This window comes from Gopherus evgoodei, chromosome 3 (genome assembly GCF_007399415.2).
Source record: "Gopherus evgoodei ecotype Sinaloan lineage chromosome 3, rGopEvg1_v1.p, whole genome shotgun sequence".
Lineage (NCBI taxonomy): Eukaryota > Metazoa > Chordata > Testudines > Testudinidae > Gopherus > Gopherus evgoodei.
This window is the reverse complement of record NC_044324.1, coordinates 73,554,686-73,675,530: the sequence shown is the minus strand read 5'-3', so window position 1 is coordinate 73,675,530 and position 120,845 is coordinate 73,554,686. Positions and strand designations below refer to the sequence as shown.

At 40.0% G+C, this 120,845-nt stretch overlaps 1 protein-coding gene across 1 annotated transcript; it reads left to right on the top strand.

The window, feature by feature from the left end:
• The first annotated feature begins 3,186 nt into the window (after positions 1-3,186).
• Positions 3,187-95,285, top strand: IBTK (inhibitor of Bruton tyrosine kinase). The gene is made up of 29 exons (XM_030555809.1): positions 3,187-3,395; positions 12,611-13,276; positions 16,599-16,695; positions 18,510-18,634; positions 19,179-19,289; positions 20,656-20,826; positions 21,522-21,639; positions 24,639-24,819; positions 28,075-28,198; positions 32,822-32,999; positions 35,041-35,215; positions 36,452-37,057; positions 38,463-38,549; positions 42,796-42,878; positions 42,968-43,005; positions 44,724-44,820; positions 45,484-45,585; positions 46,348-46,465; positions 48,682-48,742; positions 50,320-50,447; positions 60,089-60,201; positions 60,942-61,090; positions 62,745-62,908; positions 68,498-68,590; positions 73,135-73,293; positions 77,943-78,095; positions 91,903-91,959; positions 92,076-92,208; positions 93,895-95,285. The coding sequence occupies exons 2-29, from the start codon at positions 12,953-12,955 to the stop codon at positions 94,018-94,020; spliced, it is 4,071 nt and encodes a 1,356-aa protein (XP_030411669.1). The 5' UTR covers positions 3,187-3,395; positions 12,611-12,952; the 3' UTR covers positions 94,021-95,285.
• The last annotated feature ends 25,560 nt before the right edge of the window (positions 95,286-120,845 follow it).

Here is a 120,845-nt window from a genome sequence, read left to right as displayed (position 1 = left end):
GATTTGTCCAATTGACCCACAAAGAAAAGTTAACCTTTAGAATATTACTGGTATCCAGTATGTTAGTTCTTTTATCCTCATGAATTGAGAAGTAATAGGTTAAGGTGCGAGTTTTTAACATAGTTTATATTACACATATATTGCTCTACTGGTGGTTCTTGCCACAAAAGCTCCTCTAATCCAATGGCACTGTAGAGAGGTTGAGACTCACCAGCACAGCACCTCCTGCTGGTCGTCTTGGGAATTAGCACTCCAGCATACAGATAGCCTCCTACTGGCCAGTGTCTCATCTGTCGTGGGAACCCGTGTTCCTGCCAGACCCCAGTGTCCTTTACCTTGGGGTGCTGCCCCTGCAGTAACCCCTTATTCTGGGTTTCCCCTCCCAGGAGAACCCCCAACCCTCTAACCCACCTTGCCTCAGTGGCTACTGCCTGTCATCATCTAGCCCCACTCACTGGGGACTGCTGTGTAATGGCCACTTATCATTGGCAAGGGGTTATGACCTGCTGCCACTGTAGCTGATTCCTACAGATAGCAGTCTAACATACCGATGGTGTGAGAAACTGCTGCCTGTAGGAATCAGCTTAATCACATTCCTGGAGAGACACACAGCTTAATCACATTCCAGTGTTACAGGTAGCACATCCCTATAGTTAGCAGTTTCATACACAAGTGTGCGTGTGAAAATGCTATCTGTAGGACTGTGCGACTCACAACAGCGAGAGGTTCAACTTTGCTAAAAAAAAAAAGCCCATCTGATGTAGCTGATTTCTACAGATAGCAGTTTCACGTGCTGGTGGTGTGAGAAACTGCTGCCTGTAGGAATTAGCCTCTTCACATTGCAGTGTTACCAGTAGCATATCCCTACAGTTTGCAGTTTCATACACAATTGTGTGTATGAAACTGCAATCTGTAAGACTGTGCTACTTGCAGCAGCGACAGGTCCAACTTTACTAAAAAAGGTATTTCAAGCAGTCTCACATGTAAAACACAACCTGATAGCGTTCTTTAACAGTGTAACAAGCCTATGAGCAGTAGATGTGGTATACCTTGCCTTTAGTAAGGCTTTTGATACTGTCTCCCATGACCTTCTCATAAACAAACTATGGAAATGAAACGTAGATGGACATAATGATAAATAAGATGGGTATAACAAGTGGGGTTCTCCAGGGATCAGTTCCGGATAAGTTTCTATTCAAAATCTTAATGATTGAGATAATGGCATAGGATTGAGATAATGGCATAGAAATATGATATCAGTTTTCAAGCATGTACTAATAAAGTAGGATCTATTCAAAATCTTAATGATTGAGATAATGGCATAGAAATATGACAACAGTTTTCAAGCATGTACAAATAAATTAGGATCTTTTTACTCTATTCAAAATCTTAATGATTAAGATAACAGTTTTCAAGCATTGTCATAAATATAAAGGGAAGGGTAACAACCTGCCTGTATACAGTACTATAAAATCCCTCTTGGCCAGAGGCACAAAATCCTTTTACTAGTAAAGGGTTAAGAAGCTTAGGTAACCTAGCTGGCACCTGACCAAAAGGACCAATAAAGGGACAAGATACTTTCAAATCTGGGGGTTTGTGGGGGGAGGAGGCTTTGTTTTCGTCTGTTCTTTGTCTGTCTGTTCTGTGTGCTTGCTGGAGACAGATCAAGAAAGCAAGCAATCCAACCCCATTAGTATTAGTATGTACTAGTGAAGGAATGTATTAGCTTACTTTTATTTTGGCTTGTGATTTCCTTTGTCTAAGAGGGAGGTTTATACCTGGTTTTGTAATGTTAAGGTTTTGCCTAGAGGGGAGATCCTCTGTGTTCTTGAGTCTTTTCTTATTCTGTAAAGTACCTACCACTCTGATTTTACAGAGGTGATTCTTTTACCCAGGGGCGGCTCTAGGTATTTTGCCGCACCAAGCATGGCAGGCAGGCTGCCTTCGGCGGCTTGCCTGTGGGAGGTCCCTGGTCCTGCGGATTCGGCAGCACGCCTGCGGGAGGTCCGCCGAAGTCGCGGGACCAGCGGACCCTCCGCAGGTATGCCGCCGAAGGCATCCTGCCTGCCACCCTCGCGTCGACCAACAGAGCGCCCCCCGTCGCTTGCCGCCCCAGGTACACGCTTGGCGTGCTGGTGCCTGGAGCCGCCCCTGCTTTTACCTTTTCTTTAATTAAAATTCTTCTTTTAAGAACCTGATTGGTTTTTCATTGTTTTAAGATCCAAGGATTTGGGTCTGTATTAGTGAGGATCTTATTCTTAAGCCTGCCCAGGAAAAGGGGTGTAGTGACTTGGGGGATATCTGGGGAAGGCGAGGCTCCAAGTGGCCCTCCTTAAATGTTTGTTTAAATCACTTGGTGGTGGCAGCGTTACCTAATTCAAGGTACAAGGAAGGATTTGTGCCTTGGCGAGTTTTTAACCTAAGCTGGTAGAAATAAGCTTAGGGGGTCTTCATGCAGGTCCCCATGTCTGAACTTTAAAGTTCAGAGTTGGGAAGGAACCCTGACAAGCATGTATAAATAAAGTAGCATCTTTTTACAGAAGGTGCTTCTTACAATTTATACCAGCAGTAGGCAACCTGATTTTCAGTGGCCCTCACACTGCCCGGGTCCTGGCGGCTCTGCATTTTAATTTAATTTTAAATGACGCTTCTTAAACATTTAAAAAACCTTACATAACTAAACTATTGTTGTATGTAAAGTAAATATTAAAGACTTATAGAAAGAGACCGTCTAAAAACATTAAAATGTATTATTGGCACGCAAAACCTTAAATTAGAATGAATAAATGAAGACTCGACACACCACTTCTGAAAGCTTGCCGAACCCTGATCTATATGTATCACTAACTGCTACAGATAGTACTTTGCTACACATAGCAATTTCTCATGGAATATAGTGTAAGAAACTGCTACCTGTAGACATTTGTTAGCCACCTCTAACAATCTATAGGTAGCAGAAAGTGCTACCGGTGGCACACTCCTAGGAGGAGCACAGCAAAGCAGGTCAAAGCTCGCTGCCCAGTATGCTGGACTTTGCACCGCCACGCCCAGCCCTGCACCGCCACGCGCACCCACCCCGGTGCCCGCCCCCTGACCCCGCGTGCCAGACAGTCACTCCTGGCTCCCCGCTGGAACGCGCTGGCCAGAGCGGTGGCTACTGTCAGCCAATAGGCGTGCGGGATACACAGCGCTCCCGCCAATCCTGTGCACTCTTGTTTCGGTGTGGGCACTCAGCAGTCGTTCCCTGTCCTGCCCCCGGCTCTGGGTTGTAGCCGTGGCCGTCGCCGCTTCGCGTCTGGTAGCCTGGCCCTGAGTGGGAGTCACTGAGGATGAGTCCCCCCGCCGCGTCGCGCGCGTCCCGCCGACCCTGTCCGAGCCCTTTCATCTAGCGACTGGTGAGGCGGGGCAGAGTCCTGCCGATGCGGCGGGCGGGGGGCAGAGAGGAAGGGGCGAGGCAGCCAGTGGGCGGAGCTGGCCGGGAGGCGGAGAGGGGGCCCGAGGGGAAAGGAACGCGAACTCCCCCAGGAGAGAGTCATAGGCGGGTGTGAGGGGACGAGACGGGGACAGAGACACGGGGGAGGAAGGACGGACGGACAGCGGCAGGGAGGGGCGGGAGGAGAGCAGTGCGAGCTCTCCCCTGTCAGCCCCCTCCCACAGGAGCCTGAGTGGGGAGGTGTGTGCCCCGTATCCCAGACACATACCCCTGCCTGGCACGAACGCTTTGAAATCCTTAAAGCGACCACCGAAGGGATATGGGCAGCTGTCCTTATCCCGACAGTCAAACAGCCTTGAAAGTCCTCTTCCTTTCATGGGCTCTCGCGTTATTTATTCTAGACCTTTTGGCAGTGGCCTCCGGAGATGTTGGCTTCAAACCCGGCATACAGAAACATTCTTGGCGAAGTACCAAAGTGATGAAACTTTTTAATAGAGTTCAAAGAACCAGTGACCTTTCTGGGTTGCCCTGGTACTCCTCCATCACCTTTTCTTTAGTTTAGTCTCACTCTTTCCACTGAGGAGATTGGCATAGCTGCCAGTCTTGAGACAAATCACCCACCTTTTTAAATAATAAATAATGCATTTCAGATAAAAGTTTCGTAATAACAGATATTTGGTAGCACGTGTACTGAATTCATTTATGAAATGCACACTTTAAGTGGTAAATCCACCAAATAATTTTAAATTCAATGAAATGTTGAAAAAAGTATGGTTGATTCACCAGAATATATTATAAGCTGTGAACATTGTTTGGCGCACAGAGCTAAATCAAGGATCCAGCATATGGTTCCAGTAGGGGGAAGTTGTAGAGTGTGTGTGTGCGCATGTGCATGTGTGTATTTGAATACACAATATTAAGTCTGAATAATTTTGACCATTTCCAAATGCACCACATGCAACATTCCTTTTTATATTTAAAAGGCTTCAGCATCTGTATTTTATTAGTTCTGACAAATGGATTCAATTTGTGTAAAATGGAGTAATTTCAAGATACTTTGGTAAAGTCAATTAAATAATTGTGCTCCATTTTGATGTTTTATTTTGTTATGAATTAAGTACAGACCTTTCTCTTTATGGTATTCATTAACAGTGATGAGATTAACAGCGAGACTAATGAACATCGAACAAGTGGGCTAGAGCTGCCTTCTCCTCCTCCTCCCTCCCTTCTGCAGCAGTAAAGACAGAGGAAGGAGAAGTTATGTCAAATTAGTTGCATGGTGTTGAAAACTAATTGCAGCATTTTATCCTGGTGTTTACGTGTTTGGGTTATGATTTATTTATATGTGATAGCTTTGAGTTAGAGCAGCTCTACATCATGATAAAAATGTTCCAATGTAAAGTCAGGACATGCACTGTGATTTTTTTTTATTTATTTTTGTGCCTGTTTGCAACTGTTCACTTACAATGGGCTCTCCATTTTTTCCCCAGATTTGGTGTCATTTTTTTTTTTTGAGGAAGTTTCAATAGCTAAATATGTAATGTTCATGTTACTTGATGCTGTTTGAAGAACCACTTATACCACCCTAAAGAGACAATCAGGACAAAACTCCTCTGTGTAATGAAGCAGTTTTGATGGCAATCATACTACTATAATATGGAAGACTGTTTTAAAGATTGTGCAAACATTTTTTAATATTAAAAATGAGCTAAACATTAAGACCTTTTTTTTATACTAGAGAGTATCAAAATATGTTTTGTGTTCATTCTGAAATCATTTTATTTGAGCTTGAATTATTCACTGGAATAATTACTACTTTGGAAAGGGTTTGCAATTATAGTGAAATACTAGAAAATGTTTTGAGAACTAAAACCTAGCTAAATTAAATAATAATAATTGTTAAATAAAAAAGCAAATTGATGGGGGTCTGGGCTCATGAAGAATGAGATTTAGGTCTGGGTCTTGATCCCTTGTTCCTTAGGTTGGTAGGGATTTGGAACATTGCAGAGGCTATCAAGGAGAAGAGCAGCATGCTGCTGTTCCTTTCCTTGGGGCTAGATGTTCTGCCTCTACAGCATGCCCAGTGTTTGCCAAAATAAGAGAGAGAAATTTAACTACAAGTAATTAAATACCAAAACGTTTCATTAGTGTCTAGCCCAAAGTGTAATGATCTTAATCTTTAGTATACTGAAATGTTTCTCAAGTATCAGGGGATAGCTGTGTTAGTGTGGATTCACAAAAACAACAAGGAGTGTGGTGGCACCTTAAAGACTAACAAGATTTATTTGGGCATAAGCTTTCATGGGTAAAAAAACCTCACTTCTTCAGATGCAACGTGATATGTTTGTGCCGTCTTCCAAATTATAACAGGTGTGCTCTCTATCCAAATTGCTTCAACTTTTTTTTTCCTTCTCTAATGTTAAATTATAAATGACTTTCAACACTTTGCATGAACAGGAAGAATTTGAAGAGATACTGTTTATCTACATGTAAGGTATTCATGTTTTCTTTAATCATGATAACTCTTAGGTTAGTTCCGAACATCAGACCTGAAGAAGAGCGCTCTGAAAGCTTGTCTATTTCACCAAGAGAAATTGGTCCAATATAAGCTATTTCCTCACCCACCTTGTCTCTGTAATATTCTGGGACTAACAGAGCTACAATAATACTGCAAACAGAGCTTCAGACCTCATTTTCTGTTCAAGAATTTTAGTGCATTCATTGAAATATTGTTTTAAATGTTTCATCTATGTACTTGTGTGTCTTGTTAGATGCCCTGCAGATCATAAATGATACTGTAACTTGTGTCTAACGTAAAACAGGACTTATAATATTTACCTGACACTGCTACCCCAAGAACTAAATTGTCTAGCTAATCTCTCACTCTCTCTTTTTAAACATATAGTGCTCATTGCTGTGTTATTTAAGCACTTATTAGCTAGGGTGAAAAATAATTGTGCCACAGTGCTCCCTAAACCATCTCCCTGCAATTCAAGAGAACAAAAGTTTGGTGATATTTGTAATAATGTCAGTCAGTTTTCTGATTAATGCACTCATGGTTTTATGCTTTCTTGCTTCACTTCACACGGTCCTTTCTTTTCTTGCGGTGATTTCCGGTATTTGTTTTCTCCACCTACTTACCTCTCTCCTTCGTACTCTGCATTGCATTCTCTACATTCTCCCTAACTTTCTGTCTTTCTCTTCCTAATCTCCCCTCAAATCTTTCTCTCTTAATATCATATTCTATTTAACTTATCCCATCAGTCCCTACCCTCTCTCTTCTGCACATGCAGCCACCCCTTTTCCTTGTCACAGATTCTTTACACGCTGCATATTAATATAGATTAATTTAGTGAATACCTTTGGGGTTAAATTGCTTAAAGGCTGCTTTAAATTTACATTGTTACACAAGATTTAATTTATTGATCAGATTATATTTAGATTATATTTGACCTTTGATTAGAGCTTTTTGTGGTGAAAAATTGCCTTTAATATGTAAATATAGTGAAGAGAGAATAGGGAAAATTTCTGAGTAATGATAACCGTGGCCTTGATCTTGCAAACACATACATAACTTGGCTCACTTGAGCCTACTTTGAAAAGTGACAAGCAAAAATGGACCAGACTTTCTATGTGCGATGCTAATAAAGAACTGAGTCAATTGTTGGCTGCAACTCCAGCAATTTTAGTCATCTTTTCCTCTACCCAAAAAGTTCTGATGACATACAGAACTCTGCAATTCAGGAGAAGGAATTGAGGTTGGGAGAATGCGCCCCCTTTAGGCTGTCTGATGTAAGATGGTGAATGAGGGTGCTTGTGTGCTGCCTGATTCACCAAGCTCTGAAATAGTCCCACGTGCTTGTTGCCTTTAGGCAACTCCTGAGGGGCAGCAGTTGTAAGATCTCTCTTCTTCACGTGGGCTGCTGCAGAGTTTAGTGAGAGGATCTGTGCTCCTGGAAAAAGCCAGTGATATTTAAGGCCAGGTATACTCTACCAACCCATGTCAGTATGACTGTCGCTCAGGAGTGTGAACAGTCCACACCCCTGAGTGACTTAGTTATACTGAAACACCTTCCTGCCCCCCAGATGTAGACAACACAATGTTGATGGGAGAATTTCTCCCACTGACATAGCTACCGCCTCCCGGGGAGATGAATTAACTACACTGATGGGAGAAGTTTTATTGGAAGTGTAGGAGTGTCTTCACTAAAGTGCTACGGCAGTGCAGCTGCACTGCAGTAGCTCTGTATGTGAAGACAAGTCCTCGGAGTCTTTGCTGTGGGTGAGGATTTAGAAACAATCCCGCAGTATAAACTATAAAACATCTTTATGATACTCTTGCTACTTGTTCTTTTTAATTCCTCCTCTCTTTGCTGCAAGCTATTTTCTGTAATGAAAGAGTATGTTAAAATTGGAAGCTCTTCAAAAAGAGTTAACACTGACGTTCCAGGCCTTTTGTAACAATAAAATGTTTTTTTAAAAAAGGCATGGGGTTTTAGTTTTTATTGACAGAATATAAAGCTCAATAACTGCAGGTTTAAAAAAGAAAAAAGGCTAATGTTATAACACAAATTAAAATAAGGGTTAATGATCAAAAGAGAAATATAGGCAGCTGTCATAGGACAGAAAGAGAAATAGACAATGGCTTATGCGCTATACAAAAACAGAATTACAAAGCACCACCACACACTTGTGCTACTTCTCTCCCCTCTCTGTCCATTTCCGATATGTTTTCTGTTTAGGTTCTGATCCTCTGACTGGGAATCTATGTGGGTAGACTCATGCATCTGTGCAGAGTCCCATTGCAGTCAATAGCGTTTCACATAGGCATGACGATCAGTTGCTGTATTGGGGCCTTAATTTATAAACTTTAGCCTGGGGACCTGTTAAGTTAAAAAAAAAAATCTGTAGAATTCCTAACCTGTTTTTGAGCACTATAATAATATAACTGTTTGCTTTTATTGATCTATTAATATTTGCCTTGGAGATGTATATAATCTTGTGCCTCATAAAACACCCAAGAGGTGTATTAATGCGCTAATAGTGCATGCAACCCTGTTTGTAATGCTGTAATAAAGGAGGGCTGAACTGACTTGCATGAAAATAATTCTGTAGTGTCAAAATTCTGCACTTTTGCAGCAAATGTAATCCGAATAGAATTAGTTTAATGGTTTCAGAGTAGCAGCTGGGTTAGTCTATTTAATGTAACTCTCTGCTTGTCTCTTGGTTTCTTGTTATGCAATATCGTACATGACTTCCTAGCCATGTAGTTTTGCTTTCCTTTTTTAATACTTGGTCTGTCTGTCCACAGTAAGTCTGTGTCTGTCTCTGTTGATTTTTCTGCTCCTCCCCCATTTACCTCCTCCTCCCTTTTTAAAAAAAAAATTAAAATTTGGCATCTTTTCCTGTTTTCCTTACCCTATGTGCTTTCTTATCTCAGGAGTATCTCCAACAAAAGTGTCTTTGCAATTGGTGCTATTTGAAATGTGCTTGGTCATAGATCTTTCCATGTGTGGGCTGTAATATAAAAGCTGGCAATGACATTATAGTTTGTCAATTTTGTATTAATGCCATCATATGGTATGCAATGCTATGTACAGTCATAGCACTAATTATAAACTTTGAAGAATTCTTTGGAGCATAGTGAAGGAGAGGGAAAATGCAGGGTTCTCATAGATGTGTCAAAGCTAAAGCTTTTTATATGTATATTTTTCCCTTTATAATTTTTGAACCAAGGTCCAATATTAAAGTATGATATTAAATTAATTATAATACTTAGCTTTTCTATAATGCATTTTGTCTGTAGATCTCAAAATGCTTTATAAAGGAAAGGAAGTATTCATAAGAGAGCACTTATCTCTGTATCTGTGCAGGGTGTAGTTTCATATTTCTAGTATATTATTTTTGGCGGCTATCATGGTTCTCAAACATCTCTTCCACTTCCTTGGAATAAGGAGGTGGGCTAGTGCCCACTGAATGAAGACTTCCTTATCAATATCTAATACTGGGTCAGTTCTCTTATGCATATCATTCTAGAAAGGGTGACTGTGGCACACTCGCACATCAAAGAGAAGGATAAGGGGTGACTTGATCACATCCTGTATGTACTTATATGAGGAACAAATATTTGATAATGAGTACTTCAGTGTAGCAGATAGAGGTATAACATGATTCAGTGGCTGGAAGTTGAAGCTAGACAAACTCAGACTGAAAATAAGGTGTACATATTTTAACAGTGAAGATAACTAACCATTGGAACAATTAACCCAGGACTGTGGTGGATTCTTCATTACTGGCAATTTTTAAATCAAGATTGTGTGTTTTTCTGAAAGATGTACTGTAGTTCAAACAGCCTGTGTTATACAGGAGGTCCGACTAGATGATCACAATGATTTCTTCTGGGCTTGGAATCTATAAATATCCAATACAGAACTGAATTTGTCTGCACCTCAGGTCTAGCACTGGGTCTGTTTGTAGAATGTCCATATAGTGTGGCATATAGATAATGGTGAACAAATGTAAATTGGATTGCTGCAATTTCTCTTGATTTATGAAATATTTCTGAATGTTACTGTTAAATAGAGCAGAGTGAATAATTCGTAGTGAATAACTTACTAAAAATGTACTCTATTTATTTTTCTTAAAATTACTTGCTATTTGACATTATTTAGCAAATACGCTCTGCACAAGTTTGGTCTGTAGATTAGTTTATTCCCCATAAATTTGTTGCATTTAATATTTGAGGGATTATTTAACTTTGGGCACATTTCACATGAGATCATTTGGATTAATACTGTTTATTTAGATCCATGTTTCTGCTGCAAGTCACATTTGAGCTCAGAATTCATTTTTTTGCAAATGTTCTATAACAATTGCTTCCTGTGAGTATTTCTGCCAGTAAGATGATAAAGAGGGATAAGGACAAGGATTCGGAATCGGAATATCTATGTTCTATTCCTGGTTCTTCCACAGTCTTCCTGTGTCAACGTTGGGCAAAAGATCTAACCTTTTTCCTGTCTGTAAAGTGGTGATATTACTTCCCTACCTCACAAAGTGATGGGCAGCTAAGTTAATTAACGTTCTGGGATATGCAGAGCTGTGATGAATGCTATGGCTCAGTGCTTCTCAAAGCTGGGCTGCCGCTTGTTCAGGGAAGGCCCCTGGCAGTCCGAGTCAGTTTGTTTACCTGCCACATCTGCAGGTTTGGCCGATCGCGGGCTCCCACTTTCCACGGTTTTCCGCTCCAGGCCAATGGGGGCTGTGACTGGCCCATGCCGCTTCCTGTAGCCCCCATTGGCCTGGAATGGCGAACCGCAGCCAATGGGAGCCGTGATCAGCTGAACCTGCGGACACCGTAGGTAAACAAACCGGCCCAGACTGCCAGGGCTTTCCCTGAACAAGTGTCAGATTGGCTTTGAGAAGCACTGCTATAGCTTGAGGTGCTAACACAGCTACTTTAAATTTGTCATATTTGAGTTAATATTTACAGGACTCATTGATGTATTACTAACCTAATTCTAGTGAAAAGGTTGTACTGGTCATTTTGGGATATACCATTCAGGGTTCTAGGGGATTTTCAAACCCAGTTTTCATTTATAAGCTAAAAAGTTGTAAATCCTAGATGTGGAGGGCCAAACACTGTTCACTTCTGACACCCTGTTAAAATGAGGGAGTTGCACACATGTAGCTAGCTCAGAATGTGACGTTTGTGCTGGAGAAGGTTGATGTTTTAAAGTTTGTGTATTTTGTGGTTATTTTTTGTTTTTTTTTTTTGTTTAGCTTGAATAGGAGTTCAAATTCAGATTGAACAACAGTTTTAATTTTCCAGAGTGGTGTATGTAGGTCACTGACTATTCTAATTGATTATGGACTTATCTTGGGATTTTTTTTGGTTTTGAATGGTGATTGTTTGTACTTTATTTAATGTGTGATTTTATTCGTTTCAAAAACAAACAAAACAATACTGTAGTGTCTGTCAACCATGGATATTTCCCATAATTAAGAATCCTTTGTAGTCTTACTGGTCAGATGCTTGAAAATGAATCATTTGAATCTTGAAATATGAAACCAGCAAAGAATCCTGTGGCACCTTATAGACTAACAGACGTTTTGGAGCATGAGCTTTCGTGGGTGAATACCCACTTCCTCAGATGCATGTAGTGGAAATTTCCAGGGGCAGGTATATATATGCTAGCAAGCAAGCTAGAGATAACGAGGTCAGTTCAATCAGGGAGGATGAAAACCAAGAGAGGAGAAACTGGTTCTGTAGTTGGCAAGCCATTCACAGTCTTTGTTCAATCCTGAGCTGATGGTGTCAAATTTGCAGATGAACTGAAGCTCAGCAGTTTCTCTTTGAAGTCTGGTCCTGAAGTTCATCTGAAAACTTGACACCATCAGCTCAGGATTGAACAAAGACTGTAAATGGCTTGCCAACTACAGAACCAGTTTCTTCTCTCTTGGTTTTCACACCTCAACTGCTAGAACAGGGCCTCATCCTCCCTGATTGAACTGACTTTGTTATCTCTAGCTTGCTTGCTAGCATATATATACTTGCCCCTGGAAATTTCCACTACTTGCATCTGAGGAAGTGGGTATTCACCCACGAAAGCTCATGCTCCAAAACGTCTGTTAGTCTATAAGGTGCCACAGGATTCTTTGCTGCTTTTACAGATCCAGACTAACACGGCTACCCCTCTGATACTTGAAATATGAAATGTATTTTTTTCTCTGTGAGAATAAATTTGAGTCCTTTGCTGAAAAAAAAAAGTAGACAGCAATCTTCCTCCCTTCCCCAAACACATTTAAAGAATGACATGTATTTTGTGTGTGGATGTAGATTATGGCCCAGTTTACCTTTAAAGTTTTTTTACTGTCCTTTTAATCCATGCATTATGTAAATCATTTGGATAATCAAGGGGACTGTTGAGTGATTCAGCCAACTGGAGTAACTGTGGGGCATGATTGAGAAGTTTCTTATTTTTACAGGAATCAGGTCTGGCTTTTATGATATATGGCGACATCAGTGCAATAGATAACAAAAATTGGGCCTACCAAAATTCAGTTATATTTAAAACAAACAAACAAACCCCACAAACAAGTGCGGTCTTGGTATAAAAGTCTATTGAATGGTGCATAATCCTTATTTGTCTCTTTCCTCTTTTATCCCTTTTCTTGCAGGTCTCCCTCACAATTATGGAGATTTAGAGGAATTAGACAGTGTGGAGGGGGAGCCCCCCTCCCCACTCCTTTTGATTCTTGGAATTTTCTATGGACAATAACAAGATTTTTGTTGTATAAAATGGAGAAATAAGACTTTAAAATATAACTTTATATTTATAAATTTTGATTAAGTGCCAAACATAACTGCATGAAGATTCTCATGGCTGCTGTATAAAACTGAATTTAAGTATTAGGAGTCATGAATTTCCTGCAGCACTGAATTGTGTCATAAAAAGGGAGTGCCTTAGCATTCATACTGGTTGCTCCTCTTAATGAGGGAGCTGTTTCAGAAAGGTGAGAATGAATTCTATCCTGCCTGACTGCACTCTGAAGTGTCATTCCCTGCAGCATGCTTTAGATATTATTTCTGTAGTTACCAGAGGAAGCGAAGGCCAGATCAAGGCCTTTCTCTCTTCTTACTGCTACAATGCAGCAACCCTAAAGGATACCTTTGGCAGGAATGTTCTCCATCTTGCTTCGTCCTGTGGTAAGAAAGGTGTGCTAGATTGGCTGGCAGACACCAAAGGAGTGGATTTATTGGCAAAAGACAAGGAATCTGGATGGACAGCTTTGCACAGAGGCATCTTTTATGGACACATCGACTGTGCTTGGTCATTGCTGAAGGTCAGTATCTGACTTTATGTATTGCACACTAATTTTTTAAATATGTTTGGGATGTGTGATGTATGAACTTGTATCAAAATGCCTTTTCCTGTGACTTTTAAACCAGGTGTTTCTCAAACAGGGGTCGCCGCTTGTGTAGGAAAAGCCCCTGGTGGGCCAGGGTGATGTTTTTACCTGCCCCGTCTGCAGGTCCGTCCGATCGCAGCTCCCACTGGCTTCGGATCGCTGCCGCAGGCCAATGGGAGCTGCCTGGCCTGGCCCGGCCCGCCAGGGGCTTTCCCTACGCAAGTGGTGACCCCTGTTTGAGAAACAGCTGGTTTAAACTGATTGGTTGAGCTAAATTAATACAAAACTCTTTGTGGACACCGCTTAATTCAATTTAAACCTGAACTTGTTTTAGGGTATGGCTACACTTGAAATTTCAAAGCGCTGGCGTGGCAGCGCTTTGAAGTGTGTGTGTGGTCGGAGCTGCACGTAAACCACATCCTTTACTGATGTAGCTGCGGCACTGATTACACTGAGGCTTTACAGTGCTGTATCTTGCAGCGCTCAGGGGGGTATTTTTTCACACCCTTGAGCGCGAAAGTTGCAGCGCTTTAAAGTGCCAGTGTAGCCAAGGCCTCAGTTTAACTTGATTCCTTATTTTTAATAACAATTAAGCCAATTTGAAGTTAAACCTGTACGACTTGGAATATAGGGTATGCTACACTTACAGTTGTACAGCCCTGGGACTTACAGCTATCTTCGTACAGCTGTATAGGGAAAGCGCTGCAGTGTGGCCACACTGACAGCTACCAGCGCTGCAGTGTGGCAGCATTTGCAGCGCTGCTGGGAGTGGTGCATTGTGGGCAGCTATGCCAGTGTTCAAGTGGCTGCAACGTGCTTTTCAAAAGGGGGGTGAGGGGGAACGTGGGGGAGAGAGAGAGAGTGGATTTTTGGATCCGTCAGCTCCCTGCCTTGCAAGTTCTAAGGACTGGAACATACACATCACCAACCTGCAATCAATTTAAAAGTTTCGAGCCCTTCTCCCACCCCTCTCTTATTCACTAAATGCAAATTATGCACTCCTAAATAGCCTTCAGACTACATAAGCAGCTGCTCAACACGGACTCCCCCCACCCCCTCTGCCGTGTGACTTCTCTCTTCAAGCAAACAGCTGTGAACCTTCCAAAGCAATTCCCCTGCCTGCCTCCGCTCGCTCGCTCCAGCAAACAGGAGCTGTGTTTGTTTTTTAGATAAGCAGCTCAGAGGAGCTCGGAGTTCAGCCATTCTTCCGGTTCGTTGTGAGCAGGCATTCTGGGATACCTCCTAATACCCTGGAGGCCAATAACAGCGCTTTTGGTGGCCACACTTGATGAGCAGTGCTACATCACCAGCGCTGCAATCGTTACACCCCAAGCAGACCAGGTGTACAGCCAATGCTGCAGCCAGGGATTTGCAGCGCTGGGTGTGCCTTGCAGGTGTGGACAGTTACTAAGTTGCAGCGTTGTAAACCCAGCACCAGTGCTGCAACTCTCCAGTGTAGCCAAGCCCATAGACAGGATCTCAAGTGTTGGTCTTGTAAGTGACTCCGCAGGAGTTGTCCCCTGAGCCTGTGAGGAATCCTATTGAAGTCAGTGGTCTGCATGTATTTCCATTTACTTGGAAACTCTTGCAGGTAGAGATCTTAACAAAACAGTCTGGGTGTAGATTTGGCACCGAATTTTGAATATCTGTGAAAATAAGCGTTTACCAAATATACTAACGGAAATGTTTCCATGACACTAAAAATAGTTAAATGGAAACAGTACTTAATAAATCAGGTATCTGCAGCTCAAAAATTTGTAACATTTTATTAGTCATACATGAAAGTGAAATTAATTAGAAGCTGATTGTAATGTTGGGCTTTAGCTCTGTCCCACTTACTCTTTAGCCAGTCACTGATCAGATAGATGCCAGAGATCTCTGCCCTTCTTACTTAAAGTATTACACTGGCTTCTCATTGCTAGCCTTATCTGTTCTCAACTGTCAGACTAACAAAAATGGTTGTGGTTCCAACAGTTTTAATTTTAGAAGTTTTGATGTTTCCAAAATGCTTGTTTCACGTGCCGCTTTACTTTCATCTTGAGCATTCTTTCCTTGTAACATTTCCAAGTAGTATGTTTCTCAACACTTTCTAATGACTTCTCGTTAACTTTTTAGAGTGTGTGAAATTCATTACTGGAGAATTCTAAAACTTTTTCAGTATAGATGGTGTCCCATATGTATTCACTCCAAGCTGGGGTGGGTGGGTGTATGTTTGTGGTGACTTGCTTCTCTTTGCTCCTAGAAACTATAGCAATAGCTGCACTAAAATATTTGTTTATTTCTTCCTTTGACATCTTCTTCGGAACTGCTTCCAGGGCTAAAATGAACTTTTTTTTTTTTTAGGGAACTAATCATGTTAGATCAGTCCAGCAAATATTTGAATAATTCATCCAAAGATGAAATCTTAGTCTTCCAGTGTTAAGAGACTGCAGCCTCTGCAGGAATGAACAAAAGACCACAAAAGACAGTTTGAAGTGCAGACTTAACCTCTGAAGGATTCTTTTAGTTCAGAGTCCAGATTGCTGTGCATGTTCAAACACATAGCAATCACCCCCTCACTCCCCCCAAAAAAGTTACACAGCTCTCATCTTATTAGTGAAAATGACTTGATCAGCTATCCTTTAAATAAAAAATAATAACCAACCGTGTGTGTGTGTTAGCTTCTATGTTAGTGGGGTGGTGTATTTTCAGCCATTGTTTTCTTTCCTGTTTGTTTTTTCCTCACACACCTTCGTATTAGTAAACCAATTTTCATAGAGAAAATATTCTAATTAACAAGTAAACATGGAGTATTTGTAAATTATTAAAGAGCAACTCCACTTCCGTCACAACAGCTTACTACCATTGGTGAAGGTGCCCAACAGTAATAATAATGCCTAGCTCTTGCATAGTGCTTTTTCATCAGTAGATCTAAAAGCACAATAGTGAGACCTGTTTGCCTATTTTCAACTGTGGGAGTCAGTGCCAGTTGCTGTGTTTTTCACTGTATGCAGAACAGTAGTTATTGCTGAAGCTTGACAAGTTGAGCCTTTTTGTAGATCTATTTTGGTATCGTAAGTCCATTTCACTTGTCTCTGATTATTATTTATTGAGATTAAATCCATATTTAGAATGTCCTGGAATTTAAAGGATTTATTAGCTTCTCAAATGTAAAATTACACTGTCACCTACGAATATTTATCATATTCATTTCTTTACTCGCTGTGAAATGAGGAGTGATAGTAATATTCATACCAGGTGTTTTTTCCTCTTTCAGCGTGGAGTTAGTTTATACATACAAGATAAAGAAGGCTTATCTGCCTTGGACCTTGTGATGAAGGACAGACCAGCCTATGTAGTATTCAAGAAAACGGGTAGGGCTTCAAATGAATACAGAAATTCCTATAGGATGTGTACTGCTATCAACATATAAATGTGTGTGCATATGTAGATAGTACTATCTGTTTCTAATTATGACTATACTAATGGTGTAGTACCTACAGGTGTGATACAAAAGATGTGGAGGCAACGTGGTCAGTTGGTAAGAGTATAGAAACAAAACCTTCTCTACGCGTACACATTCTATTTTGTCAGAAGAGAGTGCAACAACACTTAATGATGGCAGACGTTTAAGTCCTAGAGTAAATAGGGCTAAATAATGTTCTGGAACGTGTCTCGAGAACTTTCTCTGATTTCAGTATTGGTGCATCTTCATTCATTGCTGGCAGTTAGTAGAGCATGTGCTACTGTAGATAAGGATGAGAAATTCAAAGTACCTGTGGTATTAACGTTAGAATCCCTCCTAGCGTAATCTATCTGATATTCTTATCTTGGTTCAGCTATTTTTCAATAGCTGGCCTAGAGTAAATTGATGGGATTCAGTGACTTAAAAAGAAAAAATTCTGTTGACATTGAATTACATCCCTCATGGTTTTCACTAGCGTTAATAGATTAAATAAATTCCCTGTATCTCCTAGCAGCCAGTTTTATAATTTTATATCCCAGTTTTTTTAATCTTCAAAACGCTTTAGTGCAACTTTTATATAATTTAAAAAAAGTAAACTAATTCTAGTCACTGTCAAGTTATTGTTATATCTAAGTAATGCTATCTGATAGTTGGAGTACATCAGCACTTTCTTAAAAGACACTGTTAAGTTTAAAATCTTCTTTGAATATACTTCCCCATCTGTGTTACTAATATCCCTTTGAATTATTATAATTGAATTTTAAAAATCTAACCTGCTTTTTCCTATTTACGCTCCACTTGTGCTTTTCCCCCCATTTCAGTCAGCTTTTGGGCAATGAAAATAGTTTTCAGTTTCTTTTGCTAATCAATTATATTTTTGATTGCTGTAATATTTCATTGTACAAGTATAACTTAGGTTTTTTGGTAGAAGAAATGTACGCAACCTAAATTCTGGGCTGACATTACCTTTATGTTCTATTTATTAAACACTATTTCATCATGATGTTATGATATTTCGTTGATTTTAAAATATTAGTGATTACTTTACAATCATGCTTTGTGTGTTTACATAAAATATAGACTTAGTGTTGGATCAGACTGATTTTACTTTTTCTTATCTGTTTGTCAGAGAGAGTAGGTTAAAGTTCACATTCTAGTATCACAGTAATTACAGCTGAGAAGGTACTGTATTTCCACAGCTCTAAACTATGTAACTTTAGCAAAAAAAAGTTTTTTTTGAGTTGAAAGTTCTTGTTGTAGGTCTAGAATATAAATTAACTGGGAAGATTTGAAGAAAATCTATTTAGCAGTTTGATTCCAGGCATGATTGATTGATTTTTATATATGTGGAAGACAAAACTTGCATACGAATTAATGTAGTTTGTGCAGTTTTGTATTGCAGACTTGACATGTAAATAGTTCTTACTGATGAAGGTGTACTCTATGAAGTTGAACAAATACTGTGAGAAATATATATGAACAAGGGACATGTACAGGACATGCAATATGAAAAAATATGTAATAATCATTCTAAATTCTCAATCTTTTATAAAATACACCTTTTAAAATAGAATTTACCTTGTTTCTTCAAGCTTTTTTTTAAGTGGAGTAACATGTATACTGTTCTAGTTCACATTTATATCAGAGGTGGAGTTAAATTAATAGAACTCGCACACAGATGTAGTAGATATTGCAGATGGAATTTGTCCTTTTGAATTTTAGATCCCACAGATGTCTACACGTGGGGAAACAACATAAATTTTACCTTGGGTCATGGTGGTCAACAGAGCAAACATCATCCTGAATTGGTGGATCTCTTTCCTAGAAATGGAGTCTATATCAAACAGGTATTCTGAAAAAAATGGATTAATAACCCATATACCATCATGCGTAAGATTCTTTTTCCACCGAGAAATAACCTAAATGTTGGAGCTGATCTTGCCACGCTTTCTTATATAACACTACTATTTTAGTCATTGAAACTGCTCCTGGGATTAAGTGCTCCTGGGTTATTTTCTCTTCAGTGCACAGATCAATGGCTCCCAACTCTTTTTGGATGTATAGATACCATGGTGATGATGTAAAATGTTGGATTGACATCTGGTTTGAAAGCCATAATAAATTCCTAGCTTTGTAAATGCAAACTATGTTTTCAACAACAGATGATAATATTAAATAATTCCATGCAGGAGCATGGTGCTTTTGTAGTTTGCAGTGCCATATAGACAATGAATTGTAGATGGACAGTGTACTAGTTATATATAGATTGTGTTGTGTCTTGTGTGGATAGACTGTATTTCCTCAGTGAAAGCAGCATATTTACAAAGTAATTTGCAAAAAGAATGCTAAAATACTACCCCTCAAACTGTAACCCTCTCTGTTTTTTTTCAGGTGGTGCTTTGTAAATTTCATTCTGTGTTCCTTTCCCAGAAAGGACAGATTTACACTTGTGGACATGGTCAAGGAGGACGCTTGGGTCATGGTGATGAACAAACATACCTGGTATCTTTTAAATATAGTATAGCACAAAAAATCTTGTTTCAGATATGCAATCTCAGAGTTCATTAAACATCTTCCCAAGTGCACCATCAAAGTTCTAATATTTTGTTCAGTTCTGGGTTATTTTTAACAATTACAGTCTTTGTTCAGAAATTATTTACAAAGGAAGAATTTTTATATTTTAAAATGGATTTTTATAGAAAATGATCAGTACATATTTTTTCATCTGAGTAGTATGTAGTTGCATTATGCAAATCAATGAATACAAACTTTAGAATTCAGTTTGATGCTGTGTGTGTCAGTCTTCATGAAGACTTCAGGGCTATGTACTGACCACCAGCAGTATGTGCTTATTTTACATGAAATGATATCATTTTAAAATTTTCTGAGAAACCCGAGAGTGGAGCAATTTATGAGAGAAATTGCAAGTGTATGTATGTGTGTGTACATATGTATATATTAAGTTGTGTGATGTAAAGACATTATTGGCTAGAATTTGGAATAACCACATGAATTATGAATGGCAAAGCCATAAATGATTGATTTTAGGTCCCAAACAATGCCATCATATGACCACTTTACCTATAATTCTGTAGATGTCACACATTTAAAAAAGAAATAGTTCAGGTTTTTTTTTAATCCCTCTATTTATAATGCCAAGCTTCTTTAGTACTATGAATCCAATTTACAGACGTCTGATGGAAAGCCCTGAAGGCCTTGATATTTTTGAGATTGATACTACTATCGCGAAACCTTAGATATGTAACTGATCTTAAACAAAAAACCATTTGTGTGTGTGGGTGCTTTCCACCCCCACCCCCGATTTGAAAATTGGCTGAAACAGCATTTTTGATCAGGGCTAGAAGCAAGTGGCTTTTGGAAAGTTGTGATTCTCCTCTTTTTCTGTGGGATTGAGAGAGATTGGACGTCAAACCCTTACAGCAACACTGTAATGTTGGATGAAAAATATGAATTTAGGAGAAAGAAGGGGAAGCCTTTTTCTGTCAGGGTAACTTCAAAAAAAGAAACACACATGCACCACTAATTGTGACTATTGAAAACTGCTCAGATGTTTTGGAGCTTTAGATTTAGTTCCTGAGTAGATTGCAGGTTATCTGTTCTGAAGGTACATGCTAAAATTTTGGCATATTAATCTTCTTTTCATGTGATATGCAATGTGTAATATATCAAACAATAATTACACAATTCTGTATCTTTTTAAATTAGTTTTCTTTTCCATTTCTATTTTTGTTGTGGGTTTTTTGATGTAATTTGGTGATGGGAGTGTGTGCGTGGTCTTTTAAAAAATTATCTCTCGGTATAGAAATGAGTATTTTAATGTTTTCAACTCTTGGTCAATCTGTACTAGGTTCCAAGACTTGTGGAAGGTCTAATTGGCCATCAGTGTTCCCAGGTAGCAGCAGCTAAGGATCATACTGTTGTTTTAACAGAAGATGGATATGTGTACACCTTTGGCCTAAATACTTACCATCAATTGGGTATTCTTCCTCCTCCTCCTAACTGCAGTGTTCCCAGACAGGTAATAACTGCTTAGCTAGTACTTGGACCTTTTCCTCACTGAGAGTGAAATGTTAGCATCATATTGATGTCTTTATGTAAATGTTGTAGGGATAATTCAGTGGAACATGGGGTCAAATAAAAACATCTTCTCCAGTTCGTTAGCACATAATCTCAATGTTAAATAATTCCGTTATGTAATCAGATGGTTTGCCTGTCTGTGCTCTACTTGGATTCTAAGCTTATAGAACAGGGATGGCAACCTTCGGCACGTGGCCCATCAGGGCAATCCGCCAGTTGGGCGCAGACATTTTGTTTACGTTGACAATCCACAGGCCTGGCCCCTGTAGCTCCCAGTGGCTCGGTTCGCCATTCCTGGCCATTGGGAGCTGTGGGAAGTGGCGCGGGCCAAGGGACGTGCTGGCAGCCGATTAGGAACGGGGATCAATGTATCGCGTCTAGATGAGACACGATACATCGATTCCCCGATAGATCAATCACTACCTGCTGATTCGGCGGATAGTGTAGACATACCCTTTGGCATTGGTGGAACAGAGTCTCAGTTAACTAACTTTTGAAATGAACCCTGTTTTTTTTAATACCAAATCTTCAATTTAATTAATATGGACTTCAGTTGAAAAGATGTTGATTTATGCACATCAAATTTATTTGCTTGGGATTTGACACTTACATGAAAATCTTTGTTTTTATATGTAGGTTCAGGCAAAAAACCTGAAAGGTAGAATGGTTATTGGAGTGGCTGCAGGCAGATTCCATACAGTGCTATGGACTAGAGAAGCTGTATATACCATGGGATTGAATGGTGGCCAGCTCGGTAAGAATCAAATAAAAATTGTCCTTTGAAAATGTTACTCAAAGTAAAAGCTGTCATCTGTATGAGAAAAGAAGCTTAATTAATGTTGGGTTATACTTGTCATCCCCTTGCTCCAGAACACCCACTTTTTAGTGCTGACGATTATTTTTATGCTTGAGGATAAGAATGGGGCCAGTCAAATGTAGCTTTACTGTTCAAATTTATTTGGCCATCTTTCTCTTCTGTGAATCTTGTGTGGTCTATCACTGATGACTTTCAGGATACAGAATGTCATTGTTTAAATTTAGAGAGACAAGGTGGGTGAGGTAAAATCTTTTATTGGACCAACCTCTGTTGGTGAAAGACACAAGCTTTTGAGCTACAAAGACCTGCTCCTGCCTCGTTCAGCAACAGAAGTTGGTCTAATAAAAGATTTTACTTCATTTACCTGGTCTCTCTAGTATCCTGAGGCCAGCACAGCTATAACCACACTGCAAACTACATTGTTTAAATTTGTAATTTCCCAAGAGGAGTGCTTGTGTTGTGCACAGCACTGGTACATTGTTGGCACTTCTTTATGTTCTATATCCAGCTTTCCCCTATCTGTAAATATACTATTGGGAATTACCTCAATTTTTCATCCTTACTAACTTTTTAAAAGCAAGATACATATCTGAATATGCATTGTGGCGTTTTTTGTTTGCTATTTTTGCTAAGCCATTACTAGAATTGTCTTTTATTTTTGCTTCCAGAATAAATATTGATTTGATGCATTAAGACGATAGCTTATTAAACATACCACATAGCAGTGAACTTAATTTATAGTTAAGGGTCTGTGTGAAATGAAATATTTTTGACATTTTAACACTTCAGAACGTCAGACAGATACTGGTGTTTAGACTGAGTTTCTCTTTCTCCAGGTTTACATCTGTGCAGATTGATAAGTTTTGTTAGCTAATCCTGGTGCTTTGTGTTTACATGCAGTAGTATGCTGACACCATGAAGCTTAGGTACTTCTCTGGAAGCTGCTTTTATTCTCTCTTATGTAGGAGCAAGGCAACAGTAGTTAAAATTTGTATATTACTGTTGGGGAATAAAAAACAACCTTTATTGATGAGAAAATTGTCATTAACAGGAAATACTTTAAAAATATCTCATGTTCTGCTCTTAAATTTTAAGTTCATAGAGTTTCCATACTATTTCATGGCCCTCTTATTACACCCTAATACAATTTCTGTTGCTCCAATAAATGGGATATGCAGTAGAATTCTTGCTTCTGCTAGACCAGGGGTTCTCAGACAGGGGGTCGTGAGGTTATTACATGGGGGGTAGCAAATTGTCAACTTCCATCCCAAACCCTGCCTTGCCTCCAGCATTTATAATAGCAATAAATTAAAAACACTTTTTAATATATTTATAATGGAGGGTTGCACTCAGAGGCTTGCTATGTGAAAGAGGTCACCAGTAAAAAAAGTTTGAGAGCCACTGTGCTAGACCAATGTGGCTCAATACTTTCTGTCACTCCTCCTGCTACAGCGGAGCCTGATGTCATAAGCCATGTTGTCAGTACAGGGAAGGGGGAGAAGGTATGGTGGTTAAATTACAACAGTGTTGTTGAAGTGTAGCTTTGTTTAAATTCACTCTTTCAATAACTCTGTCTTCTAACCCCCGCCAGTACGTAAAAACAATAAGACTGAAACAGTTATTTATTTGGAGGGTATATTTAACTTTGCCAGTATTTATATTAATGTCTGCCGTGCACAGGTTTTTATAATTTAGACAATTTTTAGCATTTTAAATAAATCTATTTTAATAGTTATTAACAATGTTTACTTAAGGGACTATATTTATGTCTCTCTATACAATGCTACCAAAGTCTTGATCTATTGAATTTGGAGCCTCTTAAGCGTTCTCTAGAAGGGGCTTTGGGCTCTGAAATTTTCTCCACACGGTATGGTTGCCAAAGCCTGGATTGGTCTACCTGCTAGACTTGCTCACAAAATCCATTTCTTTTCTTGAGTATTTGGGAAGAGATGGGCTTAAAGGGCTGTGGAGGAAGTGGGATGAAGGATTAGTGAATATGATAGCACAGGGAATACTGTGATGGGTATTACTCATATAAGGACAGTCAAACTAGCAATAACGTGGAAGACTTTTTTTTTGCTTTCTATAAAATATTGTTTGAAAATAAGCACATAGAGTTCTGGGTATATTCTGGAAAAAGGCACACAAAATAAATTTGTTTATAATCTCCAAGTATCTTCATCAAGGTGACTGGCATCAATAATATGCTTAGAGATATCGTGTGTAATTAATAGCTGACTTTTAGTAATGTCTAAAAATAGTTTTCTTCTTAGAAAGTAGGAAACAGGAGTGGGATTGAGTGTCTGAATCCTCCCCTTTCACTCCCACTCCCCATTTAAAGAAACAACAACAAAAAAACCCAGACCCCAAACAAATCCACCCTGCAACTAGGTACAAGAGCCTTACAGAGAGGCTTTTTCAGTTTCTGAACAGAGTCAGTTCATGCAGCAGGAGCTAGTTTGGCACCTTCCAATAACTAGTTAAGGATACATGGAGGTTGTGTTGATGTGATGTGTCAACTAATATCACGATCTTGCCATAATCAAATAAAATTGAGTTTATTCAGTATAATCTGTCCTGCTAATGAACTTTCAGTTTAGTGTGGTAAGCAAGATAAATGCAGCTGTTGTTGTGTGATTGTAATGGCTAAACATATTTAATTATCTTTCTGTGGTCTGTGATTGTGTAGTCCAGAAATCCATTATCTTTTTTTCAAAGCTTTGTTTTTTGTGATACTGTGACTATAAATGACAAGTACCTTTTTGATTCATTTCTATCTAATAATAGTGAAGATGAGTTGGTAACATAGAAAAATTAAATTTTAATTGGCTTTTCAGGAATATTTATAGGAGAGAATGGGGAAGTGTTTTCAGAATCAAATGACAAATAATTATGAATCTCAGTGACATACATGAGGGGGTTGTATTTTGTTGTAGGATATTTGCTGGATCCTAATGGAGAGAAGTGTGTAACTGCTCCTCGCCAAGTCTCTGCTTTGCATCATAAGGACATCACCGTGTCTTTAGTTGCTGCAAGTGATGGTGCTACAGTATGTGTTACTGAAAGAGGGGATATTTACTTGCTCACAGACTATCAGTGCAAGAAGATGGCTTCCAAGTATGTATTTTTTCCTTTAAGTGGAAGTACAATACTAAATTAGTTTCACTGTTTTTTTTCTTTTTTCAAACTATTTTGGAAGAGATTTGGAGGAGGGATGTTCGTGTTCAAGAAGTGATCTATACCAGGTCACCTTTAAAGTTTCTTCTTCCTTGACTTCTTGAGCTTGGCTTGATATAATAGTTTATTTAGTGGAGACATTGAAGGCTGGCCTTGTTTGTTTAATAAATAGATTTATTTTGTATTTGTAGGTGTGTAAAATCGCCATATGCTGATAGCTGAGTTAAAATACAACTGTTAAAAAGGTTTCAAGAAATCAGAGTATGAATAATTGGATACTTTCAATTACTGAATATTTAAACGAAACAAATCTGTGGAGGTTGCAGATGCTGGAAAATCAGATGAGGGGGAAAACATTAAGAGAAGCTTCCTTTTTTTCTAGCCAAAAGGTTTACTCTTAATTTTTTCTTCCTGCAGCTGTCATTTCTGAATCCTCCAGTCTTATTTCTCAGTTTGATGATGATGGAGAAACTTCCATACTTATATGTAAACCCTTTTAAAATCTCTTCTAATTTAGGACAGGGAGAAGAAAGTAGTCTCAAAATTTGTCAGGGTTTATTTACTTTAGATCAAAGTGACTTAAATCACTGATTTTTAGTTATTTTCCTAAAGAGGTTAATTCTCATTGGTTAGTATAATCATTAAAAATGTTGTTTTGCAACCAAATGTGGCCTTTAAATTATAGAATGGGTGCCTGTGCTAACCAGGAGGTTTTCACTATATCTATAGGTATTTATTTTTAAGCAATTATATAGCTTAACATATATTTATTCAGATTGTTAATTTTGCACTTTTCTGTGTTAGGCCCATTTCTTTACTAGATCTTTTTTTAACTTGAATTTGTGCCAACCTAAATTTAGATGGACATTGGAATTCAAATAATATTCACAAAACCAATATTTTAAGAATTTCATTTGACCTTTTAATGTGCCGGGTACATAGGACAGTAAGTTTATAAAAATGTGTTGCATTTAAAACTGATTTAATAAACAAAAGAGCTATTAACTGTCATTACTGAATTGATGGATTTTTTTCTGGTCACCATGGGCCAGATTTGTGAAGGTTCTTTGGTGCCTTAAAATGCACCTAAATCAATGGGAGTTAGAGACCATTAGGATTTTCAGCAGCACCTGAGAACCTTCAAAACCTGACTCCTGGTGACCAGAAATAAAGAGTTAGGTGCTGAACTGGTTTAGGGGGATTTGAAAATCCTGTATCTTAAAGTGCCTCAAAACCTTTGAAAATCTGGATGGTATTGTTCAAGTTCTTAGAATTAGTGGATCCGATCCTCCACCACATGGCATTTATTAATAGAATGGAATAACAAAACAAAGCTTTCCTGCTTTTTAAACTCTCAATTCGTTTCTCAACTTTAAACTATTCAAAGTGAAGAAAATAGGATCTCTGCACCTGCTAGCTGAACTGAAACCAAAAGTAATTAAGGAAAAAGCTTTTCTACCCAACAAAATGAAAAACATTTGAAGAAATACATACTAGCATTCAGTATGTGGCAAAAACTGAAAATAATGCAGCACATGATATTGTGACACATACATAAAGTTAACCTCAGAAGTTAAAGATGTTTTCCCCTGAGTTTTGCATAAAAGTAAAGTAACACCCTTTGACTCATTTAAAACTTGAGGAGGGCTTATTACTGCATATTTTTTTATTAAATGATTTTAATAATTTTGATAATTTAAAATTTTATTTTAAAACAGGTTTACTTTTTAAAAGAAAAGGATTTAAATTTAAAAGAATCTGATTTTTGTTTTTTAAATCAATTTTATCCACCCGGAAACTTGATGAATTCTGTAAGGATGAAGTACAGATTTTTAAATAATCAAAGTTTTAATTAATGGATGATGGGTATGAACTATTGAAACTGGAGGAAGATGGATTGTTCAATGTATAAAGTTCAGTGTGTTGCATTCTAATATGTTTAGGAGTCTGTGTCAAAACTATAAGTAAGGCTATGTGTTAGTCACAGGTATTTTTAGTAAAAACCACGGACAGGTCACAAGTAGTAAATAAAAATTCATGGCCCGTGACCTGTCCAGGACTTTTACTATATACCTCTAACTAAAATTTGGACCAGGGTGCTCTGGTGCGCAGCTCAGGACTGCCGCTGGTGCTGGTGGCGGGGAGGAGCAGTGACACTCGGCCCAGGACCTACGCTGGTGGTGAATGGGTGGGCGGCAGTGTGTGGGCCAGGACCCCCGCTGATGCTGGGGAAGTGGAGAGATGGTTGGTGGGGTGGGCAGGCTCCCTACCCAGCTCCAAATGGCGTGTCCCTGCATCTCTTAGGGGGAGGGATGGCCAGGGGGGCTCCACATTGTGCTTCCGCCACATGCGCCAGCTCCCACTGGCCAGGAACCACAGCTTCCTGGCCAGTGGGACATGTGTGTGTGGGTGCGGGCAGAGCATGGAGCCCCCCTGGGCCCCTCCACCTAGGAGCTGCAGGGACATGCCCATTGGAGCTGGGGAGGCCTCCCTTCTCTCTGAGACAAGCGCTATGCCCTCCCTTTTGCACCCACTTCCCCCACTGCAACCCCTGCCCTAGCCCTGAGCCTTCTCTCACACATCCATACTGCTGCTGCTGGCCCAGTTTAGTCATCGTGTAGAACCTTTGGGTGCCAGTCTACCTACTGGGAAAGGCTAAGGGGAGTCTTTTTTACTTCTTTCTATCTGGGTGAGGTTGGTCATATGGATCAGAACAAAAAGGAAAGATGAATTGGTAACTAATTTTGTTGTTCTCATACTGTGCTGTGTGGTGATTTTTTTCAGCAGAAGAAACTTTAAAAAAAAGTCTAATGTGCCCTAGCTGTACAAGACAGTGTAATTCTGTCCCGGAGTCTTGAGCTTGAGGATTATTTTCATATTTTTTGACTTGTCCATCAGTTCTTTACAGGAGGAGGGTATTCTCCCTGTGGTGATGAAGATAACCTATTTTGAAGAATGGATGGACATGAGACAACTACTGTCTGTCTCAAGCCATGAGAATATTCTGTTTTTGAGGACTGGTAAATGTACCACAAGGGAAAATTAATCACAATAACAAACTATGTATGTTACCATAGCTGATTTTTAAAGTGATTCTCTAAATATAAAATCTCAATTTTTGTGACACTTCTATGTACATGTTAATGGATTTGTAGGAGAAATATTAATGTTATTGTTGCTTTTGTGTTCATTCAGACAGCTTAACCTAAAAAAGGTTCTTGTTAATGGGGGATATTTGGAATACAAGATGGATCCTCAACATCTCAAAGAAAATGGGGGTCAAAAGACTTGCATTCTTGCCCTGGATGAAGCTGGACGAGTAAGTTGTCTGCCTAATGTATTAATTATTTTGAAACAAGAGATATATTGAAGGGCCAGGCAAACTGAGAACAGAACCACAGTGTGACAATGCAGAAGAATTTACTAAAGCTTTCCATATTATAGCAACTCTTCCTAGGAACCCTCAAAACTCAAAGCATCCTCAGTTAGTTCATTGCAAGTTCTAAACTTACGGCACCATCTAGTGGTGTTTGTAAAGTTTTTGTTTAATGAAAATCCTGCATGGAAGAGAAATCTAAAACTGTGTTAGCACAAGAAGAATAAAGAGGATAGAACTGAACTGGTGTTCCTTTCTGCATTTTTCAGTCTTCATTTTTGCTACGTGACTGAGCTCTTTTTATAGGATAAAGCGGATTTTTGATAGGTGCATCTAGTCTTTCAAATTAGATGGTAATATTTTGTCAAATGGAGTTTATTTTGTCAAGATGTTCATATGTGTGCACATGCATGCTGTAAGCCACGTGACTTGTAAAGTTACTGTGCCTGTGGGATCCAGTGGCTGCAATATCTTCTAATTCCTAGAGACATTGGGTTGGCATAGCTCTGTTTATTTCAGTGGTATTATGCCAATTTACGCCAGATAGTGTGCAAATAAAATGGAAACTGGTAGTTTCGTGAGTATCAAGGTTGTCTTAGGCACAAACATCACAAATGACTGCTTGGAAGGAATGGGGACCCTCTCATGCTTTTCAGCACTGAATCGACATTTGGTCATCTGGCCTTATCTCCCCTCTCCTCATGCAGTACTGAAGGAAAAGGAAACTTGCTGCACAGCTTCTTCCCTTGGTGACATTACCCAGGGTACAATCTGGACCGAAGAACAGCTGTATCCCCTCAGTTATCCAAGGCTTGGGTGAATTTTACACTGCTTTGCTGTGAGAGCTACCACTTCTGGTCTGCTCGCACACAGCCTCTAGCATGTAATTTACTCTCAGTTATAATATATCAGTGCTGTTACCAGTCACTTTTGAATTACACTGTAGAGGAACACCAGCAAATTCCCAGTCCCAAACTTTCCCCAGAAATGTATGTCTTGTACTGCCTAGCTCTGCTGGACAATACAAGCTCATATGAAGTCTGTAATTTTATTAATCAAAAATGATATGCACAAATCCTCTTATCTCAAATGGAGTTTCCCAAACACTTCAATCCGATCAATCATACTGCTTCAGATAAAACAATAAAACAAATTTATTAACTATAGAAAGATAGATTTTAAGTGATTACTAGTAATGAGGCATAAAAGTCATTATTGGTTACAAGAAAATAAGTTAGGTATTAGTTGCATATTGCTTTTAACAAGCTAAGTGAATTCAAAACATAGGTTTCTTTCAACACGTTTCAGCAAGCTTACTGATTGAATTTCTTGCAGTCAGGATCCCTCCCCCAATCTAATGTCACTTCATTTTTCTTCAGGTGTTGTTGATGCCATAGGTAACGAGAAAGGAGAGAACTCAGGGCATCTAATCTCCCTTCTCATAGTTCTTTCTCTTCTTTAAGAAGCATTTCCACCTGAGGTTCTGGTGGCAAACATTCTGTGTAGATGGGAACCCCAAGCTGCTTTTTTTGTCAAGATGTAGATTTTTTTTTTTTTTTCACCCACACACCCTCTTTCCTTCTAAAGAATGGTCACTTAAACATGAGATGGTTCATTTGATTCTTTTGACACCTGGCTGCGGTTTTGGTGAGTCTTTGGCTCTGGGATTTGTGACTGTTCCCCAGACTTGTAACATGTCTTAGTAATACCTTACAGAGGATTCTTATAACTTTACATACAGTGGTGCCACACATATTTTACCAGGACAATAATGATCAGCAAATTGAGTTTTTGAATGATACTTCTCAAGCCATACTTTGTATAGAATTTATCATAGTCTTGTAAAAGAGGTGAACATAGGGGTACAGATTGTCACACCCGCCCCTCTCCCCCACCTGCAGTTCTGTAAATCTGTCCTACTTTAAATGTGTTTCCGGGGTAATCTTTGATCATAACCAAATCTCTGATTCTGCTTTGTAATCTTGGCCTGTATAAAACAAAGCATTTGTGGGGCCACTGAGCAATCAAAGTGCTGAAGGAGCACTCAAGGAAGAGAAGGTTGTGAAGAAGTGATAATGAATTCTTTGCGTTGATCTTCACTGAATTAAATGTGAGGGAGATTATTACAGCAAAGCCATTCTTTTGAGTTGACAGATCTGAGGGACTGTCTCAGATGAGACATCAACAGAGGTGGTTTTGGAACAAATTGATAAATGTAACAGTAATATGTAATAAGGACCAGATGGTATTCACCCAAGAGTTCTGATGTAACTCAAATATGAAATAGCAAAACTATTAACTGCAGTATGAAACCTGTCACTTAAATCAGTCTCTGTACCAGATGACTGGATGTGAATGCTGAGTTTTATAAAAGGTTCCAGAGGCAATCCTGGCAATTACAAGTCAGTACCAGGCACATTGGTTACAACTATAGTAAAGAACAGATTTATCAGACACATAGATGACACAATATGATTAGGAAGAGTCAACGTGGCGTTTGTAAATGGAAATCATGTCTCACCAGTCTATTAGAGTTCTTTGAGGCAGTCTACAAGCACGTGGACAAGAATGATCCAGTTGATGATAATGTACTTGGACTTCCAAAAAGCTTTTGACAAGGTTGAATGCCATAGGCTCTTAAGCAAAGTAAGCAGTCATAGAATAAGAGGGAAGGTGCTCTCATGGATCAGTAACTGGTTAAAAGGGTCATTTTTCACAAAGGAGAGAGAAAAATAGTGGGGTTCCCCCAAGGTTCTGTATTGATACCTGTGCTGTTCAACATATTAATAAATTATCTCGATAAAGGGGTGAACACTGAAGTGGCAAAATTTGCAGATGATACAAAATTGCTCAAAATCGATAAGTCCAAGGCTGACTGTGAACAGTTACAAAGGGATTTCACAAATGAGGGTAATTGAGCAACAAAATTGCAGATAAATTTCATGTTAAATGCAAAGTAATGTATATTGGAAAACATAATCCTAACTTTACATACAAAATGTTGGGTAGCTGTTCCCACTTAAGAAAGAGATCTTCGAGTCATTGTGGATAGTTCTCCGAAAACATCCGCTCAATGTGCAGTGGCAGTCAAGAAAGCTAGCAGAATGTTAGGAACAATTAGGAAGGGGATAGATAAGACAGAAAATAGCATAATGCCACTGTATAAATCCACGGGACAACCATATCTTTAATACAACTTAGTGTTCTACTTGCCCTGTGTCAAAAAAGATACATTAGAGTTGGAAAACATGCAGAGAAGGGCAACAAAAATCATTAGGTATATGGAACAGCTTCCATATGAGGAGAGATTAAAAAATTGGGACTGGTCAGTTTTGAAAAGAGGCGACCAAGGGTAGATATGATAGAGATCTATAAAATCATGAATAGTGTGGAGAAGGTGATGATAAGGAAGTGTTATTTATCCCTTCACATAACATAGGAACCAGAGGTCACCCAGTGAAATTAATGGGCAGAAAGTTTAACAAAAACGTGAAGAAGTACTTCTTCACACAACGCACAATCAACCTGTGAAACTCATTGCTAGGGGATATTGTGAAGGTGAAAACTATAATGGAGTTCAAAAAAGAATTAAAGAAGTTCATGGAGGATAGGTCCATCAGTGCTATTAGCCAAGATGGTCAGGGACGTTTTCCTAAGCTCTGGGTGTCTGTAAGCCTCTGACTGCCAGAATCTGGGATTAGATGACTGGATGTATCGCTCAATAATTGCCCTGGTCTGTTCATTTCCTGTGGAGCATCTGGCACTGGCTACTGTCAGAAGGCAGAATATTGGCCTAGAAGGCCATTGACTATATTGGATCATACCATTCTTAAGTTTTTATCTTCTTAAAGTTTAAAAAAGCATTGAGGTATTTTTGGTGTTGTTAGTCTGATAGTTAAAAACAGGCATATTGTGTGTGTTAGACTATCTTTGTTATTATAAAATAATAGATATCTTTTGAATGTCATATGATGTTAGAAGTAAAGGAACTAGAAGACAAATGTACCTAAATAACTAATAGGTGGAATCTACTTGATAGGAATTGCCCTCATTAAAGACTGTTATACTTCTGGTTCAGATATTTCATTTGGGTTCTGTTGAAGTGCAAGAAGAAAGAGGGAAAGTACAGCTGGAATCCCAATTGCTTCATAATCTAGCTACTTCATAGTAATTACTTCAGTTTCCTGCTGCTTTATTCGAAAAATGCAGATAGCGACAGTAGACTCCTACCTTTTTAGAATGGTACTTGAAACTAAAAATTGTAGGTAAGAACATCAAAACAAGGTAAGTTATCTAGTAGAGAAGTGTTTAAAAAAAAAAAGCCTTAATGGGCCAGTAACTTTTGATATCCAAGTATCTTCCTTTACTGCTCACAGTGAAATAAGTCATTCATTCCAAATAAACTTGCATTGCTAAAAATTCATAATCTCCCCTCAGTTCCTCAATAATTTAGAGATGACATGTGCTTCTGGTTTAATAATGCTGTAGTGCACATCACTGTGAGTTGCTTTTTTCTGTAGGTTTCTAAATTCGCTAAACACTCCCCTCCCCCCCTTCATATTTTAGGTGTTTTGCTGGAAGTCATCCAACAGTCCTATGAAGCAGTGTCAATGGGTCTATGGCCGCCAAGTCTTCATGTCTGATGTTGCTTTAAATAGGAATGAAATAATGTTTGTCACGCAGGATGGTGATGCCTTTACAGGAAAGTGGGTAGAAGGAGAGAAAAAAACTTCTGAAAAGAAAGGTTAGTTCATGGTTTTTATGGTATTTTTGAAAGTAAATTACTACATTTTACGACCTATTTCTAATTCAATAAATATCTTTACATTTCCTATCTCTCCTCTCCCACCCAATATTTGTAATTTTTTTCAGGTTTTGTATTGGGAGAGGGAGTTTTCACTTATTCAATCTGCCTGATCTATTAGTAGTATTTGATGGGCTATCTCTATCTCCTTCATGACTGACAGATAAATAAAAGAAATAGGAGAGACTTCGCACTGTTCAGCTAGTTTAGTTATTTGCTATTGTTTTTTGTTTGCCCCACCATGTTCAATTTAACTTGTCTCTCTCAGTTGTCAGTGAGTGACCTTCTGGTGCTCAAGCTGTATCCTGAATAACTCATGGTGAAAAGGGTCATAGGTGTCCAACATTTATTTGAATGTTAGTGATCCTGAAATGTACTGGATGTACAGCTTTGGGAAACTAGGTCCTCCTGTCAGTAAAGAATGGATTCAAGTGAAAAGAGTAGGTGCTTCCTCACATTGCCCTGCTAGGGTAACTTAATCTTGTTTCATAGAGACTGCTAATATAGATCAGCAAGTAGTTTGTGGGAGAGGGATAGCTCAGTGGTTTGAGCATTGGCCCAGGGTTGTGAGTTCAGTCCTTGAGGGGGCCACTTAGGAATCTGGGGCAAAATCAGTACTTGGTCCTGCTAGTGAAGGTAGGGGGCTGGACTCAATGACACTTCAGGGTCCCTTCCAGTTCTGTGAGATAGGTATATCTTTATTTATTTATTTTTCAGTTTCCAAAACAATTCAGTCCTTGTATTCGTAGCTGAATCTAATGACTAAGGGTCCCAGTTTTAGGAAGTGGTTTGTTTTTTGTAATTGGAAACACCTGTTCCATAGGAATTGGTTGAAAAAATCAGCTCTGTTTACATGGACCAACTGAAAGTCCACAGATGGTAACTGCTTTGTCCCCGCCAAGCTGGGTGGGTTTGGATTTTTATGGCCTGTGGATGAATGGCCATATCACATTTCCAGGACCTTTAATTTTCAATTTATAATTTCAATTTTAAACCTCCAGTCTTGCATTCCTTCATTGCAAAGTCTTTCCTTCCCTTCTCAAAACTCTGAGTTAACCCATCAGTTTTCCTTTTTTGCTTCTCTACTTTCCAAGAAGGTCACATGTCATATTAATTCTTCCTTCTCATCTCTGTTCTCCTAGCCCTGTAAAATGTCAGAACAAGGGAATCTGTTTAATTTGGACCTTCCACATAGCAATGTATGGTGCGCTGGTCTTACAATTCCATAATGCACTAAAATGTCTTTATTCTTGAAAGATGTTGAACTAAAGACCTTTGTAGTCTTGGGTTCACTCTCCCTGTCTTTGTGCTGGACTGATGACCTTATAAAGGTAGAAAGATTTTTGGACAGGCAGAAGGATTTTCATTTTGTTTATTGCTTATTAATACTGTTCTCCACATTCTGCCTATGACTACAGTTTAAGCAGCACATAATTTTAATATCTTTTTAAGCAGAAATGGAAAGAAATATCTTGGTAATATTTCCCAGTGTTCATTATTCAGAAATCACCTGACATAAATTTATAATGAATAAAATTTTTGTTTTGAAATTTTCCAAATTGAAGATATACCATGAAAATACTAAAGGGACATTTTGTGTTCTATATCTTACTTATGTTGTAACTGAAGTACAATAGAAAAAGCAGAGTATGCTTCATTTAATCCATAGCCATGCCATCTTGCATATGATATCGCCACATCTCGCAAAATGAGGAGGTTTGAGTTAGATGAGTACGCATTGGGTGGGAGATCTCCCAAGTCTAGGGATCAGAATCGAGGTAGGCTTATCTCTTTAGGCATGCCGTTCCTGATTGAAGTGAACGCTGTTTGGGCCAGAGTCTTCATTCTGATCTCAGTTGTAACTCTGTTGACCTCAACTCAGTGGACTCACACTAGTAATTAATTTTGTCCTTTGTTTTAACAGTTAAATCTTAATTAGTTTGACCCTTCCATTGTTTTCCAACATCTCTTTTTTTAACAGAGGTTGTATCAAGTCTTCAGAATTCCTCATATGATGTGTCTTGTCACTATGATACAAACAGTGTATATGAAAGAATTCGACTTGAGAAGCTTGCTTTTGTCCACAGAGCTGTTAGTGTTACCACAGATCCTAATGGATGTAACTTTGCTGTTTTACAGTCAGATCCTAAAACAAGGTATATTTCAGATATCTATGGCTATAACTTCAATTGCTGAAAATACTGAGGGGGATGTGGGTGTAAAACATTTTTCTGTTCCATTAACAGTCTTGTTGTGTCTTCAGTTTCAATTAAAATTTCTGCTTTACAGAGAACCATCTTTGGCTACTGCAGAGATCATAGTAAATATAGTCATTTGGCTTAGTACTTATTTGTAGACAACCATGTAGAGGTTGTTTAGGCAAAAAGACATTAGGGAATGTCTACACTAGGAACTTTGCAGTGTAGACACATATTACAGTGACAGAAGGGTTCTTTTGTTGCTGTAGTGAATCCATCTCTCTGAGATGGCAGTAACTATATTGACAAAATAATTCTTTCATTGGTCTAGCCACAGTGTACACAGTGCTTAGGTCAGTTTTAACTATATTTTAGAGATGTGATTTTTTTTTTTCCCCCACTGCGCACCCTCACCCCTGAGCTACATAGGTAGACCTAGCCAAGTTTTGGGTGTAGACCAGCCCTTAGTTTATACAAAGGCAAAATGTTCAAGCCAAACACTTTTATAATCAAGTCCCTTTTAAAACCTACCTTCTCATGTACTTTAATTCTCCATTCCATAAAGTGTCATAGAAATCCTTCTTAACATATAGGTTCCTTATTTCTCAGAGATGCCCTATAATACAAGAAACTGAAAGGCAGAAATAATCTGTTTTTTAAATTAAACAAAAACTTAAATCTTTGAAATAAAGTTGGAGTAAATGAAACATTGAAAGATGCACTGCTCCTTGCACTCTAATATTAGATTTTTAGACTATTTAGCATATTGTTTAACACAAATTTTTGTTTTGGACTTCAGTATGCAGCATGTCAAAGATTCTTACATTTCTGAGTTACTTTAAGCACTTCCTTTCAGGAAAAATGACATGGGTAGCATGCAAAGTAGTAACACTGCTGATAACTTCATACAAAAATGTCTGGCTTAATATTTATGAAGAGAAAAATGTGATATTTATTTGGTACTTTAGAAAAATGTCACAGGAGATGTATGTATATGTAATATTGCATAATAGTATCTAGCTTTTATATAGCACTTTTCATCAGTTTAGGAATTTGCTTTGTATTAAAGAATACAATGAAACTTTGAATAGTAATGTAGAATAGCCAAAAATTTAGGTTCTTCATTTAAAAAAATCCCCTTCATGATAGAATTTTAAATTCTACCAAATAAAAAATAACTATTTGTCTTTATAGCCTATATGAAATTCCAAGTGTGTCGTCATCAAGTTTTGTTGAGGATTTTGGCAAATTGTTAGGGGAAACAGATGAAATGGACAACATCCATGATGTGACTTTTCAGATTGGCACTAGGATGATCCCTGCACACAAGTACATCTTGGCCACGCGTTCTGACTTCTTCAGGAAGCTGTTCGTTTCAGATGACAATCGACTAGACTCTCCAGATGTCTATCGTAAAGATGAAGATGCTGTAGGATGTGATCTCTTTATGATAGATAAGGTTCATCAAGATTTGTTTACATACCTTCTGCAGTTCATATACATGGACACTTGTGATCTTTTGACTCATGGTTACAAACCAAGAATGTTGTATAAGGAAAAAACAGAAGACTATCAAGATACCCTAATTTCTAACCTTAATAAAATGAGTTTCAGTGGAGATGTTAATGGAAAGTCTGCGTTTGAGGTTTACAGAAGTAATCAAGTGCATGTAGTAAATCAAAGAGAGAAGAACAAACCCAAGTCTTCTAAAAAAGGCAGAGTTGTTGGTGAAGATGTCAACCCCATAAAAATGTTGCAAGGTGTTGCAAAGAAATTTGGTCTCAGCAATTTAAGCATAAGGTGTGTTACAATTTTTTCTTTGTCAGCATCCACTTTAGTTGGTGCTTGCTTTTTCTTCCTTTCTGACCATATATAAGCTTGTCTAGAAAATGGAAGAGTTTAAACTACCAGTGTAGTTTGGGCTGACATAATTCCCAGTTTGTTTCTATTTGCCACTTCCCCACATTTCACAGACCCACAGCACCTCTTAAAAGGAGCTTATGAGGTCAGATTATTCTGTCACTTCTCTAAGAGAGAGTGTTAGCAACCCTTAAGTAATGCAACTGAGGGTTCTGTGAAAAAAGAGAATTATGAGATTGCTCTTCAACTAAAGCAATGTGTTACCAACTGAACCACTAGGCCTTCTCTGGTGCAGGAAGTTCTGTACATCAGCACTAGACTCATCTTAATCCTATCCTGGGACACTTGTATGAGATCTATACATTCTACTCTGTTTTGAGATGAGAACTTCCTGTGTTTGAGTTTAGATGCAAATAATGTAGCTTTCCAGATTACTTCTTGCCTCAGACTGAGCCATATGTTTTGTCCTTTGTGTGATACATATAAAGTCATGGCTCTCATCTGTGGTTGATGCTGGTCTTTGCATGGGTGACGCTGCAGACTTTGCATTAAACAATATGAAGCAAAGAACTGGAACCCTGTTAACTGATGTCTTGTGTTTCTGATAATATTACAAGATGAAACCAGGGGAGCTGAGATTGAACATCTCTGCTATTGTACACATTTCTGCATGATACTGTTTTTCTGTCTTGTGTCTCTCTGTACCATCATGAAAAGGATTGAGGACAGTAAATCTTTGTAAACCAATTCCCCCCACTCCTGTATTTTTAACGTACTACTTTGTTCAACTTTCTCAGCCATTCTGTGGTGGTCATAAAAAGGAAGCAATTAGCACAGCTGGGTGCACATAAAAGAACAGCCAGGGCAGAGCCCAGACATTTTACAAGCAAAAATGTCCCTCAGCCTTCTAATAAAGCTACCATTTGTGTTTTCCCAATTTTCAAATTAATCCTCATAGCATATCTCTAACACTATACATCTCTCGCCACTCAGGGTAATCAATATCTCAAAGTATGGCCCAGAAGGAGCAAACACCATGTGGATGGCTGAGCCTACTCTGATATAGCCCACCTGTCACTTGGACCAGGATAAATAAATAGGAGTAATTAAGTAGTAGAGGGAAGTCTAGCAATCCATTTTCATATAACTTTCATATCTGTGCTGAAGCATCTATCAGTTTCTTAATAGACTTCCTAGGTTTCTGTGACGTGCATTTGTTGTCCTTTCATTTATGGTCACAATGTTACACTGAGTGGTACTAAATTTCAAACCTATTTTTCCTTATCAATGTAGCTATTATCAGTAATATATAATAGTTGACGTTTGTAATATTTATGCTTTACAGATTGGATGGAGTTAAACTAGAAAATGGAAAAATTAATGTTGTCAACAGGAAAAATGGAAACAAACCAAAGTTTAACCCCCAAAAATGGTAAGTTTTTTAAAAATCTTGCTATGTCAAGTCTCTGTGTATCTGACTTTATTTTTTAGTACCTATCTCTTCATTTTGAAACAAGTAGACACTAAGCAGATGCAGCCAAAATTTTGTAAACTGAAATTTTCTGCAGCCTCTTATTGTGTGGGGTATGTGTTTGTGTATTTCACAGTTAATGGTCGTTGGAGAGAGATGCTTTGTATTTACCTGTACACGCTTTTGTAGTCAGAGATACTGGAGTAGTACTCTGAACCAGATCTCAACGATTGTGTTTGTTGTGCAGTCACATTTTCCATGGCTTCATTTATATTATAGAATAGTAATGTCAGAAAAAAACTTGACTTTTCCAGTCTGACACGATCTGTCTGTTGCAGGACTACACTTTGTTATTCCTACTAAAGCCATGTAGATTTTGACTTCTGCAATTAGAAATTTACAAGGTTGCTTAATGAGAAGAATCTCTGAAATATTTTCCCATTAAGGGAAATTACCTGAATTTTTACCCTACTGCTATTTATATCTGAATTACTTGGTCCTGTTTTGATGGTTACAATAGTACTAAAGCTTAATTCTTCAACTTATGTTGGAATAGGTTATATTTAGGGCCCAACAAATTTAACAGCAGTGAAAAACGTGTCATGGACCATGAAATAAGCCCTTCCCTATGAAATCTGATCTTCCCCATGCTGCTGGGAGTGCCCCAGCCCGGAGGCTCCTAGATGCAAGTCCCAGACTTGTCCTTCCTCTGCATGGATTTTCTAGGTGGGGAGGAGAGGCTTAGACTCACCTCTGAGTGCCTCCGCCTGCTGCAGGAAGCTCTGGGGATGGACCACAGCGTTGGAGGTTCCTGCAGCCGGAGGAGACTTGGTGAGGTGGGTTTGCTCTCCCCAATGCTGCTGGGAATGCCTCAACTGGAGGCTCCTAGCTGAGAATTCTGCTGAGCTGAGGGGGGCAGGACTTGTTCTTTCCCTGCATGGCTGTTCTTGAGGAGGACATCAAACCCACCTCTGGGTACCTTCCCCTACTGTAGGAAGCTCTGGGACTGGGCAGGAGCTCCAGTGATTCCTGCAGCTGGAGGAGGCGGGTCCAATCTCCCCTGTGTTGTGGGTACCCTAGCAAGGGGCTGCTAGTCACAGCCAGCTGGGGAGGGACAGGACTTCCTCTTAAGCAAAAGCAGTCCTGCAGGGAATCTCTCCAGGTGCAGGTAGCTCTGCCCCCCTTGCTTCCTGTCTGTCATTTTGCAGCTGCAGGAGAGCGGGGTCATTGTACAGAGAACTGCTCCGCCCCCTCCAGATGCAATTATTAGCTTGTTTCAATAAAAATAGAAAGATGAAGAACTTGAGAGAATTTTTTGATTGACACTTTACAGCAGTGAGTCGCACTCAGGACTCAACTCACTGACTGGTAGATATGAACAGTGGGGTGATTTTGTAGAATAGTGATCTCAATTGGCATCCTACCGGAAGACAGGTGAAATTACAAGTTTAAAATGAGAGTCCAAAGTAAGTAAATAACAGTCTAAAATCATTACTATAGCGGATCATGTGAAAGAATTTGGAAGCCAAATTCTACACGCTGATGGTGACAAACTATTTTGTACAGGCTGCAATGTTTTGTTAGATCATACATGTCAGGCAATGGTTCAGCACCACTTAGACTTGGAAACCCATCAAGGCAGAAAGAGGGCTTTGGATAGTGCATTGCTGGTAAATGAAAAGTTAAAAAAAAAATTCATCTCTTTTTAAGAAGATGACAGAGAGCTCTGAGACCCATCATTAGCTAGAATGGAACTTGTGGATGCGTTTGCAAATGCTAATCTCCCGTTGGGAAAAACTTGATCGCCTAAAATGCCGTTTGCTTACCAACTGCAAATAAGTTTCAACAGGACTACCTTCCAAAGGTTTTTGCTACACATTTTGAGGAGGCGAAGTATCAAATTAACTCATATGAGTCTTTTGCAGTTATTTCGGATGAGTCCACAGTTGAGCAAGACAACTATGTACTGCATGTTCTGTTTGATTTGATTTCTGACAAGGCAAAAGATATACAGACAGAAAAGCTAACGGTGCTTGCCAACTGCGTTTACTTTAATGTTGTTAACTATGCTAGAGTTTCTCAAGCGATGATTAAAACCATTTCAAGATATGGTGTGAATTTTGTCAAAGTATCTGTTTAAGAAGCGAAAATGCAACTTACATGATGAAATCTTTCAAATCTGTTCACCAAAGTCTAATGCCAAATGCTTTCCATATTACATGTAATGGACATATAATTTGTCTCATCAGGGAGCTGTGGAGATGTGAGTTAGGTAAAGTTGATAAACTGGTTAGCTACATTAAAATATCTTTTAAATGCTGCCCTGGCCACAAACTGTGATACAGGCAGCACATTGCGCCAATGACTGAAATCAGCAAACAAAAAATTGAACTTCCCCCAGAGCTGGTAATTACTTGTTGAAATTCCTGATTTGAGGCTGTACAATACCATGCAGCTCACCTGATGTACTACTCTGAGTTCATCTCAGAAGAGCTCACACTGACACCAAAAATGCAGGTTTTAACAGAACTTTCAACTCTTTCTAAACAGTGCTCAGCTGAATGAGGCAGTTCAGTTCATTGCCAAGAATGCTACAGGACTGATGGATTTAATCACTTGGTTGGAATCTTGACATGTCAGTCCTCCAAGCCTACAACAAAGTAATGGATGTACTGTTCTGGGCTGAAGCACAATCAAATGAAAATCATTCTGACAATGCTGAGTTAAATGCCAGTGCTTAGCAGGTGTTTTCTTGCATGGCAAAGAAGCTCAGACAATATAACTGCTATGGGGAAGAGTCAAGCAATGTAGCAAAAACTGCTCAAAAGTTTCAACAACATTCAGCAGGGTTCCTAAAAGTTGTGTGTATATTTGACCCTGCACAAATGCATTGTTGATGGTGGATTTATTTTGCCTAATGCAATATCTGGCTTTGACAAGAATTGTAGGTTGGAGATTCCAGCTTACAAAGATAACGCAAAAGAAGCGGATTGTAATTTGCCTGTGCTACAGTTTTGAAACTCAGTGGGAAAGCAGAATCCCCCATCTCGCAAGGCTAGCTTGGCGCTATCTGACAATTCCAACAAACTCTGTGGATGTAGAGAGAGCTGTGTCTGAACATGAACAGGTATTTTCAGCGTAGAGACGGAATGAGGAAAGACGCAGTTGCTGCATGCTCCATATTGATGTTCAATTAATGACGTTAGGAACCAGAACTTTTTTTTTTCCACTTGCTTTTGTTAACTTAAGGCAGTAGTTCTAAAGTAAGAGGCTACCAATGGAGATCACTACCCTACAAAACCATATCAGATGCCCATATCTACTAAGCAGGGAGTTGAACTCTGAGTGTTATTTGCTGCTGTAAAGTGTCCATCAATAAATTCTGTCAAGTTTTGACAGACCTTTATTTTATTGAAACAAGCTAATCATTGCATCTGGAGGGGAAGGGAGCCCTCACCCCCTAAAGTAACTCCTCCACCTGCAGTTGCAGAGTGATGGGGGAAGGAAATGAGTGCATATGGCGGGGGAGTGCAGAGCTTTCTGCAGCTGGGAGAGGTACTCAAGAGCAGCTGTGCATAGGAAGAGGAAGTCCTGTCCCTCCCCAGCCTGACCGGGACTAGCAGCTAGGTCCTTTTAGAAAGTTCCAAAGCTCCTGCCCAGCCCAAAGCTTCCTGCAGCAGGGAGAGGTCCCTGGAGATGGGTCTGGCCTCCTCCTGAGAGGGGCTATTTAGGGGAAGAGGAAGTTTGTCCCTCCCCAACCTGGTAAGGACTGGCAGCTAGGAGCCCCTTGCTGGGCTGCTCCTGGCAGCACAGGGGAGATCATACCCACCTCCTGCCTCTGCAGGAAGCTCGGCTGCTGCCGCCTTCAGACCACAATCTTGAGAAGCAATAACTGGACGATAGAATTGATCTGGGAGGAAATCCTCTTCACTAGTTAGCTTGGCTTTTGACTAGCTTGGCTTTTTATTTAATTTTTTTTTTAAATCCTTTTAAGACTGCTAAGAAGTCTTGTTTGTTATGTTTACCACCATAAAGGTAAGTGTATTGTGTTTCTAGTTAAATATTTGTACTTTCCCTCCCATCTTTGAGAGGACAAGAAGCCTAATCCTGTCAAAGCTGGTTTCAAGCACAAAAGAGAAATGAACTGTTTATAGGTCTTATATTTGTTAATAATTTCAGGATTATAACTGTTCTGAATGTCTTGTAGTTCATACCTCTGTGATGTGACCATGAAATCTATAGATGGAAAGGAATTCCCTTGTCACAAATGTGTACTCTGTGCAAGACTTGGTATGTATGTAATATCTGTAGATTCTTTTGTTCACAGTAACTTGCCTCTCTTATGATGTCTCAGAATGAGCTTTTTCTTTTCTTTGCAGACTACTTTCATAGGATGTTAAGCAGCTCTTGGATTGAGGTAAGGTTTCCATTTGAAAATGTGTGTGCTGCATTAGTTGTTATTCATTAATGTAAGTAAATGAAGATTTTCCTCTCTCTCTCAAATGAGATTTTGCCATTACCTGGAATGTAAATTAAAATACAGTTTGTGTAAAAATTGTAAGAAAATGGGAAATTTTAGCAGAAACACTAATTTTGAACCATTTAGAAACTGTATTCAATTAAAAAAAAATCATAAATATTATGAGCCATGATAATTTTATGTAAAAGCATACTTTGAGTTAGTAAGTATATTGCTATCTTAGAAATTTCTACTGCAACTAATCTGTAGTATTATAAAACCTCCTCAGTGAGTTTGAGCTTCTGGTATCCTTGGAGGTGTATTAAACTTCCTTTCTGCGGTAGGTCTTAATAAATGGCATGTAGATAATATTAGTCTTCAAATAGTGTCCCTGTGAGTGCTCCACTTCAGGTGTGCTCACACACCATCTGCCTTTAATCAGAGATTTTTTGATAGTAGTGCCTGTTTGGGCTGCACTTCATTGTGCCCTGCTCTGAGATTACATATGACTATGTGAGCGAACCTCCCTGAGTTCCTTCTCACCTCCGTTGGCCTGAGATGGAGGATTAGTGTGCCTTACTTTCAAAGTCTCTTAGCCTAGTTTCCTTTCTTTATTTTATTGTTTTTCTTTAGTTATTTTATTTACTTTTGTATATTGAGATTTAGGGGGATTTTGTCTTTATCTCTTTCCTCTTTGGGCAAGGGGTGCCTTCCCCTGCTAGATGCCATTGCCCAGGGTATGCTAGGTTCATTTCAAGCAGTGCATCTCTTGCTGGGAGTCCTTCCCAGTCAGTGACCTGCATTCCCATTTTATCCACTACTTGGGAGAGTCTCATATCCTGCAAAAGTGCTCCATCTGCTCTACTTTTTTAAGGAGTGAGCAATTAAAAATGGGGAGCTAAAACAGAGGCTCTTAACGATGGAATGTTCCTTGCAACTGGCCTCAGGTCCAGGCCAGGAGACACCCCTCTCCTCCCTTCTTCCCCTCAACCGAAACATCAGTAACCGAAAGAACACTGCCCTGTCAATTTCAGCACATTCACCTTTGTTTACCCAAGGTAAATTCATGAAGAAAACCCATAGAAAATGGAGTCATTTTCCCCAGAAAGAGTCCATCTCAAAAAGACCTCAGTCCCTATGGAGACTGCTGTGGGACCTTATGTCCCACCCTGGGTATGGCTGAGGCTCCAGACATTCTTAGTACCAATCCTGTGCCTGGGGCTGCGGGCTCAGCAGAGAAAAAAAGACAACAAGCATGCTTTGTATTGAGACCTTCGGTGCCACACAAGCAGGACACTGCATCATGGAAGCGTTCCACCACTAAGAGAACTATACTCACAACTCCTATATGTCTACATCTAAGTTGACCACTAAGATGGCCTTGGTACCCGAAGATGCCATGTCTCCAGTATGGTCTCAGCATCCCCCAAGTCATCCTCATGAGCACCGACTACTTTGGTCAGAACAGACTTGCCAAAGCAGCATATAGCGTCGGTACTGATAATTGAATAGGGTCCCATGCTTCAAACCTATCCAGTACTGCAGGAGTTGAGATTTTTGAGAGATCTACTTGTTTTAGAGGAACCAGAGTTTTCCTTGTAATTCCTTGTAATCACCTTTGATTTTTAAATGGGCAGTTTTTGAAATTGTACTCTTCTTATCCCTTTTTCCTTTAGGCATCCTGTTGTGCAGCTCTGGAAATGCCAATCCATTCTGACATACTGCAGGTGATCCTGGATTACATCTATACAGATGAAGCTCCCGCAATAAAAGGTGCTGACAATATATTTGTTTCTGGAAATTGTAGCATTGGGTGCATGAACAATTGACAACGAGTTTTTAAAAGCAATAAATTTCAGCTTGATCTGTTTCAAATAATTCTGCTATTTTCATTTTAATAAACAAGGAAAAGACACCTGAAGGAAGCAGAAAGTTTGGATATTATGCACTACAGTGTGAACTCTTTCAAATTAGAGACATTCTTGTGATGTGGGGGGAAGTGGTACAGTAAGTACCACAATTAGATGACATTTTTTACTAAAAAGATACTGTATTGCCTTTTGAATCATATGTATTATGTGGTAAACCCCTAACAATATGATATCATTTTATACTTTGGAGTTAGTTGTGGTTTTACCACGTGTTGTCTCCCCCCCCGCCACCTTTGTTTTGCTGAAGACACCATGATCTGCTGCTTTTCCCACATGCACCTCCGTGTTTTCTTCTATGTTGCCCCTTATACATAAGAAAAACTTTCTCTACAAGATTTGCAAAGCCACTACCACCTTGTCCTATTTTAAATCCCACTTCACAAACTACCTCTGCCTTGATGCCCACAAATAAAAGTGGAGCAAACTGGCCTTTGTTGGAACTTTTCTGAAGCATTTTTCTACTTACCCAGTCATCTTTCTCATGCAATTTTTCTTTATTTTCCAGACTCTCTAAATGTGGAATTTATTTGTAATGTTCTGGTGGTAGCAGACCAACTCCTTGTATCTCGATTGAAAGAAATGTGTGAAGTAGCGATTACTGAAAAACGTGAGTGTTTTACTATGTTTCTTAATGAAGTGGCTTCATTTTTTTTGTTTTGTTAAAATAAACCCAGTTGTTTAGAAGGTAAGGGTTGAGCTTTTCTTGTGAGTTGCAGTATGACTCTTCTTAACTCTGACTGTGGCTATGGAAAGGAAGGAGTGAATCTCCAGTTCATGTCACTGTTCTCTCTTGCCTGGACATCTGTAGCCACACCCGCTTCAGACTGCCCAACATTCTAGAGCTGAAATAATCTTCTTGATGTGAAACTTCAAGTATCTTTACTTCTGGGTCTCTTACCTCATTAAATTCAAACTCCTTGTCCTCACTTTTTTAAGGCACTACACAATTTGTTTCATGTTTCTACCTAATTCCCATCTCAGCTATGGGAAAATATTGGAGTTTAAGCTTTGTTAACATAAATTTATTCATGTTACTGTTTTAACCTATGTTTCTCACTCCCTTTGTCTGTTAGCTCCATTTCCAAAACTGATCTGTGTTTAGATTGTAGGCTTTTCATAGCTGGGACTATCTTTTCTATTTCTGTAAAGCATCAGTCAAATTCATGCTACATAAGTGTTGCCTTGGGTGGAGTCAGGGCCACTTAAGCATTTGTGCTTCTGTCTAATGAACCAGGAAAAGGGTTTATTTTTATTCTTTTTCATAACCTGATTTTCCCCCATTCATACTGTATATCTTGAAGTAATAAGTGATTACAAAACAAAATTGCAGTATGTTGTCTAGTTAAGTCTGTGATGTTTCTTCTTCCAGTTACTTTAAAGAATGCTGCCGAGCTGCTGGAGTTTTCAGCAACATACAGCGCTGAACAGTTAAAACTATCCTGCTTGCAGTTCATAGGACTAAATATGGCAGCCTTGCTTGAAGCGAGGTAAGAGTGGATGTAGGTGTTACAGTATGCAATACTGTAAAAGTGTGGAACTTTTAGAAGAATTATCAGGAAATGTTACATGAGTCATAATTGAGAATATAACCAAAAATCCTCAGCTGCACTGGTATTCACTTGTGCTGAAACTACTGTTCCCTATCTTGCAAGTTATGTACTTGTTTCACCTGTACTCCAACCCATAATAAAATGTTACTTCTGTAATCCTGAGGCAAAAAGAGCCTGTTCCAAAGCCCATTGAGATAAGTAAGTAGGAGCCTTTCCATTGATGTGGGCTTTGAATCAGGCCTAAGAATGGAGACCTGCAAGGTAGTTCTGGAAGACATTTCAAAATGGTTATAAGTAGGGCTAGGCGAAATTTTTGAGACAAATAGTTTATTTGCTGAATGATCCTAAATTTATCACTGTTTTTGCCTGAGATTTTTGGATATAAAAAGGTTTTTTTCCCCAAGATCAGCTTCAGGAAACTGTTTGTCTTTCCATTGCGCTCTCTAACTTTAGCCGAGGAGCTAGGGCACTTGCCAGGGATTTGGAAAACGCAGGTTTGAATCCCTGCTCTGGAGTAGGGACTTGAATCCCTCCTCTGAATCAAGCAGGGAAGATTTGAATCCACACCTCCTACCTCCCAGTGGAATGTCTTAATCACCAGGTTATTGAATCATTCTCACTTTGTCCCTCTATTTGGCTCAATTAATATTTGAGTATTTATACAAAGTGGAACAGCTTCAAGAGCAGAGATCGAGAGTAACGTACTCTGGAATAGCCTAGCACCTGGCACGGAGAGATGTGAGTTCAAGTCCCTATTTCAGAGTAGGGATTCAAACCTGAGTTGCCCACATCCCACGCGAATGCCCTGAGCTTTGGGCTACGTATTAAAGGGGGGAGGGGAGGAGAGGGTTGGAGGAACGCCTAGTTTCTTGAAGCTGGACCAAAACAAACTTTTCCAATTTGCTGACATATGCCAAACATTTTTGGAACAGACTATTTTTGGTGATTCTTTTCAATTTAAACTGGACACTAGGAAGTTTAGACTTGAAATTAGACGAAGGTTTCTAAGCATTAGAGGAGTGAAGTTCTGGAACAGCCTTCCAAGGGGAATAGTGGGGGCAAAAGACATATCTATATCTGGCTTTAAGACTAAGCTTGATAAGTTTATGGAGGGGATGGTATGATGAGAGCCTAATTTTGGCAATTAATTTGGCAATTGATCTTTGATCATCAGCAGGTAAGTACGCCCAGTGGTCTGTGATGGGATGTTAGATGGGGTGGGATCTGAGTTACTACAGAGAATTCTTTCCTGGGTGCTGGCTGGTGAGTCTTGCCCACATGCTCAGGGTTTAACTAATCGCCATATTTGGGGTCAGGAAGGAATTTTCCTCCAGGTCAGATTGGCAGAGGCCCTGGAGGTTTTTCACCTTCCTCTGCAGCATGGGTCACGGGTCACTTGCTGGAGGATTCTCTGCAGCTTGAGGTGTTCAAACCACAGTTAGAGGACTTCAGTAACTCCGACGTAGGTTAGGCATTTGTTGCAGGAGTGGGTGGGTGAGATTCTGTGGCCTGCATTGTGCAGAAGATCAGACTAGATGATCATAATGGTCCCTTCTGACCTTAAAGTCTATGAATCTCTGAGTCTATAATTTGCTGGTCGAACTAAAAACCCAGTTTACTCAGCTCTAGTCATGAGCATCATGTTGGTATTTTTTACATACATGATAGTTGTTGCAGTTTCAGTGTAAACAATTTCTCTTTAAAATAATTGCTTTATTCACACATAGTAGGTGTATAATATATTACAAGCAAGTTAATGAGATTAAAGCAAAGACCTCAATTTTTATTACCTGCAACAATAATTTTACTTAAAGGGTTAATCTGCACCATATCCCAAACAAGCTCGTTGTGTAGCAAATTGATTTAAAAAAAAACAAAAACTTGTTTGCTAGAAGCTATTTAATGCCTTGGATTATTAGAATATATCGCAAAGGAGCCAAACAAGTAGGCAAAAGGTAGATGAGAAAGTACTTTAACATTTGATGATACAGCTAAAGTAGGATGTTAGTGCACATCACCATAATATCTAATGCTATCACCTCTACATATGTGTATCCTGAACTGTGATTATTTGAATCCTGTTGAACAAATGTCCTTCAATTTGAATCAAATGGTAAATGAGACCAAGGCTATAACTATGTATCTTTATTTAGGACTCTGGACGTCTTAAGTGATGAAGTTTTGAAGGACCTTTCTGTGTCTTACAGAAAAATGGTAAGCTGTGCCTAGTTCAGTGAAAAGTGACTACTTTTAAAATAAACATTGAGTTAAGCTGATAAATATATATGCCAAATGCTCAACGGGTGGGTGGTGGGATGTTAATCTAGAAATAAATTTAATCTGTATTTTCTGAATTCTTCTTTACTTCTGAAATTTTCTGATAGTTACACATTTATTGCCACTGCAACATGCGTAATTCTGAGTTCCATTAATACTATCAGTCATATGCATTTAATGGTATTAATGGCACCACAAAAGTACGTTCTAAATTGGCTTTAGTGAACAAACAAGTGTCAGGTAATTCTATGCAGAGGAAGAATTTGTGGTGTGTGGGGAAGAGGTAACACTTCCATTTTTTAGCAGAATTGGTAGCTTCCAAGAGCATCTAATTCTGTTTTCCTGTTCTAATATTAGTAGGGCAGTGTAAGAAGAATTAATATTAAGTGAAATAAAAGAAATGAGTAAAACTTTGCTAGTAAGCAAGGCAGAGTCAGCATACAGCATAAACTATTTTTCTTCTTTCATACTTTAATGGTAAGAGATTGTGATGTGTGCATAAATCTGTGCCATTCTTCTATGAAGTATTCTAGGCAGTTTAAATTAAGTGAGTTCTGAACCTCTGTTTTCTTGAAAAGAATTCAAGAATGTGTGGTGTGTGGATCTGCGAGTGTTTGTGTGTATGGTTTTTTTTTTTTTTGTTTTTAAATTATAAATTTCCTTGGGCTTGTAGGCTGTAGTGCATAATGGTAATATTACCTGGATTCTAAAATTATGTATTCAAGTGATTATAATCTGGTACAGAGGTTCTCAAACTGGGGTCCGTGGACCACCAGTGGTCTGCGGATAGTTCCCTCTAAGGTGTGCACCTGGGTGGCTGCACACAAGAGAATGGCGGGTTACCCCCCTAATTAGTGGAGCCGCACAGGCGTGGCTCCACTAATTAGGTGCCTGGACCTTGGGGAAGATGCACATGTATGGTGACTTAGCAGCCTTGGGGGGGAATAGATGGTAGATGGGAGGGGGCAGTGGGATGAGAAGAGGGAGTGAGGGGAATTTGGGACTTGTGGGGCTGTGGTGGCCAGAGACAGAGGCGACTTTCCCTAGTTCCAGGTCTGTGGCTGCTGGAGAGAGATGGACCTCCTCCCCAGCCTCAGCTCTGTGGCTGCTGTGGCGTGGGAGAGACCTCCATCCTTCCCAACCCCAGCTTGAGGGCTGCTGCAGTAGGGGAGAGAGGGCACATCCATCAGATTGGAAAGGTAGGACTACTGATATTAAAATATGAATTGTGTGCTGTTATTTCTAGAACAAAAAAAGTTAATTATTATTAAGTTTTTTTTGTTTTTGTTTTTATGTAGTGCTTTTATCCAAACTGCATTACAATAGTTAGCTAGCTAATGGTACAAACAACATTTGGAAAGATCAAGTGGTCCACTGAGACCCTTAGCAATTTCAAGTGGTCCGCGAAAAACAGAAGTTTGAGAATCACTGATCTTGTACTTCTGCAAGAAATAGTATGCTTTCTAGTACACAGCTTAAGAGGAGCAGTGTAACATTAACTTTTGATATCGCAGATTCCAGCTATGGTCAGGAGAGTGATTACTCCATATCAAGATGGACCTGACATCAGTCCTTTGGAGCCTGATGACAGAGAAAACTTTATCTTTTTGAAAGAAGAAACGAATACAGAACTAACATCTCAGTGAGTCTTATGTTTTCTTTCTTTCTTTGCTGAAATAGTTGGCCTCTAGTTCTTGGCATTCATCACTCTTAACAAGTGAACTACACATAGCAGTATCTTTTTTTGTTGGATACCAGTTAGCTCTTTTCATAGCTAAAAGTCAAGAGCACTGGATAGAGTTAAAATACAAAAATAGAAGAAATGTGGAAGAAATGCAGGTTCCAGAATCGATTTTCAAAGTCTTTTCAGTAATGAAGCACTCTCCTTCCATCTTTCTCAGTTAAAATGGGTTGAGCAAGGGTGGCAAAAGGAGCAGTTCAGAATGATATTTAGGCTGAGTGGAGATGAGGGTAGTTATGTAGGCAGCAGCTGTACTACATAAGTCTACATCTGCTGTACTGTATTAAAGCTCAATTTAAGAGAAATTTTATCTGCAAATGAGCCTCATACTACAAGCTTTAAAAAAAAATTGTTTTTTTCCATCTAAAATGTAAATAAGCATTTTCCCTTTGATGTCTGACCAGACTGACCTTAGGTTTTTCAGAGCTCTCTTTGCAGTGAAATGTGGTAGACTCCTGCTAGTTCCTTTTCTCCTCCCACTCATTCTGACTGGTGGCACTATTAGTAGAATTGTAGTAGGTAAAGTCAGGTGTATGCACAGAGTGCACCTAGATGTATGGAGTTCTGTGCGGCCACTACAAAGGAGTTGGGCACAATCAAGGAACTATGATGTGACTGGAATAACAGAAACTTGGTGGGGCAGTTCACATGACTGGAGCACTGTCATGGATGGCTATAAACTGTTCGGGAAGGACAGGTATGGGAGGAAAAAGTGGAGGAGTTGCATTGTATGTAAGATAGCGGTATAATTGCTCAGAGCTCTAGTTTGAAACTGGAGAAAAGCCTGTTGAGAGTCTTTGGGTTAAGTTTAGAGGTGTGAGCAACAAGGGTGATGTTGTGGTGGGCGTGTCCTATAGACCACTGGATCAGAAGGATGAGGTAGACGAGGCTTTCTTCAGACAACTAACTGAAGTTTCCAGATCACAGGCCCTGGTTCTAACTGGGGACTTCAATCACCCTGACATCTGCTAGGAGAGCAATACAGCAACACACAGACAATCCAGACACACAGACACAGAAGTTTTTGTAGCGTGTTGGAGACAACTGCTTGGTACAAGTGCTGGAGGAACCGACTAAGGGCCATGCTCCTCTTGACCTATTGCTCACAAACAGGGAAGAATTGGTGAGGGAAGTAGAAGTGGGTGGCGATCTAGGTAGCAGTGACCATGAAATGGTTGGGGAAGGAAAGGAAGAAAGAAGAATAGCAAAATATCGACCCTGAACTTCAGAAAAGCAGACTTAGACTCCCTTAGGGAACTGATGGGCAGGATCCCCTGGGAGCCTATTATGAGGGGGCAAGGAGTCCAGGAGAGCTGGTTGTATTTTAAAGAATCCTTATTGAGGGTGCAGGAACAGACCATCCCAAAGTGCAGAAAGAATAGCAGATATGGCAGGCGACAAGCTTGGTTTAACAGAGAAATCTTCAGTGAGCTTAAGCACAAAAAGGAAGCTTACAAGAAGTGGAAACTTGGACAGATGACTAAGGAGGAGTATAAAAATATTGCTCGAGCGCACAGGGATGTAATCAGGAAGGCCACGGCACAGTTGGAGTTGCAGCTAGCAAGGGATGTGAAGGGTAACAAGAAGGGTCTCTACAGGTATGTTAGCAACAAGAAGGTGGTCAGGGAAAGTGTGGGACCCTTACTGAATGGGGGAGGCAACCTAGTGACAGATGATGTGGAAAAAGCTGAAGTACTCAATCTTTTTTTGCCTCGGTCTTCAGAGACAAGGTCAGCTCCCAGACTGCTGCACTGGGCAGTATAGTATCATAGAATATCAGGGTTGGAAGGGACCTCAGGAGGTCATCTAGTCCAATCCCCGGCTCAAAGCAGGACCAGTCCCCAACTAAATCATCCCAGCCAGGGAAACTGAGTGCCTGGACCCTCAGATTAAGAGCCCGATGCTCTACCGACTGAGTTATGTGGACGAGGTCAGCAGCCCTTAGTGGCAAGGGAACAGGTTAAGAACTATTTAGAAAAGCTGGACATGCACAGTTCCATGGTTCCAGATCTAATGCATCTGAGGGTGCTGAGGGAGTTGGCTGATGTGATTGCAGCGCCATTGGCCATTATCTTTGAAAATTTGTGGCAATTGGGGAAGTCCCGAATGATTGGAAAAAGGCAAATATAGTGCCCATATTTAAAAAAGGGAAGAAAGAGAACCTGGGGAACTACAGACTGGTCAGCCTCACTTCAGAACCCAACAAAATCATGGAGCAGGTCCTCAAGGAATCCATTTTGAAGCACTTGGAAGAGAGGAAGATGATCAGGAACAGTCAACATGGATTCACCAAGGACAAGTCATGCCTGATCAACCTGATTGCCTTCCATGATGAGATAACTGGCTCTGTGGATATGGGCAAAGCAGTAGATGTGATATATCTTGACTTTAGCAAAGCTTTTGATATGGTTTCCCACAGTATTCGTGCCAGCAAGTTAAAATAGTATAGATTGGATGAATGGACTAAAGGTGGATAGAAAGCTGGCTAGAATGTTGGGCTCAACGGGTAGTGATCAACGGCTCGATGTCTAGTTGTTAGCTGGTATCAAGCAGAGTGTCCTAGGGGTCAGTTCTGGAGCCGGTTTTGTTCGACATCTTTATTAATAATTTGGATGATGGGATTAATTGCACCCTCAGCAAGCTTGCAGATGACACTAAAATGGGGAGAGAGGTAGATATGCTGGAGGGTCGGGATAGGGTCCAGAGTGACCTAGACAAATGGAGGATTGGGCCAAAAGAAATCTGATGAGGTTCGACAAGGACAAGTGCAGAGTCCTGCACTTAGGAAGGAAGAATCCCATGCACCGCTACAGGCTGGGGACTGACTGGCTAAACAGCAAAGGACCTGCGGATTACAGTGGAAGAGAAGCTGGCTATGAGTCAGCAGTGTGTCCTGGTTGCTAAGAAGGCCAACGGCATATTGGGCTGTATTAATAGGAGCATTACCAGCAGATCAAGGGAAGTGATTATTCCCCTATCTTTGGCACTGGTGAGGCCACACTTGGAGTTTTGGTCCCTCCACTACAGAAGGGATGTGGACAAATTGGAGAGAGTCCAGCTGAGGGCAGCAAAAATGATTAGAGGACTGGGGCACATGACTTACGAGGAGCAGTTGAGGGAACTGGGGTTATTTAGTTTGCAGAAGAGAAGAGTGAGGGGGGATTTGATAGCAGCCGTCAGCTACTTGAAGAGGAGTTCCAAAGAGGATAGAGCTTGGCTGTTCTCAGTGGTGGCAGATGATGAACAAGAAGCAATGGTCTCAAGTTGCAGTGGGGGGAGGATATTAGGCTGGATATTAGGAAACACTGTTTCATTAGGAGGGTGATGAATGGAATGGGTTACCTAAGGAGTGGTGGAATCTCCATCCTTATTGTTTTTTAAGGCCTGTCTTGACAAAGCCCTGGCTGGAATGATTTAGTTGGTGTTGGTCCTGCTTTGAACAGGGAATTGGATTAGATGACCTTCTGAGGTCTCTTCCAACCCTAATATTCAATGATTATGTCGCTTGTATGTGCTTCAGTTAACTCCTGTATTTTTGCAAGCAGCAAACAAGAGTCATGAGAAGAAGTGACTTGAGGCTGACTGAACAGAATGTGTGAATAATAAAAAAAAACAACCAAAAACACTGTTTAGCAGTTGATTTGAAGTGCTTTACAAAGGAGGTTAGCATCATTACTAAATTTTACAAAAAATGTGAAAACTGAGAAACAGAAGTGAAGTGACTTGATCAAGGTCACCTAGTAGGTTATTAATAGAGCTTAGAACAAAATTAATGTCTCCGGAAAGTCTGGTGCACTATCCACTAGGCAACACTACTTCCTATTGCACAACACTATTTACATATTTTCCAGTAGAGTATATCAGTGGAGAAGAATAGTAGTGACATTTTATGATAAGTGTAAGAACTGAGAATTCAAGAATAGTTCAATAATATTACTAAGCATTTCTATGGCACCTTCTGTCAGAGGGTTTCAAACCACTTACAAACAGAAATGAGTTTAAATGCCACAACTTCGAGATAAATATGCACGTTCCCCATTTTCAGTATCTGGAAACTCAGTCACGATTAAGTGATTTGTGGAGCTGATTAAAAACTATCAAAAATTTTTGATGCATTTCTGTGGGAGAATTTGTCTTGGTCAGCTACAGTTCCTTGTATGCAAAGGAAGCTAGGAATAGAACAGTTCTTGGCTCTTAGTACTATTTTTTAATCACAAACCCATTTTTCCTCCTTTGTCTCTCCCGTCGTTATACTCTTTTCTGCATATGATCTTTGACCGAAGCGTGTGTATGGATAACATCACTTGCATATCTTCCTCCAGTCTTAGGGTACGTCTACACTACGGGATTATTCCAGTTTTATAAAACAGATTGTATAAAGTCAAGTGCACGTAGCCACACTAAGCACATTAATTCGGTGGTGTGTGTCCATGGTCCAAGGCTAGCGTCGATTTCCGGAGCGTTGCACTGTGGGTAGCTATTCCATAGCTATCCCATAGTTCCCGCAGTCTCCCCTGCCCCTCAGAATTCTGGGTTGAGAGCCCAGTGGCTGATGGGGCAAAAATCATTGTCGCAGGTGGTTCTGGGTAAATGTCGTCAGTCATTCCTTCCTCCGGGAAAGCAACGGCAGACAATCATTTCGCGCCCTTTTTCCCTGGATTGCCCTGGCAGATGCCATAGTACGGCAACCATGGAGCCCATTCAGCTTTTTTGTTTTTACAGTCACCGTATGTGTATTGGATGCCGTGGACAGAGGCGATACTCCAGCGCTACACAGCAGCATTCATTTGCTTTTGCATGATAGCAGAGATGGTTACCAGTCGTTCTGTACCGTCTGCTGCCAGTGTAATTTGGCAATGAGATGACGGTTATCTGTCCTTGTGTGCTGTCTGCTGCTATCATGGGTGCTCCTGGCTGAGATCTGCCGGGGGCGCAAAAGCAAAACTGGGAATGACTCCCCGAGTCAATCCCTCCTTTATGGTGTCTAAAAATAGAATCAGTCCTGCCTAGAATATGGGGCAAATGTACTAGAGAAGCAGTGTATCAGAGAGCACAGTTGCTCTGTGTCAGATCCCGCAGAAATGATGACCTACATGCCATTCCCGGGGGGTGCCCCTGCAACAACCCCACCCGTTGCTTTCCTTCTCCCTCAACCTTCCTGGGCTACCGTGGCAGTGTCCCCCCCCATTTGTGTCATGAAGTAATTAAGAATGCAGGAATAAGAAACACTGAGTTTTTAGTGACATAAAATGAGGGGGAGGCAGCCTCCCGGTGCTATGATAGTCCAGGCAGGACATTAAGCAGTGTGGGGGAGAGGAGCCCAGCATCCCACTGCTGTGATAGTCCAGGCAGTACAGAATCTTTTCTTTTCATATGAAAGGGAGGGAGCTGATTGAAGCTCAGCCCCCAGTTGCCATGATGAAGACGGTTACCAGCCGTTCTGTACCATCTACTGGGAATGACCGGGAGTCATTCCTAATTTTACCCAGGCGCCCCCGGCCGACCTCACCTGAGGCAAGCCAGGAGCACTCACGGGCTGATGGTGATGACGGATATCAGTCATATTGTACCGTCTGCCACCAGGGAGGGGAGAGGAGCAGATACTGCTCTTCACTGCTGCAGCATCACGTCTACCAGCAGCATTCAGTAGACATAGGGTGACACTGAAAGAAGTCAAGAAACGATTTCTTTCCCTTTTCTTTCACGGGGGCGGGGGGGGGTGTAAATTGACGATCTATTCCCTGAACCACGCCGGACAATGTGTTTGAACCTACAGGCATTGGGAGCTCAGCCAAGAATGCAAATACTTTTCGGAGACTGCTGGGGATTGTGGGATAGCTGGAGTCCTCAGTATCCCCTCCCTGCCTCCATGAGTGTCCATTTGAGTCTCTGGCTTTCCTTTATGCTTGTCACGCAGCACTGTGTAGCCTGTAGATTTTTTTTTCCAAACACTTTGGCATTTCGTCTTCTGTAATGGAGCTTTGATAGAACAGATTTGCCTCCCCATACAGCAATCAGATTCAGTATCTCCCGTACGGTCCATGCTGGAGCTCTTTTTGGATTTGGGACTGCATTGCCAGCCGTGCTGATCAGAGCAGCATGCTGGGCAAACAGGAAATGAAAATCAAAATTTCACGGGGCTTTTCCTGTTTTACCTGGTCACGGCATCCTAGCAGAGATTGCTGTCCAGAGTGATCACAGTGGTGCACTGTGGGATACCGCCCGGAGGCCAATACCGTTGATTTGCGGCCACACTAACCCTAATCCGATATGGTAATACCGATTTTAGCGCTACTCCTCTCGTCGGGGAGGAATACAGAAACCAATTTAAAGAGTCCTTTATATCGATATAAAGGGCCTTGTAGTGTGGACGGGTACAGCGTTAAATCGGTTTAACGCTGCTAAAATCGGTTTAAACGCGTAGTGTAGACCAGGCCTTAGATAACTTTTTCTAGATTTCCTCTTGCTGCTTGCAGTACTCCACAGAAGCACTGGTAATATTAGCATACACAATGGTATCAACTAATACTTTGAGGACTTGCATACAGTTATTCACAAAGTATCGGATGTTTGGAAGACTCACGGAATCCTGCAGTACTTCATAGGGTCCCATGAACCAAGCTGTAGGAAACAATTTTTATTTTATTTTTTTATTGGCTGCATTATGTATATATATAGTTTTAAAAAGCTGATCTAGAACCTGGGCAAACCTGTGTTCAAGTAATTTATTAAACACCCATTTGAATATTCTAAAGTTTTTCTCTTTGAAAATACTTATGGAAGAAGTAAGCATCACTTATGCAAATAATGCTGCAGCATACCACATTTAGCACATAAGAGGAACGTAACAAAACTTCCAAGTTTTGACGCATCAGAATTGGGTTATTGCTTTTAAGATTCATATTACGCAGTTAATCAGTAGTCGTGTTCCTGATTATCTTCCACTTAAGTCTTCAAAAATGGTTTAATTAAACCTTTATTCGTCCACCTAGTGGATGTTTCAGGAGAAATGAAGAAGACTAAAAATATGAATATATAAAGTTGACTTTAAAAATCTGTTTTACATGTCACTGTGTAGGAGCCTGGATAAAATAGGAAATATAGGAAAAAGAATGATTGGCTAAGATTAAAACTGTATAATGCAGTGTAACCACAAGGGTATATTACATTTGATAATTATTGCAATAGTGCAAAAAGTTTTGGCTCTTTTTGGGAGGCTTGACTTTTTGTCTTAAAGTCTCCCAAAGTACCTAAGCCTTATCAGGAGTCCAGTGTAACTGTTTTATTGTGTTCTTCACTTTATTTCATTCTTGGACCTTTACACATAACAATTATAATAATGTATTTTAAAAGGGCAAGAAGTTCTATGAAATAGGAATATTGAATCACTTATGGGTCATGTAACTCTCTTAAAGCTTTAATTTTTGGTACAGTAAATAAAAGGTGTTCGGATTTTTTTCCCCCCACTTTTTCCAGTTGTTTGACTAATGATAAGCATCCTGTCTACATGACTGTTCACAAGCTATGTTACCAGTGTAATAATGTTGTTATTTTGGAGTCCACGTTTGTACTGTAGAGCAACACCCTACTTAGCAGTCATACTACTGTTTAATGGAGTTAAGAGTGGTCTTATTAAGACACCAAAGGTTACCATCTGGTTCAGTGAACTCATTATTGTACCATTTCAGTAGATCGCACAGATCTTGTTCAATGCTACCCTGAATATCTGCGTAGGGTGCATATGCTTACTCAGTGTGGCTCTCTGTCTCTCACTAGTGATTGGGCCACAGAGAGGTTTGAATCTACTAATGGCTTTAAGCTCACAGACTTAGGTGTTTTAGCTTAGGCAATCAAGACACACAGTTTTAGATCTAGAAAGTTGAGCAGGGTAGATAAAAATCAGTGCTTGCTTAAAAAAAAAATTGAATTTTTTAAAATCAGATTTTAACTGTTTAAATTATGATGTTTCTTTTAAAAAAGAATCTGTTTTAAAATGAAATGTGAGTTAAATACAAAATGTTAAGTTCCAAATTTATTGTAATCTCTCAAAACATTTTACATAAAAAAATAAATATGCTAAACCAATGAGTTTCTGTCGAAAACTTTGAGTTTAAAGGCTGCTTTTCTGTATAAAGAGAGAATTGGGGAAAATGTCTAACTTGTGAGGTCAAGCTTTATAATTATGGTACAGTAGGGGTCAGCCTAAGTAACGTAGGAGACAGTCTCTTGGAAATGAGACATAGGGTTGGTCCACACTACGGGGAAAAATCGATCTTAGATATGCAACTTCAGCTACGTGAATAACGTAGCTGAAGTCGAAGTATCTGAGATCAAATTACCGTCCTCACAGCACGGGATCGATGTCCGCAGCTCCCCATGTCGACTCCAACTCCATTCGTGTTGATGGAGTTCCGGAAACGATATAAACGCGTTCGGGGATCGATATCACGTCTAGATGAGACGTGATATATCGATCCCCGAGCAATCGATTGCTACCAGCCGATACAGTGGGTAGTGAAGACATAGCCATAGATGAGTAGAAACCTACACTCCATTCTCTTAAATATATTTGAAATTTTCCCCAGGCTGACCTGAAATAATCAGTTTAACTAACTGACTACAGGTAATCTCTGTATAGTAGATTACTTAGTTGTAAATGTGAAACATGTTTTGATGAGAGAAGTTTATGTATCCAGAACATTTATGGTGGTTTTGTTTAATAAAAATAATTTGTTTGTTTAAATTCCAGTTTCCATTAGAATGCCGCTTGACACAAATCATGAGCAAAAACTTAATTATCTAGTAAATAAGCGACATCATTCACCATTTTCTAACCTACTAAAATGTACAGTTAATAAGAATCTGAAAATATTAAGCTATATAATTACTTAAATAAATGTATATAGTTACATTATACCATCTTACGTAGCAAAAGGATGTACCAAATCTAGTGTAAAGGCTTTATTTAGTTGTATATAAACATCTTTTAAAGGTGTTATCAATCAATGAGAAAGGACCTTTCTTTAGAAAATAACTGAAGAACAAATGGAAACATTGACTAATATCACTTATTTAAATTGAGGCTTTCTACTGATTGATTTATATTACTTCGATTTAAATCAGTCAACTATGGATCTGAGGTTCAATCTCCATTGCTGTGACCCACCCATGGGCATCTTTTTGACTGTAGTCAAGTGCCTTTTCTTACAATTATTCTTTCACCATCTCCATTTACTCACATCTTACATATAAGGAGTGCTAAATCCACATGCTAGTTCAAAAGTCCATATCTGGTTTAATGAATGTGTAAGTGTCAAGACTGTATGCGAAGAAATGCTAAATATTAATCTTGATACATTTACCTCACCAGTAGTTTATTTTGACTTGTCATGCTCATGCACAAACACTGGATGCACTATATATAATCATAACTGCAGCTAACAACCCAGTCTATAAATAAGCTTTCCTATTATCTGAGTGATTCAAAAATATTTACTTTGTTATTTCTTAAGACACCTCAAATATAAAAATGTTTTGCACAGGGAAGCTCTTCTCAAAAAGGCAAAAACAAGGGCTAAAAAGAAGCCACGAAGACGATCGGACAGCTCTGGAGGATATAATCTTTCAGATATTATTCAGAGTCCACCCTCTGCAGGTTAGTAGCAAATAAACTTTTCTTTCAGGCATCACAAAGTCTAGCATGAACTTTAATATGAAATACTGTACTTCTGCTATCTGTTCATCTTTAGAAGAATTTCTTACTTAACACACAACTTTTTTTGTAAGTATCCAGTATGGATTATAGTGTTTGTTTAATGAATTATAGAATTAAGTGATACTGTTTTTTCTTCTCTTTTTGAAGGGATCCTTAACTTTGGCCCCAAACTTAATTTTTAGGAAAACAAGCCTTTTATAAAACTAAGACGAAAGGACATTTTCCTATGTGTTCTCCCCCAGTAACTTAAATATTCCTCTGTAACATTAGCAGCCCAAACATTGAAACACTGCTTGAGACCCTGAAAGAAAATGACTGGAAACTGATTAGCCTGCTTTTCATTGTCAAGTTGGTGAGAAATAGAAAAAGTAAATACATTTATTCCTTTTTCAAGCAAATAGTTTGTGTGAATCAGATTAGAGAAAGGAAGAGATGGGGAAGCTATTTTATTCTGCACAGTGATGCTTGAAAGTTGATGGTTACCTGCAACTGTATAGGATTATATAATAAGCTACCCTTTTTAGTTCTATATTTATAGTTATTTATAGTTTTATAATTGTATAATGTTCAAAATATGATGCAGCCATCCAGCTCTGTATGTTTTCTTATATAACCATTGTATAACAATCCTGCTTTTCATGATATAGTTCTATGTTATATTCTTATCCAATACATTTTAGGTTTAATAAAATTGGATAAAGTTAACTCTGTGGAGTCACTTCCAGAATTGCTGACATCTGATTCCGAAGGTAGTTATGCAGGAGTGAGTAGTCCCAGAGACTTACAGTCCCCCGACTTCACAACAGGATTTCAAACAGATAAGACTGAGGTATTTTGGTTCCTAAAAATCTACTTTATTATTATCATCATAATTATCTTACCATTCTGTGTGTATTTTTTAAAAAAATGCTGTCAAAAACAAATAGCTAAGGGTTAATGTCTCTTTCACCTGGAAAGGAGTAACCTGAAACACCTGACCAGAGGACCAATCAGGAAACAAGACTTTTTCAAATCTGAGTGGAGGGAAGTTTGTGTGTGAGTCCTTTGTTCTGGTCTTGTGCCTGTCTCTCTCTCGGCTATGAGAGGATTTCTGTCTCTTGCTTTCTAATCTTCTGTTTCCAAGTTGTAAGTACAAATATAGTAAGGCAGTAAGGTTTATATTGTTTTCTTTTGTATTTACATGTGTGTAGTTGCTGGAGTGTTCTGAATTGTATTCTTTTTGAATAAGGCTGTTTATTCATATTTCTTTTAAGCAATTGACCCTGTATTTGTCACCTTAATACAGAGAGACCATTTTTATGTATTTTTCTTTCTTTTTACATAAAGCTTTCTTTTAAGACCTGTTGGAGTTTTTCTTTAGTGGGGAACTCCAGGGAATTGAGTCTGTGCTCACCAGGGAATTGGTGGGAGGAAGAAGTCAGGGGGAAATCTGTGTGTTAGATTTACTAGCCTGACTTTGCATTCCCTCTGGGTGAAGAGGGAAGTACTTCTGTTTCCAGGACTGGAAATAGGGAGGGAACACCTGGAGGTGGGAAGGGAAATGGTTTATTCCCCTTTGTTGTGAGACTCAAGGAATTTGGGTCTTGGGGTCCCCGGGGAAGGTTTTTGGGGGGACCAGAGTGCCCCAAAACACTCTAATTTTTTGGGTGGTGGCTGCTTTACCAGGTCCAAGCTGGTAACTAAGCTTGGAGGTTTTCATGCTAACCCCCATATTTTGGACGCTAAGGTCCAAATCTGAGAATAGGTTATGACAAAAGCAAACCTTGATTTTTTTGTCTTTTATAAAGACAATTTAGTCACATTCTCATCCTGAAATAGTTTTAAAGTGCTTGTTTGTTAAAATAAACAAAAATCCTCTGTGGTTTTAATAGATAGTGCTGATATTTTGTTTGTGTATAGTATCAGGAGTTTTTAAACACCATGTTTCATTATATCCTTTTTGTTTTTTGAAAATCTTAACTCTCTGATGTCTTAGTTTTATATTGTTTAAAATTCCTACCTCATTTTTATCTCAAAGTATAAAGGAACCGCTGACTTCGCAAAATAAAGCTAATTTTCTTAGCCTGATGTATTTGGTAAAAAGATTACAGGAGAGGGTAATTTTAAGAGGGTAATTAAAGAGAAATGAAGTTGACAAGAATTGAGACTAATGCAGTTCTGTGTGCATGTTAGTCTCAGGTATCAAAATTGTTATTTTAGACCTGTAACAAATCTCTAGGAGTAGTATTACACTACTTTAGTTTATCTGTAATGTATTTGAACATAATTCTGAGATCATGTTTTCTGATGGATGTTGTCAATTAAAAAAAATATAAATAATGCAGATTGAGCTGAGATTAATTAAAATGCATCTGCTGGTTCTGATATTTCCAGTAGATCCTCTTCATGTATACTTTAATATTTACAACTTATGTCACTTCTAACATCACCCTTTTCTAAATAGGGAAAAAAACCTGTTTCAGTAGGGTTCTTTTGTGTTTCAGATGAAAGACAAAATGTATGTTCAGAGTATAAAAGCCCTGCATTCTAATAAAGAGATGAAATTACGTGAGGGATCATCAGCACTGAAAAAGTCGGTTCCACAGTCCATTCCCAGTATTAAAAATAATTCTGCAAGCTCTCCAAGTTGGGTTGCTACCTCTTCCAGGTACAGTAAAATGTATTGTAAGTAATTAGCTGGCAAGTACTGTTCTTTCCATTTGGTAAAAGATAGTGAACATTAGTAGTTTAATATTCTTGCTTCTTTTCAAGGTGAAAAATTAACGGTGTTTAAATTGATCATATGATACCAGCAATACTTGACATGTTGGCTAAGGATGCTGGCTTTCCTTTTGCAAATTGATATGCTTGCTTTCTCTTGAAGAACCATTAGATACATCTTAAAAGGGACACTGTCTCGAAAGGTTTTTAAATTTTAAAGTAGCTCTTCCTGTTAATTAGATCCTTTACTCCTCCATCTTTCAATTAAAAAATAGTACTGCAGTATTGTACAGTAACAGTTCATTTTGCAGTAGTGTTACTGCAGCAATTAGGGTTGTCACTAGTGTATCCTTCTTTTGAGGGGGATGTTTGACAAACAGTCTTAACCTTATTGCATTTATAGGCAGTTTAAGGTCAAATTTGTTAGCTTCAGCCTCATACAGTAATCAAAATCGATTCCTAATGTAGTTCTTCTAGTATTTTATCTACAATGTCATCACTGTAGGTGTGTGTCCCCCCATGTGCATGAGCTTGGATTCTTTTGTTCAGCAGCATCTGTTGGGTCTCTGCCTATGCCCCCGTCCTCCCACTTCCAAGGAGGGCATAAGGGGAAAAGAAGCCCCAGACTCCACTTGTTTCCTTACCACTCATGGCAGTGAGATGGTGTGTGCTATCTGACTGCTTCCCTGTAGCTTTCTCAGAATGGGTTTAGTAGCTAGTTTCATTCACAAAGATGGGACTTTTTGTTTTGAAGTCTCACATTGGCACCGGTGTGGTGGTCTGTTGGCTTAAGTTAGGTCTCCAGGTTGTAAAATGTACCCTGCCTTTGAGGCAGCTATGCCTTTAAATGATGAACATACTAAATGCCTCTCTTGTCTAAGGGAAGGTCATAAATGTTCAATTTGTAGATATTTTTCTTGTGCAAAAAACCTGTGATGCCTGACTGAAATTATTTTTTATGGAGAACTCCATGAGGATGATTCTGACTGAAGTCCTGCCTTGAAAGCAGTCTGCTGCTGTTCTGAAGTCAATTTCAAATTAGTGCCCCAGCTACAAGGGATGCTACCTTAGGAGCTAAGGGTTCTTCTGGCACCAGGAGGTCTTGTGCTTCTGTGAAAGCTTATGCTCAAATAAATTTGTTAGTCTCTAAGGTGCCAGAAGTACTCCTGTTCTTTTTACGGATACAGACTAACACAGCTGCTACTCTGAAACCTGTAAGTATAGTGATGGATACAAGGAGCTCAATCTTAACAAAGATAAGGTTAAAGGATAACTTGATCAGTCTGTAAGTACATGGGGAAGAAATATTTTATGATGGGTTCTTCAGTTTAGCAGACAAAGGTGTAACAAGATCCAGTGGCTAGAAGATGAAGCTGGAAGACAAATTCAGACTGGAAATAAGACATATGTTTATCGGTGATGGTAATTAGCTATTTGAACCATTTACCAAGAGCTGCTGTGGACTCTCAGTCACTAGCAACTTCTTAATCAAGATTGAATGTTTTATCTAAAAGATAAAAGATTAGCCCAAATGGGAATTTAATTCAGGGAATGACTATGGCCTGTGTTATGCAGGGCAGACTAGAAGATGGTCACAGTGGTCCCTTCTGGTCTTAGAATCTGTGAATACATGCTATACATTAACTGTGCCCTTCATCAAAGGTATAGATTTTCCTAAGATTGAAGGTGACAGGAAAAAAATAAATACCTTGCAGGTACTTCAGAGCCTGCTAGTGAACACACATTCAGGCTTGAGTGTGTGTGTGCCTGGTGCATAACTACAGAGATGAGTCACTTTTTATGAAACTGATTAATGGTGACTAAGATGGTAGCATTTCTTTTAATTTCAGTGAAGAAGTGACACATCTGAATGAGGGGAAAGCCTGTCAGGGTCAGACGTAATTATATTCTTTTCCATATTTTGCAGACCTTTTTAAGGTCACTTAGAATCTAGATCACCCCTATGGCTAAGGTTGACCATGTCTCTTCTAAGACAATAATGTAATACTTCTAATATAAATAAGTTATACATATTAGTGTACGATTCAAAAGGAAATTGTTTATCTGTAATTGTGTTCAAATTCACTTGGTGGTTGATTCCCAGACTGTCTAATTTCCAAATTCCTGTGGCTTTCTGAAGAATTTGGCTGAGCATTACTGGTTTGCTTGACACTGCCCAAAACATAGTGCCCCATTTCAGTGGCTCTTACTATCTAAAATACAGACACTGATAAGGCAGGAAGTACTGGGAGATCTTGAGTAAAGCATTTAGAAAAATGTTTTCCTTCCCTCTCCTTTCATAGAGTGTTGGAGTGGAGAAGAGATTTGTCTGATGTGGGTTTGCAGGCCCTGTAGTAGGACTGAGTCTCTTAGAGGGATTTGAATGAGGCAAGTGTGGGATCCTAGCACATTGGGATTGGGAATACAATTCATGTTCATCTGACAGCATGGAAAGAAAGAAGGCACACACATTGGAGTAGAAGAAAACAGTGTCCATTTCATTGCCGTTTCTTTCAGAATGAAGGGACAGAGGGAATCCAAAAGAAATTAATCTGGCAGGCAAGGTGAATCCAGTGTAGGGATTCTAAGAGGGGAATGATGTGGTGTGATGGGAAAGGAACAAAATTCTAGTTGCAGTTTGGAGGGAAGGGGTTTGATATGGGTAACACAAATAAAAATCTTTGTTGCTGTTTTCTGATGGAATCATTTATTATACCATAAATATTTTCTATGTATAATATGGTAGAAGCATTCTCACACACAACTTTTTCTATATAATTCAGAATGAATTTGATTTAATAACTGCAATGGAGGCAATTGTTCGGAGTTTAAGGTGGGAAACTGAGTCACAAGTCCATTCAATTTAGGCTTAATCACTTGTTGCCTCTATACAGTTTCAGACAGAATTATTGTTATTTACGATGTGTGAACATATATTTATGCCAGATAATAGACAAAATGAAAGGGGGCCCAAACTACCATATTCTGAGGTACCAGGAAGTTCTCCTATACTTCCTGATGGCTGCCTCTGACTTCTGATCTAATTCTTCAGTCCTTTTTCCTTCATTTTATGTTCAAATATTCCTCCAGTTTGGTCCTTGTTCACTTGAGTCATTTTTATTTATTTATTTCTTCATTACATATTTTTTACCCTTTCCCCAATCAGCGTTAAGCATTTGTTTTAGGTAACCCATACAATACATATGTGTAAGCTTAAATATACACAACTTTTGCTGCTTATACAATTTTTGTCATTCTGTTTCTGTGTCACCCCGCCTCTGCATTTTCCCAATAAAAGGGTTACAGGTTTCTGTACTTTTACCAAAAATCTTCCAGCACAACATGTTACCTTTGGCCTGTCAGCAATAATGTAATTTTAAGCAAATCTACAGGAGAGAAGAATTGGCAAAACCACACTTATGCCAGCTAGGCCTTGGCCTAAGTATTAGCTCATTCATTATCCATAATTATAAATTATTAAGATATAACTAACAAAGCTCTTAATCTTATGTAGCTGTTCTTCATTTTTATATTTCAGGATCATAATTCAGTATGTGTATTATCATACACACATAGAAGTGTAGGGTCGTGGGTTTAAAAATGCCATGACCTCAAAGTGTCTGTATTTTATCTTCTTTAAACATGGATTTTCAGAGACTTTTTCACTCAAAGTCCAATCTTATGTTCGTGAATCATTACATAAAGCTTCATTAGTAATTTTCCTTATGTTGTGTTTTGAGGGGTGTCTTAATTTTAGGCCTTAATAATTATTGTTTCCCAACAACATGTTCACTAGAACTGCTTACATTAGCAATGTACATGTGGGACATTAAAATATAAATAACTTACCATGTATAAGGATTTTACATAGAGGGTTGGCCTGTCACTATCGAAATACTGAAAGCTTAATTCTTAACCAGATACAAATACAAAGCAGATTTCAGATACACAATTCCCAGGCAAACATTGCTGCAGGATTGCAATGAGATGGACTCCTTCATGCCTCTGCTTGGCAGCATTGTCTGATGGAAGCATAAGGCTGAAGACAGCCTACTTCCTCATTCAGTGGGATAGACAGTATCCCTGTAGTATACTTTTGTTCTTAAATTAGTTGATACATACTCTCAACTGTAGCTGCATCTCAACATAGTTTTTGTCTGGGAATTACCTTGGGTTTTAAAAACTATCAAATTCTGTACACAAACCCTAAATGAGAAACTGAAAGAGGTGCTACCAAGTGATAGTATATATCTTCAAGTCACTAAAAATATCAAGCTTAAATCACTTTTTTAAATTTTTTTTACCTTTTAAGGACAGAGTCATTGAGACACTGAAGCAGCCTACACAAGCCGTTAAGATGGATTAAGCTGCTTTGCATTGCCAGAGGAGCACAAAGCAGCAAATTAAGGGTCGCACTGACTTGCAGTTGGTTTGGAGGCTTGTATTATACTATGCTGTCTGAAGGGAGGGTAAGGAGAACTCTGTAGAGGGTCCCTCTGCTCTGATTTTAAAGGCTTCCCACATTCTTCTACCGCATTTCCCCTGGCAGTGATGTCAAAGCACAGTGGAACCAAGTCAGCAGTGCCATGGGGAGCCTTTCAAGCAGTAATGGCATAGGTTATCCTGTGGCTGTGGAACTTTTAAGGAGCTTTGACAATTGGGCCAAGTAATCCTGCCAATGAGAACTTTTCATTCCACTTTTCATACCACTGATTCATTAGAATAACTAGCATTGTTACATACAAATCAGCTGTAAAGGGATGATGGTGGCTGAATTACCCCATCACAGTGGCCCCAGGTAAGAATTACTGAGCCTGTTTGTAGCGTGTATAATTGTAGCAATTAGTTTAAACTATCATACCATAACTAATTTCTTCAAATATAGCATATAACAAGGTTTCAGTTTTAACTATAAGGAAAGTTTGAAGTGTCTGCATTGTTCTGCTAAGATCATTTAGAGAAAATGATAGATACTAAATTTCTTAAAAGAGTTTGTATTAAATTAATTTTATCTCATAAATTTAAGGATTTACTTGTAAATTCTTAGAACGTTCACACTGTACTCAGTCAGAGTAAGTGCTGTAGTTTGGGAAGTGGGAGGGATAACAAATGTTTTCCATACAAAACAGGTTTAATTGTTTCTTTAAGTGCAAAGTGGAATTCTGCCTTAACTGTGGAGTCATGACCAGTGTCTCCATAATACTTAAGTTGCTAGCCAACTACTAAACAAGTATCCTAGTTTTAAGTATCTTATTTACAATGGCTGTTAAAAAGTTATCACACAAGTAATTACCTTGTTTCACATTGTAATGAATCTTGGAAGTATTTTTGTGTATTCTGTATATACACATATATATAAAAAAAGTTTTGTCAGAAACATTCTATTTGAGGTTTGCCATAATTGGGGAAATAGACATATGATGGTACCCGGATGTATAATTTAATTATGACTTAGAAGATTTCAGTGAAGTTTGGAAACTCTGGAATGTAAGTAAAAATGAATGCCTTGAAAGGTAACTTTTTATTTTTCATTCAGTCCTGCCAGCCCTCCTGCTGTGGATCTAAGAACCATCATGGAACTTGAAGAAAATATGCAGAAGCGTGGAACTATGCCAAAGACAAATGCAGGGTTGGTAAAAAACCAATATCTATAAAAAAGGAGAGATGTTGAAGAATAGGCTGTTATGGATTTACTTAGTGGTTCAGATGGTTTAAAATTTAAAAGAAGAAGAAAAAATATTGTCCTTTTTGTGTTTGCACAACTTTGTTTGTTCATTTTGTGTTATCATTTCTGTGCATGCATTTAAAATTTACATCTCTGTCTGCAATGGCCTGATTCATGTTGTTAGTGCAGAACCTTCTGTTGGACTCTGGAGACATAAATGGAAAGATTAGTAAAATAACAGATCATATGTGGGATCAGTGGCCTAGCTGGCCAACCTTTCTGCTCTCAGTCCATCCCCACTCAAAAATAATCTAAATTTCCATCTGGTTGCTCTCCAGGTACCATTTGTTTCACACCACCACCTTCATCTTGTCCAGGTGCATGGTATTTTCCCAAAGAATGCCACTGGTGTGGATGGGGGAGATGATTACAGTGCAGACTGGACATTTTGCAGGAGTTTGTTTGCCCACATACTAGCCTGAATGACACCCATCTGTGGATTTTAGGGAGCAAACACAAGATAGAATTAAATAAGAAGTGCGTTTTGGAAACAAAACTCATGGTAAAACAAAACTTCAGACCAGAAACACTCAACAGAACTGCACACGCACAAACAAAAATTGAATTAGTGTTTTTTGTAGCATCACATGTGGCAGTGCTCAGTGATTCTGCCTTAGTCAGAGAATGGGGAACATCTTGGGCAGCCTCCACTATCTCGCTTTGAGGAGCAATGTGACAGTGTTACGTCTGGAGGAAGCTCTCATTCCTTATATGCCCAAGCATGCAACTGACTTCCCTTCCACCCTAAAAAAAAACAAAAAAATACCCAACATATAGACTTTTAGTGTTTCAAGCGTCCTCTGCATATTCCACTTCGTTCTGTTTTATTGGCACTTCTGGTATCAAGATGTAGAATCTTCTGAAGAGCAGTAGCCCTTGGGATGCATCCCAGTTTCCCATTGTGGTGGACTCTGAAAGTACAAAAGGGGAGAGGGACCCAGTTACCCTTCAGTTTCTTCTTAACAGCTGAAGTGTTCAGAGTTTAGGTTTGCAGTGTCCTCATTGGATGGATATATATATATTGTGACAGGGTCAGGCCAGATGGCTACAGGAGAGTGATAGAAGGCAGATATATTAGCCCCAGGTTAAGTAGGTCCCCTTTCCCTGGGTAAGGTAACAGGGAAGGTTCCAGAACAATCAGGAATATTCTGGAAACAATTAAGGCAGACAGGCTGACTAGAACACCTGCAGCCAATCAAGAAGATGCTAGAATCAATTAAGGCAGGCTAATCAGGGCACCTGGGTTTAAAAGGGAGCTCACTTCAGTTTGTGGTGCGTATGTGAGGAGCTGGGAGCAAGAGGTGTGAGGAGCTGAGAGTGAGAGTGAGGGTGTGCTGCTGGAGGACTGAGGAGTACAAGCGTTATCAGATACCAGGAGGAAGGTCCTGTGGTGAGGATAGAGAAGGTGTTTGGGGAAGGCCATGGGGAAGTAGCCCAGGGAGTTGTAGCTGTCATGCAGCTGTTACAGGAGGCACTATAGACAGCTGCAATCCACAGGGCCCTGGGCTGGAACCCGGAATAGAGGGCGGGCCCGGGTTCCTCCCAACTCCTGATCCAACACAGGAAGATTTCTGAGGCTAGCAAAATCTGCCAATAAGCCCAGGACCCACCATGGTAGAGGAGGAACTTTATCACAATATATATTTGCCTGTGTCCTTTCAGGACTATTTTGTTTTTTGTTAAATTATCAGTCAGGTGTCCTCGTTTTAAAAAAAAGAAAAGGTGCGTGATTGACACTGGTATCTGGACCCACACAAAGTGAGAGAGCTGCTTCTGACATCTCTGCTGATGAGGGGAGGCTCCATAGGCCCAGTTGACTAAGTTTGGCATTAAGTCCAGCATTGATTTAAGAGAACTGCTCACCTGAAGGGCTCTTCATCTGCCTTGAAGCAGTGTCCAAGTCCCTGGCTGACTAAGCTCAGTTATGTTCTAGCATACTTAGTAAAAAACAGAAGTCCCTAAATTAGTCTGGTTCAAGTTAATTTGGTGCTGAAGATTTTGCAGTTCACTCTAAACCATATGCTAGAAGTACTCTGGTGCCAGCATTGGCAATGCTAGGTCCTCGTATCCATTCATGTCAAAAGTCCGGTGCTGATAATCCAGCACCTTTTAAATACTAGTGAACTACTCGTTTTGAAGTTTTGCCTGATACCAATAGTACTAATGTCCTTAGTTTCACCAATGACTTTGGTGAACCATTAGTTGAAGTGGCTCTCTGCCCAGCTCTAGTGAAAATAGATCATATCTAGATAGATAGATCTATCTGAATTAATGTAGTTTGATGTCACCAATGATAGATATTTGGCAGTCTGTTTCGCTGTAACCTGCCAATGATGGATCGTTGAATCTGCATGCTTCTCCTATTTATGCATGATCAGCTGCACATTGACAGGAACCTCTCAGTTTCCAGAGCAGCTGGTGTGTGTTTGGAGATTGTAGGGAGTGGATGCAACTCCTGACACCTCTGCAATGAAAGTCTCCGTTCCAGTCATATTGGGCTTGCTGGTGCTGCATTTTTGGCCCTTTAGCCTCAAACCTATTCTGCTATAGTGGTAGAAAGACCTCTTTGGGCTTTTATCCTTCCTTGGACTTGATCATTTGTACTAGGTACCTCAAAAGTGTTGTCATATTTTTTTTTGTAAACTTACCCAACCTGCACTCAGGTAGTCACAATGGCCAATGGAAAAATACTTAACTTTGTAAGTTTCAGATTTTCAACTGAGGATATATCCCAGCTAGGGTATTACTGGAACCTGGAATTCTTCTGCCTTCCCTCTGATTCCATTGATTCAGGAGGTCTGTCTGGAGGTCAGTCACAGTGGATCCAAAAAGTTGTCAGTAGCTTTAATTGGTCTTGGCTGTTTCATCTTCATACATCTTAGGTCAGATTTTTTTTTAGTACCACAAATCCTATTTTCCATTCTCCTTGTTCTTTGTCTTAGAGTTGGAGGTAAAAGTATCCATCTGAGCCTAAATCTTCTCAGGCTGACAGCCTGACTTCTGGATTACTGAGATGCTTTATGAGGAAGTTTATTCTGAAGTCTAGTAGATCCTGTTGAAAAACAAAGCAGACAAAAACCTGCTGCAATAAATACCGAAGTTTCCCCATCTCAGTAGCTGAAGAGAGTGATCTGAGATGCTCTTCTCTTGCTTTTGACATATTACACTTTTGAACATTTGAAGAACTGTTTTGCATTCTACCAGACTGAATTGTTTGTGATGTCAGCAACTACTGTCACATGCATGGGGGAATGGTACAATCCTCTAGTTTATGGAAGACTTACTCCATGTACTAGTAATGCTACTTGGAACATTTACTTTGTTGTGATATCTAAGACAAAGTAAATTTGACTTACCTTTACAGAAATATTGCAGTGGATGGATTTATTTGAGCTGTCCTTGGGTTATTCCCTCTGGTGCATGACTCTCCTTTGCCATGAGATTGAAATATTTCCTTCACAAAACTCTTAGGATCTTTGCACTGATTCACATGTGCATGTCATCTATGCCATGTGCTATGGAAAAGGGCATTCCTCATAGCTTTAAATATGGCCAGGTTGTTGGTGAGATGCAGTCCAGAAGGCTGAGTTTGCATAAGCTCAGTTCCATATGGAAAATGTCCTGTGCATACCTTCACCACAATTTCCAGTTTAAAAAAATATCATCCCTGATTTAATCTTTCAGGCCACTAGGCTGTCTGTAGTCCCACAAGCATCTTTCTCATGCCTTTTATGACTTGCTAGGTATTTGGTCACCTGAGAAATTAAGGTGTAATTAACTAAATGAGAGTGGTGAAAACAATCAGCATCCATCTGATGCTTTATCATCTTTTTGCAAAAATGCTACCTGGGCATAGATACGTGCTTTCAGCAATCTCTCTCTCTGTGTCAGACTTAATTCAGGAGAGGAAATTTCAGTCACTAACACTCTTGACCTGTTGTTCAGACCTGATGTTCATTTTGTTAGTTCTGCAGATAGCATTCACCTAGGCTCTCAGCCCACCTTTCATAGAATTGGACTGCTTTCAAGTCTTCCACAAGTGGGACTACACAGAGGCTGCTCGAAGGAGGGAGAGAGGTTACTACTAGCAGCTGTTGCTCTTAAATTGCAACTGCATATTGACACTTCCTGCCTTCCTTCCCCTTTATTTGAAGTCTTGGGAAAGAATTTCCTGAACTAGGGAAGGAACTGATGGATGTCTGGGCCAATCCTTACTTTTTACCCTCTAGGGATCCTTGCAAGGGTCAGGGAGGGAAGGGAGAGTATTCTCAAAGGGCATTGCTCTTCACAAGATTCTGCAAGTTTACACTAGAGGCACCAGTGCTTCAAGTGTGAATATGTAGAATCTACACTCGAATAACGATTGCAAGTAAATAACCTGTCTTTTGAGCTTAGTATTTTAATTTGTCAGTTGTTTTCTCTTTTCCAATTGTCATTTTAATTCATAGTAAACTTGCTTCTCATGGAATCAAGCTTTCTCAGAAGCAAAGAAGAATGATTGCCATGGCGGCTAAAGATAGTGGCTCAGTTACAAACAGCCTGGAGGCTACTTCAGTTACAGCCACGCCCCCTACACCTACGAAAGTTACAAAACCAGGGAGCGCATGGTATGTCATCTTAGTTAACTCAGTTTATTTGTCTTTGTGTTGATGGTTCCCTTTGGGCAGTTGTTTTTTTTTTAAATAAAGATGACATAACTTCTATTTAGTTACAAGAAAACATGGTGTTTCTACTTTTGTACAGTCAGTGTTCTTGAAAATTTTAAACAGGAGTTGTGGTTAGTGGTGGTGATTGTGGCTCAACATTCATATACCCTAAAGGCCACAACCAAGCTGGGCCCTGTCATGCATATTGTGAGTATGGTCAACAGTATCAAAGACATGATAGACATAAGAACAGTCATACTAGATCAAACCAAAGGTCCATCTAGCCCGGTATCCTGTCTACTGACAGGGGCCAATTCCCGGTACCCCTGAGGGAATGAACAGAATGAATCATCAAGTGATCCATCCATGAACTTATCTAGTTCTTTTTTTGAGCCCTGTTACAGTCTTGGCCTTCACAACATCCTCTGGCAAGGTGCTCCGCAGCTTGACTGTTGCCCATTAATTTCATTTGGTGTGACCCTTTAGTTCTTGCCTTATGAGGAGTAAATAACACTTCCTTATTTACTTTTTCTACATCAGTTTATGATTTTATAAACCTCTATCATATCCCCTCTTAGTCGTCTCTTTTTCAAGGAGCACTACAGCAATTTAATATCACAATCATTAGTTACTACAATTACAACCTTTTTTCAAGTGTAGCCTATGCACAGTGTTTTAACTAATGTCAACTGTATGGAAAGTCTGAAGAATTTGTGGTGTTCCATTATTAATAATCATTCTGGACAAAGAAAAGACTTGACACATTATATTTCTTAACATTAAACTGAAAATATGTCTTATCACAGAAATGTACTGTTTTGCATTTGATCAAATAATTCTGGATTCAGAGTAAGTGCTATAATTTTGGGGCAGATGCAGTTTATTTTTCATATATAACAAAGTTTGAGTTCTTGCTTCAAGTGCAAAGCACAACTCAGTCTGAACCCTGGAGTTGTGAGTGATGCTTCCATAATGGAAGAGCCTATGTTTCCATACTGCAGGATTTGGAGTTTATTGAACTTTATATAATGGTTTGATGGCATGGTATTACCAAATTAGACATAAAAATCCTTAAACTGACTATTTAAGCATGTTGCAGTGAGTACAGGACCTACGTTAGTGAGATTTAATCTGGTACATAATGTACATTTTGACAAACTGAGAGGTTTTTTTTCAAAACTTACTTTCCTCGTGGTCCAACAAAGGATGAATTAAGCTTTGTAGGATGTTCATCCAATTTTCCCCAGATGTTTTAGTGGCTGAAGTTTAATTTACTGGCTGGCGGGAGCTGACTTTTAGTCAATTCTTTTGGTTAATTGGTGTCTTTTATGTTAAATGTTCAAGCACCCAGAGATTGCTAGGCACATTTTTAATAAATCAGTCTTTTGAAATATTTTGTATAGTGTGTGATGCAGGCCCAGGTATCTTAAGTGAAAAGGCCAGTGCATCTTCTACTGAAGGAAAACTTTCTAGTTTAATTTTCATGTGGCTACATATGCCTATAAATGTTCATCTACAATATTCCTCTGTGCCTACTCAGACAGAAAATGTCAATTAAACCAAGAGTTAAAGTAGAGAATCAGTGAGAAATCTGTAAATGTTTCAAATAATCACCTAGCTGCTGGAAATGGGAATTAACTTGGTTAAGTAAAGTTTAAACTTCAACAGGCAAACTGTAGATTACTACTAGTTGCTTTTGCTAGGTTTTTTTTTTTAAAATGTATTAACAATTATCATCCACGTTGTCTATTTTTCTGTAAAAGTACAGAACAGTAAGGTTGGGTGCATCACTTAACCATGTGGAATTATGGATCGTTTGATCCAAAATGTAGAGTACATCTGGTGGCAAACTCAGCTTTCCATGCATGCAGTACATTGAGAGCTATAGAGCTTTTGTGTTCCAGTGAAAGGAGATACTTGTCTTGGAAATTCAGCAGTTTTACTGGCAAAAACATTTGCCAGAAGGGTGTGGGACCTTCTGGCACTTTCTTTGGTTGAGTAAAAGACACAGTCTAACTTATACCATTCTTTTCTTTTATGCCAAAAGAAACCTCCAATTTCACAGTTTGGGGGATTGAAGCTAAAATCAAGTGCTTTGAAGACTGGTAGAGACACTTTTATTTTGAAAGACTCTCATGTCCCACAAGAAATTAAACAAAATATTGGCCTTATTTGGATTTTATATATAATATAGTTCAGATACATGTGTGAGTGTGTGTGTGTGTGTGTATGTGTATGTATAGGTGTATATGGTTCAGATACCTAGAGTCCATCAACAATTAAAACTTGATATTTTAGTTGCAAAAATATGCTTTGTGCATCATAACATATTTTAGTACTTTGAAGTCCATACGGGTGTGCCATCTGTTAAAAGTGCCTTCTGTAACACACCAAAATGTCAATAGCTGTTCTATAAAGAAACTTCACACTTGTTTGTGTACAGCCAAAATTCCAGGAATAAGATTTTTTAAGTTTCTTCCATGCAATGAAAACTTTTTTTTTTTTAAAGACAGCCTGGTCAAATTAAATTAGTGTGTTACAAATTAGGTGGCAAGGACAGTGCACAAAGCAAGATGAGTTTACTAAAGATACTGCATTTAAGCCATTAGTTTTTTGTTGGCTAGGCCATAACTCTTTCTTAAGCTTCATTTTGTTTTTACCTAAAATGACAAAAAATAGTAATGCAGGTTCTCTGATGTGTCCAGTTGCCATTGGATGTAGTTGTGGCAAGGAGGTGACATGGAGCTAGTTAGTGAAGTTCTCTAATTCTCTTGCGGGTTTTGCACTGGTCCCAGAAGAGGCTTCTGTAATCTCTGCTAGCTAATAATGGACCACAAGGGACTGTCTGGGGTTAGCATGTCTCCTTAACTCTCATATGCCAAGACTGTAGTGGGAGTGGAATAGGTGCATGCTGACTCTGCACACATTATGTCAGGGGAATTCCAAGCTGGGGACTTGCTTTGCTCACTTTGCACCGCTTGAATCAAGCAAAGGAAGAAGAGTGCATCAGAGAATATGTGAGTAATAGATTAAAGCACTTACAGAGTAAAATTGAATTTGGCTGAATTTTGGCTGAATCCTGAGGTTAAGCATACATCAGGTTGATGAAGTACACCTCTACCTCGATAATGCTGTCCTTGGGAGCCAAAAAATCTTACCCCGTTATAGGTGAAACCACGTTATATTGAACTTGCTTTGATCCACTGGAGTGCGCAGCTCCCTCCCCCAGCCCCCGCAGCACTGCTTTACCACGTTATATCCAAATTCATGTTATATCGAGTCGCGTTATATCGGGGTAGAGGTGTAGTATTAAACTGTTCAGTTCCTGACGTGTTTGAGATTTCCCTGAACAGTGCTTGCTATTTGGTTTTCTAGATGTTTAATTTTTCTTGCTTTGGTCATGATACGGGTTTATATTTCACCCAGCGTTGCCTTGGTGTAGGTAGTATTCTGCATTAAAGAAATAATATTTAAAAAGTAAAAAATTGTGGCTCTTTTTTTTTTTTTTTTTTGATTCACATGCTTAACACGACTACCATGAGTAGTCCCATTTTAAATGAATGGGACTACTCGTGGTGATAGAGTTAAGCATGTGTTTAAATGCATGCAAGATTCATGCCTGAGATCCTAATAGGAGGGAATCCTATAGTAAAGTTGTGATAACTCTTTTCTCCTGTAAATAGAAAAAGCTTTTGAGTAGCATGTTAGGGGAAGGGAGAAGAGTGACTAACTCAAGCATAGTCAGTAGGTGGAGCATGGGCCAAATTTGGACCGCCAGACACTTTTGAACAGACCCTGAAATCTTTGTATTTACTTATTATTTTTTATTTTCTCTGGAGTTTGGGCTTTGACTATATCTTGGACCAAGAAATTTGGACCTCAACATAAAATGGAGTATCTCTGCCCTAACTTATCTAGAAGGTTGATTCTTTATCTTGCATTAGTTCTGGAGAGCTGTAATGAAGGGGCAATGGACACATTGGGGTGAGCAGAGGGAAAATGGGTGGTAGGATTCATGGTAGGAATTAATTTTCCTCATTTCAGTTACTTTCCCATACTACACATCTATTATTTTTTCCTCAACAAAATATTTATTTTAGGGAGAGTACCCAGCATAGTATGTATAATGTAATGTATTAGAGTAAGGATTCTACTGAAACTTATGAACTAGGGTTTGCCTATATTTGCTATCAGGGTTTTGCAAAATGAAGCCTTTTATCTTCAAAGGATTCTGCCATCTGTGGTCTAGTAAAATTGACACTACAGGCATATAGCTACACTTGACATTTTAGTATTGTTTTAACAACTGTTAATCATGTTAGTGAACACGTTAATTATTTCTATTATAGACAGAACACCAATGTTTGTTGTATTAACCCTAGATTTTAGCAATTAAAAATTACTAAATATTCATGTGTAGACATACCCCAAGTGGATTCCTTGAGCTATATGCACAGGAAAAGATCTGACAGATATATTGATGTGCAAAATTATGATATTTGATGACATAAAATTGTGTGGATCTCTAGCCCATGTTTAACATGACTCACAAATACAGTCTTGAAAAATGTAAGTCTAAAATGTTGAAGCTTTTGTTGTTGTTTTCAAAGGGCATCTTCAGTACATTCAGCTTTGCCAAAGTCATTCCGTGATCTTGTACTGGAAGAAGAAAAATCCGTCAGTGCAGGTCATTCTCCGGGCATCACTGTCAAAAAAGTTTGTTTTAAAGGAATTGAGGATCCACAAGCTCAAAAGGCTGTAAAGTAAGTGATATTTCTGTTGCATAGCGTGTCTCCCCAGTCATTACTCATGGGCTAATGCCCCCACCTGTGGAATTTGGATGCAGTCCAGTGGTGACTCTGAAGGATCCAGGACTAGACTCCACTCTTCAGCTCAAGCCATCAGATTTTCTGCCTCCTGCTGTGGAACAAATTGGTGGTTCAGTTTCTCCTGACCATTTTCTTTTTAAAACCTTTGTTTTTATTCATTTTCATGCAGTTGCAACTTTATTATAATCCTCCTCCTCCTCCTCCCATCCGCTGGTAAATAGCAGCATGTTGGTTTCAACCACATGGATCTACCGCTGCAGCTCCTTCCTAACAGACTTCTGTGCACCCACTCAGGCCTTACATGAGCTGTGCTGCAGACACCCGGCTTATGAAGCCTTTGTGAAACAGCACTTACAAGCTCTGCAGAGGGTGAGTTGTGCCTCACCTGTTGCCAGTCACCTGACCTTCGCACTGCCAGGGTATGGGGCCCGGAGTCAGACTGGCATGTTATGTCCCCATTCTGCCCTGGGAAATCGTGACTCTAATGCAGAAAAGACCAGTCCAGCGCTAACGAGCTTTCAGTGAGAGAGTCTAAGGATGAGGAAGAAACTATCAAGCCAGCTCAAGGGGTAAATCCCACAACAGACCTGGGCTGGAGGGAGAAAACCCCCTGAAAGGATCAACAGTTGTCCTCTCCCCCGTCCCCGGAAACTAAAGGGTCCTTAGGCCCCAGTAGAGAGCAGGGCTCCAAAACAGCTTCCCTTCTTCCCACTGGGAGTCGAGGAATTCTCATGATACTCAGGGGTAAGTCCTGCAAACTCCCGAGAGTCCCTAAAAGGCAAAAGAAAATGTGTCCTTCCCATGGTAGTAATATTGTTAATTAGCAATTGGGATGAAAATCGTGGTTAAACCCTTCTTTTGCTTTCTCACTCTGTGGTAGGGTTTGCTGGTGTTTTTCTCCTACATAGTCTCTCATAGTGCCCTGTACTAGGCACACCACCCTCTCCCACTCTGCAGCATGTCTGGGCCTGCAGAGAAGTCTGTTCTTCCTGTGCAGCCCTGCCTTAGGCTGTAGTCTAATGGAAATTGTATAAGTCTGGCTTTAAGCTTAAAGACCCTTGCTCTGCCAGGGAAAGGGATTCAGATTTCAGGAAGCAGTGGAGTGGGAATTGTGCCCTTTGATTATCAGTCCTAAACCCTTGCTTTGCCAGGGAAATGGCCTCAGACTCTGAAAGGTAGGAAAGGGGAAGAAGTACCACATATGCTTTAGAGAAAAAAAAACAAAACAGTAGCTTGCAAGGAACTGATTAATATTAATAATCTTCCCTTTCAAATATTCATATGTATATTTTCCCATTAATGCTTCCTGTGAGTGCATCGTAAAATCCAAACGAGGACATCTGATTAAGCCAAATGTTCAGCTGAAGTGTTTGTATAAAAATAAAGACTTTTTATACATTTTGGGAGCCTAACGGTGTAGCAGTAGCTCCACCAGGGAAAGACAAGCCACACCTTCAGAAGGGGACTGCCTTCCAAAACCTGCCTTAGACACTGCACTGTCGTTTCAAAGCCTCAACTATACCCTTTCAGATTGTAGGTTTTTCATGTATTTAGTAAGGAAAGCCTAGTGGCTCATTGTCTAGAGGTATAATTTTTGATTGGACTGAGATGTCTTGGGCTTTGTTCTGGTCAAACCCTTGATGTGATTTGTGGTGATAACTTGGTGGCTACACGGAAACTGTGTTATACCCAAGAATAACTGTCACTCATTCAAAACTGATATCTTGTGCATGCAAACATGTGAGTAGCTATTGGAGGACACATTAGAGAAATTAACTGACATTGCAGAGAGGCATCAACCCTTACTATCAAAGCCAGCATAGAAGTCGATTAGTTACTACCAACACCAAGTGTATCCAAGAAGGGGCCGTTACCCTGGCAGAGGGAAAAAACTGGAGTAGAAGCATGCAAGGAATCAACAAAATCCTCATAATGATGAAGACAAAAAAAGTGTTTGTGTGTGAGCCACAGTGCTTGTTCAAGAGTCTTCCTTTTGATCTACCCTCTGTATCCAAAGTCTCAAGTGGCTGGTGGTAATCACAGCAAGGCACAGGTCACCCCCAACTTTCACTCTTGACCAGTGATACTCAGACAGAGGCTCGTGAGCTGCAAGTGGCTCTTTAATATGTCTGCTGCAGCTCATGATATTAAAAGACTGTGTGCTTCAATTATTAACCAATCAGGATGCTTTTACTATTGTTATTAACCAGTTACTTTATTAACTTGCACTATGTTATTAACCTGTCATACTGTTTAAATATGAATATATAGTACTATAGTAAATGAAGCAATGAATTCACACTACTGTGGCTCTTTTGGGTAATGTTGATCACTAGTTTAGCTCCTGAACCACTGAGGTCTGAGTATCATTGTTCTACACCCTTGAATACTCACTATGGATGCAAACATACTTGGAAGATAAATTTCCAAAAATCTCATCTCATATAGCTTTTAGTTAATATTGACACCTCTATCAGGATGTGTGTCATTTTTTATTTTATTTAAAATAAATTAAAAATAAAAGAAGCAGAACCCACAAACATAACTACAGAGGATTGGACCTTTCAGGTCCAGTATCCTGTCTGACAGTGACCAGAACCAGCTGTTTCAGTAGAAGGTGCAAGAAACCTTCAGCAATTACAGTAACTGCAGAGAGAGCCTCCCCTTATTTCCCATTAAGCTTGGCCTGGGATTGAGACACGAGTGTTGACATCTCTTCCAACCAGGGAGTAACTAGAGGTCAAAGCTTCTCTGTGGCAATGAAATTAATGTTCTGGTTAGAGAAGAATCTGCTGCCTTTCAAGACAGTTCACATAAAGAATACAGGAAAGAAGAAAAAGTAGAGTTGTGATGTCCTTGTCCTGTATTGGCCCAGAGGGCACTTTGGACTTGCTAGGTAGCCAGTAGTGCCACATTGTAAACAAACCTCTTGAAGCAGAGACTCTTTCATTCAAACCAGGAACAGTTAACAACTTGGGCATCAGAAGTGAAGTGTAATTCAGCATGGATTCTCTATTAAACTCTGATATAGTTTGGTATCCACACAACACTCGGGATTCATTGATCTGATCAAATTTACATTTCTGGTGTGAGGGGAAACAAAGTCCAATGCAATGGGATCCTGACCTCTAGACAGTATTATAATACAATTAGAATAATAATCACAAAGTTCTAGTGATCTCAGCTACACTAAAGTTTCTCTCGGAAGCTTGGTTGCTGTCTACAAGAAAGCACCTTAGAAAGGTGGGTACCAGCCATACTGGCATTTTGAAAATAGGCACTTTGGATCCACCACTTAAATATCAGGTGCCAAGTTTAATTACATTGACAAATTAGACAAGTCTGTGGCAGACCTTTCCAGTTGCCATTACCTTGGAAAAGCAAATTAGTTCTTATATCCATAACAAGAATCACACTGCGATTGTCACAGGGAAAGGATTATTCTGATAGCTCCAGAACATTTCTGTCCAAAGTAAGTTCCTCTTTCCACAATTGCTGGAAAATAATTATCCCGTGATTTTGTTCTAATGCTTTGATGGTTGTGATATAAATAAGCATTCTTAGAGCTATAAAGATGCATACTCCATATGCTTGAGGTGTATGCTTGTTGTACCCTATTCATCCCATTCTGTCCAAAATGCCAAGGCCTTGCAGCTCAAGGTTGCTGCAGGCAAGATGTAAAAATCCTACCAGTTGGTATACTAGGCATCTGGGAAACTATTCACAGAAATTTCTAGAGGCATTGAGGGAAAAGTGTTTGAGCCTCATCCAAGGAAGATCTTCAAGTAAATTTCTTTTCCTCTAAAAAAGCGTCCTTTGGTAGAGGGTGCTACTGGATTACTTCTCACACAACTCAGTGGTTTATAAAGCTCTTGCTTTATATGGGGGGAACTCCCGTTGCTGCTGTCATAAGCAGATTAAGGGTTAATGTCTCTTGTACCTGTAAAGGTTTACAAGCAGGGAACTGGACACCTGACCAGAAGACCAATCAGAAGACAAGATACTTTTAAATTTGGGCGGAGGAAAGCTTTTGTGTGTGTGTTTTGTGTGTTGTATGTTCTTCTCTCGGAGGGTCTGAGAGAGACCAGACATTACTACAGGCTCTCTAAGTTTCTTTACATATAGTAAGTAAAAACAGGCAGTTTAGGCTTTTTGATTGTTTTTACCCTATTTGCAATTGTGGGTCTGGCTGGTTAACTTTTATATGTGTAGTTGCTGGGAATATTCTGATTTGTATTGGTACTGGGGGGAAAGTCTCTTTCTGGTGTCTGTAAGCTATAGGACCCTGTAAGATTTACATCTTGAAGTTACAGAGATAATTCTTTACTTTTTCCTTCTTTTTATTAAAAGATTTCTTTTTTTTTGAGAACCTGATTGATTTTTTCTTCCTTCTTTCCCTTGTGTTATTCCAGGGGATTGGGATACTCACCGGGACGGGTGGGGGGGGAGATAGAGTCTCTCTTTGTTTTCCTGGAATCTGTTTGCCTCTTTGTGGAAGGGAAGGGAGATGCTTCTCTGTATGGTGATTTAGAGGTTAGATCAGTATCTCTCAGGATAGCCCAGGGAGGGAAATTCTGAGAGGGGGAAAGGTGGGGGGAATGGTTTATTTCTCCTTGTTTTAAGAACCCAAGGGATCTGGGTTCTTGGGGTCCCTAGGGAAGGTTGTGGAGGTCAGAGTGCCCCAAAACACTATATTTTTGGGTGGTAGCAGTGCTATCAGATCTAAGCTGGTAATTAAGCTTAGAGGATTCAGGTGCTAGTATCTCATTTTCTGAACTCTAAGGTTCAGATCTGAGAAGGAATGCTATGATAGCTGCTTATTATTCTGCTAGAATAATTAAACTCTGCTTATCCTTTCCTTTCCTTCCCTACTTCTGGAATTCACTGCTTCATACTGCCAATGAATAATGAATTAGGAGAGAAGCTGTGCAACAGAATGCAACAGTTCTTACCTGATAACTCTTTCTCTTAGCAGCTTCTCTCTGAATTCAACCCACCAGGATAATCATATAAATGACCAGAATATAAATTTGAAAACTTACACTAAAAGAAGTTCTAGGCATATATTATCTTAAAGTATATTATCTTAAAGTTAATTTAGTGTGATAATTATGTCAGGTTACCTTACATGCTACTAATTGGTTACAAGAGTATTTCTACAACTGTGGAAGAACTCTTCTGGTGGCCTGAGCTGAAAGGCAGAGCTTAGTCCTGGAGCCTCCAGCAGCAACTCTGGGCCAGCTCTGAATTCCACAAGTTGTTCATTCCATAGTTAGCCCATGAGTAATGAATTTAGAGAGAAGCTGCTGACAGAAAATTATCAGGTAAGAAATTTGTCAATTTCTAATCTTAAATGTATAGCATCAGAGTTTTGCTTTCTTAGTGATTAGGTAGTCATCCTAGAATAGTACATTAACATTGATCTTCATTTTTAAAAATCACTGCATCCTTTTTTTTAGAAAAAGCTGCTAGCAGTTATTAATTATGAATAGAAACCAAATGTTCTTTTTATTTGTATGCATCGGATTTTCTTACCTGCCATGCAAGCATATGAACAGCACATGTAGTATTTATATTAAAATTAAAGCCATTCAAATATTTATCATCATGTGGGCAAGACCATCTTTGTATTCAAACGAGAGATGAATTACAGTATGCATGGAGAAAGGGGGGAGGTAGTGGTTTTGATAGCTCCAGTTTTTATTAATTACTATTCCCATTTTAAAACTGTTGTGGATTTTCTTGCTTGATTTCACTTATAGGTTGGAACCAGTTTTCTTGGTGACTCGCTGGAATTATAGTGGTGGGTTTTGTGATTATGATTAGGGCTCTGTCTGTGTCATGGAGCTGGAGGGAGTCACGGATTTTGTGACTTTCCATGACCTCTGTGACCTCTGCAGCAGCCAGCATGCTTGACTCCAGGGCTGCCCAAGCAGCTGGCTCTAGGACCAGCTGCTCAGGTGGCACCAGGGATAGCCACATCGGTTGTTGCTGGAGCAACCCTGAGGCCAGCCATACTGGCCGCTGCTGGAGTGGCCCTGGGCAGCTGGCCCTGGGGACCGTCCACAGCAGCGGCCTGTGTGACTGGCCTCGGGGACCTCCTGAGCAGTGGCCCTGGGAGCAGCCAGAGCAGCTGCTGTTCAGCAGCCCCCAGCAGCTGGTGCCTCTTTCCACATCCCCTACCCCCAGAGCAGCAGCCCCCCAGCTAAGATTTAGTCAGAGGTATTTATCATACAAGTCATGGACAGGTCACTCATCATTAATTTTTGTTTGACCTGTGACCTGTCCATGACTTTTTTTTACTACAAATAACTGACTAAATCATAGCCTTAATTATGAGGTTTGTGAGTTAGCAGCTGGACTGAGATGACCAAACTCTCTCGTTCACTGCCTCTGTAGTATCTGTATGCAGTCATCTAGCTCAAATCCTTAGTGTGAACTGGTGAATGACAAGTTAAAGAATCTGCATCCCATTAATCCCCTATGTTTGGTTTCTTTAGGGCACGAGTATTATACAAAAATTAAATGGCCCGATAAATCTCTGTTGAAGGCAATGGCAAAGTTCTTTGTCTGGGCCTAAAGTTAGTAACTCATAATATAACTCAGGATTAAATTCCTACATCAGCCATACGAGGAGCTTAAGCAGTAATGATTAAAACTGATTGTGCTAGATGTAATTTTCATGGCACTGTGACTTTTTTTTTCCATAGTCTGTTTCCATTTTTTCTTAACATAAAGATGTGGTTAGCAATTACAATGCTATGAAAGTAGTGTGACTTAAGTATAACAAATTTCTTCAAAATAAGACCTACCTTAGTGAACTTAGTTTTTTTAAATGTTATAGCTGTTTTGCCATCTTTAATTGCTTTTGAACTATGACATCTATTTGACATAACTTTTTTTTAAACTAAATTTTAACTTTAATCATTCAGAAGTGAATCCTACCAATTTGTGGTAAGTTAAATGATCACATTTTAAGAGGTTAGCTTTAAAAACAAGAATAAAAGCAATCAGTGAAACTCTGCAAAGGTGAGATATTGCAAAGCTTAGAAATAATACAGATTTAGATGGGTTTGTTTTTTTAATGATTGCATAACTGCACATCTTGTTAACTGTGAAATTCAAGTGACCTGAGTTGATTCTGTTCTTCTAAACAGAAATGCTGTTTAATGAATCTGGAATTTTATATACAGTGTCAATATGAGGCCCCAGACTTCAGCCACATGCACTGGGACTGGAGCTTTCTGTCCTGGGCCCCAGCGAGTCTATTGCTGGCCTTGCTTGGTGGCCCCCCTGAAACCTTGCTGGGGGGAAGGGGTAATAGCTCAGTGGTTGGAGCATTGGCCTGCTAAACCCAGGTTTATAAGTTCAGTCCTTGAGGGGGCCACTTAGGGATCTGTGGCAAAAATCAGTTCTTGGTTCTGCTAGTGAAGGCAAGGGGCTGGACTCAATGACCTTTCAAGGTCCCTTCCAGTTCTAGGAGATAGGTATATCTCCAATTATTATCTTAAAAAAATATATTTGAATGGGAACTATTTGGTTCAGAAGAAGGTGGGCTCCTTTCAGTTACAATTCCTAGTCCTATATCCCGTCTAGGTTAGTTTTGAACAAAAGTCATTATGGTCTGATCTGATGCCTTTGAGTTGTCCTTATTAAATGAGTTGGTCATAGTCTTACCCAGTTTTAATGGACAGGTAGTCACATCACCAGAATCACAACTAGCACTTCTGTTACCTGATTCAGCAGAGTTGACTTTTTTTTAAAAGGAGAGTAAGCTATCCTCTTTCAAGGTCAGTCACACTGAGGGGGCAGCATGAGGAAGTTTGCATTGCTGCTACTCTGACTGTTCCCCTACTGTGAATACACTGAGACGATACATCTTGAGGACTATAAATCAACACCTTCTAAAAATCCTAAAACACATTTTAGACAACAGTTGGCGTGGAACTTACCTAGAGACCTTCCCACACACACATCCTTCTGAAACATGTAGATTGGACACTTCCATAGACTCCTTTTTCACTATCCTCTAACCCGTTGGTTCTCAACCTATTTACCATTGTGGGCCACACATGTGGTCCACAATATGTTATGTGGGCTGCATCCAATTCTATCTGTATAGCCCTGAGGATGTCACATAGGCCACCGCTGTGTGCGGATTGGGGCACAAGTGGCCCGTGGGCCGCAGGTTGAGAACCACTGCTTCTAACCCCTTGTTATTTGATTCCACTTAAGACGCAGTATTAACATGTTAAACCATTAGATGCACAGTTAATCTATTGTATGCACTTATTTAATTTCAGATTTCTTATCTTTAAAACCACCTAGATCCAAAATGCTTAAAATGTGAAATCTCTGACCACCTCGTTAATTACTTGTAAAGATCACAGTAGCAGTGGAAGAGATGATTGTTGTGCATTAAATACCTGTATAATTATCCTCTGCTTATCTTTTAATTGATCACTAGAGTGTACTGTGACATTACAACTGCTAATTGTGATAAAATAGTCTTGCTCTGGAAAGAACTTTCGTTATCTAGACTGAGTCATACTGTCATAAGACAGATGGTTAAGGGTTAATGTCTCTTTTACCTGTAAAGGGTTAAGAAGCTCAGTAAACCTGGCTGACACCTGACCAGAGGACCAATAGGGGGACAAGATACTTTCAAATCTTGGTGGAGGGAAGTCTTTGTTTGTGCTTTTTGTTTGTTGTTTGTTCGCTCTCAGGACTGAGAGGGACAAGACATACACCCAGGCTTTCCCAATCTTTCTGAAAGAGTCTTTCATGTTTCCAAATAGTAAGTAATAGCCAGGCAAGGCGGACTAGTCTTATGTTTTCTTAACTTGTAAATGTATCTTTTTGCTGGAAGGATTTTTACCTCTGTTTGCTGTAACTTTGAATTTCAGGCTGGGGGGAGGGGGTCCCTGTAGTCTATATAATCTGAGTACCCTGTAAAGCATTTTCCATCCTGATTTTACAGAGATAATGTTTACCTTTTCTTTGTTTAATTAAAAGCTTTCTTTTTTAAGAACCTGATTGATTTTCCCTTGTTTTAAAATCCAAGGGATTGAGTTTGAACTCACCAGGGATTGGTGGGGGGAAAGGAGGGGGGATGGTTAATTCCTCTTTGGTTTAAGATCCAAGGAGTTTGGATCTGTGTAAGTCTCTCAAGGCAACCCAGGAAGGGGAGAGTCGAGGGGGATGGTTAATTTCTCCTTGTTTTAAGGCCCAAGGGGTTTTGGTCTTGGGTTCCCCAGGGAACGTTTTGGGGGACCAGAAAGTGTGCCAGACACAAACTTCTGGCTGGTGGCAGCGTACCAGATCTAAGCTAGGAATTAATCTTAGAAGGGTCCGTGCAGGTCCCCCACATTTGTACTCTGAAGTTCAAAGTGGGGAAAAAACCTTGACACACATGTGCTATGACCAAGTTGATTTTGCTTTACTACTTTATAGTGGTCCTGTGAATAGTTTGGGCAGGGGTAGGAGGGTTTGTGCATCTGACTTTCATTCAAAATGTCAACCTGCTACACATTTCTCAGAATGTTTTGTCTTCTGAGAGGGCTAGGGGGTTTCTGTTTACGTTGGTGTATAGAAGATAGTTTTTAAAAATGAGCCTCTGAGAAATGGGAATACTTGAACATCTCCCTAGCTTGGCAAAGATGACAAAAAGCCTACTTCTGCATTGTCAGTCAGGAAATTTTACTTAAAGGAAGTTACCACATGCTCTTGTGTGGTTCTCAAAAACACTAATGATTTTAGAGTTCTCGAGTACCTGAATTGAAGACACCATTGTTTCAGCTCAGAAGATTGGACAGGATTTGCTGTGGAGACCATCAGTTTTCTACCTTAGTAGAAGGAAGGCATTGTTGAGCAACACAAGGCTCTTCTTTTCCATCCTACAGCTGGAGCATGTATCTTCTATTCCTACTTTCAGCTCCTGACTGGTCAGAGTGAGAGAGACCCAAAGTGAGAGCAAACAAGTCTGACACACAGGAATGTAAAATGCTACAAGTGAGCCACTGAATCAGAAATAGCAAGGTTTTTATGAATGTTGAGTTGAAGGAATCAGCCCCGGTGGTGTCACCACAAGTTTTAACTTGGCATCCATTATTAGACTGTAGGGTTTTAACTGACTACAAAGTGTGCACTCCTTCAGCTCATGAGCCGAACTGTGGTTTAAGTTGGCCCATATTTGTTGTTTCTTCACCTTACTCAGCGATTCATCTAAGTTCAGATGAATGTTGCAGTTGAGATTTCATGATCAATAAATTCTGGTGTCTGAGTGGTAAAGATGTATCTACAGTTTTTTGGATCACTAGGCAATTTGTTGATCTTGTAATGTATTTCTATTCTTTAGGGGAAATGAGTTAATTTGGATATAGCCTTTGATGATAGATGTATACTTATTTATACTTCTTAAAAAAAAAAATCCCCTTCTCCCTGCAATAGGAGTTATGCTGCTTGTTGTCCGTGAAATTGTATTCTATAGAAGAAATCCCAGACAGAGAACTTGAGAACTCACCAGTCATTGGAGTTTTATTAGGAATTTTTCTATGAAATTACTCTGACAATTTGTGGCTGTTTAATTACAGTATGTTATTGTGACAAAGTTCTGTCCTTGACTGTGTGGGTCCTGCATTTCCTGGTGGATTTTGCTAGCCTCAGAGGCTCACTGTGACCCTCCACTTAGTCCTTCTCTCTCTAGAGGCAAGGGTCACAGCTTACTGAGCCATTTTCATCATAAGCCAACAAGAGAGGTGAGGAGAAGCAATCCTCCTTCACACAGTCTGTTGTCTCCCAGTCTCAGTGATTAATCAGGGAGGGGAGAAGGGAGCCCAGGCCCAACTTCTACTTCAGGCTCCAGCCCAGGGACCCTAAAATTAGCAGCTATGGTAGCTGACTCTTTTGAAATAGGACATGTACAATTCCCTGGCCCACTTCCCCACAGCAGCCCCCACTCAATAACTTCCCCATTACCTCAGGGCCTCCTTCCTTGCACCTGATATGGATTTGTACTGCTTCTTTCCTCCAACAGCATAGCTTCTGACATCCACACCTCACTGATTAACTGGGAGGCTTTTAACTAGTTCCAGCCAGCCCTTGATTGGCTTCAGGTGTCCCAATCAATCTAGCTATATCCACTAGCTTCTAGAAGGATCTTAATTGGTCCCAGGTGTCTTGATTAACCTGGAGCAACTGCCATTTGGTTACTATGGTACCAGGGATTTGTTTAGCCTGGGGCTAAGATACCTGTTCCTCAGTACTTTACTGTAACCATCTGGCTTTGCCCCATCACATTATGTAGAAATGAAAACAATTGAGAGTTGACTATACCAACACATTAAAGCACATTAGGTGCTGTAGAATAACTGAAAAATAAATGTTGAACTTTATTTAAAAAAAAAAATCTTGCTATAATACTTCACCCATGCTTTTAAACTGCATGTCAGAGGTTCATACAATTTAGGGGAAGAGGGCTTAGATTTCCCATTTAAGAGGGCTTAGATTTCCCATTTTAAGTCTTTTCCATTCCCCTGTTAATGCAGTATTAGTCTGGTCAGCACATATTAGTGTGTTTCTGTCTGGTGTAGACTTAAATGTACCACATGGTTAGTTCTCTTGACAGATTATACAGAATAACACATCTTACTGTCAGAATTTATTTTTTCTTGATATTAAGCATGTTTTTTTCTGTTTAGTTTCATTCCATGAATCCTATTTTTACACCCCTTTTATCTATATTCATCAGAATCCAGACCATATATTTGTGAGGGAAGGTACTGGGGTATGTGTGCTGAAGATTCACCATCTCTGGCATTGAATAATCAATACTATGCCGACAGAAAAATAATACACTAGTGCTATTGCAGTTAACTTAATGCTACCGCCACCTCTTTCAAGACAACAATTTTAGGATTGGAGATCATATCATTCCCAGATTTATTGTGAACAGACTTATATACTATGCTTATATTGCAATTACATTGCTCAAATCTCTAAATACAAAACATTACATAAACATATTATTTAGGCTGCAAAGTCAGGCACTCGGAAATTAGGAAATGCAATAATTAAGGTTGCCTGTGCTGTAAGTCCATTACAGTTCTAGTAATCAATAAGCTAACTTGGGAGCAGTTACTGTACCACTGTGTCAAAGTTAGAATAAGGACTCACAATTTGTCAGACCACTCTGTTTTATTAGCGCAGCGCTCCGCCAATAACACCCAGATAATGTGAGTGGCCATGCAAGACCCATACAGTCTTACAGCTTGTCTACATCACAAAGTTGCAGCGCTGGTGAAGGGGTTACAGCGCTGCAACTTAGGAGGTGTACACATCTGCAGGGCATCACCAGCGCTGCAACTCCCTGTTTGCAGCACTGGCCGTACTTCCGTTTTGTCTCAGGTGTAGAGGATCCAGCGCTGGTGATCCAGCGCTGGTAATCAAGTGTAGACACTTACCAGCGCTTTTCTTGACCTCCGTGGAATAAGCAGGTATCCCAGCATACCTGAGGAAGCCTCTGGTAATCAAGCAGGTCTCCTTCCCCGGTTTGCTCTCACGTTCCCCGAACCCCCGAGCAAGCAGGTCTCCTTCCCTGCGGTTTGCAGGGGGGTTCGGGGAACGCGAGAGCAAACCGCGGCGAAGCTGGTCTCCTTCCCCGGTTTGCTCTCGCGTTTCCCGAACCCCCGTGCAAGCAGGTCTCCTTCCCTGCGGTTTGCTCTCGCGTTCCCCGAATCCCCGAGCAAGCAGGTCTCCTTCCCTGCGGTTTGCTCTCTCGTTCCCTGAATCCCCGAGCAAGCAGGTCTCCTTCCCTGCGGTTTGCAGGGGGGTTCGGGGAACGCGAGAGCAAACCGCGGCGAAGCTGGTCTCCTTCCCCGGTTTGCTCTCGCGTTCCCCGAACCCCCCTTGAAGCCGCCCAACAGCGCTGCAGTGTGGCCACATCTAACACCACTTGCAGCGCTGGTTGCTGTAAGTGTGGCCGCTCTGCAGCGCTGGCCATATACAGCTGTACTAATACAGCTGTAACAACCAGCACTGCAAAATTGTAGATGTAGACATACCCTTATTTATACAGATAAAAGAGCGGGAATTAGACAAAGGGACAAAGAAAGCAAGTAAAATTCACCAGGGGCACAGCATGCATATCCTACTTCCTTACTAACTCTTATCGATCTAAGGCTAATACTTCACCAATTGCCCTTAAACGGTGCAAATGTTCTATGTTAATGTCTGTATTCCTGGCACCTGGATTGCAGCATTCCAACAGTTTTGCTTAAAGGTACAGACAGCATTTCTTTAATCCTTTATTTTCACAATATAATTCATTCTGCTTTTACAGCTGCATCACACTCAAAAGCCTTCTGTCTAGAAGTCTTGGATTTAATTTTGGATTTGCTACTATATCACAATACAGTGAATGTGCAAAGAGAACTTTTTGTCTGAATTCATTTTCTGCTGGGGCACCCATGTGCTTCTTACTAAAGTAGTTATTTGAATAGGAACAATATAGGAATATGTTTTAGTAACTGCTCACTGTGGGCTATCACACTGCAATTTGTGAAGGACACTCAATTCACTGATTTGTTTTTTCTCCAGTGGCTTAAGATTCCCCTCTCCAAGCTGTTCCTCTCCCCACAGTAGCATGCTTAGTGCAGTAGAGTAAGTCTGAGGGTTGCCAACAATCCTGTTACATTCCAAGACAGTATTGAATCAGCAACTTTAATGTTTTTTTTCCTCCCAGATGCACAATCAAAGAAGAAGATCGTGTTTCTGATTTACTACAACTGGAGAGTCATAAGTAAGTTTAATTTCTGACATGAAAGATTTTGAAGCATGTTTTCTGTTAGTTCTTTATACTGCTTTTGTTTCAGAATGTCAGCGATATTCTTCACTGTGTAATGTATTACCTTGCAGTCCGTGGTTACTGACATCCTTAACCAGCTCTACTGCGATAGCACCTATCACGTTTGCAGCAATTGTAGAGGAAGAGCTCCAGCAGGAAGCTGCTCTTATCAGGAGCAGAGAGAAACCTTTGGCTTTGATCCAGGTAAAGAAAGCTGTATTTTTTTCACTAGCTCTTTTAGAGATGACATTTTAGAATCAGTTGTTCATATTACAAGAACTAGAAGTCACCAAATGAAATTAATAGGCAGCAGATTTAAAACAAATAAAAGGAAGTTCTTCACACAGCACACAGTCAACTTGTGGAACTGCTTACCTGAGAAGGTTGTGAAGGCTAGGACTATAACAGCATTTAAAAGGGAACTGATTAAATTCATAGTGGTTAAGTCCATAAATGGCTATTAGCCAGGATGGGTAAGGAATGGTGTCCCTAGCCTCTGTTTGTCAGAGGATGGATATGGATGGCAGGAGAAAGATCACTTGATCATTGCCTGTTAGGTTCACTCCCTCTGGGGCACCTGGCATTGGCCACTGTTGATAGACAGGATACTAGGCTAGGTGGACCTTTGGTCTGACCCGTTTCGGCCATTCTTATGTTCTTATATGCTGCATAGTGTCTACCAGCTGTTAAAGCATAACTTCAGGCTTGTTTTGGATGGGTACGGCTAGCCCAGGGGTGGGCAAACTTTTTGGCCTGAGGGCCACATTGGGGTATGGAAATTGTGTGGCAGGCCATGAATGCTCATGAAATTGGGGTTGGGGTGCGAGCTCTGGCTGGGGGTGCAGGCTCCAGAGTAGGGCCAGAAATTAGAAGTTCAAAGTTCAGGGGGGTGCAGGAGACTCTGGCTGGGGCTGCAGGCTCTGGGATGGGACTGGGGATGTGGGGTTTGCGGTATAGGAGGGTGCTCCAGGCTGGGACCGAGGGGTTCGGAGGGCAGGAGGGCTGGGGCAGGGTGTTGGAGTGTGGGGGAGTGGTTCGGGTTCAGGCTCCGGGTGGTGCTTGCTTCAAGCAGCTCCTGGAAGCAGCAATGTGTCCCCTGTCCGGCTCCTAAGCGGAGGCGTGGCCAGGTGGCTCTGCTGCATGCTGCCCCATCCACAGCGTGTGGAGCAGAGCCCCTTGGCTGCTCCTACACATAGGAGCTGGAGGAAAGACATGCCTCTGCTTCCAGGAGCCGGGCAGAGCGGCCCCGACCCTGCTCCCTGGCTGGAGTGCCGGAGCAGGTCAAACCCCAGCCCCTGCTTACCAGCAGGAGCTCAAGGGCTGGATTAAAATGGCTGGTGGGATGGATCCTGCCCGCAGGCCATACTTTGCCCACTCCTGGGCTAGCCTGGCAGTATTTGGGGCCCTTAACTGCTGGGGCTAAATTCCATGTTCCCCAATTTTCTTTGCTTACCGTCATGGTTTGGAGTGTGTTACCTTCTCCCATTTTGCTAGAGGATGACATCCAGCCAGTCCATGAGTGTTTTAGAATGTTAGGACGTATGGCCCCAGGGCCTGCCTATTTTTAAAGCCTGTCCAGCTAGCAGGTTTTTTAAAAGACCTACCATGCAAAAACATATCTGTATTTCAATGAAATTAAGAATATTCATTGATTACTGATGTGCAGTACCCTCCCAAAACAAGCCTGAAGTTATGCTTTAATAGCTGGTAGACACTGCAGCATTTTTCAGGGCTATTAAACCTTATTGGTAACAATAATTTGTTTTAAAAAGTAACATTGTTATACAGTGAATAGTTTCCATCCCCCATGAGATAATTTTTGTTCTAGACCTGATTATAAAATGCTGACTTCCCCTTCCCTCTCCCACCTCTCGTTCTTTCCTCCTTCAGATTGAGGAACATGCTATTCAGGATTTGCTAATCCACTACGAAGCGTTAGACAACCCTGATGAATTTGTTGTAATTGAAAGGTCTCCACAGGGACCTATGGCAACACCTTTGTGGAACAAGCACTGAAGTTAATCCATCATGAATTTCATGAAGATATGTCTTCTTCAGAGTTTTTGAGTTTTATTAGACGTAGAATTGGAGTGGGGGGAGCAGTCTTGTAAATTTAGTATCAGTGTTAAAATGCTGCACATAATCAGCATGCATCTGATTATACTAGAGAGAGAATGCAAACTATGATTTGTTAGTGTCCATTATTCACACAGTATAATGTATGTATGTTCTGACAACAAACTGTTTACCATACCCTGTGTTAATAACATTCTATATACAATTGTAAATTGAAAATACCTTTGCTTATAGTAAGGTTTAGTCCCTATTAGGACAATAAAGTTTTTGTTAAATTCACAGGTGGTGGAAAAAAGTAGATGCTAATTTTGTGATTATTGTAAAACTGACAATTTAAAATTATGCATCTTTAAAATGTGAGCATTTAATCAGGATTGACAATGACAGATTAGAAATATCCCAAATTTGTCTTATCTTAAATTTCATCTAAAAATACAATTTGGCAATGCAGTTTTTCCTAATCTCTGACATGTATGTATAAGTGCTGGTTCTCTCATCTATTATGACTAGTACTTTTGACTGTTGCTCTTCGTGATGAGCCTCTGTGCTGGACTTCATGTGCTCTGCCAGTACCTGCTTCCAGTTCAGTTGTGTGTGTTTACACTTTTGTTAGGTTGGCCTTTTGAGCAGCCCAATCTCTGTTATGGCTTAAAACAAACACAGTTCAGTGGGATGTGATATCACTTGTTGGATCATCCATGATGTATTTTGGTAAATTGGTACAATTTTAGAACCACTGTTTTAAAGTACAATATATTTAAAGTCCTGAGGAAATGCAAAACCTGTATGTTAAATATTAGAGCTTCAAGGATGAATGCTTAACTGTGGATTTTGAGAAGCTTAACCTGCAAAGATTTCATGGCTGGCTTTTCAGTATTGTGTGCTCAAAAAGTTCTTTGTGCCTGGTTTCTCTGAACAGATTTATAAAAGTTGTTTAATAGCCTTATGTATAATATGCTGTCTTGTTGGTTTGTGTTTGGGTAGTTAAATGTGGATTTACCTGTTTCAGTAATCTCAGCATTTACCGATCCTGGGCAAACTGGAGAGGATCAAGCTTAGAGAAGATATACCCAGATGAATGTACAAAGCAATCACTGTGTGATAAATTATTTGAGTCTTGGAAAACAATGTAGCTGCATCTAATGGCTTCAGGTGAGCTACATAAAAAAAAAATCAAACAAATGCAATAAACATTAAAATCTTGATTCAGACAAATTTGTGTACTTTGTATGCCATTGTATAAAAATTGACTTTTGTGACAGAGTATTTCTAAAAGTCTTTTCATTTCATATGGAGCATGAACAGTGTGCTTAATACAAGATAAAATTTCAAGTAAACACCTGTAAGAGGGAGGGGATTGCTGTGGAAGATCTCAGTGTATTTAAATACTAATGCTGAATATTTGGAGATTTTCTAGTGCTTCAATTCCTCTTGCTGTTTAAAGTTTTGTAAAACAACTATATAAAGATTTGTTTTAAAAAAGCAATTACTACGTACAGTAAGAAATTTATTCAACAGCTGTTAGGTTTTTTCTAGCCATTATCTTATTCCATTCTCAAATGTAAAATGATAGGTTTTTAAAAAATATTCACTGTTTTGCTGCATCTTGGAAGAAATGTTTCATAATTCCTTTTTAACAAACCGTTAAAATTATTCCAACCCTGTCTGACTTTGAGATCTATTTGATGCTGGCAGACCAGGTGCCAGCTCATGACAAGGCCCAGGCCTCACCTCACTGAACACTTACAAATGCATAGCTGGAAACCAGTCTAATTGTAGAACATACCACCTGTTTGTTTGGGATATCTTCCCTGCTTTTGACAGTCTGCCCTGAGGTTGGCACTCAATCATGAGCCATTTCAGACAGTGTGAAAGTCTAATTGGTATATCTTAAAAGAGAGGGATGATATCAAATCTCTGGGGAACTTCTGATGTCTTTTACACTCAAAGTTCTTATGCAGTGTGTCATTGATAATACTTAATTTTGCACTCATGTGGTATGTGTATATGCTTTCGTGAAATTGAAAACACATCTTTGGAAAAATTGCATTAACGTAGTTTAAATTTTACAGCCAAAATCTGAGGAAAAAGCTTTGAATGAGTGTCTACTTGGACAATATATGTGTCTTAGATTTAAAGGTACAATAAATAAAATTAAAAGTTAGCAGATGGGTTGAAAAACTTTGAAATGTCATTGATGTCAGTATTTCAAAGTATAGTGGGTAAGATCAAGTCATTCATATTTGATACGTTCTGGAGGCAATTAACTGTACTTACACTCTCTATGACATTTTAAATGTAATTTTAAAAGCATAATCTGAAGACAGAAATGCTTCAAAAACATGAGATCCTTTATTTATAGGTATGTGATTACAGAGTTGTGACTTATAGAACAGACAAGTGACAAAACCTAAAATGCCAAATTATCCTGATACAACTATAATGCCATTAGTCTGCAATATATTAATTCTCACGTGCTAATATAGAACTTTATTCTGTTTCCCTGATTGAGATTCATGTCACCAAATGTTGGTATTTAAATATTATTTAAGAAAAGTATTTTAATGGACCAGTCCTATTTTGTAAAACAAGTATAAATAAGAAAGTTTTAATTTCTTGAACTAAACAATACATCAGTATCAACCCAGTGAAATAAATTTGAGATTATCAATTCAATCTTTTTAAAAAAGCATCTCGTAGGAAGTGCATGCACTGGTTTTCTCTTGAGGGGATTTTACCTAAATAATCTTAAAAATTAGCACCTTCTCTTTAACAATACGTTCTTTGGTTGTAATGAATAATATATTACCAACCAAAAAAGTACTAAGAAATAGTTATATTAATGACAAACAAATCGGTAGCATACATGTACAAAACTAATTTAGAATGACAAATCCCAAACCATATTAAAATGTATGTTAACTAAATACATATACCTATTTTCATTCTTCCAGAAATAATTAGGAAACAATTAGTGTCCCTATGGGATAGTTTATCTGGATGTTATGAACTTGTTAACTGATAGTTACCAAAACGGATAGTAGTTACCAGTGGCTATTAAAATTGGAGTTACTCTAAACTGGGAGAACACAACTTGAGAATATAATTAACATATTACATACAAAAACCTTCATGAAAGGACATTATTTAGGTTGCAAAGTTAAGCCCTTGAAAGTTAGAAAATGTCAGAATTACAACTGCCTGTGTAACCTGAAATTGGCCCCTTTGTGCATCCAACCTCTGAATTTAATGAGGCCAGGGTCTTCTGGAAAAAATAGCATGTGACCATGTAATTAAAGATCATAGTGCACAGGCACAAGGGGGGTAAATATTGGTTGCACAAGCAACTGTAACTCTGGCATTTCCTAACTTTCAGATGCCTCATATTGCAAGAGAAGTTGTGACATGCAGAAGATCAAAAATCGAGTTGTGTGTAGAACCCAAACTTACTGACTCGTAGTTATGACCATGCTGTCTTCTGCAAATTATTTAAATAATCACCACAACAAAAACCCCAACCAGAGCATTCTTTAAATACATGGCACCTGTTCAAAACAATGAGAAATTTCAAGGCAAGAGTTTTAATTTTAGCATTCTGTGTCAGATTCTCATGTAGCTAATTTTAATAACTTGAAAATTAATTCCCAAAACCCTGTTAAGTAAATACAGATCCTCTATATGTATTGTCTATACAGTATACTAGCACTTAATTCCAATTTTTATCTAACTATAGCAGGAAGGAATAGATTTAGATCAGGGGTTCTCAAACTTCACTGCACCGCAACCCTCTTCTGACAACAAAAATTACTACAGGACTCCAGGAGGGGGGATTGAAGCCTGAGCCCCAGTGCCCCAGGGCAAAGCCCAAAGACTTCATCCCCAGGCTCAAGGTTGCAGGGGGGAGGTTGTAACTTGAGCCTGCACCCAGGGCTGAAGCCCTTAGGCTCAAGCCTGGGTCCCGGGCAGTGGGGTCAACCCTCAGCCCCAGACTCCAGCCCTGGTGACCCCATTAAAACAGAGTCACAACCCACTTTGGGATCCTGACCCACAGTTTGAGAACTGCTGATTTAGATTAAACTGTTCCAAGCAAAGCTGCAGCAGTTCTGTCATTTGCAGTAGCACCACACTGTGCTAAAAATGCCTGAACTCTGAACTGTTAAGGGAGCCACTGCACCTATTCAAAAACAATTATGCCTTGTTTGAATTTGTAGTATGTTTCCTGTAAAGATAAGCATAAAAATCCTAACTTTATGAAGAAATGAAATGCAAAATCTAATTCTTATAATCAGGTCTGGTAACTTTTCATAATAACCTGACTTAGTACAGCCATGAACTGTAAGAAAGGTATTTTCTTACAGTTACCACCCCAGGAACTTTGCAATTATCTTTTTAAACTATTTTACCAAAACATAATGGCTATTTATCAAAAATTTGTCAAGTTCAAGGGTTAACTTTCCAGGTCTTAATGTAAATTGGTATCTACAAAAGTCGCCTCATTGTTTACAGTGAAATGAACATATGGCATTTTGGTGTGTAATTTCAAAACTCCTCGTTATGTCTTGTTGGCATAACAATTGGGAAGTTAACAAAAGGCTTTGTATTCAATATACACCAATATGTAGTTGCTGGGTCGGATGAGTGTTTTGAGAAGGATTAGCTGAAGTATTTTATTGCTTTGTCTTCTCCTTCATTATCTCAAACTTCAAAGCAAGTTTAAAAGGACAGGGAGAGGGGCTGATTTGAAAGCAATACTTTCACTTCTCATGGAAACAATATTATGTTTAAACAATTTTAATTTGTCTCTCTTCATACTGCTGTGGTAACTCTAAGCTATTGAAGTTTCCGGCACTTGATACCATACAGCATTGTACTGTAAGTCACCTGCTCTAAGGCCTTTCAGGAATATGACTGATCTGTTACTTTGCAACACAGGATAGATTAGTTAAAGAGAGAGGAGACCAAATGAGTGACTTCAGTCAATTACCTGTAATTGCTGTAGTCTACAAGTAACTTTTGTTGTTCATGAGCAGACTACATGTGGAACATGCAGGAAAAAATATTATTATACATACCATTGCTTTAATTTCACAGGAGGGAGACTACTGACCACTTATGCTCATTTAACTTGTTGTAGGAACCTCTTGATGGCACTAACCCCTGCTGTACTACTTTAACTATACATCCGTAGTTAAAGCAGTATAACCCCTTCACTGTAAGTGTACTTATACTGGAATAAAATTCTTATACTGATATAGTTCATGCCCATGGGGGAAGGGCAATAAGATATATGGGGGTAAACATATACACTGGTATAACTGCATCCACATTAGGGTTGGTACCAGTATAACTATTTCAGTGAAGAATCACACCCCTAATCAAAATAGTTGCACCATTACAAAAAACGTGATGACTAAGCCTTATGGCAAGTTCAAAACACAAGGGGTAAAGTCCTGGCTCCACTGAAGTCAATGGTAAAATTCCAACTGATTTCAGTATGGCCTGGATTTCACCAGTAAATCTTATTTTGTCTCCTGATATGTGCTAACAGATTAAGAAAATCAATTGTCAGTCTTTTCTGGAGGTGGAGGCCTCAGTAACAATGCATATTGAATAACATAAGCATAGTTGTTAGTAATTCCTTAGACTCTAAAGTGGAGGTAGTGGTGAGGTTGGGAAATAGCTCTCTAGAGACGAAAGTGGGGCACTGTCTGTCTTCTCCCCCCTCCCGCTGTTCTTAATGAATAGTTTACTTTTTCCTAAATATTTTTTATGTTGTTCATCGAATTGCTGTAGGAAGATTAATGGATTAATGGAAGGAATTCCACTTACCTAGGTAAGTTTGTTACCACAACCACTGTTTGATATAGCATCTTTTTACAATTAAAAACCTTAGTTTATAGATGTATTAAAATTTCCCTATATGGCAATGAGTCTTGTATGTTAAGCAATCCAATGATACTGAACTGGGACTCAGTTAAAACCATGCTTGACCACTTAAGATATTCCATTGTTCTTAAATGTCGTAGGGGAAGCCACAAGGTAAATGTGGTGCAATGTCTTCACATTGCATTTGGATGTTGCTGCTGATATTGCAACAAATATCAAATGATTTCTGACTCCAATGACTACAGTGGATTCCATTAAAAAAAAAGTTACCAGTTGTTTCAGCAAAGTAGTATTAATAGATTTTAAGGCCAGTAGAGATTATGATCATGCAGTTTTACCTCCTGCATAACATAGCCATAGAATTCCATCAAGTGCTTCTGACTCTAAACACTCAGCACTGAAGAAGTTGATGCTGCCCTCATCTGCTGTTGCCTCTTCAGAACTGAAAGTGCTGGTACAGCAAGAGTCAGAAAATCCCAAATGCTCTTCTGTACTACAAGCTTTAATATCTGAGACTCATCAAATATCTGCACAAATTCACCTGACTTCGCAGGAGTTCATATGCTCCAGAGATCTATTTGTTTCTGAGGAACTAGAGTCTCCTTCGTTGAGCTCAGGACTCCCAGTACTGCAGCCTGATATATCCCTGGACCTCACTTTTCACTAGTACTGCCTACTTCCCTGGTGTATCAATATGCACTGACAGATGGACAATTCCTCTTCCTTGGAACATGAGGAAGAGAGTTCTTAAGACTCAGTTCTCAGTACAGGGCTCTGTTGGCTGACTGTCCATCTTTTGTTTACCAAGAACCTGCATAATCAAAGGATACTTCCAGGCTTTACCACCATGATTTGCCAAGTGTCCTCTCTGGTATGAGCAGTCCTGGCAGCCTCCTCCATTTCCATATTTCAGGACTTGATGAGTGGCAGTCACTCTACAAATTCCATTAGAAGAAGTCCAAGATACCCAGCATAAATTGCTTGGTGTACATGCCCCGTTGTCAGTCTTTTCTACAAGTAAGGTGCTATTAAAACCTGCCAAAATGATTGGGCAGACTTCTGCTACTCCCTTACCTGACAGCTAAGAGAGCAGATTAAAAATCTTATGCCCTGGCTACGGCATTAGAATTTTTATTTTCTCATCCTCCTCATTCTGTGATTTTGGAGGCAGTGAATTAACATAATAGGTAACACCATTCAATGGTAACCCCACATAGTAAGGACCAGAAGCACTTAGATTCTTTTGGTTGTAAAAGTATTTCATCTGCAGCCCTGTAATTCAAGATTGCTGAATATCAGGCGATTCTGGCAAAATATAACCACATCAATTATGCAAAGTTTAGCCCTTTCAGTGAGCGTTTACCAAGGGGAGCAATTTCAGGATAGTTTTGCGGAGGGGCAGATTTTGATGAGAACCATCTTGCAGGCTTATCTTAGCACAGCTGGTATGGTAGCTAGCTCCCATCTCCACTGCCATAGTTATGTGTAAAACCTCCTTGCTCCAGTCCTTGGAATTTTCACAAAAAGTCCCAAAGCACAGTAGAGGACCTTATCTTTGATGGTTTGAAGTTGTTTAGTGACTCTATGGACGACTCCCTTCATTCTTTGAAGGACAAATTCTTGGAAATTTATGGCGGATTGGTCCATCAATGGCTATTAGCCAGGAAGGGAAGGGATGGTGTCTCTAGTCTCTGCTTGCCAGAAGCTGGGAATGAGCGACAGGGAATGGATCACTTGATTATTACCTGTTCATTCCCTCTGGGGCACCTGGCATTAGCCACTGTCAGAAAACAGAATACTAGGCTAGATGGACCTTTTGGTCTGACCCAATATGGCCGTTCTTATGACTCCAGAGTGACTTTTCAATCTTTGGAAATATGTATATGTGCGAATAAAAAGAGATGTGGTGGATCTCAGACAGCACAGAGATTGTGGACATCCCACCTCCTGAAGGATAGCAGAGCTATCTAAAACCTAGAATACAGAATGGAAGGTTCTTAACTGTTACTGCTACCTTGATGCAGCAGTTGTAATCTACCAAACATTTGTTTTGATGCCATGGATGATGGTCAGGAACACTTATAATCCAGATCTTTTGTTTCACCATCTTGCTCTTTCTATTCTCCCACATTTTGGGGATTGTTCTTCCATTTACACAGCTCATGGGAGCAGATAAACTCATCTCTCAGAGGTATGGAGGTTATAATTTTGAGGTACTCCATCCACTTCCACGCCATACCTCTTTCACACATCCCTTTCCTTTTCAGGGACCCATCTCATTAACCTCTTCTGAAACGAGGTTTTTATCCTCTTAGGTAGGAGCCATGGTACCAGTACCTACTCGGTACAGGAGAGACAATTTTATTCCAAGTACTTTTTGGTTCCCAAAAAGAAAAGCAGATGAAGACCGTTTCTAGATTTAAGGATGATGAATACCTTTGTCAAGGCTTAGAAATTTAAGGTGGTGACACAGCTATCATTCTATCCCTGTGTCCAGAGGACTACTTCATGACCCTGGACCTTCAGGACACATACTTTCATGTCATGATACAGCCTTCTCACAAGAGGTTCCTACAACTTGTGGTAGATCAGGATCCTTACCCATATCGAGTCCTTCCCTTTAGATTGTCTACCGCCCCCAAGGTGTTCACAAAAGTTATTGTGTAGTTGCTTACTTCGATGATTGGCTTCTCCTGGGACACACCTATACTGAAATCAGAATTGCTCTAAACATGCTCATGGTTTTATTTAATAGGCTGTCTTCAAGTCAACACTGAAAATCCTTCCTCTTGTCTGTAGAAAGACTAGAGTTCATAGAGGCCTCTTTGGATGGCACTACATCTAGAGCTTATCTACTAGAGGACAGATTCCTCACTCTGTGACACTAAATTGAACAAATTCAACTGAGAGCTCAGGTCACTGCCAGATTGTGCATGCAATTCCTCAGACTCATGGCAGCATGCACTTGGATCATGCTACATTTACCTACACCTGTGTTGCTTCCAAGCCTTATTCAAGACAGTTTATCCTCACCAGAGACTGACTAAACAATTTGCATTCTCTTCCCTGTCACATACTAGTCTCCTCTGACTAGTGGAAGAATCTTAACAAGGTGTGTTCAGGGGTTCCAGTCAACTACTTCCTCCTACTATTGCAATTGTTTTTAACATGTCCATCCTTGGATGGGGGAGCTCATCTGCAGGATCACACTATCCCGGACAGGTGGGACCTTACACATCAGATGTTCTGGAAATCAGAACAGTAAAATCGTCTGCCAGCACCTTCACCCTGGGATACAAGATCAAGCCATCCATATAATAATAGACTACAGGGGCAGTATGTACTATATAAATTGGCCTGGTGGAGCTAGTTCTCCAAAATCCTGCAGCCGGATGCTGCTTGGGAGTCAACTCATGTGGCGCACCCATAGACACATGACTCAAAGAAGGAAGGAGAAGTTTTTACATTATACCATAACTTGAATTCTCCAAGATGTCTGTCCTCAACCATGCTCCAATACCCACCCTCCTTCCCCTCTGTTTCAGTGCATTGTCTCTCTGGGGTTCTGTGGTGGAGCAGGAACCAGGGCCAGCTCCAGCTTTTCTGCCATCCCAAGCGGCCAAAAAACCACAACAAAAAAAACAACGAGCGTCGGCACTTCAGCGGCAATTCAGTGGCGAGTCCTTCACTCCCTCTCCTCCTCTTCAGCGGCACTTCAGCAGCAGCTCAAAGAGAGAGAGAGAGAATGAGGGACCTGCCACCAAATTCCCACCGAAGACCTGGATGTGCCGCCCTGATACCGGATGGAGTGCCGTCCCTTTGTATTGGCCGCCCCAAGCACCTGCTTCCTTAGCTGGTGCCTGGAGTCGGCCCTGGCAGAAATGGAAGGCAATCTGTCTCTTGTAGCTCTATATATCCTCAGTATGGGCCATAAGGATGGCTAAGGTGCATGTGAGGACTAAATGAGCACTGCTTCCAAAAAATCTCCGGTCAAAGGTGCATGGAGCTCATGTGTTCCTCGAGTGGAGCATCCTTAGGGGGACACATCTTGAAGAATTCCTGTTACCGTACAAGATAAAAAACTCCTTTTCCAGGAACATGGAATACAGATATTTCCAAGCACACTCTCTTTATTTTGTTTGTATAAAATACTTTGCACACGTTGAAACGTAATCTGTGGGAATACTCAATTTATTTAAGAACTGACTGGAACAGCTCTATTGCAACCTCTCTGAAATGGAGAATACACATCTGGGAGTAAACCAAGTAACAACTGCCTTTCCTCTTACTCAGCAGGAAACAATAGTTTCTCTCTGCGTTGAAAAGTTCTCAAAGAAATGAGAACGTAAGGGAAATGAACCTAAAAGTTTACTTCTGGTGTTCAATCCTATGATTTCCTCCCATCTTTTTCTCATTTCTTTAAGAATGTTAAAGATGGGAGAGGGGACTATTGAACCATAAAAGTAAAACATTTGAGGCTGACTCCTCAACTGGTGTAAATCAATTGACTTCAGTGGAGCTACATCTGTTTTATAACAGCTGAAGACCTAATCCATAGACTCAGTTAAGTGTAAGTTGTATGATACCAATGGGCCTGCCTTCCTTTAGTTAAAATCTCTCTTCCATCCTACTTCTAGAGGAATGTGTCCAGTGCATCTTTTGGTCTTTCAGATAGGGCTGAAAGAAAACTACTGCATTTTCCATAGGAAACTCTCACTGTTGAGGAAAACCCCTAATATTGTGTCATGTGCCTTTAGTCTTCCTGCCTCATTGCAGCTACATCTGATTTATAGGTCACTGTCTACCAGCATTAGAGCAATTTTACTTGTTAAGATCACGTACATTCTAGTGGGAACCCAAGCTATTTGCCCCTCTTTGTTTTCCTGCAGTCATGGCGAATCATCAGCTGTACTATCTTGCATTAGGACTCATTTTTAGAGCTATTTTTGTCTAATTTCATACCAGTAGCTTTGATCTGGAGAGCACCGTGCCCCATCTGCTAAACATCCTTGATCACAACCCAACTCTTCCTCCTCACCCAATGATAGTGGTTGAAACAGTAAATGGAGAAAATGGCATTTAAAAAAATTTGAACTAGAAAAGCGTTTGTTTCACGCACACAGCTTTGATCCTACACTGTATTTTGTATAAACCTTTATTGCAAGGAAAAAAATTACATAAATCCTTCTCCTTTTCTTGTTGTCTATATTTTAAGATATTTTCCAGACATGCTCACCCACTCGTGAGGAGGTAAAATTGAGTTATAAGACTATAAACACAACAAAGGGAGCTGATCTCAACATTGGTAGCCCTGAGTTTTATGTGTAACTTTACTAACCACTGTGTCTGTGTGTTCATATAGTTTAAAAAGAGTACAGTACTGTTGGCAAAATATTTATATTTGTTTCTCTTTTTAGCTTCCTCTGTTTACATGGTACATTTCTGTTTGCTGGAAAATAAGAGAGCAAATAAAATGATGTTTTTTCATACATATATTTTCAATAATGCTTTTTAACAAAAAATGCCTTTCATCATCTTGTGCAAACACCACCATCCCCCACCTGCAATCAGAGCTCACCCCTGTCCACACCCCACCTCCCACCCCAGCCTTGTGAAGATGAGCGGGTGGGGAAGAGCGAGTGATGAAAGGAAGGGGGATGGAGCAAGCGTGGAGGGTGGGGGTGACTCAGAAGCGTCAGGGTAGGGAGCAGGGCAAGGGTGTTTGGTTTTCTGCAATCAGAAACTGGCAATCCTAACACATACCTCTATATCACCTCTTCTACAGGAAGGCAGAATGCTATTGGAAAGCCATCTAGTCCACCACCTGTCTCCTCAGGTGCACCCAGCACTGATCTAGGCCTCTGTTTCCATTATCCTAGGCAATACTGGCTGATGAGAGACTGCTGATCTCCTTAAAGCAGATATTCAAACATCGTCCTCCTGTTTTCTGCTTGGGATCCATGTGTGGGAGTTATAAGTCTTTCACCTGTGACCCTTTTGTCCAGAGATGGTGGCAGAAACAAGGGTCAAGTTCACAAGATTTAGGGTAATTCATGCCAAATAATTCAACGGACTCAAGCCCTCACTTAGAAACCCGGGGAAATGAAAGACACCCACCCTAAGTGCCCTTAATAGGCAGAAATTCCCCACTTGCAATCATTCCAAAATTGTACAAAATAAAGAATATTTGGGGAAAAGGAACAGTCATAAACTTGGGGTGGAGGAGCAAAAGAGATTATGTATGCAGAGAGAGAGTAAAATACCCTCCTCCCCCTTTTAGTAACTTTGACAGTTGTCTAACTCCCTTCCCACCCACCCAGCTGTGAGAATGGTGAACCATCCGTTCGCTGCACCACCTCACCCATCCACGCTTCCTCCTGTCATTTGTAGTTATGGGGACTCTTCAGGTGTCAGTAGGGTTGCCAACCCTCCAGGATTGCCCTGGAGTCTCCAGGAATTAAAGATTAATCTTTAATAAAATATTGTCATGTGATGAAACTTCCAGGAATATGTCCAACCAAAATTGGCAACCCTAGGTGTCGCTGGACAAGTTGTGGGTAGGTAGTCAATGCAAATGAAGTGCTCTGTGGCAGTACCTTTCCCGCATGTCCTTTTTCACCAGTAGAGAGAGCAGAGCTTGCCTCCTCCACCTTAATCCTCCCCCAGTTGCTTCTGACCATAGGAATTACACTCTAAAGTTTTCATTCTAGGCTACCTTTGCACATACAGGGCTAGCTCCTAAAGAAGCCAAATGCAAAACTTTTTGGACTTCAAGGGTATGTCAACACCTCAGTTAAACACCTGCAGCTGACTTGGGCCTGTGGGGCTTGGGCTGCGGGACTGTAACATTCTGGTGTAACCATTTGGGCTCAGGTTGGAGTCCAGGCTCTGTGACCTCATGAGGGAAGAGGGTCCCTGAGTTCCAAATCCGACCTGAGCCTGAATGTCTACCCTGCAATCTTTATCCCTACAGCCCGAATCAGCCGACTCGGCCCAGCCATGGCCATTCTGGGTCCTTTATTCCAGTGTAGATGTACCCCAATAGGAATATTCCCCTTCATACCAGCTGTTGCCTCTTTACCTCCCTTCAATTAGGAAAATAAAGCCAAATAGGATCAAAGCTTTTTCAGTATCACTGTATTTCATAGTTGGTGCTTCTGATATTTTGGGAAGATGCAAGAAGTGTTTGCTATGTTTTCTGCCACAGACATTAACTATCATTCATAGCAGCAAGCATGGGGGTGGTGCATGGCACAGCAGATAAATAACGCAGCATACACTTTTATCACTGACAGGCTTATCATGTAAGCAAAGCAGATTATCTTCTAAATGTTGGCAGGTAATTACTTACTTTCTATACTGGGAGAAGGAGGGTCTGATCCTGAGAGGTATTTAATAAAATAACTTCACAAATATAGAACTGTGAAGTGTTTTTTAATTAATGCTTATTTTGAGTTTGCAAATAAACTTTGATCCTCAAAGGGCTAAGGAATTAGCTGTTGGTTTTCACACCAGTCTAAATATTTCTAGCACATTTATTAAAATTCTTTTCAGATTCTAGTGCTGATGCTGCCAGCCAGGAATTAGTTTCATTCTTTGGATGTCAAATTCCATGCTGGCCAACGGAAAGCTATCGGGACTGCTACTTGCCCTGGTGAGTCTGGTCTTCTGAAAGTATTTGAAACACAAAGCAGAGATTACAAATGAATCCACAGCTTTATGAATCATATTAAGTGATGTGCGTCTCCTTCCTGTTGTCTGTTTCAACCACTGCTGGCTGTAGAAAGTCTGGGGCTACAGGCCCCAACGTTTATGTGCGTCTTAACATCATGCGTCTTACCAGAACTTTTGTTGGAGTGTTTCTCCATTCCAAGAATGGCTTGACATATATTGTATTTGCTTTTGGTAGCTTTATTTTATAGGGTCCTAGCAATTTTAACTGCCAATTTGGCTTTCCCATTTGACTGGTTGTGATATGGTGATCAGGTGATATGACTGAATTCCCATTTCTAGATAAACTGCACAACTTATTGTGCAAATTTTTCCAACTTCGGTCCATTGTCTGAAATCACAGTGTGGGATGACACATCTGCTGAAATACTATACTGCTGTGTCCATGATGGTTCTGAGGTAGCATCTGACAGTTAGTTTAGTTCCCACAAGTCTGAATAGTAATCTGCAGTAAGTGAGGTAGTTTGCGTGGTTTGCAGTAAGAAGTCCATCCCTACTTTACTCCAAAGTGTATTGGGAATGCTGTGTATTTTCACTGTCTCTTTTTGCTGCTTGGCCTGCATTTCTCCACATGTATCACTACTGCTCACCAGGTCTCTGATATCTGGTCATTTTTGGCTAGGTTTTGGCATCTCTGTCATTCTGGTTTCACAGTGGTTCTGACGTATTCTTGAGAGAGTTTCTCTTCACAGTGATCTGGGTATTATTATTTGATTGCCTTTATATGTGATGCTATCTTGTACACTCAGCTCACATCAATAGTTCCAGTATTCTTGAGAGGCAGATGAGGCCTCTCTCCTGGCATCTGGACATTCTGACAGACCAACTGGGGCACTTGTAAATCTTTGTCTTGTATAGTTTGTTCTTGGATTCTTTCTAGCCCCTGCCTTGAAACAGCCCAGTACTGGCTTGGTTGTTGCTTTCTCTTAGGTTAAGGAATTCATTCTTGTTCGATTGCCAGATTTTCATGCTGCAAGGCTGCTCTGGATAAGAAGTCAGCTGTGCACAACTCAGTCTGTTTCATGTAGCAAACATCTAAGTTGTAGCATTGCAGTGTCAGTAGCATGCGTTGGAAGTGTTTTGGAGCTGCAAGCAAGGGGGTTTAAAAAATGCTCTCTGATAGTTTATGCTCACTTTCTACTCCAATGGTTGCTCATCTTTGAACATACTAGTGAAATGTTTCACATGCAAACACTAGTACAAGTAATTTTTTTCCAATTTAGGCGCATCTCTTTTCCATTGATGATAGCTTTCATGTCACAGTCTCAATCAGCTGTCCCTTCTGCAGGTATAGTGCCTCAATCCCTATGCCACTGCATGGCCTGCCTCTTCATTCTCATTGTAGTAATTCAGAAAGGGATAGTTGGTCACCTGCTCCTTGTTCCATGTGATTGCTCTATTGTGTTGAGGTAACCCTGTCACAGAATCATAGAATATCAGGGTTGGAAGAGACCTCAGGAGGTCATCTAGTCCAACCCCCTGCTCAAAGCAGGACCAACTCCAACTAAATCATCCCAGCCAGGGCTTTGTCAAGCCGGGCCTTAAAACCTCGTTTAGAGGCACCATGCTTAGTCTCAGCATTTTCTTTGCTAGGTCAGTAGCTTCCACTGAGAGCCTGTTCAATGATATTCCCACCATGATGGGCCATTCTATCTTCCTGTTCCATCATTAAGGTTCTGTTGTTACATTCTTCCCAACGTGTGACCACCTCATTCTCCACCAAAATGAACTTCTACTCTGTTTTGGAATCTGCTGGTAAGATGACCATGTCAGACCGAACCCATCCTTGTCATACTTGAGTAGCACACAGTTGTGCCACTGAGCAAGACAGTCATGGTCACGAGTGACAGCTGAACATCAATGTGAGTGATATAGTGCACATGGAAGTTCATGTGGATAGTCTGTCACCAAGTAGTGACTCAGAATATTTTTGCTTGTGCCAAGTCAGGCAATTTTTCTTCAGTTGTGGGCACTTGGTAGTGAGCTACTGTTAGTGTGTTGTTTAAATTACTTGAATCTATACAAAGAAGCAGCTTGCCTGGTTTCTCAATATCCACCCTGCTACTTATCCCACTCATGGGCTTCTGTGACTTTAGCAATGATGCCTTATTTGACCATATGTTTTACTGTTCCCATTATTTTTTCTTTTAATGCAATGGGTACTCTGCAAGGCAGCTGCTGGTTTGGCAGCATCATTTACAATTTCCAGTTGTAACATGCCTGGGAGATATCCCAGCCCTTCAAAAACATCTTGTCAAGTATCAGAGGGGTAGCAGTGTTAGTCTGGATCTGTAAAAGCAGCAAAGAGTCCTGTGGCACCTTATAGACTAACAGACATATTGGAGCATGAGCTTTTGTGGGTGAATACCCGCTTCGTCGGAAAACATCTTGATAACCTTTTAGCAGCTTTGCTGTAGAGATGCCATAATATAGTATCTGTTCTTGAGATGTCTTTTTCTTTTGCTTGTGCGTCTCTTGTATGAATCTTTTTTCCCCAGGTTTAGCATCAGTAGGTTCTCATCCATTCACTTGTTAAGCAGAAAGCAGTGGCTTCGCTGTTGTTTGCACTACCTGAAATTACAACCTGTATATTTTTGAGGGGTATTTATCATTTTACAGTGTCCTAGTGATGGTATGATCCAGCCATCATATAATTTTAATTTGGCTTTGTTGGGCTGCAAATTTTACTGTCTTCTCTTGCATAATGCTGAAGGAATCTTTGGAGCCCAGCATGTTCACTGATACTTCTTCTCTATTAGGTATTCAATTTCTCCTTTGTGCTTGTGTGCTATGGCCTTCTCTTCTCTGGTGCTAATCTGAACCTTGCAAACAATTTATTTTTGTTGTTTTGCCGTGCATTGTCATATCTGTGCAGAATCTCATCTGCTGAGTTATAGCTTGCTTCCTCGATATGGTGCTATTTTTCTCTTCCTTTTCTTGTCTAGAAAGTTTGGCATAATAACTTTTCTTGCCATAATCATTGCATAAAGCCCTATATGTAGAATATTTTCCCCTCCACAGGTCTTCCTTTTGCATTTTCCTCTGCTTTGTGTTCATGCCTTTGCTTTTGCATAGATATTGGTGTGGCTTTTTTCCTTGTATTTTCATTCTTTGCCTGTGCTACTTAATGAATTATCTCTACCTGCCCCACTTACATTCTCCATTTGGATGTGAGCTTGCCCACCAGATTTGCACATCTATAGGTCTTGGTCGAGTATGGGTTCTCTGAGCATTCTTCTTTGAATTCCTACATCTTTTGTCTCTTTTATTAATCTATCATACATTAGTCAATCTTTTAAGATTTGATAGTCATGGGTCAGACATTTTGTACATTAGCAGCATTTTTTTGATTACACTTGCTCAAAAGGTAGCTTTTGTATAGAACATTTTTTGTGGGTTGGAAATGCGTTTGTAGTGCTTCCAGGATTTTACATGGGTCTTCTGAGTCTGCTGGTAACCTAAGTTCCCTCTAAATTGCATGGCCGTGCAGCAGGCTATCAAGGGCCACACAGGTGCAGAGAGGCCCCTCTCCCTCAGTCCTGGAGCTGCTGCGGCGAAGCGTCTCCCGGCCCCAGACTGCAGCGGCGAGAGAGGGCTCAAAGAAGTCCTCTCTGCCTGTCGCAGCCCTGGAGCAGCCTGCACTCCAAATCCCTCGTCCCTGGCCCCATCCCTAGCCAGAATCTTCTCCCCTCTAAGGCTAGCCCTAGCCCTGAGCCCCCTCCAGCACCCCAAATCCTTCATCCCTGGCCCCACCCTGGAGACCACACCCCCAACTGGAGCCCTCACTGCCTCACACTCCAACCCTCTGCCCCAGCTCTGAGCCCCCTCCCACATGCTCAACTCGGCCTCACCCCTGCCACACATCACCTTCATGCTGGTGCACATAACAAAATTAATTCCGCATATGGATGTAAAAAATTAGAGAGAACATTGCTGGTTACGTATCCAGCTATTGTAAGAGCATGTAGCAGCTTTTGCCCACTACAGTTAATAGTGGGGCTTCCCTTATTTATTTTCCTTTTTATCCAGAGCTAAAGAATGTCCATTTGCTAAACATATTCCCTTTCATAGCCATCTGCTCAGGGACAGGAATCTGCTATGCCACCGGGATTATTGTTTTCTCTTTATGGGGATTTTTTTTTTTTAGCTACATACTTGGTTTCTGATTTCATGTCTCATTTCAGGGCCACTGAATCCAGATCTGAATCATAGCAATGGCTCCACCTGAAACCAGAATCCCGGGCCCTAGTTTTGTTAGACCTAGATAAAACCATCTCTTGCTTAACCCATCTCTAATTCTTTAGAGATTAATTTAGAAACTGGAGCAAAGACTTTAAGCTCAGTATATACCTACTGTTTTAAATGCCTTAATATAAAACTGCATTTAGACAGTCCTGTGGAAACAATTTTAAATCACTGCGATCTTTGGTAATTATGTTGCCTTGCATATTGGTGTGTGCAAAGATGCCCAAGGAAAATACCCCACTGGTAGTTTCCTTTCCTAAAGCACTTTTGCTCTATACCACAAATACGTTTCCAGCAGTTTGTGCTGGTGCTTTTCATTTTTCAGGGGTGTTTGTCTGTTTAGGAAATATCTTAATTTAATTTTATAGCTATATAATTAAGAGAAACCAAGGAGTGCTCAGTAAGAGTAAAGATAGATCAATAAACTAGAACTATCGGATATGGAACATAAAATAATGTTTCATCTCCTTCCAGAAGTGGAGTATCAGCATAGAATCTGAGCTCTGGTCCCTGGCATTTGCATCTCCTGTTATTTCCCACTACCTCACTGATTCCCCCTGCAGGGGAGATGATAAAACTAGTGCAGAGGGAATCTAAGCTTTTAAGGGGCCACCTGGAAGTATTACATGGAGAAAAGAAGTAACAACACTGAAGCAATGGTAGCCCGGATTTCTGCCTATCTCAGAATAGTCTCTTGCTATAGTGGAGGAACAGTAGTGGGCGTTAGAAATGACCAAGCAGGGAGGATTCCTCTAAATCTTTCAGTTCTTATTTGAACTGTCTTTTCCTTTGGGGCCTATGAGACTGTGCGGTAGAAGAGACTTCCTCACAAGATTACTGTGATTCTTCTGCTCTCTAACTGGTTGAGAAATGCAGCATTTTTTGTGGTATTTCAGCACTCTTGGCCCCAGAAGGAAGCAAGAATCACAGTGGTCCCAGAACACAAAGAGTAGCCAAGCATCAACCTAACTTGTTTCCATTTCAGAAAAACTCCAATTTGAGCTCTCTTCATGCTTGGGTAAAGGCCGGGGTCAACTCTTACTCTGTGATGTGCCTTTCCCATCCCAGCTTGTGCCCCCCTTTCTGCTGCCGAGACATAATTACAATTAAGATGGACAGCAAGCATCTCAGACATTTATTTTCCCTCCATTACTTGTGGTAAGCAAGAATTCAGTAGAGCTCCTTATTGTGAAAACACAAATGGTACTTTCAGTGCAGGGTGCAACTTCAGACTTTTCCTTCCCTCTGATATGCTGAATGAACAACTCAGCAAAATGCTCCATCAAAAACATTCTGGAAGAAGAAGAACAGAGCAGTGACTAGTGGATTACTCCTAACCCAAAGCAGCTCAGCATTGCTTCAGATAAGCATCATGACGTTTCTGAACCAAGGAGGCCCCATGACTTTTTCCTCACATGATCACCCTTCCACCCAAACTTTTGAATAGATTCTTAGATTAAGGCCAGGATGATCATTTAGTTTGAGGTCCTGCAATAGCTGTGCTTTCACTAGAACATATCCTTTAGGAAAAAATTCCATTTTTTTTTTTTAAATTTCCAGTGATGGAGAGTCCACCATAAGCCCTGGTAAATTGCTCCAATGGCTAACTACCCTCATTGTTAAAAATTTGCACCTTATTTCTAGTCTGAATTTATCTAGCTTCAACTTCCAGCCATTGGATGTAGTTACACCTTTCTCTGCTAGATTGAACAGGCCTCCAATATGACATTACTGTTCCCCATGTAAATTCTTGGGGGCTGTGATCTAATTGACCTTTATTCTTCTCATTAATAAGCTAAATAGAGCTCAAGCACTCTAAAGCATGTTTTATAATCCTTTAATCATTCCCATGGATCTTCTCCGATCCCTCTCCTATTTATCAACATCCTTCTTGAATTGTGGAGACCAGACCTGGAGACAGTATTTCAGCAGCAGCTGAAACGCTACCAAATACAAAGGTAACATAACCTCCCTGGTGCTATTCTATACTCTCCTGTTTATGCATCCAAATATTGCATTAGCCCTTTGGGCCAGAGCATGTCACTGGGAGCTCATGTTCAGTTGATCATCCTGTTTCCCATCCTGTACATATTGTCTACATTCTTTGTTCCTAGATATATGACCTTACATTTGGCCATATCAAAATACACATTGCTTGCACCCAGATGATATTTGTGATCCTAGATCACTTAGGTTCTTTTGAAAATTCTAACAACTTCCTCCCTGGACTTAAATGTGTTTCAGTAAAAGATGGTGGATTTGACAATTCTTGTAACCTTAACTGTGATGTGCCTCAAACAGATACCCTCTACTCAAAGGTTAGTCAGAAGTTAGCAGCAGCCTCCCTTGAAACGCCCACTGCCAACACTGACATTAACCTGAAGCAGGGACCTTTTCAAAGGCAGTTATTATGAACAAAGCTTCTGCATAAAAGGCTGTGATTACTACACTGAACTTTTAATATTTGTTGTGGTAAGTTCTTAATAACAGTTAATATTCATGAATCATGTAGCTAAGCACTCAGGCTTGCAACTTATTAAGAACACTGACAAATTTGTGAGGAGAAATTCTTTTAGAGTGATTTATAAAACCCAAGAGAGCTATCAAATCTCCACACATCAATTCTTGAAGTGAAAATAATTAAAGAATTAATAGATACCAAAACATAAATCTAGTGCATCATGGCTGACTAGTAAGATTTGACCAGACTATCAATTTTCACTGCTCTAAAGTTACCTTTGCTTAAAGCATGACCAGAAATGATTTTGAGCTTTTTATTTTATCGTCAAGTGGTTTTTCATATGCATCTCCACTCTAAATGCTCTTTAAAGCATCAAGAGCCTTGAATTGTTTGAGTGACACTACAAATTCTATACTCTGTGTGCATGTATATGTAAAATATATACATTTTAAAAACTTTGAGTTCTTAAAAGCAATTACCAAGATTCTGAAACTCTGGTGCCTCAAGTTTAGCAGAAGCAGGTGGTTGGCACATCTGCAGCATAAATATGGATTTTAGGTGCCCATCTTCAGGCATTCAAGTTTCAAAATTTTAGATTCTAACAAAAAGTTGGTCCTAATTAATGAAAATACACAGCAGTGTCACCCAGATGCAACACACGCAGGAAGAAGAAACACAGGATAAAACAATTACTTTAAATATGCTTTTCTCTGTTTCACATGGATTATAAATGCTACATGAGCTCTCTGGCCCTGAACTCCTCCAGATGCTTGGAAACTGCCAGCCAATTCTCCCACATCACATCTGTTATTGCTCAGTTAACAGATACCTTCTTATCTAAGACACTGAATAATATTCTGGAGACATATTAAGACTACAGTATGAAATATGCCCTGTAGTGCCCTAATGTTTTAATAGTAATAATAATTAATTCATATAATATGTTGTCATAATAGTTAATAATAAAAACCATTAGTAATTTATTTGACTTGGGATTGAATAAACTTTCCCCAGGTAATTAGAATGAAGGTAATTAGAACTTATTTTTTTAAGAAAGTATGGAGTCTTGTAGAGTTTAGACTTCATTTGGCATAATAATCGTTGACTTTGTAGTGACCTTTGCATAAAACCCAGCAAGAAAGGAAAAAAACCTTGTCTAAACCACAGTGATCAACACCCATCCAATTGTATTGTGATTTTTTTAGTTTAACCATAGTGCTTGTGGTGATGGTTACCTGAAGCTTTTTCTAAATTTTAACTGTTAGCATTTACGGTTAGTATAGACAGACCTATGGTAGTGTGATCTTCTTTTGGATGTCATTCCAGACATTATGAGTGGATCCTAAGTAAAGGATTACATTTCCATGTGATGAGAAAAGTAAGAACAATGCTAAGATACTATTTCAATCCAGAACCAATCAGCAGCACTTGCAGTTAGTGGCATGGGATTGGCTATTATACTGTACAATATATGTTTTAATCCAAAATTATTTGACCAGTTAGTACTTAATTTCAAAGAGGAAAGTTAGAAGGGGGAAGGAATAATTCCTGCACAGTAAGAAAAGGACATTTAGCAATATTGCATGAAGCTGATACAGGTGAATTTCAAGAGCAAAAAAGAGAGGTTAAGAGAAAATACTGAAATAACATGGGAGAATACAAGTTTTGACTCGAATTACAAATTGGCTAAATAGCACCTGCAAAATGAAGCAGATTAGATTTAGAGATAACATTTTGTATGAAAGGCTCTCTCTCTTTCTGAGGGGTAGGACATCAGCCATATTCCTGAGAAGCACTTATGACTACTCAGCCATTTTTTCACTTTAGTCACCTTCTCCACCTGGAGGGCTTGTCTACATCAGAGAGTTGCAGCGCTGGTGAGGGAGTTACAGCGCTGCAACTTTGAAGGTGTACACATCTGCAGGGCACCACCAGCGCTGCAACTCCCTGTTTGCAGCGCTGGCCGTACTCCCATTTTGTCTCGGGTGTAGAGGATCCAGCGCTGGTGATCCAGTGCTGGTAATCCAATGTAGACACTTACCAGCGCTTTTCTTGACCTCCGTGGAAGGAGGAAGCCTCTGGTAATCAAGCTGGTCTCCTTTCCCGGTTTGCTCTCTCGTTCCCGGAACCCCGAGCAAGCAGGTCTCCTTCCCTGCGGTTTGCAGGGTGGTTCGGGGAACGCGAGAGCAAACCGCGGCGAAGCTGGTCTCCTTTCCCGGTTTGCTCTCTCGGTCCCGGAACCCCGAGCAAGCAGGTCTCCTTCCCTGCGGTTTGCTGGGTGGCTCCGGGAACGCGAGAGCAAACCGCGGCGAAGCTGGTCTCCTTTCCCGGTTTGCTCTTGCGTTCCCGGAACCCCCCTTGAAGCCGCCCAACAGCGCTGCAGTGTGGCCACATCTAACACCACTTGCAGCGCTGGTTGCTGTAAGTGTGGCCACTCTGCAGCACTGGCCCTATACAGCTGTACTAATACAGCTGTAACAACCAGCGCTGCAAAATTTTAGATGTAGACATGGCCTTAGTTTAAACAAAGCCACCACGCTTCCCATTGAAAAGGATTCAAGGAGACTTGTTTTGGAGCCCTCAGTGCTGCTGTTTTCTTCTCTTGTGAGAAGTATACCACAGCCCTGGAAACTGAAGTCCTCGATTTCTCTAAGGAAAGTGTGCAGTATAGGCAGTGGGAGTGCAACTTTCCCCACAATTCCTTCTCAGTTGGCCTGCATGCTGACTTGGAGGGATAAAATAAAGCAGAAATTCTCAAACAGCTCCATAGGGTGGATCAGAACCTTAATTAAGGATCCTTCTTGACCTCTGGCCCTCTGATTCACAGTGGTGCAGGTTGTCTTTACCATTCATGATCAAACAATATTCTTGTGGCAACTGCATCAGCTATTGGCATGGAAAGTCCTATCCTTAATGTGCTTGTCATGGAAAGAAGGAGAGAGCCAGCATTCTGTGATCAGCTGGCTACCTTCAGTTTATGAGCAAGAACTCTGTGGAGCATCAGTGGTCCACAATTTGGCAACAACTGAAACAGCCTCAGTCTGGCCCTGAATAAGGGCTTCGGGATTTGGCTCGCTGTGTTTTACGCTGGCCATTTCTCCCTACTATTTCCTACCTTTTAACATCAGTGCAATGGTGGGAGTACTAGTGCAGACATGGTGTAAGTGTTCACTGGCAGTTTCATATCGATGTTTTCTAACCTTGCTCATGGTCAATCTAGACAACAGAGTGATTAAAACACAATCAGGCATGGTGCCTTGTATACCCTAGTGCTCCAAATGCTGTTATCCTTGGTGAAGGTCCATTGGCGTTAGCAACAGCCAGAAAACAAGCTAGTGTAGATTTGGCTGTTATGATGAGAAATAGACAACAAATAAATATCCTGAGTCTGTCTTTTCATTTTTCCTTGAACATGAATATAACCCCAGAAATATAAACACTTCATAATCTCTTGCAAGCTGGGCTCCTGCTCTGCCCTATCCTTCTGTCTTCATTACCTCTCTTCTTCCCATCTCTTTCCCGTTCTATGTCTTTATCCTAATCTGCATTTCTTATCTCAGCTTTCAGACCAAATTGCCTTTGCTCCCTGTTTTGTCTTTCATAAAATGCTTTAAATACTTTTCTGGAGATATAAAAAAACAGCGTGCAACTTTGAAAAACGTTTGCTTTTCAGTGAACACACTATCGGTTTCAAATGCCTCTTCTCATTTCTCTCTGCTGCTCACCCTTACTGCCTCCCTGCAGCCCCAGTCTCTGTGCAAGCACATTTACAACTCTCAAGCTTATCTGGCAAAACAAAAGCATCTTTAGTAAGGCTGGAGCAGGCAATTGGAATGCCTGGGAATCTAGCAATTTTTATTGCATGTGTAGGGATTTAGTGCTAGTAGTAGTAGTGGGAAAATGTGCTTTGTCTTCTGCAAGCCACCTCAGATGGTTGTAAAAAGGTTTTATTTTACAAAAATATGTGATTGGTGGAAATCTGTCCAACAGGACTTGCAAGTCTGGATGCAGAATATGCTGGCAGCTAAGGTTTATGTTGCATTGTGAAAACACCTTTTGTCTCACCCATTTTCCATCGGTCTGATCAGTTAGAAATTGAAACTGCTTGGCTTACCATACAGTCATGCAGGGAGAGAGTCAGAATTTCAGAGTGATGAGCTTTTCCATTTTAGTTCTTATTGACAATTTGGCTCAATAACATTTTTTGTTTATCTTTGCGTCCATTCTTCTGCAGCTGAGAAATGATGGCAAACAGCTTCTTCTCCAAAGCCGACATGAACCTTGCCTCAGATACATAGAATAAAAAAGCGAAGGTTTTTAAGAATGGCTGGGTTTGTATTTAGTGTGACTGTCATGTCCTACGGGATGAGTGCATCACCTTACTAGACTTGGGAAGGAGCAGCAAAGTTCAGCAGACCAAATCCAACTGAAGCCAATGGGAATTTAACAGAGTAAAGATCTCAGGATACATCCCACAGAACAGAGCTACTGAAGTTCAGATCTGGATCCAATCTTCCCAGGGACTGGGGTGATCAGAACCAAGGTTTTGACTCACTTACCTCTGATTTTCCATGCTTCACTTGCTAATCCAGCTCTGCTAGTTACACTAGCAGGATGTTATGCTACCAGTCATCTGTGTGGGCTTTAATGCAGCTCTACACTTCTGAAAACATCAAAACAATGAGTCATATCCAATTACGAAGGTAACATTCATACGCGGCATTTTAGTTGGTCTTAATCGCTGAAGTTTATTTTGAATGTTTTATCAATACTATTTTTGACACAATGTAGAATTACAGGCTGATGTTCAGGCAAACTAACAAGCAATACTCTGTGTCCCCGGTACAATTTTCTATTTGAGGTTATATTAATCTCATTGCAGTTACAGCACACAGTACCAAACTATCAAACATTCTATATGGGGCTAGCGGAGGGTTTTGGCTTCTTAAAGAGAAAAGCCATAAAGAGGGCTTATTGATAGATGGATTTTATTATGCACCTGCATGAAAAACAGTCTGATTAGTGTAATAAATGTGCTCCATTATGCGAGCTCAAAACTTCCTCATTTGGGATCCCAGCCTTGTTTTAGCATCACGGATCAGAACACGAACAAACAAATATTATCTCAGTTAAATGCCCATCCAAATAAGAGCATTTTAGGATAATCATCATTGCGTCATCTGCTTCTATAATTTCTCTACACTACCCATGGCTCTTGGGTTACTTTAAACATCTGTGTCAGGCCTAGTGTTATGTGAGCCAAGAGTCATCTTATCTCCATGTCAGGTTTTGTGCAGAGTAATTATAGAGGCTAGCGAGGGATCAATGCCATGTTCCAGTCCCTTCCCACCCCTTGCCCACTTCCTTACCCATCCCTTTTCAGTTACTGTAGTGTAAGTAACCAGTCTTTGTTTAATTCACAGAGAGTAGAGAGGAAGGAGGACTAGCCAAGCTTGCTTATGCAGCAGAGTTGTGGGGGAGGGAGTGTCTTGTCTACTTAGCAAATAAACAGGAAGACAATCCTACATTGGCTCCTGGCAGAGTAGAACACTGTTAACTGTCATGATTATTAACTGAATATTAGCCATGTTGTGTGCAATAACATTCAGAGCCAATTGTCTCACTGATCATTCACTTGGGCTCCAATAATGTAGCTCACTGAACATGAATCTACAGCTGTGCCTATATGGTGCCTACATGGAGACTTTTTTTACCACAGATTTTGCTGGATTGGGGCCTATGTTAATAGTTGAATTGTAGACAGTAGTAGATAGAAAAATGGGATAACAAGAGCTCAGTAGACAGCAAACCATAAGTGATCTATATCGTCATACAGATATAAAGATGTATATTTCAGACAACCAGAGTTTTCTGGATGCTCAAAAGTTTATCATATCAGATGAGTTTGCCATACTTAGGAGAAGGTAGAAATTCTTTTTGTTACTGGTGCTGCATCAATGTGTGGGCAGCAATTGTGACAAAGCTCTGAGCCTGTATAGGTGGGTCCCACACTTGCAGGTGAATTCAGAGGCCTCAGAAGCTCGCTACGGCCCTCATTATGACCTCTCTTTCTTAGTACAGCTGCAAAGGTCACAGCTTATTGAGCTACTTTCATCACATCTCTTTTGCTCCTTTGAGGTCAGTAGGAGTAGTTTGGCCTCCTGCCTGGACCAAAGTCTGCTTTCCCTCTCAAGGGGGTCTCTGTAGAGCATAGGGGGAACCCAGGCCTGCCCTCTACTCCAGGTTCCCTAATGGTAGCAGCTGTTGGTGGCTTTCCATCCACCACTGACGCTGCTTTGATTCCCTGGGCCACTTCCCCGTGGTCCCCTTTTCCTAGCTTCACCCTTACTTCAGGATTCAGCAACACTTCCTCTCTTCCAGCTCCTTTCACCTGGGCGCTCTCAAGAGAACTGGAAAGGAGAGCTTTTAAGCAGTATGAGTG

What these genes read in the sequence shown, in the direction of transcription:
- IBTK (XM_030555809.1), top strand. Translation starts at nt 12,953, where the DNA reads ATGAATTCTATCCTGCCTGACTGCACTCTGAAGTGTCATTCCCTGCAG. An exon ending in TGCAAGAAGATGGCTTCCAA is followed by an intron (nt 24,820 to 28,074) that starts GTATGTATTTTT and finishes GTGTTCATTCAG; the next exon opens with ACAGCTTAACCTAAAAAAGG. An exon ending in CTACAACTGGAGAGTCATAA is followed by an intron (nt 91,960 to 92,075) that starts GTAAGTTTAATT and finishes ATTACCTTGCAG; the next exon opens with TCCGTGGTTACTGACATCCT.